A 144,179-nucleotide genomic window follows, 5' to 3' on the forward strand; every position below is an offset into this window, starting at 1 on the left:
GGAGATTTTGCAGGATCCTTCCCCTGCCACACCCACCAAGCCACACCCACAGAACCGGTAGTAAAAAAATTTGGATTTCACCACTGGTAACTACCCATGTTACTGCAATCTGTTCTGAAAAGTTGCTCTATGTAATGCACACTGCACTAATGTGAGAATCTACTAAGCCATGAATGACCATAAGCAGACTTCATATCATCAGATGACTTCTGCTAATGGCTCCATGTAGACATTAAATAAGAGGGAAAAGAGTGCCGAACCCTACAAAATCCCCCCAAAATAAGGGTTTAGGGCTAGATCTCTCCTCACTGTTAACACTGACTGAAAAAACTGACCTGAAAGAAAAAAAACAACCACCACAACTCTATGCCACTTACTTTTACTTCCTGAGTTGGCCCAGAAGAATACTATAAACATGGTACTAAAATCTGCTAAAAGATCAAGAAAGGCTAGACTGCCATAAATTAATGAGTTCAACCAATATTTTATATTATATCTGGTCCTGAAATATAGCTGTAAGAGGTAGGGATAATCTGTGACATCCAGGACTCTTTGAATTGACAGCCTCATCATCTTTATCACAATGTTTCATGACAGGGGAGTTGGAGATCAGATTAAAGTTGTCCAGAATTGTTGGCTCCTGTTTCTTGAGGAGGAGACAGTCCACTGCTTCATTCAAAGCAGCTAGAACCTCATCCTTTCACTCAAGAATGACATACCACTCAGACCCTACTACATGCTGTCTCTGGAAAGCCTTCAGCAATCAGGGAAGACATAGCTATAATAAATAAATGACCAATCTTAGAGCTCCAAGGATCATGTCCACTTTTTCAGGAATCCAAGGTTCAAACTCCTCTCCAGCAACCAAGCCGGTATATGCCTTAGTTACTTTTTTTTTTTTTTTTTGCTTTAATTTATATGCCGCCCTTCTCCAGAGACTCAGGGCGGCTTACAGTGCGTTAAGCAATAGCCTTCATACTTTTGTATATTTATACAAAGTCAGCTTATTGCCCCCACAATCTGGGTCCTCATTTTACCTACCTTTGAAAGGATGGAAGGCTGAGTCAACCTTGAGCCTGGTGGGATTTGAACTTGCAGTAATTGCAAGCAGCAGATGTTAATAACAGTGCATTAGTCCACTGTGCTACCAAGGCTCAATAGGATCTCCATATCCAGAGTCCAGCTCAGAGCAAATCTGACTGATTTTATCTATCAGATGCATAGAATAATTCTCATTTTGGCCCCTTTTTCTAACCTTTCTCTTGTGAGGTCAATATTCAAAAATTTATTTTTATTTCTAGACAGGAAAACTGAGATAGATACCAACAAAAGCAAATATCTGGTGCCTTCTAGGAGTGTTGACTAAAACTCTTATAATTCACTATTGGCCATGCACTCTAGGGCAAGAAGTGTTTATGCGTGAATGGGAAAGCTGATACATACTTAGATCTAAAATAGTCAGAATGCAGAGGTTAGAAGGAATAGAATAATTCAACTTCTCAGATCTGGTGGGCTTTTTTTTTTTTTAGAAAAGTTATCCATTATTGTTTATTAGTTGGTATGAAATGCTGTTTCGTGCAAATGAAAGTGAAGCTCTATCTGATCCTCCAGAAACATTAATGGACTATGTCCACAATGGAGAGCACAACCACTTGGGGAATATGTTTCAGCAGGAATGCTAATTTAGTTATAGTTTTTAAGGCTGACTGCAAACAGATGGCTAGCATTAAATAGATCAGTGAAACAAGAAAGGTGGAGTAAAAAATCAGGGACTGAGGCAGAATGCTGCCAAAAGTATGGAACAAATTTGGGACTCCAAGAATTGAGTTATGGTTGGACCCACAATTTAGAATCATGGTGGTGTACTGTGGATTTTCTATAGGACATTCAAGTACATGCTTGTACAACTGGATTTGTTGTGAACAATTTCTGTGGCTTGTGGCAAGCCTTGTGCCAGATCATCTTCCTGTGAAACAACAACACATATCCTTCTAAGCAATATGTGCTGTAGGCTGGAATGAATAATATTTTGAATACCTCTTGACAAGAAACAACAGCTATTTTTGACAAGAGGCAACAGATTTTCTTCCCTTGATATCATAACCTTTATTGAAGATTCATCCTCAGCGAACGAGAAAAGCTAGGGAGGCCTTGAAAGCAAATGAAGCTTCTTGAATGAGAAGCAAAACGTTTTCAAAGGAAACCCGCCCCCCCAAAGAAAGTCCAGTTGGCTTTTGGAAAAAGCACCTTTGCATACAATAAATGAAACAACCAATATAAATTCAAAAATCCAACAGTAACAGAATAAAAATAAAAATACTAAACCTGGGTGAAGGAAGGATAAAAATGGCTCCTTCACTAATGGAGCCATGGGGAAAGATCTCCTGCCTCTTGAGAGCATAACCAGATCTTGAAGTCCTTACAAAAAGTCAAAAGAGATGGGGCCAATCTAGTTTCAGATGAAATAATGTTTTATATGAGTATCGCAGTAGAAGATATGTCTTTGGGATCCATCAGACATAGATAGATTATTAATGGAAATAGGTATGGAAGAGAATTAAAGCCTTTTAACCACTACTGTGGTCATGGTAAAAATGCCTTCCCTGAAGCTAAAAAGGCAACCCTCCTTTGCTCCAAATGGTGTCCCTCCCAACCTCAGCCCATAAATGCCAGTTTCAGAAAAAGAATTCTCTGCCCATGTTTCATTTCTTGTCGGATAAATTATTTACATCAAATGTAAAGATGCGTTTTATGGCCCTTAGAGCACTGTGATATGTGCCTCTTGACATTTCCTATACTTTACCTAGTGACCTTCAAGGCTTATTCTCAAATTTGTGTGAGAGTGAAGGAGAAACAAACTGTGCCTTTGTTGATTTTAATCCACTTCTTATAGCGAGCCAATTCACTGTCCCCTTGAAAGAGTTTTGGCATGTCACCACAGACCCATTCTCTCTTTTAGCATTTAAAATATCATGTAATGGTATCATGCCAAATGCTGATAAATGTGTAGAGTGGGGAACAAACATGACCATTTTACCACAGGATGATGTTGTCTAAAACTTAACAGGATCAGGGATTTTCTCTTGCCCTCACCCCTTGAGTGGCTCTAAGAATAAACAAGTTTGTATTCATATTGGAATGAACATAAAACCAGACTAAATAGGCCCCATCTGGCACAATTTCAACTGGTATCAAAACATGAGTCCGTGTGGGAGGAATATGGAGGACGTCTCATGAATCGAAGGAGTTTGCTTTCTCCTCCAGTGGCAAAACAAGCTGTCTGTTTTCTTTAATTTGCTTCTGGTGTTTGGGGGTGTCTTTTGTGACTGTCCTGGTGTCTGCCACAATGCTTTTCCTAAGTTCTGGATTTTAGGTTCTGTGGAAAATTGGTGGGCAATTGATGAAATCACTTTCTCCAGCCATTGGCAGCAATAAAACAAAATTAATGGAAAAGAAAGGAGGGGGAAAAAAAAGGATCAACGAATGTATTATCAGTACAAAATCCAGTAAGTGATACAAAAATATATTGTTTCCGAAAAAAGGACTTTTGACACTTAAGAATCACAAACATATTCTAACATGAAATTCTGTGAACCAAACTCAAGAAAGATTAGGCTAAAGTACATTTGTTGATTTTAAAGTGTCATAAGATTGCAAAAACAAAAAAACAATGCTAGGATAACCATTCTACAAGCTTTCACAAGCAGAATGAGAAAAACAAACTATGTCAAGAAATAGCATAGTAAAATATGCCTTGAATACATGTTCCTAGGTTATCACATTATAATAGTAGTTTTTTTTTTATAATGGTCTAGCTGTATGAAGTCATATATGTAATGTCGGCATCCTTTAATAGGGACAAGCTTATTAAAAGATTCAATTCTTGATAATGTCCTACCCTATTGCTTCTGTAAGCTAACATCCTGAAAAGTTCCAGGTATCTTTTTTTTCGAGAACAAGGGAGACTTTTAGCTCTGAGTTAAGAGAAATTTCCTACCTGAAAGAAAACAGGAACTTTTTGCCATGCAAAAGAAAAAGCTAACTAAGTAAACTAAAAAATTTCCCACCTCATAACCCTTACTCATTCATATTAAAACTCTATTTCAAAGAGAAGTGAGAATGACAATCCAGTTTAAGAGTGTCACCAGAGCTGCCAAGTCCAAAATCCCATATAAATAGAATATTTTCTGAATAAAATTGAGCCATTTATCATGGCTCATGCCAACTCTATATACCGATCTCAGTCGGATCATTTTAGTCAGAAATTGTGCTGGATTAAATGTTGTTTTCAGATTCTGGCCACACATGAGGTATGTTGTTTTAATATGGGCTTCCCACTGGGCCATATGTTTAATATGTGGATCAAGGTACTTATCTCTCACCCCCTTATATAAACAGCAATCGAATAATATATGAGTCAGATCTTCTACCTCTTCAGCTCCACAGATACATGTACGTTCATTGTATGGGATAGAATGGAATCTCCTGAATCTAACCATTGTATCAGGCTGTTCAAATCTTGCTCAGGTAAATGTCTCCCTGAGATGTTTTGGCAATTATAATTTTAAATAGTTGTCCATTTGGAAGGTTTATATTTGCTCAGCCATTTCTGGCTAACAGCCTTACTAAGTGTGGCAACCTTGGGTTGGTCAGATGCTGCCTGCCCAAAGTTGTTACCCATCTATCTAGTAAGGCTGGCCTGGAATATGGCTCTGGTAAATGTATAAAGTTTAGAGTGAAAAGTAAAAGGAAAGAAGAGAGGAGATTTTGCAGAACTGTAACATGCTTTGAAAAATATTACAAGTTAAGAGAAGCCTTTTATTACTGCCAGTATGATTGCAAACATTTATAGCCTCTTGAGAAATCATTAAAATTGCAGCTGCTCAAGCTTTTAAATTGTACTCTGAACAGGTTTTTATGATCACAGGTGGAAGCTAGGTTTTGAAAATGGACTTTTCAGTTCAAGTGACCCAGAACTGTGTCATCAAGAAATTCTGAAAGGGAAGACTGATTTTTTGCTGACTAGAGGAAAGAGCCACTGTTGTATTAAAGGACTTGCCAACAGGACAATAAATCATTTGTGCTGACATTTCCATGATACATTGGGCTGTTTGGAAGTAGAGACAAACAGATTTAGATTTGGAGGCAAAAGGTCAACGGTTAAGGTTGGGCCTCATTATTACAGACGTCTTCCACAACAGCATTCTTACATGCCAAGAGGCATTAGACTCACATGGGGTGTTTGTTAACATAAAACATTAAGCTGCAGGTGTTCTGCCCTATACAGAATCCTCAAAGATCACTCACAATTGTTTTTGTTACCAGAAAGAGGATTAAAAGGATTTTAAAACATAGTGGCTCGGCCTGACTGATCACACATTTGTTACAAGCAGAAAAGAAGGGATTTGTATCGGAAGAAAGATACGAGTCATTCAAGGTTATGCAGTCATACAGTTCCTCCTGGAAAGGATAGTCCTTTCAGTGGAATTTCATTCAGAATTTGTGAGGCAGAAAATGCTCAAGGCAATGAATGGAAAACTTCACCTTCAAGAGCTAAACTTGAACTGCTGCACACATTATTCCTTAAAAATTACAGAAACAATCTAGTGGATGATACAGAAGAGTTGGCATCATAAATTCAGAGGACCCTGGCTTCCCTCCTTGCTCGCTCCAACTCTGCACAATTTGGCTTTAATGAAGTTGTGTGCTGTAAGAATATGTGGGTTGACTGCAAGGTCACACACAATACCATCCACTGCTGTTTCGTAGGGATTTCCCTTTGTGTGCTGAATGTCATATGGTGTTCCTTGAAAGAAGGATGTTGTAGGGTCATGCTTCATAACTTCTCAGTTTGAGACCCTTTCACATATGGAACTCATCCATAGGAGAGAAAATCCTGATTAGCTCTCAACACTTGTAGTATCGTTCTCTTTCTATAGTCTACAATTTTCTATCACATTTATGTATTACACATATGAAGGGTGGAGTGGAATACTTCAGTATAACTAAATTTAATACAATGATAATCTAATGAATTTCCATACTACATTTTAAGAGAGTAAAACCATTGATCTCTCAAGACAATTTTTGGAGCCCATTGATCTCTCAAGAGGATTTTTCTTATTATTCCTTCCCACTCCCAATAAGCTATGTTCTTCTCTTGTTCTGGATCAGGAATGTTATTCAGTGTAAGGAAAACAGAGATTGTTTTAATATATATATTCACCAAAGGATGAAATCACAAAAGAATGTTGGATTCCAGAGATCAATTCCCCCCCCTCTTATATTTGTGAAATACAGGTGTTACAGCTGACTTATAAGTCAAACTTTGCTATCTGCTTCTGAAAATAAACAACTTTTTTTTTTGGCAGTTTGAGATTACATTCATCCAATATCTTCACTACCTTCTTGAATATGGTGCTCTCTGGAGGTGTTAGAATTGCAACTCCCCAAACAAATGTACTGGCCAAGAATTCATAGAATTGCTGTCCTAACTATCTGGAGAGTATCAGATTGGGAAGTCTACTCTAGATCTTTTCAGAATGTGCATTATCTTGGCCACATCTAGTATCTCAGGTCACGTCCAAACAACTCTGCCTCTTAATTCACATTTTTATCTCCATTCCAGTCTGACCAACAGTAAAATATTCTGCAGCTTTTATGAATTTAAGGAATGTGGTGGTGAACCACAGGTTTCCCCCACCTACAGTTCCTCGTTTTACCTGCCAACTCCTTGTCAGACTGTAATTAATGAGAAAGTCACTAGTGGTTATTCATTTTGGGTTCTTTCTGTTTCCCTCTAGAGAATTTTTAAACAGAATTCAGAATGTTAAACATACACTTTTTAAAAATGTTCTTCCCTCTCAGCAGTTGCTTAGAAATGCTATTAGTTCTGTTTTCTTGCATTCAAACTTCAGTCACTGGGAGGTAATGCTAACCAATTAAAATAGTTAAGTGAGGCAACTTCCCCCGATATCCGACAGTGCAACAACTGAGAATATTTCTGTTTATGAACTACAGAAATTATGACTTCACCACTTATGGGGCTTACTGAGCCAGGGTCAGCAGTCATCATATTTATATAACAATTTAGAAGACAAAAAAAGATGGCTTCCTTGTTACGTTGAAAATAATCTAAACAGGAAAATGACATACTTTTAGGAAAACACCCCCCTCCAGATTGCAGACAGAGGGCTGGTATTTGAGCATCTCAAGAAGACGGTAACTATGTTCCATCAGAATGCTTGGATAAAACCTTGGCTACAGAGTGAAAGAGCAGAAATAAAAAGGAGATACGTGATTTGGTCTCACCATCCTGTTTCCAGTCCCAGTATCTCAAGATTAATCAATCAGTAAAACATTCCCATGGTTCAAAGTATTGTATGTGGATGGACCACATGCAGATCCATAACAGCCAAAGCACCTTCCTTGTCTTTGCTGAGGGGTAGATGATAGTGGGAAGGCAAGAAGAGGAGATCATCTTCCCAAAAGCCAGAGCTCCATTGTACATAAAAGGGGGAAAACCTAAAAGCTCTTTGAAGACTATCGCTATATTTCAGTTGCATAAAATAATACCATGAGAACTACTTACAGTATTAATGGTGTTTCTTACAGTAGTCCAAGTGAATTAAGGTCTTCAATTACAGCAAAAAAAAAAAAAAAAAAAATTTGCTGGGAAAAAGCAATGCCCATTCTCATTTTAAAATCAGTAGTATTTTTTTCAAGTCTGAACCTATTCAGAACCCATGAATTCCTTATAAGGCAACAATCTGAAGAGACGAAAAATGTGGCAGTCGGTGAAAATTGTGTCCCTCTTCACTCTTGGACAACATAATATAATAATAGGACATGCTGACTTCTAGGGATTCCCTCCCTGAGTAGCTGAATTGATAATCTATGAAGCACAGATCAAAAGCTAAAGCAGTAAAGTTTAACTGGTAGTCTTGTATATACCCAACATTGAAGAGTTTGGGAGCCTGCATTCAAAGTTTTTGAGAGGTATATGTGATGTTCAGTCTTCAGGTTATGCAGCCCTACGTTTAAGCCTGGAAAATTTCAGTCATGCTAAATTAGTTTTGGAACTTATGAATCTCTTGCCAAGTTCTGAGATAGCATGCTTGGTACTTTATGTGTGTTTTCTTGAAAACAAACTCCATGATGTTAATTAGGATTTACTTTCTTGAAAGTGTATGCTACATGGAAAAGTAACTTGAAAGGAAAATGGCCACTGCTTTCTTCTCCCAGTATGATCAGTGCAACTATTTTTAAAAAATATTTTGGCTACAATTTAAATGCAATGAGTCTATTGAATTACCCCCTCAAGTTTGTCACACATTCTAAAGCAGATTTCTACCTCACTTGAAATCATTACGTTAATGATTGCGGCCCTTTCTTGATCGGGATTCCCTGTGCACAGTCACTCATGCCCTCGTCACCTCTCGCCTTGACTACTGCACCTCTCTACATGGGGCTCCCCTTGACGAGCACCCGGAGGCTCCAGCTGGTCCAGAACGCAGCAGCGCGGGTAGTGACGGGAGCAGCATGGCGGTCTCATGTAACACCGCTCCTGCGCGAGCTGCACTGGCTCCCAGTGGTCTTCCGGGTGCGCTTCAAGGTGCTGGTTATCACCTTCAAAGCGCTCCATGGCATCGGGCCTAGCTATCTTTGAGACTGCCTGCTGCTACTGACGACCTCCCATCGACCCGTGCACTCCCACAGAGAGGGCCTCCTCGGGGTGTCATCAGCCCAACAGTGTAGGCTGGTGACTCCCAGGGGGAGGGCCTTCTCTGTGGGGGCACCTACCCTCTGGAATCAGCTGCCCCCAGAGATAAGGAGAATCCAAGACCTCAGTGCCTTCCGTCGTGCCCTTAAAACCCATTTTTTCAACCAAGCCGGACTGGCTTAAGAAGAAATTTTTAAATGTTTTTTAAATGTTTGAAATGTTTTAATTGGTAATGAGTTTTAATTGGGCCAAATTTATATATCTTTTAATTGTTTTTTAATATTTGTACTGCATGTTTTTTAATTCTGGCTGTATACCGCCCTGAGTCCTCAGGGAGAAGGGCAGTATAGAAATTCAACAATAAATAAATAAATAAATAAATAAATAAATAAATAAATAAATAAATAAATAAATAAATAAATAAATGTCTTTCTAGAAGATCTGGAAGTGTTCCAATGTCCACTTCTTAACATTAGATCTGTAAGTGATCTTGTGCCTGTGTAGAGTTACCATTTTGGACCCACCACTAGATGTTTAATAATACTTGAAAGCAACCTTTATCTTTTTAGAAAAAGCATAACTGAGAAAAGGAAGACGGAAGAGCTGTTCTCCCTATTTGAACCCCAGTCTGCCCTTAGCTGATTTCTTTCCCACAAGCCTTTGTAGGTAAAGAGAAAACTGGCACTTTTTTTTTTTTGAAAAAAATATTTATATTGGGTAGCAGTAAGAACGAGGCCTGTTCTAATAGAGTAAGATAGGCAAGTTTATTTACATGCATGAGGGTTTTTTTTAAAAAAAAATTGGCCATCTCTCAATCACTTACTGAAGATAGCACCTTTTATGCTAACTAAATGGGAGAGTTGTATCCCTCAGCATAGGTGAACAGTTCTTGAAAGTTATTAAAATGCAGCAATACACAGCGGCTCTATTCTAAGTGATCCAGCAAGGTTCAGAAAGCATCTGTGTACTAGGGTTTAGGAGGCAGTACAAATGACATTTGGTGCCAGGCATTAATAATCTGGAAGATCTACAGAGGCCTTTCATCTGGGCTGTGATAGAGATGTCTTTTGCTAACCTACTGGAAAGGTTGGAGAAATTTCTATGGAAGCCCATTTTTGGTTTATTCCCCTCTAATTCCTGTAATGTAATAAAAGAGAGGTTATTTGTGTTTTGTTTTTAATTTCTGATGAGTGCTTCCCTAGCACAGACTTCCCTTGCACAGACTTGGAGTAACCATCCCCCTGAGAACTGGCAAACCCCAACCTTTCTGGCCTCCTAAAAAGCCTTGAAGATCAGGTTTTCTCCACAAATGTTGGGGTTGTGTGTGGCTGGAGCCCAGGAAAGTTGTTTATGGATATGAGAGGTGTGTTGCCTTCGGGAGTGGCCAAGAGTTTTAAAGTTTTTACTGCTTTTATTAGTGTTTGTAAACCACCCAGGATTATGCTAAATAAAATAAGACGGCTATATAAATCTTTTAAATAAATGAATTAAATAAAAGAAGGCTTGAAATGATATTGAACTGGAAGAGAGAATAAGAAAGAACATACAGATCTTTCTGGAGAGGAATTATGTACTTTTTAAAAAACACAGAATCAATTAGCTGAAATCGACAAAACATGTATCTTTAGTCTCATTAGAATGAGAGGTTTGGATGCATCCCACCAGTTCCTTTCTTTGTGCCCTCCTAGAGCATTTCACTCTTATGAACTTTGGTAGTAAAATTAAGGAGACAAGTGGGCTAGTTTCCTCCCTATTTGAAATCATAATCTTATGTAAATAAAGGGTCAAATGGCTAGATTCATTATTAGCAAACTTAATGCAGTTGTTTGACCTACCAAAAAGGAGAATTTTTGCAGTAGCTCTAAATGCATCCTATGTAGATCTGACCTTCCATTTGCATTTGAGTGATTGTGCTTTACCTTAGAGCTGTGTTTCGCAACTTCAGCAACTTTAAGATGTGTGGACTTCAATTCCCAGAATTCCCCAGCCAGCAAACAACTTAAAGTTGCCAAGGTTGAGAAACATTGCCTTAATGTACTGTAATTAGAAATTGAAGCACTTGAAAAAAGAAAATTTCACCTTGGTTTAAATAACAATAAGCCAAAATCACTGCATTTGGGATGATTCAGAGAGCTCAATCTGTTCGCCTCATTGAAGAATGAAGGCTTTCAATTCACAAGAGAAAGGGGGGGGTGTCTTTCATTAGAGGATTCCTATAAATCTTTTTACATACCATTGGCTTGAAATAATAACAATAACACAATGCACCAGATTAAAATAACACACATACTTAACAGCACAATCCTATTTTAGCTGGGCCGGTAAAGGTCTTTCCTTTCAAAGACTCCCCAAGGAGGCTACAACTTTAGCTTAAAAAAAGGTCAGCAGAAGTTCTCTGAGCTCCTGAGGAAGCAGTGACTCATCATTTTATCAACCTTTTGGTTTTTATGTTTTCCAGGGATGATTCAGAAATAATATTTCAGAGATCCAATGTTGGAAGTTAATACAAAGGGCCTGCTGTTGATTCTTGCATTGCCAGAGGAGATGACCAGCTTGTATTTCTTCTCTGAAAAAAGGAAATCTCTGTGTGGTTTTTCTTCTTTTATGATCCTTGCACCCCACTATTCCTGAAATCCAGTTATTCTTTATTACAGACCAAGGGCTAATAATTAATTCTTTTATCCAGAATGATTCTAAAACAAATGATGCTACTGAGGTTATAGATATTGGCAGCAAAGGAATATATTTTTCCTCGCTATTCTTTTTGCTGTTGTTATTATTGCAGAATAATGTATAGTACAAATAAGATTACTTCATTATCACGTCCTTTTGCAAATCATGAGCAATATAGTGTACTATGTGAGTTTGCAACTAATTTTGAAATATCTGCCCCGTTTTATGAACAGAGAGGCAGATTTAAAATCCTTGATCTCAGTAAGTTTTGATTATCTACTTCTCTACAGAAGGCTAAATGGTTTATATCTTAATGTAATCCTACTTAACTGAGCCTATTAGAAAATTGGTACAGCAAACATCAATATTTTTTCTTAAATTTTGTAATGCAGTTTACAGTTCACAAGATAGTACAAATGTTTGTATATTGATATATATACAGTATATAAAATTTATATTTTGCTGATAAAGAAATAAAGGGAGACTAATATAGATCTATTTCAAGCTATTTAGCACTCATCAGCTAGCCATACCCTTACTTGGATTTGAACTTGGGCTGCCTGCATATTAGGCAGTTGTATTAAACTCTGAGCCACAAGTTCTCCTCCCTTCATCAACTTGAGCCAGAGGAGAGATTAAGTGTTTTTCTATCAAGACACCTGGTCTACCCCAGCATGTGGGAGGGGGGAGCATACTGCATCCCTTTCACCTGTGGAAATATTAATGTGAAAACATGAAAACAATGGGATTTGATTAAAAAAGAAAATATAAGAAACTGAGCAAAACTGAATTTGATCCATTGAGATGTAGAGGAGACACATTTTGATATGATTCAGAGTTGGTGGAAGACCTGAAATAAGTCTCAAAGTTCTGCTTTTTATTGACAGCATGTTCAACACTTTTACCTCTACAATGTTTATTTATTTATTTTATTTATTTAGTTCAATTTATATGCCGCCTTCCTCCGGAGACTCAGGGCGGCTTACAGTGCATTTAAAAAACCACTATAAAAACATTTAAAAATTAAAATATTAAAACCCATTCACACCATTCATGGCTGGATCTCACAAGATCGCAACAGCGAGATCAACGGTCCCAGGCCTGCCGGAAAAGCCAGGTCTTCACCGCTTTTCGGAAGGCCAATAGGGTGGGGGTGGTCTGGACCTCAGGAGGTAACTGGTTCCAGAGAGCTGGGGCAGCCACAGAGAAGGCCCTCCCCCGTGGCCCTGCCAGCCGGCATTGTTTAACTGACAGGACCCGGACGAGACCAACTCTGTGGGATCTTACCGGTCTCTGGGAGCTATGTGGTAGAAGGCGGTCTCGAAGATAACCTGGCCCTGAGCCATGTAGGGTTTTAAAGGTAATAACCAACACCTTGAATTGTGCCTGGAGACCAATAGGGAGCCAGTGCAGCTCGCGGAGAATTGGTGTAATGTGGGTGTATCTAGGTGTACCCATGATAGCTCGCGCGGCTGCATTCTGGACCAACTGTAGTTTCCGAACACTTTTCAAGGGTAGCCCCATGTAGAGCGCGTTACAATAATCTAACCACGAGGTGACAAGGGCACCTTGTTTTCAAAATCATACTCTTCTTCCCATGAATTTTATCCAGAAGCAAAAAAAAAAAAAATTTTGTCTACAGGGAAGGCATACTCTACCTACTTTTTACAGGGTTCTGAATGAAAATGAATCTCCAAGCATGATCCTGAAAGCCAACCCACTTTTTCTGAGCATGGTTTCTAATTTAAAAAAAAGTTCTCTTAGATATGAGATACATTGCATATTTCTATGAAAATCTATAACCCTCCTATGAGGCTGCTATTTTAAATCAGAGCTGAGGCTGATGTAGATTAACTTTATTTTGTAGGCTATGGTTTTAACTGAGTCCATTTGCTGATAATAGGATAAGGATAATACTTGTGGATTCAAAGTTTGTTTATCTGGACTGATGAAAGAATCATTAGAAATCTGTGGTCCTTGCTGTCTAGTGTTACTGATTCTTTCTTCAGAGCACATAAAATATTAGATGGATTTAAGTTTGTAGTAGTTCAAAAGCCAAAATTTAACTTGTATGCACGTTGCCTATTTACAATCTGCAATCCCAAGTGATGCATCTGTTGTTGAATTACACCACTGTAGAATTATTATTATACTTTTATTCTTTAAACAGGAAACTCAGTCAATTGAACATTTAAAATGTATCACAAATATTATTGACTGGCACTGATGGTTGATATGGGTTGCTGCCAGCATCCAAGGTATCAACCAAGTATCTTCTTAAAATGTATGATGTTCCGATTAGAGCAGTTTTTTGCAGTTCTGCTGGTGTTATTGCAGGAAGCTGTAATTTCTTGATGTATTTTGTAAAATTCTTGGACATGGTGCCAAGTGCCCTGATGACAATGAGTATTACTGTCACATATTTCATTCATGATCACATAGTTTCGATGGCCAGGTCGCAATATTTCATTATATTTTTCTAATTCTTTTTCTACAACTCTGGCGTCTCCTGGTACAGTGATATCAATAAATTGTACGCTTCGGTTTTCTACAACTGCGATATCTGCTGTGTTGTGTTCTAAATGACAATCTGTCTGTATTCAAAAGTCCTACAATATCTTCACCTTCTCATTTTCGACAAGTTTTTCCACTTTGTGTTCCCATGACTTTTCGGATACAGGTAAGTTGTATTTTTTACATAATGACCAGTGGATTACTGTATTTTTCGGACTATAAGATGCACCAGTGTATAAGACACACAAAGATTTTGAAGAGGTAAGCAAGAAAAAAAAGTTTTTGCCTTCCCTGGCCCCCAAGAGCACTCTGCAGGCCTCCTGAAGCCTCTGCATGCCCTGTTTTTGTGAAAAACGGGCCAATTTTTTTTGCAAAAATGGGATGCACGGGGCGGGGCTTCGGGAGGCCAAAAATGGCTGTATTCGGTGTATAAGACACACCACATTTCCACCCTCTTTTAGGGGGCGGAAAGTGCGTTTATACTTCGAAAATAATGGTAGTTTAGCAATTTGGTCATGTCTAGCTTTATAATCACTTTGTGCGATTTTGCTGCACTCACATATTCAATGTGAAACAGTTTCAACTTTGGCATTGCAAAGTCGGCCGTTTGGATTGTCGGTAGTTTTTTGTATCTTCGCTTTCATGGCATTAATTTGTAGTGCTTGTTCTTGAGCAGCGAGTATTAAAGCTTCCGTTTCTTTCTTGATGGTTCCCATCTTAAGCCATACCATGTCAAGTTGTTATCACATTTTCTTTCAATGTTTTTCAAGTAAAAAAGCTGTAATATTATTATTGTTGTTGTTGTTTTTGTTGTTATTTTATATATTCATTTGACCAAGTGTGGTTAAACACACAAGCAATTTGCCTTAGCTACAGAAGCACTTAGCGTACCTGCAAAATAACAAAATATAACAATAATAGTACTAAAGTGTACAGCCAATAAAAGGGGGAGGTAAAGATAATAAAAAGTATAAATAACAATACTGCAGCCACACACTATGGGTTAATATGTATACACATTAAACAAACAACAAAAAAAGATTAGTATGACTGTATTTTGTCAGCTGTAAGAATTAGGTGTTCAGCAGAGTGATGGCTTGAGGGAAGAAGTTGTCCCTGTGTCTTGCCATACAATGCCCTATAGTGCCATCCTGAGGGGAGGAGTGAAACAGTTTATGTCTGCGATGCGGGGGGTCTGCAGTTATCTTCTCAACCCTTCTGACATGCGCAATGTACAGGTCTTCTATGGAAGGCAGGCTGGTTGCAATTATTTTTATGAAGTTTTAACTATCCATTGGAGTCTATATTTATTTGGTTGCTGTAGCAAACTAGATGGTTATGGATGTACAAATAATAGACTCAATAATTTCTATATAAAACTTTATCAGAGGCTCCCCAATTTAAAAGTAACAAACCATAAATAAGGAAAAATTTGGCTTTAGAGATGCCTTTATAGCACTAACACAACAAACTCTATTGTTAGTTAAGAGTCTTCCCCCAAATGATGAAATGGCTTACGGTGATTATTTCTAAGCTTTTCTGAAGTGCCTTCAGCATGAATCTAAGAAGGATTGACATGAGCAGCAAATATTGAATTTAATTGCTGTCTTCTGTTCAGTCTTCATTCATTCAAATAAAATAAATTCAGTTGAAGAAGGCACAATTTCCTTATTCTGTTTTCTTCTGTCCTATTCTTTCCTTTCCCAGATACTCAAACAGCAACAAATCCAAGTAGTTTTGTTGTACTGATAGCTATGAATGTGATGGTGACATGCTATAGGATCATTTAAAATGCTATCTGAAATAGCATGTTTATAAACATGGATATGAAGTTTCCTCATGAGGAAGTTCCAATTCAGAAATAAAACAGCCAAATTCAGAAGTAAAATATATGGAATGAAGTTGTGTGGAATCCACTTACTATAATCTTTATACTTCTGAAGAGCTTGTCTCATAACTGTGGAGAAAGGATCCAAGCATTCCAGTTAGAACCACAATTGTGCCAGCACCGAAGACTAGGCTTTCTTTCTTTCAGGTGTTTACCAGTTCTGTTTCTACAATTCTATATGAATCCATTCAAACCTCTATCAGAAAAAGCAGAATAAGAAAAATGTATCATTTCACCCAATCAGCAATGCCACCCACCAGGAAAGGGAAAAAATATTTTTGGTCCTTGCAGCAATCTGTTTACACCAGTCAAATTAAAAGAGCTTCTTAGTTCAAGTTCAGCCCAGAAAGAATGCATGAAAATATGAAAACAAGATTAAGAGGGAAAACAAGGGGAAGGGAGAAAAGGAAGATGCCAAGATTTTTTAAAAGAATTTTTGTTTGTTAACTGATGAATTTAAGTGATTTTCAAATAGTTACTTGATAAATTGCAACAATTTTTGTTTGTTAACTGATGAATTTAAGTGATTTTCAAATAGTGTGTACAAAATGAAAAGTATAATTTAGATGATTCACAGAAGGTATTTAAATATGTGAGAATTCTCTTAAAACTCTCATTAATTAATCAATTTGTGAAGAATCGGAGAACTTGGAATTGATGCATTCATCCATCTGTTCTCTGCAACACCCTTCATGAAAAATAGGAATTGCATTTGGAAAGTCTGGAAGTACTCCCATTTTATGCTTCTTTTGTTGATTCTTTATATTGGTGTGTACTGAATGGAATATATTCTATTGGAGCTTTTCTGCCAAAATATAATAATTGAGGGAGAGCCACACAAGCATTTAACCCATCACTCTCCTCACTCACTCACTCACTCATTCAGTCATTTACTATTTCTGCTTGTGATTCTGGCTTTTTTTCCTCAACATTTTTCCTCTTAATTTTTTTTTTTTGACCGGGAGGGGTGGGGGGAGATTATGCTTTCCATTCATGCAAGCAATTTTCAAGATTGAAAGGAGAGGAGGGAGAAATGGATAAGAAACCTCTATTCTGAAGTTGATCTAGGTACAGCAGAATTGGTGCTTACTTCCTCAATACACTCCATAGTCCTTATGCCTCTGGTTTTTTTTTTTAATTTGATTTATATGCCGCCCTTCTCCGGAGACTCAGGGCAGCTTACAATGCGTTAAGCAATAGCCTTCATACTTTTGTATATTTATACAAAGTCAGCTTATTGCCCCCACAAACTGGGTCCTCATTTAACCTACCTTAGAAAGGATGGAAGGTTGAGTCAAGCTTGAGCCTGGTAAGATTCGAACCTGCAGTAATTGCAGGCAGCTGTGTTAATAACAGAGTGCTTTAAACCACTGTACTACCAAGGCTCTGTTTGCCACATCCTAGATCTTGTCTGTTCTTGGATTTCTATTTCTCACCCCCAAACATGATGGGCTGATTCTGGGGGAGAAGGCAGGGCTTAGTGAGATTAATGGTTTTCTTTTTCTTTTCCCAATGTAATGTAGTGGTTGCGTTTCTTAAATCCAGGAGATCCACATTCAAATCATCTATCAACAATGGAAGCAACTTTGGGCCAGGCAACTAGGTAACTTTGCCAAAGGTCAAAAAAATTGACCTTTGGAAGCTAAAATGAGGGAAAACTCACAGTGCTCAGTACTTTGCACAGTCAAGAGAAAAAGCAGAAGGAAGGAAGGAAGGAAGGAAGGAAGGGACAGACATAATTTTCTTACAATGATTAACTCAGCCTTCCATAATGTGGTGACCTTCAGATGTCTGTGCACTACAGCTCCCAGAGTTCCCTGACAGACAGACAGACAGACAGACAGACAGACAGACAGACAGAGAGAGAGAGAGAGAGAGGGCAAATAGGATCATCAGCATCTTTTTGCTTTTGGAAAAATCATTCACATGAGGAGAATTCTCCGATCTTTTGTGATGCTTCTGATGGACTGTGTGCAGTCCTTTTTCAATTGCTTTAGTGAAGACAAGTTTTTACTATGGCTGCTACATTCCTCTTACCCAGTGACCCAGTTATTTTGCTTGTTAATATCTAGTCATAGTTTGTCTTGGGACAAAGTAGGCAATGAGGGATTCTGTCTTCTTTGTGTATTTGGTGAATAGCTTTTTAGTCTAAATGAGCAGTGAACCCTCAATTCCTTTTGTCTTTCTCCCTGATACAGCTCTTTATTATTCATAAATATCTCCTTCCCATTCCTAGCTGGCTGTAACCATTCCCTTTGGCCCTGCTTGAATTTTTCCCATTCACAAATTTGTTTGAAAAACCAGCACTTGAGAAGTTTGAGTTGCGCAGGTATTTGTTTTAACTCAGGGGTTTAACATTTTCTAAACAAATTGGGAGTTGCATTTTGTATTTGAGCTTTGCTTGTAAAATGTACTATCATTGATTTTGAAGAACAGCATATCCATTTAAGAAAGAATATTAACACTCTTCAGGGACAGTGATGGGAGGCATATAAATTTGCAAACAAAATAAATATAGCCATACACTTTTAAATTGTACTTGGCTATCCGTAACAATGGACCTCATCCAGTACTTCCCACTCATCCACTGAACCTGTAGACTTCTCTCCATACTTTCCTTTCTGCATTAGAGACTGATTTGTGTGCATTCTATTTGTAGGCTTTGCAATCCTCCCAGTAGAACACAACAAGATACTTATTTCAAGTAGTTTTAATCGTAGAAGGACCCACAACAAACCATCATTACAGGTATATACTGTATCTACATAAGACAGGAACTGGAAATACCTCACAGGAGCAACTGAAAGCAGCTCCTCGAGAGTCAGGGAATACATCTCAAGCTAATTCTGCCAAGACTGCAGACATAACCACTGTGACAATACTTAAGTGACTTTCTCCACCCAAATCAATGATTGGGTTAATTTAATCTAGATCTTTGCCTAAAAAACCCATTCCTCACCTGATGTTTGCCAGAATTATTGACATTACAATTTTCCTTCACAGAGATGGAGGCATAAATGCTGTTTGTCAAACGGGTTTGATAAATTGATAAAATTAATAAAAATCACTAACATTGTTTTGTTTGACAAAATCAGGGTTATAATGTCCATGTAGGAAGAAAGCTTCTGCTATAGACAAGCATTGGAATATATTTTGCTTCCCAGAATATTTTCTTTAGAGATGGCAGCCAGATCCAACCCATTTTTAAATTTATTTTTTCTTTTCCTGGCTTCCTCCTCTTTCCACCCAAATCCTATTTTGCTGGTTTTTTTTGTTTTGGCTTCATAGCATCATTGTGTTACTAGAGAAACAAACAGACAGAATGACAGGCAGACAATATGTCAGGGCTTTTACATTCCCCCCCTCCCTTTTTGGTTGGAAAAACATAACAAGGGAGGTTAGGACAGGAAGTTCCTGCTTTAGCCTTGTTTTTCTCTTGAATAATGAATTTACTGAGCATAATGCTAATTAATTTCTAGCATCACAGAACTGAATTTTCAATGAGTTATGAATATGCAGCATTATTTCCTAAGAAACAATGACAATTTGTGGAATAGGTTGTGTGATTAAATTAGGTACAGTAATCTTTCGGTTCTGAAAAATACATCTTTCAGAGAAGTCAACTTAGACTGTGGGAACTCAGATCAAATTAAGATAAGAACCGTACAAATGAGATATACAAGAATTGATATGAAAATGCTTAATAATAATTAAATGTGCTGTCAGCATGGAAGCTTTTGCATTCTTGATGACTTAGAAAGGGGATGTGGCATATATATAACATAGAGTAGCAAAGCAAACATAAAGAGTTTGTTCTAGAAAGCATGGAGTGAAAGAGATTGGTACAAACTGAGGTAGCAGCTTTAGATGAACCCACAATAGGAAAAAAGTATCTTTTATTATTAAAACTCCATACTTGAGCAGTTAACAATCAAAACCTTTTTTTTTTTGCTAGGATTCAGATATTTTTTTCCAAGATTGGTGGAGCTATAGTCCATCACAGCTGGAGAACACAAGCGTGGAGAAAGTTGGCATAGATCATTTGATGATGATGATGATGATGATGATGATGATGATGATGATGATGATGATAATAATAATAATAATAATAATAATAATAATAATAATAATAATAATTCCCTTCTCGCCCATATGGTGGTATGTGTCTTCCTTGGTCTTGGGTCCTCTGCCAGAGGCCTGAGAATCTGAGGGTTCTACACAGAATCTTAGCTGTTCTTAGCACTGTACTCTTCTGGGTAAAGAGTTCTGAAGTTGTTGCTGGAATCTGTTGGAGTCATTCTCACAGCTTGGGAGTCCCAACCCCATGTGCTCCTATTAACCGTTGGGACTACCACTTTGGCTTTTACTTTCCACATCCTCTTTAGTTCATCCTTCAGGTCCTGGTATTTCATCAGCTTATCACTCTCCTTTTTTCTGATGCTGCTTCACTTGGCATCACTTCATCTATCACTACTACTGTTTTCTGCTCCTCATATTTTTTATGACTTCCTCTGGAATCTCCCATTTTGATTTGGGAGGATCTAGCCCATAGACTGGGCAGATATGCAGATACACAATCCAGCTATTTGGACTCTGGCTGGTACTTGCACAGATAGCCCTTGTTAAATGACTTGTTCGGCAAACATTCAAAATTATGATGACTTTAAATGAGGGGTACTTACAATGGTCCTTGTAGTTGCAGCCATTTCAGGGTCCCCTCAGTCACAAGATATGATTTGAGTGCACAGCAATTGGCTAGTGACTGCAATGTCACAGTGTGCCAAATGGTCATGCAATCACCGTTTATGACTTCGCTGCTGGCTTCCGACAAGCAGAGTCAACGAGGAAGCTGGCCAGAGGTTGCAAATATTAATCCTGTGACCAATCTGATGCTTCAGCATCAGATTCACCTAACAATAGTAAATGGGACTGCCAGCACTGCATAGCAACAGTGTTTCTGATCCCAATTACCCTCTGTAAGCTCAGACCACCATGGGAAACAAAAATGGGACACTATGTAAATGACCTTCTATGGCTGCTCTTTCTTGCTTACTCTTTTCTTGCCCTTGTTGCATAAAGCAAATGTCTGTGGAGAGTTTCAGTCCACCAGGTCATGGTTGTCCCAAAAGTGTTTTTTCAAAAGATAAGTGGACTTTGTTTTTTATTTTTTTTTCCTTTGAGGATGTTTTGCTTCTCATCCAAAAAGCTTCTTCAGCTCTGGTGGAGGATGGAAGGATTTATATTCCTTGCAGTCATCTGCTCTTTAGCATTCTTTCTGAGAATCTAAAGCAGAAATTAATATCTCTCTGGACAAAAAAATCCAGGAAATAGTTCCCTGGCCTCGAAAGACTTTATCTCAGGTAATTGTGCAGAGAACTGTGTCAAAATTGTGCAGAGAGCAGTGTGTCAAAAACAAAGTTTGGTGACTACAGGTTTTCTCCCTTGCTACACTGGGACATTGCACTGCATTGCATTCTGAGAATTACATTACATGAAGGTGCTTGACAATTGCATGTTTAACTCGATGCTGTTTGCTCCTATTCACCAGTATCTGTGAAAAGTAACCGCTTGTCTGCTCCATTCAAGCCAGCAAAAGGACAATATTGTGCTTGACATATGCCTACCAAATTCTTGTTGAGGCCAGCACTGAGTAAGTAGCTGGAAAGCCTGGGATTTTCCAAATCAGGTATTAAGCAAAATGTCCTGATTCTTCCGAACAGAAGGTTATCTCTTCTGGCACGATTGGCATGCACTGCTTAAACAGAAGCAGCCAGTTCCAGCATTCTTTCACAGTGATGCAAAGTTTGTGAACTACAACAGTGAATAACCTCTGGGTTCTTTTGAAAGTGCTTCCACGAAGATTGCTTACAAAATCCCTATAAATTAGTGTTAATTCCACATCATGTCCTTCTGCACAAAGGGGAATACTTTCTTTATTCCAGAGGGGTTTTCCCACCTACTGTTGTAAAGATTTTCTAAAAGGAGAAAATAATATTTCTAATCATTGAACATGTGATGAATGTGACAAAGCTAAATTAGCAGTAATGAATTACCAGTGAATCCCACTTTAAAAAAAAATTAAAAACAAACATCTCTCCCCACAAATCAGCACATGCAATATTTTCCGTCAGAAAACAGTGTATTTCATAGTTTCTCATCACAGAAGAAAGAAGGCTAAACAGAATATATTTCCAAAATAGTTTTATCAAGAAAAGAGCAATCTTGTAACACCTTAAAAACTAAGATATTGGCTAACTTGGCAGCTTTCATAGATTGCTGTCACTTTATTAGACACTTAAGAGCTGTTTCTAGATTTATTTCTGAGTTTTTTCCCCCACCATTTTTGATCAGTCAAATTGTAGAGGAATTTGGCAATCATAATGCAAAGTTTACTAATATGATCTCTCTCAATATTGTAAGCATCTATATAATTTGGGGGAGGAGGTGTTTATTATAACCTGGCATTATGTGCTTAAACACTGTGTAAAAGGAATTGGAACAAAATTATTTGTACTATAGTTTTCCTGTTGCTTGGTGTTGTTCTATTCCAGGGGTGTCAATCTCGCTGCCCGCAGGCCAGATGTATCATGCCCTTGCCACGCCCACCCCATTTTAGTGAAAGGAAAAAAAGTTGCGATACATCACATGATGACAACGTATCATTGCGAGTTTGACAACCCTGTTCTATTTAGTAGTTCAGAGATCAATTTTCAAATACAGATGAACTGATTATGGACATCTTTGTATGCCCTGAAGGGAAAGCCAGGCATGATTCCTTGCTAAGAGACCATACTATACATCTTTGTATAAGAGATGTGAACATCCTTTTCAGACACACGTATAACATAATAATGTTTGACCTCATTGGATAGCAGAGCGCCTGAAAAATAAAATAAACATTTAAATATATAGGGCCAGAGCTTTGTGACATTGCCAAATCTTGTGGAGTCTCAATGATCTCATCGTTTAAAACCTTGCACCTAAAACTGTGTAAGATTTTGTGTGACAATACCAAAATTGGTCAAGATGTGGATGAGAGTCAAACATATGCAGAAAAAACAATTGCAGCCTGCCTTCCACTGAGGACCTGTATACTGCATGAATCAGAAAGAGAGCTGAGAAAATATCTACAGATCCCTCATATTCTGGACATAAACTATTTCAACTTCTCCCCTCAGGACTCTGCTATAGAGTATTGCATGCCAAAACAACTAGACCCAAAGATAGTTTCTTTTCCCATACCATCACTCTGTTAAACACCTAACTCTCACAGCACTGTCTTATGCCTAAAGAAGTCTACCCATATATGTAGTATTGCTGTATTGCTATTGTCCTTGTCATCTTCTCAACTTTCTCACATTCTTGTCATGATCTCACCTTCTCACTTTCCTACTGTTTTCTCCTATTGGTATTTTATGATTTATAACTTGTTGTTTAGATCATATGATTATGGTTGTATTTTATGATTTATGATCTATGACTTATCACTTTGTTGTTTGTATGTACACTGAGAGCTTACTTACTCAGTGTACATACAAACTTATGTACTTGTGTGTCCAATCACACTTGGCCAATAAAGAATTCTATTCGAAAGAAGAAAGAATTCTATATTTTGGGATTATATAGACATCATGTGGGGGTTGGAAGGAATCTTGACTGATGTAACATACCAACTCTCGATATAGATATATTTTGCATTCTTATTCTTAGTATTTATATTTAAAATACAATTCATATTAAAGCTTCACCATAACAAAAATACAAATTGTTAATCAAATCTCATAGTCCAGTTTGTTATTTATTTATTTATTTACCGCCCTTCTCTCTAAGGACTCAGGGCGGTGTACAGCCACGTAAAAACATAGACTACAAATATTAAAATACCATTAAAAGATATATATAAATTTGGCCCCATAATTAAAAACAGAATAAACCAATTAAAACATTTAAAAAGTGTTAGGCCAGCCCAGCTTGCTGGAAAAAGAAAGTTTTAAGGGCACGGCGGAAGGCACCGAGGTCTTGGATTCTCCTTATCTCTGGGGGCAGCCGATTCCAGAGGGTAGGTGCCCCCACAGAAAAGGCCCTCCCCCTGGGGGTCACCAGCCTACATTGTTTGGCTGATGGCACCCGAGGAGGCCCTCTCTATGGGAGCGCACAGGTCTATGGGAGGCTGTCGGTAGCAGCAGGCAGTCTCGAAGATAACTAGGTCCTATGCCATGGAGCGCTTTAAAGGTGATAACCAACACCTTGAACCGCACCCGGAAGACCACTGGGAGCCAGTGCAGCTCACGCAGGAGAGATACCATTAAAATTCTACACAAGGTTACCTGGGACTAAGATCCATTGAACTGAGTTGCAAATTTAGTTGTAGTACAAGTACAAGTAGTAGTACTGTAAGCTCAACTTTTAAAGCCTATGTTGAACTTTTAACCAAGTGTTAAACTTATAACCAGACCTTTTCAGTGATGTGAAATATATTTTACTGTAAAACTAATGAACACTATCTTGGGAAAAGGATTTCAAACTGCTAGTATGGTTCTGGAACACCATAGAAATAAGAGTAAAAAGGAACGAGGTATTGCTTGCTTATTTTGCTTATTCTCACAAGTTTAACCAGCTGTGATATCAAGCTCAATTATCTAGGAGAATAGTGAAGATTTGTCACTTACTTCTGAAACCCTGGCAGATGAGCCCTCACTCCTGAAAAATGACCATAAGGCAAGCAGTCTCCCTGAATTCTTCTTTTGTTATATTATTTAGAGTGCAAATGATTTGAAGAGATAAATGCTGTGGCAAACATTGCTTATAGCAGCATGTACAAAGTTGAGAAACAGTTAATTCCTACCTTGGAAACAAAATTAGAATTAGGAATTTCAAAAGCTTGGAAAAGAATCACAATAAAAGTTTATTTAAATCAAGGCAATTTTTAATTTCTCCAGTTTGCTATCATGGCTTATTCAGATAGTACATTGATTTTGTGGTTGTGCTTGGTTTTCTCCTCTGGATATTAATGGTTTGTTTCTTCCTTTTTTTAAACTATACTTTTAAAAGTATAGTTTGCTTGGAGTCAGACAACTTCTAAATTATATAAATAAATAGTATTTTGTTGTTGTTTTTAAAAGCCAAAACAGCCACATCTCTACCTAAGTGATAGCTAAGACACATTCCGGCCGATCAGGACAACCTTTATATGACTTGCAGAAATACAAAGAGGTGATTAGAAGGAAAGGTATTTAGATGAGGAAGATACATATATAATGGCCCAATGAGTATTGAACATAGTCATCATGAAGAAAACAGTGAAGACTTATACTGCCATCCTTTGGGCTCTTTCATAGCATTGCCATTGAAAACTAGACTTATTTAACAAATTTGCCACATTTTCTTTACACAGTTGGTATGTATATATGGAAAAAATGTAGACAGATTGAAGGTCTTTTGCTTAGGGATTCCAAATAGAACTCCATGTAATGGTGGATGATGTCAGGGGCAAAAATTGGCAGGCTCCATTACAAAACAATTACTTTATTACCTTTTTAACTCTGGAATTTCCTCTGGTAAAGTAATTAAGATAGTATTTTCAAATGAAAAGGAAAAAGTGATGTAGATGTCTTAAAATGAAGAAATCAAATCTTTGACTCCTATCCAAACATTTCAATACCAAACTTATATACTTATATAGCAACAATACATCATTTTGTAAAGACAGAGCATAATAATTTCAGTCTAGCAGATTTTTAAAAATCTTTTATTTTGAAGACTAGGTAGAGCTCACACTATCTGTAGCACTATCTGTAGCACACACTACAACATAGGAAGAGCTGCTTGAACAAAATAAATGTTTTCAAGTTGGCGATAACAACTTAGTTATTGCTAACACTGTCCCATCCTCTTAACAATGGACAAAACAAATTGGTCTTTATAAACTTGTGTGCACATGGGCATTTTCTGGAAAGAAAAGAGGGGGCAACTAATGTCATGTGGTGATAATTTAATCACATGTGATATAAATTTCATACTGCAAGTCATTCATGTAATGACATCACTAATGTAAATTACATAATTCACATCCTTTGCACAATGATATAATGACGTGTCATTAGCTTCTACGAATACCTATGATCTTTCATTTGTGAATGAAAATCACTTTTGTTCTAATAAATGAGCCAAATAATCCTTCTTAACATAAAAGTTATAGAAGTGGGAAATAACTGCTACACATTTATCTGTTTTTTCACAAAATGTTACAATGCTTTGTGAATGTGTTTAAATACATATTTATATGTATCCTTCCCACCATTTTTAAAATAGGTGTGGGAAAGCTGTGACATATTATTGGTTCCTGTAACCATGGCCAATTGGGGTTAACTGTAGCATAATCATATCTATAGAGGTTCCACATTCTGGTTTTAGGTGCAAATAGAGCATCGGAGTATAACTGGATGTTGGCCCAAGACCATTACTTTTTAAAATGGATTTCTGGACCCTATAGTGTTTAACAATACTATGTGTATAGAACCCTCAAACAAAATTGTTTGTTTATCCTCAAACAATTTTCTTAACTGATTGTATAGCCCGATAACTAAGTTATCTAATCCAAACATAATTAGCACATATAGATTTCCTCATCTTAATTTAAATGAAATGAAATTAGAACAGAATGAATGGCCCAAGAAGTAGCATTCAAATATGATTTGCTTAGTCTCTGATTATTTAAAGAAATAATCAGTAAATTTTATCATACATATAGATGAAACATTGATTTTTGAGTACTGGAGTATTGTCCAGTTTTGTTGGAGAGTATAAGGAATATACTGTAATGAAATTCATAAACACTACCTAATATGAGGGCTTTGAAAAGGAGAAACTGGTCATTGTTTCATTATCTTTATACTCTTAAAATTCTCATATGTGCAACTTTTAACCTTAACCTGTAATTTGACCCAAACAGTACATCATAAGGCAACAATTTATTAACGAACATACCTTAAGTAAGCTAATTTAGATAATGTGTCCAAAATCTGGGAACAATGACTCCTGTAGGATTGAAATTGTGGTGGCTTCAGTGTCTCTGCACCTTCATTTGGAGGGTCAGTAGATGGGTCTTTCACTAGCTCTCTAGAAGCCAATCCACTGGTCCTGCCATCAGTTGCCAGAGGGCAGTCAGCCATAGTCAAATTGACAGGAAATCAAAAGTTGCTCTTACTCCCACTGCTTTTCTGTTTAGGTAAAGAAATCTGTCTGAAGTGATAATCCAATGGATCATGGGTTGTTTAGTTTTTAAAACTAAAAATGCAATAGTCTCTTATTACTATTACTATATATGCACTTCATAATGTATTAAAGTGGAAAACCTGATAGATAAGAATACTGAAGAGAAAAACAAAGTCAATTTATCTTGGTTTCTCTTTACCCCTTGGGTTTTCTGTTGTTCTGCATTGGATTCAACAATTTGCTTGTTGCATGAAAAGTATAAGAAAGCCAACTCTGGATCTAGTTCTATTCCACTGCTTGCCTCATTCATTCACTTTATTTCTGACCAACAAAGGATTGTCTGTGCTCTTCTCTGTGCATATCAATCTGAGCCTTGATCCCCACAAGCTACTTCCAGAAAATAAGTGAATAGGTTACTTCTTTTGTGTCATCAAAATGATCAAGCCAGTTCCATAATGGCTGCCTTCTCAGAAGGTTGTGTAGACAGTACAGCGACTTCAGAATGTTTTGGTGTGCACTGCTTTCTTACAAACTCCTTGAATATATTTTTTTTCTTGAGAACTAGCAAACTTTCAAGCTGAATTAAATCTGACGAGTCTCTACCAGATTTCACTTTTACATTCTTTCTGTACCAATAAAAGATGATATTTGTAGTGCAGGATTGAAATGTGGACTCTTTGGTGCTCTCTGAGTTTGTTTATTTTCTTGCAGACATTTCATTACACAAACTAGTTGCCTAATTTGGCTAATGAAACATCTGCAAGAAAACAATCAAGCTAAGAGAGCACCAGAGAGTCCACATTCTTTTTGTAGCGTGCTACCATTTAAAGTATATCAGTGAAGTCTGCTAAATATTGGTTTGTTAAACATTTGCATTTTCCATTCTTCTATGAATGTTAACTGAAGTATATATTGCTCCATATACAGTTATTATTATCCCCTGAGTGAAAGATAAGGATTACAAGGATGGACCCTAGATCAGACTTACCTTTTAGGCTTCTCCCATACCTAAGTTTCCCATCTGCAGGATGGATGCAGATGGCATTGGGTCAAATGGGTAACTGTTAGATGTATTCTTGTAGGAACAGAGGTTGGATAGCTGGTGCTTAAGCTACGAGAGGCTGGATGCAAAACAGAAGAATTTTCGACACTGGTGCCAGCCTTTTGATCGTGTAATTGGTAAGTAGGATAGTATGTTGAGACCTTTGGGTTTGGGATGAATCAACTTCAGGGAATATGGGATGGCTGCTGGAGAAAGAAGTAGGTGATGCTTTTAGGGTGATGGTGGGAAGAGGCAATATGGTGAGAAACGGGGGCAAACTGTTCTCAGGAAGGTGCCCTCAATGTTTAGTATTAATGACATCTTCCAATTTCCTGTGCTCTGTGTAATCCAGGGTCTAGTTACCCTGGGCTATAGGGACCATATTGAATTTCTATAAAACATCTACCTGAAGATTGGCAAGTTGCAACTGGTCCAGAAAGCCGTGGCAGAGGCAATTTTTGGCATTTCTCATTACACCCAAATAATACTGCTGCTAAATGAGTTTCACTGGCTCACAGTAGGGTTTTGAACTTGGTTTAATGTGTAAAGCCCCACATGACAGAAAGCCAGGTTGTTTGTTAGACTGCTTTCTCCCATTTTCTTCATCACCTGACCAGTTCTAGAGGAGAACTTGGGTCCTTCTATCAAACAATGTCATTTGTTGGACCCCAGAATTGTACTTTATCAGTGCAGCATCCCAGAAGTCCAGGTGGTTCTGATCCTATTTTGCTTTTTGAAAGGCACTGAAGACCTCTTTCCCCAGGCATTTGGGTCAGAGGTTATGTGAGCTCAGCTGCTGTTGATGTGTTTCTCTATGAATGGGGCTGTTGTTTTATCCTCAGATGCTGGGAGGTTGTATCCATGGTTTTTGTGTTTTAGTCAATGAATGCCACCCAAAGCCATTACTGTGAGATGGGCAGCCATATAAATTATGTACACAAGCAAACAAACAAATATAGTCTAAAGGCAAGGAACTAAAAGTTTGTTCAGGTTTCTAGGTTGCTCTCATGAATCGTGGGAATAAACTGGCTTCCCTTTCCAGTGATTAAGAACATGTCACAATAATTTCCAAGGGCTCATCTGCATATATTGCTTACTCTACCATTAGAAGGCTCACTGTTCTGAATCCTCAACACATTCCTATCTTCTACAAAGGCAATTCATTCATCTTTCTCCTTCTTATCAGAAGTGAGTTTTTTTGCCTTCTGCTGGCACAACAAACCTATGTGGTCTGTTTTCTGTGCATTATTTCCTGAGTGATGTGGAAACCTGCACTATAATTGGCTAGTGCACATTGTACTAGGAATGCCCACTTAGCCTTGAGGGCTCTGGTAACCACCGCTCATGTAAATCACCTAGCCAGCACCACTGCCAAAACAGAGAAATGGATTGTAATCTGGATAGCAATTACTTATGCCATCTTAATTTGCATCCACTTTCAACACAGGAGGCAAGCAGCCTTTAGGCAATAGTACAAAGTATCTTTAATAATGGATTATTATGATTTTCAATAACCCCTAAGGATTTAATTAACTTTAAAAAGAAATAGGTTAAAAAGCTGCAAATATAATCTTTTACCCCTGAAGAATTGAGTAATCTATGATTGTTCATCAAGTAAGCAGTCTTTTTTTTTTCAAACACCAACCTAGAATCTGTCTATAATTTCTAGGACTGTCAAATCTTGAAAGATAAAATTTTTATAACCATGGAGCCAGAGAAAGCTCAAAATCCATAGGAATCTTCTTATCAAGCTATAGGCCCTAAAAACTCATCTCTTTCAGTTAGCCGGTCTCTCTTGATTTTATGATTTTATGGTTGGTTTTAAATTTTGATATGGATTTTAAATTGATAAATTTTAAACTATGGGCCAAATTTAATTATTTTAAATCTATTTTTAATCGTATTTATGTATAAATGTTTTTATTTTGGCTGTTCACCGCCCTGAGTCCGAAAGGAGAAGGGCGGTATAGAAATTCGAATAATAAATAAATAAATAAATAATAGTAACCTTAAACTTTTGGATTCAATGTACCACTTATATATTCCTTGCAAGTACAAACTACGCCTTGATATTACAAAGGCTACATCTAGCTTTCTTTTATGAATAGTGAAAGTCTTGATAGAAATTGATGTAGACTAAATAATGGCTTGATCTACTTGCAGTGGCTTTAACAAATGTTGCAAGGTCCATGCCAGCATATAAAAGAAGGGACAGGCTCCCTCTGCTACCTAATGATCCATCTACTAGTGCTATGATAGCAGGAAGGCTATCAGATGCCACATGACATGTACTATCCCAAGCTTGCAAAACCATAGCAATCAAAGAAAACAAAGACTTTTGAAGAAAATTAACCACTTGCCATTTTGTTCCTGTGGTGTTCTCTACATATGTGATCCCCAGATTGCAGAGGGAAATTATTTCTTCACACTATTCTTAGAATTCTCTTTTGCTGGCCAATTACAGTTTTGCTGCTGATGGATAATTCTTTAATTCAATTAAGTCTTCCATTAGTGCAATAGAGATTCAGGCAGTTTGGGGTGATTTCTTCTCCTTGTACAGTAGCTCTTACCTCCACTGTTTAAAAAGATTCCCCAGTATATGATTACCTTATCCTTCTCCCCCTCTCCCTCCCTCTCCCTTCCTCTCTCTCCCTCTCTCTCCCTACCCCCCCTCTCTTCCCTGCTGTCTGAAATCTCTATTAGATTAAATATGCTTTCCTTTACAGAGTGACTGCAACTAAATGAAAACTAATGTAGAGTTGATACATGAGATATAACTGGGGACAGCTACTCAAACTAGGCACCTATTTTTCATCCTTAAGAGAATTTACATAAGAACAACGATGGGCGCAATATGAGGGTTATAGAAGAAAACAATGTTTAAACATAAGCACACACAAACTTCCCCTCTGGAGAATTCTATGAAGGAAGCAGAACAAAACAAAAGATGTGGGAACAGAGTGAAAACCCTGTTTTTGCTTTTCTGCAACCCCTAATCATAATGGTCATAATGGTCTAATGGTCATAAGGGTAAGGGAATATGCTTTCTTGTCACCCTAACGTCTTTTTTCTACATATGCGATGGGTTTTTATTTTTTATTTTTGGTAATTTTGCTATTTTTGTCTTTATCTCTTGCTTCCTGCTTATCCAGAAATTAAGACCGAAGTCTTTTTTACAAACAAGCATTTTATGGTAAAAGAAACATTCCAAAACACGAAGAGCTTAATTGGGGTGTGGATCAGAGGGTGGTGGTAACTGTGGAGGCGTTAGAAAACCCTGATGCCTTCCAGCCCTCTCTTGGTGAGGCATGAAATAAAGTTCTTGTTTTTGTTGAGTACAGTATCATGGAAAACAAGAAAAGATCAAACTTAATTCTTATTGTTTAGAATGCAATTTCAAAAGAAAAGTTAAGTTATATTTTAACACTCAACACCTACACACCAAAGTACATAACCCAGATGAGCTAATCTTGAAGGCCAGAGTAGAAATGAGCTAATGTAGTTAGGGGATTGTATGCACAATATGGCAAGAGATCAGTAACAAAAGAGGGAGGGGGGAGACCCACCCCAAGTGGTTCAGCTGCTAGCAATAAAGAAGCAGCAAGTTGCAAAATGCATTAACTGTTTCTCCTCATTGTTCACTCTGAGCACTTTCAAACGGCCGATGGGCAACAATCAGCAAAAATTCAAAAGAACAATTGGCACTATAGACAATGCCTGTTTTGGGACTTCTTATGAAAAAAAATCTCACTGGGATGATAAAAGGAGTATGTGTCTGACTAATCATATATTGAAGGCTTTTTTTAAAAAAAATCCAATAAATGAAACATTGAAAAAAGAATGCTTAATAAACTAATTTTAGTTTTAAAGGTTTGAAATTGGCCTCTGAAGCCTAAGAAACTGAAATTTCTGAGCTGTTAAATGTCAGGAATGACCTCTGGGGGTTTGAGGAGAGATGATGTGCTGAAGGGCAGGCTTCAGGTCATGTTTTATTATACAAGAAGTTTAATTGTTCTGGCCAAGAAGCAAAAGTGACTCATTTACTTGAAGTGGATCCCTGTCTCCCAAAGCAGACTTTGGACTGGGGGATGATACATCAAGCGAGAATATCTTTCAAATATTGCTTTGCTCACTGTTTTAACTACTTCCATCTAGATTAATTTTCTTTGGAAAACCCTAATGGAGAAATGTCCAAGGATAGCAAAAAATAGTGCTTTTGTCACCCTTTCTGAACCCTTTCCACTCTGTTTCAATTCCAACTTTTAGCCAAAGAAAATTGCATGTCATTGGAACTTTTCCAAGCTCATTCTTTAATGAATGTTAAATTGTTTATAGCAATAAGAACTGAAATTTCAATGAGGTTTCCAACTGCATTTCACTTGTTATGTCAAGAGTCTCCCAAACTATTTAATAATATAGCAATGATCATGGATCTTGTCATGGGGTTAGGGGCTTGTGATCCACTGATGAGGTTGAGAGCTATGCTGGCAGTGGTGTATTCTATCAGAAAGGTCACCCACACCAGACTATTCTTAATGGGATTGGCAGACAATGTTTCAACCAGAACAGAGCTAGAAAAGACCTTGGAGGTCTTCTAGTCCAACCTCCTTGCTCAAGCAGGAGATCCTGCTGAGAACTCTAACATCTGACACATGGAGAAACTTCCTAACAGAGAGGACAATTAACCAGTATAGATGCTTCCTCACTGGAGGTTATTGGAAGAACAACAACCATAGACAAAACAAAAATATACCGCTTGTGAAAATCACACCATAATGGCCTGCTATTATAAATTGGAACCAACAAAGCAGGGCTACTTAAACTGAACATTGGAACATTGGAAAATAATTTATCCAGACTCTAATTTTACTGAACAACAATAACAATAACTAAATCAAAAGAGTTTCATTACCAGAAATAAACTATTCAGGGAAGCAGAACTGGAAGAGGTTCAGAAAAATTATAAAATTGAAAGACCTCAAAACAATAGTAGAAAAATAGAAGGAACTCAAATAATAACAGCTGGGAATATAAAGGAAACAACTGATGTGGACCACAGCAATAATCACATAGAAGAAGTAATAACAACAGAACCAATGCCAGCACTGAAAAAACTTATGAATTGACTCTCTCAAGAAGAAGAAGAATTAAAAGACAAAATTATGACATATGCAAATGTCTATGGAGATTCTCAATCATACAGATCATGGTTGTCCCAAAGGTGCTTTTTCAAGAGGTAACTTGGAAAAGCTTTTCCAAGAGGCCTCTTGAAAAAGCACCTTTGGGATATGGCATATGCAAAATTACCAGTAGAAAGACAAAGACTGTCATAATTGAAAGTAAGATTTCCTAAAGACCTGATAGATATAATGAAGGATGTGAATAAGGCAATTGCAAGGATTAAAATAACATCTGTAAACAGACCAATCAGCTATTGTACAGCAGTAGTGGTTATAGAAGAAATGGGCATGAAACTAGAAAGCCAAAAGCAAAATCATGTTCAGTCTCAAAGTGGAAGATCAGGTTAGAGGCCAAGATAAAGAAATTAAAATCAAATGGAATTAATATAAAAACATGAAAGAACAAAAATGGAAAAATGTAATTATCAGGACAACCATAATAAAAAATATTGGCTCTTAGCACTAGAAAAACTGAAATCATTTGGAAATCATAAAGCAACAAATAACAGCAATAGTTAGGAAAATTGAACACTATGAGGCAAATATTGCAATTTTCAGCAGAATCATCTATTTCAACTAGACCAGAGGCAATTCTACCAAAGTATAAATGGTAATAGAAATTCTGAAAAAGAAAAATGAAACAATCCTGTTTTGGAAATTTCTATAGTATAGAAATTTATTTATTATAAGACTATAATAAAAATTATAAAGCCTCTATAACGCCTTAGCAAGACCACACCTGGATCCAGTTTTGGTCACCACACTATAAAAAAGATGTTGAGACTCTAGAAAAAGTGCAGAAAAGAGCAACCAGAATGATTAGGGAATTGGAGACTAAAACATATGAAGAACGATTACAGGAACTTGGCATGGCTAGTCTAGTGAAGAGAAGGACCAGGGGAGACATGATAGCAGTCTTCCAATTTTTGAGGGGCTGCCACAGGGAGGAAGGGGTCAAGCCAGGGGTGAAATGCTCCCAGTTCGGACCGGATCGCTCGATCTGGTACGATGGAGGCGGGTGGTTTGGAGAATCGGTAGCAAAAATCCCTGCCCCCCACATGCCCAGCTCAGCCTCGCAATCATCAGAGGTTTTTTTTAATTTTTAAAAGCATTTTTTCTACAACCTCTTTGGCCGAAAAAATGCTTTTAAAAGTAAAAAAAAAAAAAAAAAAGCCTCTGATGATCGTGTGGCTCAGCTGGGATCATCAGAGGCTTTTAAAAGCATTTTTTCTACAACCTCTTTGGCCGAAGAGGTTATAGAAAAAATGTTTTTAAAAGGAAAAAAAGCCTCTGCCGATCAGGCAAGTCAGCTGGGATCATCAGAGGCTTTTTTTTAAAAAAAGAAAGCCTCTGCTGATCAGGCAAGTCAACTGGGATCGTCAGAGGCTTTTAAAAGCATTTTTTTTACAACCTCTTCTGCCGAAGAGGTTGTAGAAAAAATGGTTTTAAAAGTAAAAAAAAAAAAGTTGGCCATGCCCACTCAGTGATATTACCCTCCACCCCCACCAAGCCACGCCCACAGAACCGGTAGTAACAAATTTTACATTTCACCACAGGGTCAAGCTATTTTCCAAGGCACCTGAAGTCATTATTCCAGACAAGGAATAATGGATGGAAACTGAACAAGGAGTGATTTAACCTGGAAATACAGTAAGGAGAAATTTTCGGACAGTGAGAACAATCAACCAGTGGAACAGCTTGCTTTCGGAAGTTGTGGGAGCTTCATCACTTGAGACTTTCAAGAAGAAATTGGACTGCCATTTGTCAGAAATGGTGTAGGATCTCCTGCTTGGGCGGGGGGTTGGACTAGATGACCTACAAGTCCCTTCCAACTCTTAATCTGTAAATGCTGCTTGGATTAAAGCTTTTGAAGATGGTTTTAGTAAAAAGTAGTTGTTGAAAATGAGCAGGTTAAAATATTGTGGGATTTTGAAATACAAACTGACAAAGTCTGGACTCATAACACACACCAAATATAACTGTTGTTGAAAAGAAAAGAATGCAGATGATTGATGTGGAGTTAATAGAATAGAAGACAAAGAATTGGATAAGATCACAACGTATCAAGATCTGAAAATCAAATTTGAAAGATTATGGCTTAAATTGGCCATAATGATCCCAGTAGTTTAGTTAACAGCACCCTGGGTGCTACATCAAAAAAATTTTTTGGATGTATTTGGAAAATCTTCACATTGACAGAATTTCCATTTGTCAATTACAAAAGGTCGTACTGCTTGGATTCACACATGTATTATGCCAATATATCTTGGGAAGAACTCAGTGCATATGAAGGTCAACAGCAACTAATGAACTAGCAGCTGTGATTTCACATTGCTGTGTATAAAACAACTATAGTTATTCTTTATTTATATAGACACATCACTTGAAGCTATTACTCCCCTTTATGCAAGATTTTTTTGTCTGATGAGTTTGCTACTGGAGAACCTCTTAATAATCAAAGTGGTTTCTTTGGCTTAAATATTTTTCCTCATTCATTTTCATGAACAAAAGAGGTTACAGAATATACCAAACATATTCTCTCTTATGGAAAGTATATACTTTTCCTGGTTCCATTTTTAAGCTGAGCCAAACATCTTTCAAAAGGAAAGGGTAACAAAAAAAGATGATGATCTTGAAGATGTGAAGAATAGCCTGGGTCTGCCTGTATTGCAAAGAATATTTCGACTTTTCAGCTTTCTTTGGCTCCGGCCTCCCAGAAGCCCCAAAATAATGAAGCCAAACAAGACTGCTGGTAAGCTGGTCAAGTACTCTTACTAAGAATGTCTTGGCTGCACCTCAGACCTACTTGCTGAATCTTTTGTCCTTTCTATTTGTTCTACCCAGCCTCCTCCTGCCTCTTTTGGGTGCCTGTTCTGTGGTTTTTCTCTCCAACATGGTAATACCACTTACATCTTGGCTATTCCCTGGACCCTTTGAGGATGAGGCCTTGTGATTAAAATAGCTAACAAGAAAGGATGGCTTTTCAATCAGACTGCTAAATCCTTTCCGTTGATTATAAGCCAAATGGAAGAAAAAGACCTGATCCCTCTGTGCTGGTTGCCTGATCTGGGCTTTGTCAGAAGTATACCTGATTACAGACTTTAATAATTTCAGGATCTGGAGAAGACTTCATTCTTGAATCTATTTACTTTTACTGCAGATAGAATCCTTTTCTATTCCAGTGGCTATTTGCATAGTTCTTTTTATTTATTTATTTATTTGTTTGATTCATTTTTAAAATTTATTGGCTGTCCATCTTACCACATGGTAACTCTGGGCAGCCCACAATATTAAAAGCTAAAACGATACAAAATTTGTAGACGATATAAATGAGATATTATAAAGATCCAAATACTCAGCCCTAACTAAAAGATGGGGAGGAAGGGAGTAGGATGAGAAGGGGGGAAGTGGGATAGATTAATCTATCAACATCCCCAATGTGAAGCGTCTCCATTGTAGCCCCCAGCCAACTGGCAGTCAGGTCTATAAGTTCTTGTGGAAGCTCAGGAGGGTTGGAGCCAGGGGTGAAATCCAGCAGGTTCGACCAGGTTCTGGAGAACCGGTAGCAGAAATTTTGAGTAGTTCAGAGAATCAGCAAATACCACCTCTGGCTGGCCCCAGAGTCGGGTGGGAATGGGGATTTTGCAGTATCCTTCCCCTGGAGTGGGGTGGGAATGGAGATTTTGCAGTATCCTTCCCCTGCCACGCCCACCAAGCCACACCCATATAACCGGTAGTAAAAAAAATTGAATTTCACCACTGGTTGGAGCTGTCCTCAGCCCAGGGGGCAAGATGTTGCAAAGGGCAGGTGCAATGGAAGAGAAAGCTCTTTTTCTGGAATATCCTGCAATACCCTGGAGATCTGGAGCAGGCCTCCTCAAATAGCATAGGTGAGGCAGGCCAATCCAAAAGAGATTAGATTTTTTTCCCATATGAAGTGCCTATAGAAGATCATGTCTAGTGAACAGAACTGAGTACAGTAAAGTAGCAGAATTCTTTTTATGAAACATTTCTCAAATGATAAAAGCCCTCTTAATTAAGAGCTTTTTTGAAGGGAGGAAGAAGATGGAGGACAGAAACAATCATGCTCACTCATTTAAAATAAGGGCATGCATCTTTTGAATTGATCATGTCAAACCTCTTTAATTTAGTTATCAATCAGCAAAGATATTTCATTATATTACCAATGTAGCATTCATAGCCAGTCAGAGAGGAAGAATGCTTCATACAGGATGGTATCACAAAGTGAATCAGATATATCTGCATGAAGTTATATTCTTCTATCAATTTATATGATTATGTATCAACTTAAAATATCCAGCTTGAAGAAGGCACTACAGGAGTTATCGAGGGGGCAGCTAATAAACTATAATCTAAATAATTAAATTCTAAAACATTTATGTGGGAGAAGTTTCAGGGAATATTTTATTCCCTTGGTACATTTTTGACCAGAAAATATCTGGCTGCAAATATTCAACATAGATTTAAACTTTTATGACCTAAACCGATATGTATAAATTCATACATGAATATTTTTGTAAAGCATGGAAAATGAAAGCTGTGAAATTGTATAACATTGGAGCAGACACCAAAACAAAAAATATTTGGAACATTTGTTTCATTCTCCATTCAAACATTTTTGTCTTGGCCCCATCTTAAATATATGCCATTTTCATCATTAATGGAAGCAGAAAGCTAATGTTTTAGGAAGATATTTTTACAATACAGTACAATAAGATATTGTAATTTCAGTTGCACATGGGGAAACATGTGCTTTCAGGCCCAAGGAAAAATTTTAACTTGGCAATGTAAATGATGAAGACCATGAACTCCAAGACAAAACTGCAGAAACCCAAAGGCATTTCTCAAAATAATAGCACGGTTGCAACTCTGAACCTATTCCTTAGTCTCATAGCACAGAGTATGTTGATCCTGGGCCCAGCAAAGCCCTTCTGGCTGTTCTCTGGTTGCATGATTTGTTTGATAGTGTTGGTGTATGGTCATGCTGAATGCATTATATCCACAACTGTTTGGGACATTTGAATCAAATGAAGGGTATTCTTTTCGTTTCCAACATATGTTCATGATTCTACTCCTAAACCAGTGAAATTAAAAGACACCAGAATAAAGTTGTATAAATGTGTCAAGCCTTTTTTTTTTTTAAAGCTATTGGGATCTTTTGTTTCCTAGATTCTCTGAAGGCCATAAAGATCTAACTTCAATAAAGATCTAACTTCAGATTTCATATGTTGCCTTTTCTTAATGTATAGCTATATTTTAAACAGCTTTCTGTCAATTTACTGTACTAGTTCTATTTACCACTGCTGGATTGTTTTCCACTATATATAAACTTCCAGACTGTTAGCATACGCATTTCTCTCCAAAATTATAATGCATGTTTAAATGAATTCAGAATATTTCCAATATTGTTTTAATTTTTAGTTCTGTGCTGATATTCATAATGCTATAATCTCTATGTGTTTGTTTGGTTAGATTTACATTCCAACCTAAAACTTCATAGAATTAGGATGGTTTCCAATAATGAAATCCAAATAAAATAATTTCTAAATTGTAAATATTAAAGTAATAATAAATCATCCTCTTCTTCTTCTTCTTCTTCTTCTTCTTCTTCTTCTTCTTCTTCTTCTTCTTCTTCTTCTTCTTCTTCTTCTTCTTCTCCTCTTCCTCCTCCTCCTCCTCCTCCTCCTCCTCCTCCTCCTCCTCCTCCTCCTCCTCCTCCTGGTCCACTTAAGTTTCAGGGAATGTCAGAATAAGCATGAGTCTTGAGCCATTTTCTAAAAATCCAATGATCCCTTGGAAAGCCTTTCCAATGTCTGATGTTGTTGTGGAGAAGGAATGCCAATGGCCATATGCTTTCTCTAGCTGCAAATTTTCTCATGGGTAGCACCATCAAAAAGCCTTCCCCAGCAGAATTTAGGCTGCAGTGTGGGTGGTACAGGGTGGGGCAATCTTCCCTGAATCTGTTCCAGTTTTTCTACTTTCTTTCTTGCAGGGTGCTGTGCCAGGATTCTGTGTGTGGTTGTGTTTTAATTAATATTCTGCTGAACATTTATTCTCTATTTTTTGTCATCTACTCTTTTCTGGTTTTATGAACAAGAAATTCACTTCATTTCTTAATGCAGAAGACAATTCTAGTGATATTCTCATTGATGGAATGCAAATTGATTACAGTTTTTAGCCACAAATTAGTGGGGATAGATAGATGATGATAGATAGATAGATAGATAGATAGATAGATAGATAGATAGATAGATAGATATCCATTGTAAAAAACTTCCAAATTATCTGTCATCATCTTGGATCTTCATATTTTGAATAAAATCCTAAGAGAAAACATCAAGAAAAATATAAACTGCTACCCTCTTCTACTTCACAATAAAATGCACTCAAAAATTTCAAAGTAAAATAAAAATTAAAGCCATTTTAAAATATCTTGATAATGAGGTAGAAAAATAGAATCTTCTTTTACAGAGGAATAATAATTGCAAGATAGATTTTGGTTACTCTTATACCAGTACATTTAGTGTTGCAAGACATCTTGGATTATTGTCAATAACAAATGACCTGAGTTGTTTGCTGAACAATTTCCTCTCTCTTCAGATATATAATTCTGGAAATTGTAATTTAATTTAATTGAATTTTAACTTTATTTTAGTCTCTGCTTTAATGCTAGCAATTGGTATCCTGCTTACATTTCTGTGTATGTTTGTGCTCATGCTTTAAGAAAAAAATGCAAAGGAGGGGTAGGCTCTGAGGAAAATTAAGTCTACAATGTATTACTTTTTGTTTTTTTTATTTATTTGTACCCAGCCTTTATTATTTTTATAAATAATTCAACGCGGCAAACATGTACAACACACTTTCTTCCTTCCGTTTTCCCCACAACTTCAGCAAAAGAGTGCTCAATGCCTGGAATGCACTAGCTGACTCTGGTTTCTTCCCCAAACCCCCAGAACTTCAACCTTCGACTGTCTACTGTTGACCTCACCCCATTCCTAAGAGGTCAGTAAGGGGCATGCATAAGCGCACCAACGTGCCTACCGTCCCTGTCCTAATATCCCCTTTTATTCTTATCCATTTCATGTATTCATAATCATGTTTATACTTATATCTGTTATCTAATACATGCTTGACATTTTTTTTAAAAAAAGAATGACTGGTCCAAAGCCATTTAGCTGGCTCGCATGCCTAAGGTGGGATTGAACTCAAAGTCCCTTGCTTTCTCACTGGTGCCTTAACCATTAAGCCAAAGTTCTCCAACCTTTTTGGCTTTGCAGACTGGCGGGATGGGGCGATGATTCTGGATGTGCGGTGGGCAAACAAGGCTCCATTTGTGTGAGCGGCAGGCACATGTGCTCACCTGCTGCTTGTGCGAGTTGGGATGCATGCACGCATGTGCTTGCTTGCCCACCACTTCTGTGGCCCAGTTCCAAAAGGCTCAAGGCCCAGGAGTGGGCTGAGGCCTGGGGATTGGGGATCCCTACATTAGGCTAAAGATATCTGGTAATCTGGGTTTTTGTTTGACAAGATTTTGCATTATATTAGTTAAAGCACAAAGTTTAATAGGCAAATTTCCTTGTGGGTTTTTAAAAACAGAATCAGTAAGATTTGGGGTGGGTGAGAGGCTATGAGGTGATCATGAAAGCAGTTAGCAGAGGACTCTACATGTAATAACTTAATTGTGTATGTACATACATGCTTAGTATTGCTAAGACAAACATACGCACATATCCACACATAGTATTGCTTTTCAGAAATAGAACATTCACTGGTAGATATATAAGACAAGATCAACTCAGATAAATCTATGGAGGGTCATATATGACAGACAAAACTTTGGTCATTGTGCTAAAACTCATCTCTTTCTAAATTTAGCAGCAGGAACAGTAAAGGAAGTATTTCATCTCAAATGACAGCAGACACCATGATACTATTAAATTGTTGAAAAGAATTTTACTGTATAGCTAGGAGTCCTATGACAGTCTGATGCAAATGCATGTTCTGTTTTCTATGTCCAAAGCAGTCATATAGAAATGGCTTAATCCCCTCCTCTGAGAAAGCTATCGCTGGGGAGCTGTAACTGATTTTATTGAAAAGAAATTGGTAGACTGGATTTTGTCACCAATTGAATGTAATTTTGGCTGTTCCATTTTGCTTTTTGGATCAACTTGTCCTTCATTAAATAAAAACTACCATGAAGCTGAGTAAAATTGGATTCAAATTCATTTGTGCTGGCACTCAGAACCAATATGAAATAAAGTTGCTTCTTTAGAAAAGAAGTTTAAAATTGGCTTATGATACCAACAAGCTAACGTTTTTTGATGTCCTGGAGAACTTCAAATTTGAAAGAAAGCAAAACAGAACATGCATTTAATACATGTAAATGTTTCAAGAAAGCTCTTGAATGTATTAGCTGTGTACTGGACAATATGCAAATCCCACAAATTTTGTAGTCCATTAGCATTATCACAGTTTCTGTGAAATGTATACACTATAAAATGTAGACACACAGAGACACTAACATACATAAATGCATACATACCCATGCAAACTTAAGAACTTGGCACTTTGTCTATTATGATTTTCTAATGTTTAAATGCAAAAAAAGAAGGCTGGGATTTATGATTTCAAATAATATCAATAAATACAAACTTTCTTTTCAAGGAATCACACAGTAGATAGAACAATATAAAATGTGCTTTCAAGAGGTTCTATTCACAAGGGACAATAGCGATCAGCTCCATGGCAAGGAATAGATATATGATTTTAATTTAATGAGATATTTAACTTCTTTTGACTAAGGATTCTGGGAATGTGCCTTGAATTAGGAGGGGATAATCATTGCTTATCCCACTCAAGCATCTTTATCCTTCTTTTATAGTCCTATCTGAAATAATTAACAGTTTCTCCATCACAAGTTCTATATATATATATATAATTCCAATAATGTAGTTCGATGTTTTTATTCTTGAAACTCCATAGAACTACAATTCTATGACATGAATTGTGTGTGTTATGTATTCATCTTATTCTAATTAATTACAGACATATAGATAAGAACCAGAATCATTCCTGGTTTCATATCCCATTTTTTCATATTAAAATATTCTTTCATGAAGACTCTTAATCAGGTTGGTGTTACATTATGCCATGTTCTACTTAGTGATGGCACAAGAGTCTATTTCACAATCCTGAATAAGCAAAGGAGGCAACTGCTTTAACAAGGAACTACTGTAACAAAACCATGGGGTAGGGATGTCATTTTCATTTTAGAGTATATTTGACATCTTGCTCATTCATTTCCTTTTTTTTTTTGGCTAATATAATTAGGGGTAGAATGGGGGGTTATGTTCATTTCCCTGCTGGGTAACATCTGCTATGGAGAGTCAATACAAAGTACCATCTGTCTTACAAGGAAAAAATAGAATTAGTTTTTTTGGCACATAAGTGGTTCTGTAAATGTGCTTTAGACTCGCATTGGAGGCAGACTCCAGTTAAATGGTAGCAATTAAGATTCCACGGGAAACGTAGGTATCACTTTCATTTATTACCCTGTGAGGGTTCACTTGGATTTCTATTCAATTTTAGATGGGGCAATGTGAATTTACACACACACACACACACACACACACACACACACACACACACACACACACACACACGCATGCACACACACACACACACACACAACAATCAAGGGAGGTAAATGTTCAAATTGAGTCAGTTATTCAACATTTCATAGGTTTAGCTTAGAGAAGTTGCTTAATCAACATGTAAGTGAGGGTTTTCCATCTTTTCTTCTTCTTTTTTTTCAGTAAGCAGGAGTAAATATCTGCGCCCAGCAACTGACTCTAAAAATGATACTGGGAACATTATTTTTCAGTAATATAGCACAGTTTCTAGCCACATCTGTTCCTTCTGCTCCATTCCCCAGTCATAATTTAGTACCTGGACTGAGGTTATGCCACAAGTACTATTGACTGAGCTATTATTTCAGGATCCAGATGGGGGTGGGGGTGGGGAGCTGATAGACTTGTCATATACCCTGGTTCTTAGATGACCTGTCATGTATATGTCATCTTATAGTTCTTTTTTTATTTTATGAATAGACTTCATAATTAGAAATGTACTTTCTAAGACCCTCTTTCATAGTCTAAGACATTATTATTATTATCATTGTTGTTGTTGCTGTTGTTGTTGCTGTTATTTGCACAGTCAGCCAATTCTTTAGATTCGAGTTGTCATTTTCATCTACCTATTTAATCATTCCCGAGGACCTGGAAAAGGCAGTTGTTTGATGGTGTTAAAGGTATTGTTGCTGGATATAAGCTATAGTCACTGATCAAATGGTCAATTGTTTCATCCCTTTTACTCCAAAGGTGACATTTGCTGTTTTTTGTAACATGCTGAATTTTCATCTTCATGCAATTTGTTGGCAAAACTTGTTCTTGAGCTGCTAAAATAAAGCCTTCAGTTTCTTTAACACTCCTGATCTTAACCAGCACCATGTCAGCTTTTTATCAGCTTTTCCATTTATGTCCTTCAAGTATTGACCATGGATTGACTTATTTTTCCAGTTATCATAATTATTCCTGGAAATGATTCTATATTGCAATGTTCATTTTTAGTCACTTGGAGAGGTTCTTACCACTGAGACAATGGGGCGGGGAGAGGAATGGAAGGCATAAATTAGATTACTTTACAGTTATCAGTATAAATCTACTAATCCTTGCCAATTATCTCCCTCATTCAGTTTAATTGATAAAGATCCAATGCATATGGAGACAGAGCAGTATTGCTGAACAGATAGCAAGGAAGAGGAAAAAGCAGATCAAAAAAGTTCAGAATGGTGCAAAATGGAAAAAAGAGCAAGAGAAAAAACAAGTTTGGTGGACAATGAAAAAAGTCAGGAAAGAGATAAATACCCCTTCCCCCATTGAAACAAATTGCAAAAACATAATCATAGGCTAATTGCATATTTTACATTGGAACCATATGGATAATAATAAAAATGCCAAATATACAGTAAATTCAATAAATTCAGATCTAACTGCATTGCTAAACAGTCATGAACCCAAAAACTGAGAAGTACTAACCGATCAGGAAAACAAAGATCTATTGACTCCAGCCCAGTATTGGTTGATGCCATAGTTAAGAACATGGAAAGGGACAACTTGCCAGAGCCAACTTGCCATGGCCAACTCACTATGGCCAACTCAGTGCCAGACAATTTGCTATGGGACAATTCAACAATTTAATTATTTAAAATAATTTTAAAATATTTGTCATTCACATTTCATTTTGCCCCTCCTTTTGCATCTTTTATTTAATTATTCAATTCTGCCACTTCTTCATTATTAGTCTAACTTGTTCTGCAGTGAGTTGTTGCATGGTGAGTTGGCCTGCAGTGACTTGGCCATGCTGAGTTGGCCATGCCAAGTTGTCCTAGACCCAGTAGACTGGGCCTTCCATTCATTAACTGACATATTTTTCTCCATGGATTGCAGATAGGATATGGTTAGGTAGGTTGTCCAATATTTAGATTTGTTCACAATCCCAAACTATATAAGCAAACTATTTGAACACAAACCATTTGTGTCAATACATAAGCTGAGGTGGCACAATGGTTAGAGTGCAGTACTGCAGCTACTTCAGCTGACTGCTAGATCAGCAGATCAGTGGATCAAATCTCACCGGCTCAAGGTTGACTTAGCCTTCCATCCTTCCGAGGTGGAATGAGGACCCAGATTGTTGGGGGCAATATGCTATTTAGTATACTGTCTTTGGTGTAAGCCGCCCAGAGTCCTTGGAGAGTGGGTGGCATAGAAATATGAATAATAAAATAAATAAAATAAATATTTTTTTTCTTGTACTCCATCATGTTTCTGGCCTCAGACATGAATCCAACATGTCCATTTTCATAACATGCATAACTACACTAAGAGGGGTATTCAGGAGCCATGTAAACCATATTGATAAGATCCTATTGTTGGTAGTCCAACATCTTAGAATGAATTATTTCTGCTGAATAATTCTTAGCTTGGACTATTTTTCTTTCTTTTTATTTAATTTAATATCCATTGTTTTTCTTGAAAAAAACCTATTTAAAATATTTTTTTACATGGATCCCCCTTCACTATGGGATTATCGCAGATGTTCATTATGTGGTATGACCAACATCTGACATATGCCTGTTTTATTCTGTCTTTGCTTTTAGGGGAAATACATTTGCAAAAGATGTGAGAGAGACTGAGAGAGGGAGAGACTCCGCTGATGGCATGTGGTTTGCAGTTGGAGTAAAAGGTGAAACAATTTATGATGGCTCTTAAATCAAGCTGAGGCTGGATTCCAACCTTTTGGATTAATGCCCAGACCAACTACATCTTCTTTACAAGCTGCGTTTAAGAACCAAAAATATACTTTCCAGGGCAAAAAACCAGGATAGCAATTAGAGATGTCCTCATACTTCTTCTTCTCTGAGCATGATAGATAAGCCTATGAGATAGCAAGAAGATGGTACAGGCAAACTTTATTAATGATGTTATTGAGTTAAACAATTTTTCTTGGTGTGCATAATACACTGTAGGTCTTGATTTCATTGAAATAGTTCTTAGGGCAGGTAGAAGATAAAGCCCTTCTTGAATGGGTTTATCTTCAGACACTTTATGCAGCGGTTCCCTCCCTTTTTTGGGGTGGGGTTATGGTTCTTGCTTTTTAACTGTAAGACACCCAGAATCAGCAGCTTCCAAAATGCTAAAATAAATAAAACAAATGGGTTATATATACATCACTGTTTAAAACTAAACTCCGCCGACTGTGTAAATGAAGATATTGTAGCTTTTACTGATTTGATTACATGGTTAAAAGCATTTTGTATCCTGGCATAATCCAAGTATTATCACACTGAAACAAATTTGAATATAAAAGTTGCACACCCTCATTTCTGAATGAAAACCTCATGAGAAAAATCAAAGCATAAAGATGTCTGTTCCTGAGCTCATAAAATATTATAGTGTTTGTATTATTTAAATGAATTCTTTATTTGGGTGCCTCGCTTTCAATATGAGAGGATAGCTACTGCTAAGTTTTCTTAATGTCAGGACAGATACTGCTTGGTAAATAAACATCACTTAGACATTAAATTCTAAGCCAAAGAGGCATTAGTCTGGTTATTTCTAAATACAGTACATTGGGATAGTAAGGATTAGAATTCCTAGCCAACATGGCCAAAATATTTGGAGGGAATCCAGATTGAGATATATATACATATACATCATATACATATACATATACATATACATATACATATACAGTGGTGGGATTCAATTTTTTTAACAACCGGTTCTGTGGGCGTGGCTTAGTTGGGGGTGTGGCTTGGTGGTCATGTGACCGGGTGGGCGTGGCTAGCTGGTCATGTGACCGGTGGGCGTGGCTATCTGCATAGGGACTACAGAGGGCTGAAAAAAAATATTTCTGACTGGTCCTTGCACTTTTGACCGGTCCTCGCACTTATGACCATCCTCACATTTATGCCCGTTGCGGCATTCTTAACAACCGTGTCACTCATTTCACAACTGCTTCTCTTCATTATGGTGACAAGATAGGGTAAAAACGTAAAATGTGAGGACAGTCGTAAGTTCGAGGACTGGTCAAAAGTGCGAGGACCAGTCAGAAATAATTTTTTCAGCCCTCTGAGTAGTCCATATGCATAAAAGGATACAGCAATAGAGAGGGATGAAGGAAGGGAAGGGAAATTAGAGTAGGAGTGAGGGTAAGAGAGGGAGGAAGAGAGGAGGAGAAGGAGAAAGAAAGAGGAAGTAGGGAGGAGAAGAAGAAGGGGAGGAAGAGAAAGTAAGAAGGAAAGAAAAGAGAGAGGTGGTAGGTTTGAGGAGAAAGATTGCTGTACAATAAAAAAGATGAAAGGGAAGAAAGCCAACCCCAAACAAATATAAAGATATTAAGATAAAGAATGAATTGTTAAACTTTAAAGAATAAAAGAGAACAAATATGAATAAATAACAATAATTAGAAACACACATACAAACATACAATGTATTTTCTTGGAACAGAGTATTTGGCCGGTTCACAAATTTAAACAGTGTTTAGTCATTTCAATTAAATTTACAATTTCTATATTTCCTTTTTGCCATATTTATTCCTCATCTATTTTTGTAAAAAACCAATATTACCCTTCATCTTCATCTCTAATCTTAATCAAATTCAATTTTTCCCTTCTATTCTATATTATACCCCTTCCCATTGTCATCTATTTTTATATCCATCCTCACATTGGTTAATTATGTAATATTACAGTTGTTTAATATAAATTCAACATTTTAATATAAATCAATTAGTTATATAACTACCTTTTTTGTATATTAATCAATGTGAACATGAATATTCCAATTATTTCCATGCAATCCAATTTCTTACAAATCAATTAATTATATTTACCAATAATAATAAACCAAATAATTTCCCCCATATATTCCTCCAAACCACAACTTAACCATTTCTGCTTTCAACACAATATACAATTAATAGTATCTCAATTATTACAATTCCCTAGTTAAATAGAGCTTTTTTTCTTTTGTGTTTTAAAATCTTGAACTCTCCTCTTTTCCCCTAAATTTCCCATTGTTTGCACCTACCTTTTTTGGTGAGGAAAAAGAAAAGAAACCTGCCTGCCTAATTTTCCAACGTGCAAAGCCAACAGCCTGCTTTACTTTCTGTTTCATTTTTCAATATAGCTAGGGGGGAAAAAATCAGCACTCTTTGCAAGCAAGCAGCAGAGCCATGAGCAAAACAGCTGAGAGCAAATCAGCTGAGAGTTGGGAGCCAATCTAAGCAAGGGCTAATTAGCCTATGCTGAAGCTCCGCGGGCCAATAAAATTACAAAAAAACACCGAACCCTTTGTTAAATTGCTGGCTCGCCCGCCCCTCGCCCACCACTATTTATTGGCAATAAATAATGGTGCGGAGGGGCGGGGCAAGGGGCGGGGCGAGCCAGCAATTTAACAAAGGGTTCGGCCGAACCCCCTATAACCGGCAGAATCCCACCACTGTACATATACATATACATATACATATACATATACATATACATATACATATACATATACATATACATATACATATACATATACATATACATATACATCAGTGGTGGGTTTCAATATTTTTTACTACCGGTTCTGTGGGTGTGGCTTGGTGGGTGCGGCATAGCTTGATGGGCATGGCTTGGTGGGTGTGGCAGGGGAAGAATACTGTAAAATCTCCATTCCCACCCCACTCCAGGGGAAGGTTACTGCAAAATCCCCATTTCCTCCTGATCAGCTGGGACTTGGGAGGCAGAGAATAGATGAGGGCAGGGTCAGTCAGAATTTTTACTACCGGATCTCCGAACTATTCAAAATTTCCACTACCGGTTCTCCAGAACTGGTCAGAACCTGCTGAAACCCACCTCTCATATACATATACATATACATATACATATACATATACATATACATATACATATACATATACATATACATATACATATACATATACACATACACATACACATACACATACAAATACATACACACACATACACATAAACATACACACTCAATATTTTCATTAAGCATTCACTTTTTATATTTAAGTATTATGCATCTCCATGTTATAGGCACGGTATCACTTTCTGATACATGTTTCTCAGTGGTGGGGACCACAAATTCCTCAAATGACAAACTACTTTAGTACATCTGGAAAGTTTCGTCATAAATAAAAAATATCATTTATGATATAATAAAATTACATAATGATAGCCATCCATTATGGAAGATGTGGTCTGCTAAGGAACAAAAACAAGAACTGCTGACAGCCTCAAGGTTGATAGGAAATGAATTTATTTCATTTGGCCTAGGTTACATTAACCTTTCAAAAACATAACCTTCCCTATGGGGACTGAGAAAAGAAACAAAAACATATATATCTTGCTCAATTTGAAGATGCTCTGTTACCAAAACTTTGTAGATATGCATTGGTTCCCCCTACCCCCCCTCAAAACAGTCACAAGTGAATGACAATAAACACGGACTCTTCGATGCTATATTTTTAAAGAGAACAACTGCACTACAATAAGAAATTGTGGGCTTAGTTCTTAAGTATAATCATAAAAAACACCTGGTACCTTAAACAGTGCCATAGCATTTCCATGAGAAACAGATGCGCTTTTGAAAGAGAAACAGAGATTTGTAGAGATTTATTGTGTTTAAGTCAATGGTTGAAATAAAATAACTTGCACCATCTTGCATGCTGTGTGTTAGAAACAATAAACCTTCCATTTAGAGGATCTGCAGTCCCTGTTTAGCACTTAGTCCAGTGACTAACATGTACCATCATATTTTCCTTAGTTAATTAGTTAAATAAGGGAAGGAAATTACTAATGGAAGGAAGACGATATGCATAAGTATCTTTTATTTCTCACTTTTTAGTTTCTTTTATTTTATTATCAGAAGAATAATTCCCTGCCACTGTATAGCTAAGCAGTATAGGAAAAAAGTTCCCATTATTGTCATATTCTTCCTAATGAGACAAAAGTAGAAGTAAGTATATACTATTCTAACTTTTTCCAATCTTTCAGCAATCCTCCAGGTGTGTTCACTTCTACTCCCAGAATTTTCAGCAGTAGCTAGGCTAGTTGGGGAATTCTAGGAGTGAAAGTTTACAGATCTGGGAGTGCCCAAATTGTGGAACTAATCTTAAGGCATTTAAGGTTTGGTAACACCTGGTTTGGCAATCTAAAAATATGCATAGTTTTTCATATAGTTTTAGAGATTATGCAAGAATAACATTTCACATAAAAATACATTTAACAAGAGAAAAACAACTGAAGTTTCAACCCCTCCCAACTCTCCCCATCCTATTTCTGTAGACTGCAGGTGTATCAACCTGGTGGCCCACGGCCCAGGTGCGTCACACACAAGCCACGCCCACTGCAGTTCTGCGAGGGGAAAAAAAGTTGTGAAACGTCTTGTGATGGCAATGTTTGATACCTGTACTGTAGAGGTTTCATAGATTCACAGAAAAAACTAGTTATAAAGGATTTTTATTTGTTTGTATTTATTTAAATCATTTATTTGGCCACCCCTCTCACAGCAGTGATTCTGGGAGGTGTACAAAGATTAAAAACCAACAATTACAAATAATAGCAAAAAGATGCTCAAGATAAATAAGATATTCCAAAACCAAATCAACAAAAGAGCTTGTTTAACCTCCTGGTCCAAATGCTGGAGAAACAGCCAGATCTTCAGAGCCTCTGAATGTTTTGAGGATGAAGCATGGTAATCATCCTTATCTTTTTTTCAACATAGCTTTCACTCAAGTGTGCCCCATTTTATTATCCATTATATATATTAATGTGTTTCAATTTATCTGTCCGCCCATCTCACATTTAATAGAACAGAAGACTTTGACCAAATAACTGAGTTGGAAGGGACCTTAAAGGTCTTCTAGTCCAACCCCCTGCTCAAGCAGGAGACCCTACACCATTTCAGACAAATGGTTGTCCAATCTCTTCTTAAAAACCTCCACTGATGTAATAGCCACAACTTCTGGAGACAAATTGCTTCACTGATTAATATAGATAGTCCTCGACTTAGGATCCTGATTGAGCCCAAAATTTATGTTTCTAAGTGAGATATTTATTGAGTTTTGCACTGTTTTTTTTTAATTTATTGTGATTGTTCCTTTTCCAAAACTCTAATACATAATCAAAAAGACAGTGTCATTTTTATAGACATTGGATTAACAGTTCATATGGGATCTACATTATATACATATATATACATCATCAACTTCCTTATAAACACTACCTATTTTTATTTCTGTTGTCTATCCACCCATACCATTTTCCCACACTGCATAATATTCTGAATCATCTTTTTCTTTTAATTCTAATGTTAATTTATTCATTTTGGCACAGAGTTTTGCCCTGTTTTCTGACCTTTTTTGCCACAATTATTAAGTGAATCAATGCAGTTTTTATTAAGTTAGTAGCATGGCTGTTAAGTGAATCTGGTTTCCCCATTGACTGCTTAACAGACGGTAGCAAAAGGTGCTCACATGACTCTGGGACACTGCAACGAATCTGGTGCCAAGCATCTGAATTTTGATCACATGACCATGGAAATGCTTCAATGGCTATAAGTGTGAAAAATGGCCATAAGACACTATTTTCAGTGATGTTGTAACTTTGAATGATCACTAAATGAACTGTTGCGAATTGTGGACTACCTGTAATTTTAACCGTCAGGTAATTTCTCCTTAATTCTAGGTTGGATCTCTCTTTGATTAGTTTCCATTCTTTGCTTCTCATCCTGCCAGGGCCGCTGAGAGGATTATTAAGTGGAACAAGACTGGAACAAGACTAATATGGGCCCCCGCCCCCCCATGCATGCACACGCAGTCCCCCCGCACATACTTCGCCCCCCGCATGCACGGCAGAGACTCGAAGACCATTTCCACACAAATTAACCATTCATAAACTGAAATGAAATATAAAATATAATGCAATACTGTTTTTCTTTTAAAAAATTTGGTTTTGTGACTTCCGGGTTGCTGTTTGCCGCTGCCAGACGTTCCTTTGGGATCGTCAGCTTCCATCGCCTGTTAGAGCCGCCTTCACAACGGAATGGCGGCTCGAAAAAACTCCGTTTCCATGAGGAAATGGAGATAGAGCCGGCAGGGGTGGGTAGAACTCTCTGCGGAGTCCCAAAAGTTTTTTTTTTACTTTTGGGACGGAGCGGATGAGATGCCCCGTATCCCCAGCCGCCGCTCCGGGCTTTGGGAGACCTCTGCTGATGCAGAGCCAGGCGTCAAAAGCAAGCCTGCAAATTTAACAGACTACTCAAAGAAAATGTGAGCTGGACCTGTAATATTGAACTGCAAGTATTTTACTGATTTTTTTTTTTTTTAAAAAATTACTTAAGAGAGAGGAGGAAAAGAAAGAGGAAAAAAAAAAGAAGCCTTTTAAAATGGCGTTGGCTGGAGGAGAGGCTGAAAGGGAAGTCTTTCCGTTTTCTATTACTACAATGTAGCGGAATAAATACCACTGGCTACATTTGTAGACAAAACTTTGCTCCTGTGTCTTTTTCTCTTTTTTTTTCCCTTGGAGACCTGATATTGTTGTTGATTGGAAAGAAGTCCCTTTTTTTTTCTTGCTTTTTTTTTTAACAAAGCCTGCCTGGGCGGAAACATGGCACTGAGACTCATAAAGTCAGATAAACAAGAAGGGGGGGGATCCCCCCACCAACAACTTAAAGGAACAAGTCTTAATTCTTCAGTCTCAGAAACCTGACTTTAATATACCGTATTTTCCGGCGTATAAGACGACTTTTTAACACATGAAAATCTTCTCAAAAGTCGGGGGTCGTCTTATACGCCAGGTGTCGTTCTCCTGTAACCAGGCAGACCAGCCCGAAAGGCTCTGACGAGCCTTAAATGGCTCTGGCGATCCCAGCTCTGACGATCCCAGCTCTGACGATCCCAGCTGAGTTCCCTGCAACTCAGCTGGGATCGCCAGAAACCACGTAAAAGGAAAAAAGTTTTTTCCCTTTTACTCTGAGGATCCCAGCTCTGACGATTCCAGCTGAGTTCCCTGCAACTCAGCTGAGATCGCCAGAAACCACGTAAAAGGAAAAAAGTTTTTTCCCTTTTACTCTGAGGATCCCAGCTCTGACGATCCCAGCTGAATTCCCTGCAACTCAGCTGGGATCGCCAGAACCATGGCTCTGACGGTCCCAGCTCTGACGGTGGATCCCATCCCAGCTGAGTTCCCTGCAACTCAGCTGGGATCGCCAGAAACCATGTAAAAGGAAAAAAGTTTTTTCCCTTTTACTCTGATAATCCCAGCTCTGACAATCCCAGCTGAGTTCCCTGCAACTCAGCTGGGATCGCCAGAAACCATGTAAAAGAAAAAAAGTTTTTTCTCTTTTACTCTGAGGATCCAAGCTCTGACGATCCCAGCTGAGTTCCCTGCAACTCAGCTGGGATCGCCAGAACCATGGCTCTGACGGTCCCATTTCTGACGGTCGATCCCATCCCAGCTGAGTTCCCTGCAACTCAGCTGGGATGGCCAGAGCCATGTAAAAGGGAAAAAGTTTTCCCCCTCCAGCTTGCTTACCTCAGCTGCTAGTCGCAACGCTTGCCTTGCTTTGCTTGCCTGAATCTATTCAGGCAAGCAAGCAACTCCCTGCCTGCAATCAAGCAAGGAGTTAGTTGTGGACTTCAACTCCCAGAATTCCTCAGCCAGCAAAGCAAAGCTGGCTGAGGAATTCTGGGAGTTGAAGTCTACAAGTCTTAAAGTTGCCAAGGTTGGAGACCGCTGTTCTATTGGGTAAGTTTTTTTTCCCTTTGGGAGGTTTAAAAAAAATAGTCAATTGGGTTTTTTTTAGTTGTTCTTTTTTAGACCTAGCCATTTAAAGTTTAGGAAGTTTTAAATTTAGCTTTCATATAAAAATAAAAATAAAATAAAATAAAACAATATTTGTGCAGCTTTCTGAGATTTAGTGTGTTTCTGTAGTGTTTCACTCCAACTACACAAACACACAAAATCTCACAAAGCTGTATGTGGAATTTTGTGTGTGTAAAGTGTGAAAGTTGGTTTTTTGGACTTTTTGTGGCTGTGTGAGGTTCCTGCTTGTTGCAGGGGCCATTTTGGGTCTAGCACAGCTGCTTTTACATTGTGGGTGAGCCAGTTGTGTTGTGTTGTGTGTGTTTAGAGTGTGAAAGTTTTTTGGGGGGGCTTTTTGTGGCTGTGTGAGGTTCCTGCTTGTTACAGGGGCCATTTTGGGTCAAGCACAGCTGCTTTTACATTGTAGGTGAGCCAGTTGATGTTTTTTAATTTTTATTTGGTGTGCATTGGAAGAGGGGCAGTCTTATATGGCGAGTATAGCCCAAACCCTATATTTTAACAGGAAAAGTTGGGGGTCGTCTTATATGCCCAGTCGTCTTATACGCCGGAAAATACGGTAATAGAATTTTTTATAGAGGAGATTGAAAGAAGGGAGGAGATTGTGAATCAGCAATTTGAAAAATTTAAGCAGGAAATTAAAGAATTGGTGAAATCTAAGTTTGATTTTTTGGAGAAAAAACTCTCAAAAGTGGTTAATGGTTTTACAGGATTTATGAAACAGTTGGACGCAAATACTAATGTACTAGAGTCTAAAATGGAAGAAATTCAAGATAAATTGGACAATAGAATTCAAAAAATTGAAAATGATTTGACAAACACTCAGGATAATAGCTTAGAAGAAAAACCTAAAATGGATGCTGATCAAAAGTATGGTAATGCAGAAAATCTGCAACAGAAGATTGAAAAAGAGATTTTAATGGTACAATATAATTTTACAGAATATGCAATAAGATTAAGAGGTTTGCAGGAAAATAATAGAGATGATTTAAGGAAAATATCTTCTGAATTTCTAGCTGGGATTCTAAAGGTTCAACCTGACGAAGTGTTTTGTAGGATCGACAGAGTTTATCGAATCAACTCCTGGATTGCTAAGCAAAGGCAATGGCCTAGAGATGTGGTGATTTATTTTACAGATAAGGAGATTAGGAATAATATCGTTCAAAACTCCTTCAATTCTAATTTGCAATTGTATGGAAGAAAGATTTGGATTTACAAGGAACTTCCACCTAAGATATTGATGGAAAGGAAGAAATTTGGTTTTCTGGTGAATGAGTTAAAAAAGAGAAATATCTCCTACAGGTGGGACGCCCCAGTGGGTATTATATTTAGATACCAAGGAGAAAGATATCAGCTAAATACTGTTGAAAGAGCGGAAGAATTTTATCAAAATAGGTTGAAAATGAACTTAACATCTCCAGGTATAATACAGGATAAGCAGAAGGAGCCGGAAATAAAGGTAAAATATCGAATTACAGAGACTGTACCAGATGAATTGCCTTTGGATTTATTGGATACCCTAGCTGGACTATCTACAAATTTGAGAGAAGAGGCATCTAATCCTAATGTGATGACTTATCAAGGCAAGGATAAACATGGAAACCAATTAGGGGATATACAAGGGATAAAAAAGAAATATGAGATACAAAAGCAAAACCAACAAGACCAATCTACAAAGCAGAATAAAAACCGACCAGATGATACACACTTTATAGAAAGGGAACCAGGATGGAAACCAAACCCACAAAAAGAAAAGAAAAAAAGAAATAGGTGGCATAAAAACAGAAATTTCTAATCAGGCAACAGTGAAGCCAGTGATTTTAAAATATGAACGATTATGTGTAAACACAGAAGAGGCGACGTATTGGTTAATATCATCCTGAGGTTTGTGGCAGATCTCTGCATGGCCGTAATCTGGGGACGTGAAACGACCCTTAAACTGATGGATTTGAATTATCCATTTTGGAATTTCTTTTTGTGTTGATAAACATATTATATTATCTTGAATCACAAGGCAAGAGAATTATGCTGGGGCATGCAGAAGATCGGGTTGTTACCCACTACGATGATGGGAATTAATAATCCTGATGAAACCCACAATTATTACTATATGGAATATAATTATAATGTCACTCGGGTGGTTGTTTTTACTTTTATACATATAAGAAGATATTTACTACTGATGGGGGCAGATATGATTGAAGATCCTGAATAAACTGTTGCATCAGTAAGCTATGTTACCCGATTATGGATGTTGGTTCTACCAATCCAGTGGAAAGACCTCAAAGAAGATACTATATGGATTATAAATTTAAAGTCATTGTCTTTTCTTTTTTTTTATTTAGATATAATGGAAAATATAGACATATATTTTTAAGAAGTGGGCAGTGAATCAAAGATGTTAAGAAATGTTGTGTATGGCAATTTTGCATGATAGTGGGTGAATAAGCTATTTAGTAGATTGATTAGTCTAAGAAAAGGGATTTTTAAGTGTTATATTTAGGGGAGTGGAGGAAATGGATAGAGTGGAATAAATGTTAAACTAGATTTTATGGGGAAGGCCGCTTTGGAATGTTATAGTAATATATATAGAAGATTAAATGTTAAAGTAGGACTTATCGTACAGTTTTAAAGTGGAGAAGTTATTCTACAATGTCATAGTATAATGTCTTTTTTTTTTCCTTTCTTTTCTCTTTTTTGATATGTATGGATAAAGGGGGATGTTATAATATTAATAATATTTTTAGTAAGTAAAGGTCAATATCTAGAGGAGGGAGTAAGTAATCTGTTATGAATTAGGTTTTTTTTTTGTTATGAAGAAGTCACAGGGGGGGATGGGTGGGGAGGGGGGGTTAGGGAGGGGGAGGGAGAGGGGGAAAAAAGGGGGGGAAATTTGTATTTGAAAACTTTTTCAATAAAAAAAAAATTGGTTTTGTAAAAAAAAATATTAAAATTCCCCTTCATGGGTCCCCTTTGAGCTCCATGGGCCCTGGAACAATGTACTGGCTGAACCCCCCTCTCTTCAGATCTGCATCCTGCCCTCAGGTTAAGAACAGTTAGAAACTAACAGGTGTTAAAAGCACAACACCACATAACAAGTAATAAATGTGTAATTGGCAGACAAGATAAAAAACAATCATTAACATAACTACTTTATGTGCTTTAACCAATATTCTGATCTCTATCCCTTGCGCTTCTTAAGCACAAAAGCATAGGGAGATCTTGGTTACGTGTTGTAAAACATAGGGATCAGTGGTGGGTTTCAAAAATTTATTACTACCGGTTCTGTGGGTGTGGCTTGGTGGGCATGGCTTGGAGGGCATGGCAGGGGAAGGATACTGTAAAATCTCCATTCCCACCCCACTCCAGGGGAAGGATACTGCAAAATCCCCATTTCCTCCCAATCAGCTGGGACTTGGGAGGCAGAGATGGGAGTGGGGCCAGTCAGAATTTTTACTACCGGTTCTCCGAACTACTCAAAATTTCCGCTATCGGTTCTTCAGAACTGGTCAGAACCTGCTGAAACCCACCTTTGATAGGGATGATTGTAATTAATCCAGTTAGTATGGCTTGAGTAAAGGATCATTAACACTGATCTGACAAACTTGCACGTATATCCTTTTTAAAAAAGCTCAGGATGTGACCAAATATAGTTTGAAATCCAGCGGGGAAGTAAACTGAGCTCCCTGCTGATTATCCAACATTGACAACCCTTCTCATCTTCCTCCCAACTCTAACAGTAAAATTTTGTGAAAGAAGAAGTCATAGTCTGCAAGCACCTAATGATAACATCAAATGCTTGATGCTTGAGAAGGGCTTGTATTAGAAGACCTCTGATAGGTCTTCTCAATTTTCCTACCAAATTGCCTCCCAACATCTAAATCCATGTTGGGTAATGTATTAAGTTCCTACCAAATCGATAAGGAGGGTTCCCATTCAGCAACTGAACTTCATCCTGATAAGACTATGAAGCTGTGATAATCCTATTTACATTGCTGGGCTGGAATTAAAATCCATCTGATCAATAAGAATATGCCAGAAAAATGTAGCACACACCATACAAATGTCTTTGGAATTCTTGTCAGAATCCCTACCCTTTTTTTAGTCGGGATAGTGGTGAAACTTAAAAGAAAGATAAATACCTTTGCTTGTTGCAATAGACAATATTATTTGTCTTATGTTCTTCCAGTTTCCTTCAGTGTTTTGTTTATTCACATTATTAACAAAATAAATTTTATTTTCATCACCTCTTTTCCAAGTGACTCTCCCTCACTCTTTCTCTCCTTTAGTATTTAGTACAGATAGATGGTTAACAGCACTAATCCAAGAGTAAAGCCATATGCATCTACAGTAAATGGATAACAACAGTAATTAGGAAAATGTAGCATAATTCACAAATTAAGTGCAGATTGAAAGGGTTGAGAAAAGTGTCCTAAAGAAGCCACATAAGAATTAAATGCCTGTTTAAGAAGTCATCTTCCATATCTTAGAAGTTTTATAATCTGCTGTGCCTTGATTACTTAATGGCAAACGAATCTCCTTTCATATCTAAATGTGCAACAAATGTTCCTATAAAGTTAAACATTCCGCTCATAGGCTTGAAGTTTTGTTATGGCTTTGATCCCAAACTTTACTTTGTTATGTAAGTGGGTTATAGTCTAGATCTATAGGATACATTTAATCTTGACTTTAGTTTGTAATTATTAGACACTTTCTTACATCTACTCAGATTAGGAGTAGAATTTCACTCAGAAATTTCCTACTGAATTCATTGGCGTTAATCCGAGATAAGTGGATATAAAACTGGACTGCCATCTAAAAAAATTAAATATAATCATTCTCTGGCTATCAACCTACAATCTTACCCATGTAGATCACTGATAATGCTGATAATGAAATAGGAATGATTGGGTGTGTTTGTACTTTATGCCATATTTCTTCCTTTAAAAAATAGTGAAAGTTTAGTAAATTCTTAGTTAAAACATTAAACAGGATGTTCACCAATCTAGAATTAAGAGAAATGTAAAGATATGAATATGGAACAATAATTAATGCAGCATTCACTGTAGTTCAGGACCACATTCCCCCCCCTTTTTTTGTCAGAAAGCTGGTAAACCTACTTTCTATGCAATTATTTGAGTATTCATTGTCTGGTGCAAGTAAAAAAAAACAAAACCCTGATTTTGTGAGAAAGGCCTGTTTATGTAACCACATAAAAGATAAGTAGCAGGACTCTGTGACTGGCTTAACCATAGCCATGTATTATCAACATTTTGTATGACTTTGTACTGAATATAGTTCAATTCTCTTAGATGTTCAGCCTGAATAGTACATTAAAACAATAACTCTGGATTTTACAGATTCAGAAACAGGAAGAACATTACCAATATATATTGTACTAGAGGGTTGTAATCTATGAAAGCTACAAAGGAGTATTTTTGAATAGCACGGTCTTGTGGGCATTTTAAACAATGGTGGCTCCATAGAGTATACAAAGAAACTCCTGACAAGGCTAAAAATTCCTGTGCTCTTGTAGGCATGTCTCTGCTAACAAAATAGCAATGTTTGCTTTGAAGCCCTGAATGACAGTGAAAGCCATTGAGCTGAGAACATGCACTATTAGAATGATCTGACCCAGTAATGCATATGCCATTGTGCTCCTTACATGGTATGGGTCACTGAATGATTGTCCAAATTCCAGAATTGGATCGCTTGCCTCCTTTTTAATTTCATGAGGGTAGTTTTCCTTTTCCTTTTGTATCTTCTTGTGTTTTTCATATCTGTATCTTTCCGTTCTTAGGGTGTGACATATATGCTAATTCTTGCAAAATGAATAACTAATGGTGGGATTGTTTAAACTGAGTGGCACAATACAGCTGATAGTTCTGACTGGCATTGGCTTTATAGGGGAGGCTGAAAGGCAAGCTGTGGAAATGGATGAAACGTGGAAGAGGAAAATAAGAACACAAGCAATGCCCTGCTGGATGGCATTCCTGGCCCATCTAATCCAGCAGTGTGTTCTCACAATGGCCAACCAACTACACAAGGAGGCTTCCTTGTCTCCCAGCAGATGGTTTTCGGAGACAGGCACACATCCATGAAAGCTAATAGCCATTGACCCCATTTGAAACCAGAAAAGTTGGTAGCCAGTACTGCATTTCAAATTCCAAAGATGGATTTTGTATTGTATAAAAAATATACTTCCCTTTGTCCCAGTTCTTGCAGAAATCAGTGCAAGAACTAAAGTGAAATTCCCAAATATTGCAACTTTTTCTCATACGGAAGCTACTTTAGCTCCTTTATCATCTTACTTGCCCTCCTCTAAACCTTCTGCAGCTCCAATACACCTTTTTTGAGCATAGCAATCAAGGTTGCTTACAAAGAGTAAGACAAAACTTAGCATGATAGCATGATTGTCACCTACACTAGAGGTGTATTCATTATTTTGTACTTAGAGCTATTGTCAGATTGAAAACATCAGGTCCACACATGAAGGTCTAATTAAACTAATTTATTGTTAGTCATGCCTATGCACAAGAATCTTCTTAACTAATGGTTAGTACCTCCTTGGGTTAGATAAAGGTCAATAGAATTCAAAGAGGGTTGGAATTAGTTCACTTGTGCCTATGTAGGGATTCTAGGCTGATCCCTCTTTTAACTTCACCTCCAGTTCTGCCATTCCTTCTCTTACATCTATTTCAGCATTTCAGTTGCATGCTTCAAAAAGTAGTGTTTGGAGCTGGAATTAAAAAAAATCTTTTGATTTGCATTTGAAATACAGTATATTTGAATACCGCTCATATGTTTACTGTCCAGTCAAGCATCAAATAGTTTTTCCTAACACAGAAATAAAATGACACCATGGAAATAATTTGGAGAATTGTATTTAAGGATTTCACAAATGATGTGCAGCCCTGAAAACCCCATGGTCTGCATTTGGATAATGGGTTATTTTTCTGTAGCGCTTCTAAATATGGTCCTTTGATCATCTCCAGCATTTAATAAATCTCACACAAGCTCCATCATGTCTATCTAGTCTTTCCAAGACACTCCTTCCCTTTTCCTGTCTTTCACACCCCACCTCCTCCTGAACAGGTGGATAGGAGTAAGGGAAGCAAAAAACAACATAGGATTAGTAGGAAAGCTCTGAAGATATTCATAAACATAAGTCACTGTTTATGGATTAAATGGCAGTGTAGGAAGGAATGAAAAGAGAAGAAGGAAAGTTTTGATCAAGAGTGACTTATCAGGAAAAGGAAGGGATACCAAACAAACTCAGAGCAATGCAAATGTTCAGGAAGAGACTATAGCATGGGGGGGAGGGGGTTCTTAGCTGAAATAAATAGATAACTGTGAAGAAAAACTCAAAAATAGCATATACAAGAATAAAATAAAGATTCTGGTTATTTCCATCCCTTATTGTATTTATCCAGTTGGATAAATACAATAAAGTTATTCATAACTTTATTCATGGAGGACATCTTTCAAATCATGCATTTGTCTGGGATAGAATAAGATTCCTGTCTTGAGCAGAGGGTTGGTCTAGAACACAGTTGCATCACATAACGTATCGTGACGTATCACAGCATTTTTTTGCCTTTGCAGAGGTGGAGTGGGCGTGGCCTGCATGTGATGCATCCGGCCCGCAGGCTGCCAGTTTGACACCCCTGGTACTAGAAAATCTCTAAGGTTTCTTCCAGCTTTATGATTCTATGATTCAATGCCCTCTGGTATAATGTGAAGTTCAGTTATTTCATGGGTCATACATTTCCCTGAAAGTTGATGTGGTAATTTAAAAAAAATTAATCAAATGCATATTTTAAAAGTATTTAATGGGGAAATATCTACAACAGAAATCCTTCCATCTCTAGGTCTACAACAATGTCTTTTGGGGCTCATCTCTTCTATTTTTGCCATATTATATAAAAAAATGTGTCTGTGTAGAAGGGGTGGAAACCTTTCTGGATCCTTGCCTCCTCCTCCTCCTCTTCCTCCTCCTCCTCCTCCCATCTGTTGCTGCATCCCCTTCCTCCCAGACACATGACATATTCCAGCAAAAGATGGAAATGAACCTGATGAATTTGTTCCTGAAGTTATTTGCAAGAATGGAACTGACATCCTTTAGACATAAATTACTTCAATATCATGCCACATTTTGGAGTGTGTCCTCAGCTGAGTTCGGATTCCACACTGTCAAATCCCTGTTTTTTGCAGCCTGGGAGGAAGGTTATAGGGCGGAAAGAAACCTCATCTTTCTTCGCACTTCCTGTGTTGCTTCTAATGACTGGGAAAACTCATAAAACTATCACCACCCTGAAAACTGTGTGGTCGTTGCTCAACAACTTTTGAAAGCACATTCCTTTCTTTAATCTAAGGAAGAGAGGTAAAATATGGTCAGACTTTGAACATTCTCCCCTGTCACTCCTCCTTCCTATAGTGAACTACCCTGAATTTGCAGACTAGTTTCTGCATTGGATTGTGTTTTAATGTGGTGGAGGTGGAATAGGCTATGTCAGATGCAAGGCCATTACACTTTTTCTTTTCGTATGCAAAAGCTCCTTGTGTCTTTCTTCCCCCTTCCCTTCACAACTGCATTTTCTGAATCCTCTAAAAAGGCCTTTTGTCTTCCCTTCATTTGAGTTAGAAAAGAAATTTGGAAAGTGTGCTGAGAAAAAAAAAAGGTTTATATTTGACCTGGTGCCCTTCCTCTGTTTAATTTTTTTTTTAAAAAAAATCCTACATCTGTGCTTGCATCAGAAAAGTGTTGGCAGATTCCACTAGGCTCTACCCCAACAGCTGCAGGCATTCTCTTTCTGCACAAATAATTGAAAAGACTACAATTTTTTTTTCCATGGTGAACTCATTTACCTTAGCAGAATTGTAAAGGTAGCTCAGGCAGGTTTGTACTACAGCTCTGTAGATAAAAAGGAATCAAATTTGTCTCAATTTGCAGCTTTTCCTGGTTCTGTCTGACCACTTCTTCAACTCTATCATCTCCACTGGAGACCTGTGGATTTCACCAGCCTCAAACAAATGTTTACGTCCCTCTACTTGATTTTTTAAATAAAAACCATTGCGATGGGTCAGACAACTCTTCGCAACTAACAACAACAACTTGATTTTTTGCCCAGCAGAATTGTGTCTCTTTCAATTCTCAATTATTCTTTTCTTGCTGTAGAGATAGTTTCAGAAAATGGTGTCACATTCTCCCCATTCTTTTCTTCCTATCTATGATCAGATACAGAATTGTGAGATTGCCTTAATTGTATCGTTTGGGAAAAGCAAGTCACTATTGAAAAACGGCAGCTGGTTCTAGCATGATTTTGATTAGTTCATCAGATGTATTTGCTCAATCATCAGTTGCAAAACAGATGTGCTGATTCATATTCACATTATCTGATGGATTTTAAAAAAATATTGTAAGGCACCCTTAGTCACTATGTCTCAGCAGGGTGCTGTATAAATTTGTTTGATAAATAAAATACAAAATAAAACCATAACAATTAATAAATGTGATATTACAAAGCACAGGTTTTTTTAATTATTGCCTGATTTAACTAGTGTAGTTAAAAGTAGAAGCAACAGTAGAAATGAAAAAAATCTTTGGAAAGTTACTGTATGCCAATTACCATTTTCAGACTTACATAATTCGGTGTGCAGCCCAGATCCAATAACAATTTTATTACGACCCATTGAAACCGGTGGAACGAATGATTAACATCTAACTTCTTTCTAGTTTCTATGAAATGTCAGTCTTGACCAACAAAAACTAGACCAGGAATTTGTCTCTATGCCAAGTCCATGAAATAACTGCATAATGTCTAAGATTTTAAAAAGAGAAATGCTTTAAAAATGGTTTGTGTATCCATGTGTCTCTCTATGTGTAATATATATGATCCTTAGCATATTATGTTGCAGTTATTTTCCTGATCTTTTATTCTCCCTTTTTCAGAACTAAAAAATACATGACCTTTCATTCATGTGGGATGGGAAATAAAATCTCAGTATTAAATACTTTTATTGGTTTTGGAAAACCCGTCCTATTGTTCTGTTCTTTCATTGCTAAAGATAACAGATATCATTTCTAAATTATAAAAGAAAAGTTTTAAAGTGAAAGACTGATAAGTCTTTTCTTGTAAAATAGTTTATGACTGCCTTAAAACATTTTGAGAAATATAAAAACTCTGTCCTATAGCAAATGGAATTCAAAAGTATGTAAATGCATTATAAAACAGACCTTAAACTATGAAAATAAAGAATACATGTATTTATGTAAAGATGAATTCATGGATTATTTAAGTGCCAAAATTTGTTTCAAGCATTTTTGCTATTAGTAGAAAAACAACTGTTGTATTCAGGCACAAATGAACTTCAACTGGGACAATCTAGAAGTGTTTCAAAGGAAGAAAGAAACTGATTTCAATCCACCAGTTTCCTGTTCAATGTTGGGTGAGGACCAAGCATTCAGCGACTGGATATGGTGCTTGCAAAAGCATTCTACAGAACCTTTGCCTTGGCATACCTTATTGTTTCTTCCAGCTCCCACTCAAAATTGTTCTAGTTTAATGCAACTCATATAATCTCAATGTATTTGCTATGAAAAGGAACTCTTATCTGTGGGGTTGTAATTCACCTTTAATATTAGGCCATTTGCAATTGCTGAGTCTTTTATCAGCAAATGACCTGGATGATTGAAAATCTCCATAGACATTTATCAGCAAATGTTCAGCTGTTTTCAAAAATACTATCTATTTTTATTTATTATTATACTTACACAATAACTTTTACAACAGTATTTTCACAATGCTGGAAGCAAATTAGAACATAATCAAAATCTACCCTATTCTGAATCTACACCAACAATAAAATAATAATATAAAATAATTATGAAATTATTATTAAAAATTATCTAAAATTTTATTATCTAAAATTAAAAAAAGTTTTCAAGTTTCCCCCCTTAACTCAATTTTTTTGATCCACAGCCTCCCATTGCAGTAAAGTCAACCCTTTAGTGCAAATCCATATCCAAAGCTAAATTATGTTTGTTAATGTAACCAGTTACGTACATTTTTTTGACAAATATTAAATATTCTGATAAAATTAAGGGTTTCATTTTTTCCCAGATAAATCCTGTTACTTTTTCTCCTTTCTATGTAATCTATAATGATTTTGTACATTATGTAATTATGAAATTCTTTGCCTTCAGTTATTTAGTTCTTGGTTTAGCTAAATTCCAGATTGTGGCCTCATGCAGAATAAGTCAAAAGCTATTTCCCTCCTGAGTCTGTTCTAGACTTTTTTTTTTAACTTTCCAAAAGCTTCATTCTTGATCTGTTTCTCTGAACACACAAAAAGAAAAAATGGTTTAGGTAAAATATGTTGTACATTGAGAGGGAGTATTGAATTCAAAAGTTAACAGGTCTGCCCTCAAATTGGAATTACCTTTACAATCTGGTCAACATTAATCTTCCTCATTGGGATGGAGATCTTGAAAAAAAATTACTTTTACCATTAATTCTACCTCATTATTGCTTTGTATCTTTTTTTTTTTAAAGCAGTAAGCTAAATTAGTTAACTTGTTTCATTTTATGATTTATTTTACCATGACAATCTTTCAATAAACCCAGGCTTTGTCATCTTTATTCCTTTTCATAAAATATTTTAAAAATTGTATAAATTACTCCTTGAGGTTAAATACAAGGCTTTATTTACTGTTCCACTTAATGGTTTTTTACTATTTCAGAGGCATATTTGGATATAATTAATTGCAATGCAATCCTATATTGGTGAAATGGGTTGGATTCAGCATGACCATCCATCTCTTCTAAAGTTCATTAGCTTCTATTGAGGAAAAATTAGTGCATGTCTACACAGAGTCTTCTAGTAGTTTGAGGGGCTGTCACAGAGAACAAGGGATTGACCTATTTTCCAAAGCACTTGAGGGCAGGACAAGGAGTAATGGATGGAAGATCATTAAAGAGAGATCCAACCTAGAACTAAGAAGAAATTTCTTCTTCTTCTGACAGTAAGAACAATTAATCAGTGGAACAACTTACCACCGGAAGTTGTGGTGCTCCATCACTGGAGGTATTCAAGGACAACCATTTGTCCAGAATGGTATAGGGTCTCCTGCTTCAGCATGAGGTTGGACTAAAAGATCTCCAAGGTCCTTTCCAAGTCTGTTATTCTATGTTCTATGTTCTTGGCTTTCATGGGACAAGAACAAGAAGACTAATTCCAAAGCAAAATCTGTGGTGCAGAATCCATAGGACCGAAGACATCAGTATCTTGATGGCATCTGCCAAACCTTAATCTCAAGTTAAAATTAATATAAAAATTAAAATGGCCCAAATATCACACAACAAACTCTTATAAGATCTCAGTGTTCTGAGTATACTGGTACAGTAACCAACAAGAGTTTGTCGATCTTTGGAATATTTCCATATTTTTCCATTTGGTACCAGCTCTCTTAAAATTAGTTCTAGAACTCTCCTTTTGTAGAATACATTTCTATTGTTCCATAACTGATCCACAGAATACTTCAAGATGAAGGAAACTAAACTGGGAGGGAGACCAGTGCAGTCTCATTATATTTAAAATCTATTATTTGCCTAAATTAACCAGATGCTGATTCTTGATTTTCAAAAATTATATCTCAACCATCTTGCCTCAGTTGTCATTTCATGTTTCAAAAACATGAAAGGACTTTGGTTAAAGAATATGTGGTTGTGTATGCCCCATTAGCAGTGAATTTATATCCAGAATAGCAGATCTTTCTCAAAATCTCTTAGATTGCATGTCCAGCAGTATTGTTAGTGGAGATCCTTTTCCTTTCTGAGTTATTATCTTTATGGTTCTTTTGAACTTTATTATGGGTGTAAATTAGGTGCATATTGTAGGATTTTAGAGTAGCACTGGGAGCTTGGTAATTGAAGGAACAGGCAGTTAAAATGTTTTAAATGAAATAAACAAATATGATGGTACAGCTTCATTTTCAACATTTATTTGTTAGCCCTTGCAAATACTAGTTTTTAAGTTATATCAAAATAATAAATCCCGTACTGGTGAAATTTAAAACACCTTAATTAATCTTACAATGTCCTGGGCAGATCAGCTTGGCATTTAGCCAGGACATTCCAAGACTCTTGAGTAGTATAATCTAATTAATTGAAAAAAAAAGAAGAAAAGAGGGGAAAAAGTGCAGGCATTAAACCTAAAGTAATATGAAACACGGTGGGCCCTGCCAGCTGGCATTTGTCTCTTCTCTCCTTTGCATTATAAATTCACTGACATTTAGATAGGACCTAAAATCTCCTTCCTCGGCTAGTAGCCTGTATTATGTTACATAGTGTTCAGTTCAGATATTTTTAATGAACTAATTACATGTTGGTTAATAATAGATTGTTGCTTTAGTAGACAACTGCTGAACATATTTCCGAAGGAACTACTGTAATAGGCTAGAACATTTCAAGAATGTTTGGGAACAGGTTTCAACTATGAAAGCAATATGCTTAGCTTTTAACAAGATATAAATAAACTAAAAGGGACTCTCCATCACTCTCACCTATATAAATATCCACCACAGAGGGCCTATCCTCTGTTTTTTAAAAAATCGCTTCAACATTCACGTGTTTGATCAGTTTGTGCATAGGTTTAACAGATACAGCCATCAACAAGGGCACAGTTTATGAGTTAAGCCCTTAGTTTTATCAACTAGCTTGGGAATTCCATGATAAAGCCTGCTAGATGGATCTATGGCAGTTAATGGATGCACTCTCCAAATGATTTGCTGCCATTTTGCTTTTTATTTGTTGTACTTTTAATTCAGTTGGGTTGTTTTAATGACATTCATGTACTTTTGATTACTATTATATATGCCACCCAGAGTCACTATATGAGTTGGATGGCTATACAAATGTCATTTAATAAATGAATAAATAAATAAATAATATTCCTGATTTGACTAGTATGAACTAAGTAGAATGTGGACTGTGAGGTTCATAGGTTTAAAAATAGCATAGGTTTAAAAATAGCATAATTTTGTATTTTTCTGTTTGTCATGACTGTGAGGCCCAGAACAGCAGTAGCTGTGGACATGAGTGGCTTTTGGGTCCTCTCTTGGTCAGGTTCTCATCATACGCTAAATAAATAATAATTGATTATATTTATTGAATTAATCTTTTCCTAGTCACTACTTCCATGTTTCCCCAAAAATAAGACCCTGTCTTATATTTTTTTGAACCTGTAATAAGCGCTTGGCCTTATTGCCATGCGCCCAAAGCCCGATTGGGCTTATTATCAGGGGATGTCTTATTTTGGATAAACAGGGTAGATGGATTTTTAGAAGCTATAATAAATCTGAAGGGCACAAGGGAAGCGAAGGCTGATCTGCATCCCTGTTAATCAGTTTTGCTCCATTTTCTGGATATTTTCAGAATATCCTTTTGAAGTTTCATACAAAAAATATTAGTGATATTTTTCTGATAAGGAAAACAAAAGTTTAGCTACCTTTGTTGTTATAGTCATTGTTTTCCTTGGTTTGGTACCAAACTTCCTAAACATCTGCAGGCAAGGGCATTGCAACTTTCCTACCAAATGGTTATTTATTTACCTAGCATATGGCATCTACAGAGGTCGTGCAATTAGTGATATACAAATTTAGTTTAAATAAAGCATCAGCAAATATATACAGTATATATTAGATATGTGAACAATACAATATAAGAGACAAAATATTAAATTCAGATAAAACTATAATAAAATCACCATAACCTGGAGCCATAGAATTGTAATGGAACATGTTATAATTCAATATCTGATTGCAATTCTATGGCTGCAAATGGTTAAAAAAAGTAGCTGAAGGAGTCAGTCTGAGGTGGTCAACTCCTCTAAAAGAAGGGAAAAGACAAAGTAAATGGTGACTATGAATAAGTAATTCATTCATTCAAATCATTACAAATTCCAAACAGGCTCTCTGAATATTGGTGTCAGGAGATACCAGAAAGAAAAACCAAGTTTGAAACAACAAAATTTTCTAGATTAGATTAAAATCAATGGGATGCTATCAAATCTACACATGGTTCTGTGTAACTGTGTAATATAACAGGATAATATTTTAAAAGTAGGTGCTACCAGTTAAACTGGATTATTTAGCCAGTTCATTCAACCAGGAATCCAAGAAAGCTCTTTCCTTGTGTTAACCAGCTGAAGATAAAACCAATGATTGCAGATGAGAATGAGATAAAATGAGAGAGAGAGAGAGATAAGAAGAAAGAGAGAGAGAGGGAGGGAGGGAGAAAGAGAGGGGGGGAGAGAGAAGGTGGGAGAGGGAGAGATTGTAGATTACTTTCAATGACCCAGCCCAATGGCATTACTAGGATATATTGGAATTTTTAAAAACAAAAAAACAGGAATATTGATTTGGTCAATCTCTCTCTCAGAATCCAAGACAACTTGAGAGCCATTTTGATATAGTGATTAAGATATCAGACTAGAAACTGGGAGACTGGAAATTCTAGTCCTGTTTTAGGCATAAAACTAGTTGGGTGACCTTGAGCATTCTTTCTCTCTCAATCCTAGGAAGTACACAGACAAGTCATTTATGAAAAATCACGCCAAGAAAATTGCAGGGATAAATACAGATAGCCACTAACTCGAAAGTACACACACACACACACACACACACACTAACACACACAGCCTAAACACTCAGCCAACTTGGTGGGACTGCAGACATAGAATCTATTTTTTTCCACTTGCAGAGGAGCCTGAATCCCTGTTGCCTAAGGAAAAAAGGCATTACAGAAACTGTTTCATGACACTGGTCATCACCTTGTAAGCATTTCATCTATGATGGTTGTTGCCACAGACTTTGCTCCAAGCAAAATTCATGAGAAGAGTCCATATAATTTGTCATAAGAAAACTCTCATCCTCTGAGGACAGCCTTGCACATTTTCAAGCTATCACTTAACAGAATAATGCAAATCCTTCAAGTCAGGTCATCCTAACTGTAAATTGTTTTCTTATTATTTTTCATAATTTCTCCTTCTAAAGAGAATTACCTACCGAACTCCGGATGGCTCCTGATCTCTGTTCCTTCCGTCGGGACCTGAAGACTTGGCTGTTCAAACAAATAGGCTGACTCTGATTCTGGGTTTTATTATTTACTATTAATTAGTTATTTGGTTTAAAATGGGATTTTACTGTACTTGTTTCTTAACTTGTGTTCGCCGCCCTGCGTCCTTCGGGAGAATGGAGGCATATAAATACATGTAATAAATAAATAAATAAATAAATAAATAAATAAATAAATAAATAAATAAATAAATAAATAAATAAATAAATAAATAAATAAATAAATAAATAAATAAATAAATAAATAAATAAATAAATAAATAAATACAATGTAGAATTGCTCCAAAATCATATGACAGGCAGTTCTTGCTAGTGTCTTGATACTGTCAGGGATTGGAATGTTGTGATTGTTTGTTGCTTAATTTCCAAAACCTCTGTAATAAATGAACCATTGTTTTTTTTCATTGCTGCTGCAGATAAGATATTTGCAGAGTATTCCAGTAGAGAATTCTTATTTTGCTGTGCAACATTATATTACTAAGCTGAATACATGGAATTATTGGCTCAAACTTTCCATCCCCCATTTCTACCCTCCCTTCCAGTTTTCCAGATTCCTTTGTCTTTTTTTCTGATTTCCAAAAGTTGGCATTTCTGTAATTTTAGTTCACTTCCAAATGTTTTATATAATACAAAGTACACTTGGCTAATACAACATACACAAGCTGGTGCCAACAAGCTATCTGCCTTCTTCCCACCCTCCTTTTATATCTTATCAAGACTGTTTAATTCACACTGTATTTTACCCCTTGAGTGCCATTCGAAGTAATTGAAATAACTTTTATCCAAATGGCTGGTTTCACACATTCTCATAAACCATAGATTGGTTTAGATGTGGGCCATTAAACAAGTCACAACTCTAGACTATTAAACATCTGTGCTAATGCAGAGGTTGATTTTTATTGGTTATTTGGGGTATCCAAAATATGTAAGGATTATGAGTTTCAGTTGCTAATGGTCTCTTCCAAGTTAGTACTTGGCTAAAATATCCTGGGGTACTAGAAAAAGATCTTACAAGCCAGAAGTCCACCCTTCTCTAAATTAATACATATGGGAAATGAATGAGAGTTTGCAAAAAATGCTAAAACCAAACCAAACCAATCTAGCCTCCATGTAAATCTTCGTGATTCAGTGGGAAATAAATAGGTCATCAAGCAACTCTACCTAAATATATTTTTGAAAAGATTTCATCTTCAAATAGCTCCAGTGTGTGTGTGTGTGTTTATATATAAGCAAAACTGAAACAGAATGGTATTATGTTTAGCTCCTGATACAGTTCTTGATCCTCTTGGTTTGAAATAAATAAAAATGCATATGGAATTTGCATCAGAAATATAACATACCAAGTATGGTTGTTATAACTGGTTCAATTGTTAAAGCAGACCTTCCACCTGTTGCTGTTTATAATACGCTTAAGTGGCATCAAGCACAAAAGTTCTGATTCTATTTATATGGAGCTTTCCAAGAGATGCATGAAGTGCAAGATAAATTTACAAGTCTCTTCTTTCATCTCTCCATCAGGCACTACAAGGATCTATTCTTCTTCAAAAGTATTTACCCTGATGTTACTAGAAAAGGAGCAGCCCAGCTGAGTTATAGGAAATAAAGAAGGTTATGTTCAAATTGGAGAAAAAAAGAATGGGCATTTCGCTCCTATTGCAGATATCAGAATTCAAATGGGAACAAAGGTAGACCCTAGCAATTGTACATCCCATAAGAAGGTCATATTTAGAATATTGTCATTGAAGATATCTTTCCTGATCCCCTGAAATCAATTGCAAATTTTGTTTAGTCTAGTTATTTTCCAAGGAATGAGGAAGAACCTTTGAAAAGATAAGCATGTTTTACTTTACACTATACTTCTACTCATTGGCAAGAAAATATCTGTTTTGATGTTGCACTATTGATAAACTTGGAGTTTCAGCTTGGGCCTTCTACATTCTCAGCATGTTTTGTATCACTGTGTTACAGTTCTTCTCTTCTTTAATCATTTATTACTTTCACTATAACCTACAATCAGTATTGCTATCCTTCCCATCCAAACTTTGTGTTTGATTTTCTTCAGCATTCATTGAACCCATTCTTTCTCTTTGGGCTACTTACACACCAATCACATCTAAATCCTTCCTTACCTTTTCTTGCAATTTTAGTCTACCACTTAACTTTTGTACAATTGGACTTTCTTTTTATTCTCCATGACTTTGATCCAGAGCTGTAGAATTGTGCACTATACTTGCCCCTGATCCCAGGTCTTAATTTGGATAAATATCAAACTCCAAAACAGATATAGATAATTCTGACAAAAAATACCCCCCAAGCCAGATATGCCCATAATAAAAATCTTACCTGCTGAGACTATAGAGAAAGATGAATTTCAGTATACCTTCACTCCACCACCTCCGCTCGTTCTTTCTTTTTTCTTTCATTTTATTTGTGAGCATGTTTGTAACTGCCAAAATAGGCTGAAACATCAACCTTGGCTACAATCAACTTGGCCATAAGCTGCATGTGGAACCTCTAGAATAGAAAATGGTGCCAAGTAGACCTCAACAGACTGTCAAGTAAATATCCCAGCAAAGTTACATTGTATGTGTATTCCAGATTTTGTGCTGGTGGTAGAATTGTAGCAATTCACTGCATGGCAGCTGAATCACATTTGGGCATGCATCCAATAGCAACAATGTGCTGGAAAGACCTCACAGCTGTGCAGAAAAGGGCATGGTCATCTGCACAGTACAGTGCTTTATTAGGTGAAAAGTGACCATTTTCTACTGTATTTACTGTAGAGTCAGCACCAGTACACAATTCCTATACTTCAAAGCAGGCATATTCACCAATATACATATATTTATTACATCATGTTCTATTTCATATTTAAGGCATTTTGGACCTGCCTTTTTCATACATTTGGCCAGGAGATAGTAACAGATATAAAACTCTTTTCTAGTTGCAAGTGCTTTGTCTTACTAGTAGAATGAATTTACATTCCAAGCTGCAGCCAGACATTTGCCATGATTTGTCACTTGTAGATGCATCATATTGCATGTTAAACCAAGTCTACTCACCCCTCTATGGCAAACCTGGCCTGCGGGCCACATCGGGCACTTTTACTGTCCCTGTTCAGCCCACGGTGGTGACAGAGCAGCAGCAGTGGGAGGATGGCAGCAGTGGGAGGTGGTGGCAACAGTCCACAACAGTCCTCATTTTCATGTGTGGCTCCTTTGGAAATGAATTGCCCACCCCTGGTCTAGGCAATGGATCCTGCATATCTTCATCCATGCCTTGTTGCTGGTTGCAAATGGTGAATATAGGAATTCCTTTAATCTAGTATATTCAGGATAAGAATGTCTGAGTTGGTATAACTTAAAACTTTGGCAATATTTTTGGAACTGGAAGAATTTACAGATTTCTTGTCCATCAAGAAAAGTCTGGTCTGTAATAATTAAATCTTCCAGAGCAGAAAATCAATATATTATATTCTTGGCTATTAAATGAATGTTGATCTTTATACTTTTCTCATCATATCATACAATTACACAGAATAAACAAAAACTGGTGGACAATTTGTAACCCTTCTAAAACCTTTCTACAACTTGCTCTTTCAAAGAGAAAAGTGAAGAATGAAAGCATAAGAGAATGACTTCACCACCTATTTTACCTCTGCTTGATCCACTACTTACTTTAACTCAATTACCCAGCTGACCTCCAAAAAGGTTGACCTTAAGAGGATGCTGTTTTGTTCAGACAGAAATAAGATGTTTACCTCGAGCATAATCCAAATTGTTTGGTATTGTTTTAACATTGTCCCTTTTAAAGGAGAATATTTGTAGTTTAGGGTTAAAATGAAGGGTCCTTGATGGTCTCTGAGCTTGCTTGTTTTCTTGTAGATTTTCATTACCCTAACTAGGCAACATCAACAGTGCTAGTAAGGATGATGTTACCTAGTTAGGGTAATGAAAGATCTGCAAGAAAATAAGCAAGCTCAGAGAGCACCAAGTACCCCTCATTGTCCCCTTTCTATACCACATAAGTGCTCTAGCTATAAACCCACATTATGATTGTTAATTCACTCACTCACTTGATAGTACAGTGGTCTAAGCACCCTGTTATTAACACAGCTGCCTGCAATTTACTGCTGGTTCGAATCTCTCCAAGGCTCAAGGTTGACTCAGCCTTCCATCCTTTCTAAGGTAGGTAAAATGAGGACCCAGATTGTGGGGGCAATAAGCTGACTTTGTATAAATATACAAAAGTATGAAGGCTATTGCTTAACGCATTGTAAGCCGCCCTGAGTCTCTGGAGAAGGGCGGCATATAAATCAAATTTAAAAAAAAACTAATTTATTCATAGAACAAGAGTAAGCTTCTGTGCTCATGGAAGCTTCAGAGCTCTCAGTTTGTTGTCAAATTCACATTGATGTTATTTTTTGCTCAAAATATTAATCACCTAAATTCTCAAGAAGGAAAAGGCATCCTGGATTTCCCTACAAGAATAAGGATTGCTGAAAACTGAACTGACTGAACTGATGTTTTTTCACAAGTTAATTGGTCTTGGCTAAGTCAGAAGAATATCATACTTGGAAATTAGAAGATGTTTAGAGAGTTAAGTAGTAATTGCAATACATCAACATTCTTGGAACTGCCTGATAAGAGATGAGCATTCCGATGGTATGGTGGCAGTATGGAATCCACTAGCAGAACAAGCTGCGTTTTTTTTAAAAAAAAAATATGAATGAATCATAGGCCAGTTCATGGCTCATACAGTGACTTCAAGGCTTAAGAACTCGGGGCCTATAAGGAGATTTTGGTAAGTGAGCTATTAAAAGTAAATTAAGCATGTATGAGGAAATGGCACACACCATTCCTTTGTTATCTATGGCATTGGCTCAACTATGAAGGGGGTGTGTCATGTTCCCATGGTGTTTGATCACTGAGATTTATTATTTGCTCATAAATTTTCTAAGTGCATTTCTCCCAGCAATTACTGTACTTATGAAGAAATGGATCTCTTTCCCGGCACTGTGTGTAGGATGAAAAGTTATGTTTCTATGGATTTTGATAAGATTTTAACTTCCAGATTCCAGATAGTTGGATTAGGATAAGATAATGAGGAGGCTACCAATTGACTGACCCGATCCATCTTTGCCTACCACAAGTTGCTCCTTTCGTGTTTCTGTTTTTTTCTCTTTAATTTATTTAATTTAATTACATTTTATAGAAACATATTTAAAATCAACCATTTTGTAGTTTGTTGTTCTGTCAATGTTTCATACTGCTTTTTTTTTTGCATACATGTGTGTGTCTGTGTGAATATGCATCAGAAATATGATCAAACTTCCATATCTAGGCTGCAAAAATGTGAACATTTTGTTTGTTTGTTTTTTGCACAAAGAGCTCTCTGACAAACTGAGGGACAAAAGAGACAAGTCTAAAAAATGGAAAGAGGGGTGTATAACAAGGGCAGAATACCAGCAAACAGCTTGAATCTTCAAAGACAGAGTCAGGAAGGCTAAGGCTCAGAATGAACTAAGACAACAAATGCCAAAAATAAGAAAAAGGGTTTCTTTCAATATGTAAAGAACAAGAAGAAAGTCAAGGAAATGGTCAGTTCACTAATGGAAGAAGATGGCAAGAAGGAGATGGGCAGCAAGGAGACAGCAGAACTGCTTAATCCCTTCTTTGCACAAAAGGAAAAAAAATAATCCAACCTATCAAAAGCAGCACTGTGAAAGACAGAACAGGAATGAAGGTCAAAATAGGCAAGGAATTGATAAGAAAACACCTACCTATTCAAATCTCTGGGACCTGATGGTTGCACAAGATCAAGCTTAAAGAATGAATACAAAGTCAGAACTGAGAAGACAGAAAGTGCCACCTCTGCAAAGAAGCTGAAGAAACAGTGGACTATCTAGTTAGCTGCTAATTAGCTAGTTAGCAAGCAGATCATACAAACTGATTATAAATAACAACACGACAAAGTAGCAACAATGGTGCATTAGAATATTGGCAAGAAATACCAATAAATGCAAGCAAGAACTGATGGGACCACAAAATAGACAAAGTAATAGAAAATTAAGAAGATAAAGTGCTCTGGACAAGCACCTGTCACATAACAATCCAGATTTAACAATTGTCAATAAGAAAGACAAAATAGTCTTATACTGGGCATTGTAGTATCTGAAGACAGCATAACTGAAGAGAAAAAAAAACTGAAGAGAAAAATCACAAAAATAAAGACTTGCGAATAGTAGTAGAATGACTGTGGCAGAAGAAAGCAAAGACATAGGTACCTTGGGTGAAATTCCAATCTTGGGAGAACCACTTGAACAACATCACCACGAGTCAATTACAAAAGGCAGCTTTACTTGGAACAGCTTACAACCTGCATCAACACCTTTAATATTAGGTCTCAATAGATGGACAAAAATGCCAAATCCATTCTAAACATCTGACTATGCACCAACCATAATAACATGACCACAAAACATTTTACCATCCATTCCCTGGAACCTTTATGCCATTCTTTTATGCTATTCTTGCTCCATGTTGTCCAGATGCTCATCAGCCTAGCAAGAGCCACATCCTTTCCAACATTGAAAGTATATGTCTTTGTCCACTTTTTTTTTACAGAACTATGAAAGAAATTTGAATGGATAAATCATGGTCTTTCCATCTGTTCCAGAAGTATCAACTTCATCCTTAAATCAGGTGTCTCCCCCCACAACCCAATATGCTTGATTACTTCTGCAGTATTTTCTACTTGCACTTGCTAGTTGAATCACAGGCCCTGAAATGGTTTTGCAGATGAATGGCTCTGTGCAGCTGAAATGTTTTCCCTCATCTCGCTGCATGTGCTCTTTTCAAATGACTGTAAATATAATCATAAGAACAAAAAGGCAAAGAGCAACACACTTTCTAATTATTTCCTTCCTATTTTCTCCAGGTCTGATTTTCATAACACGGCACATTAGGACTATTGCTTCACTGCAGACTGACTTATTTTACAGTAATGGGTCTGTTCCATTTCCTTGAGTTGCAGTTATGAGTGATTTGAATGCTATGATCCATTTGCTGTCTTGCAAATATCAAAATAGTACAGACAACTATGCTAACTTCTACTACCTTATTTCTCACATATAGCAGTAACATTTAGCATTTAGATTTATATACAGCTTCATACCGCTTTACAGCCCTCCCTATGCAGTTTACAGAGTCAGCATGTTGCCTCCAACAATCTGGGTCCTCATTTTACCAAATTTGGAAGAATGGAAGTCTGAGTTAACCTTGAGCCAGTGAGAATCGAACTGCTGGCAGTCAGCAGAATTAGTCTGCAATACTGCATTCTAACCATTGTGCCACCACAGCTTAGTTGTGGAGGTCTTTACATCACCCCCTTCAGGTGAACTTTAAAGATCGTATTTAAGATAGCACAGGCTAAAATATTTGCAGTGTTTTATGGATTTTGTTTATATTCTATGTGTTTCCTATTTAAAATAATGTTTGAAATGGTTGTTACAGTTATAAACATAAATACTCTGTGTGTGTATGTCTGCAAGAAATCTGTGCTATATCAAAGACCAATTATGAAGTACTGACCAAATATTTTGCCTTTGTGTTTATAGCTGGCCTTTCTTACAAATAGCTGGAAGTGGTATATATATATGGCTTCCCTTCCCACTTCATTTTATCCTTAAAGAAACTTTGTGAGCTTCATTGAATAATTCACATCTTAAATGTTTTCAGCCTTTACAGTACATTCAACACACTGCCTGTCTCCTTTCCAAAGTGGAAAACAGTAAAACACAAACCAAATATAACTTGCATTGCAATGGGAGGCAAGAGGCAATAGGGAGGAATCTTGTTGGTATCAGATTCCTAAACATTTTTAAAATTATTATTCCAATATAAATTATACAATTTCAGGGGCAGTGCCTCTCTTTGGACTATGCGCAGTGACAACCTTCTTACTTCAGCTCATCATCCAGTATGCAATCATCATCTGTCAGATGTTCTCTCTGAGATGCAGAAGGATCAAAATTGCCCTTTCTAGCCAATGAATGTGTGAAACATGCTGGAAGTAAATTATGGAAATTTAAATCCAATTCATCTGGAGTTGCCAGATTGGGAAAGGTTGCTACAATGATCAAGAACAACATTCTCCAATACCAATTGTTTAAAACAAAAAACCTGGACATGCAGGAATGCAGATCACATAGTTTGATCACTCTTCATGGCAAACACTGTAAGGAGGAAAGTGGAGGAAAGAATTAAAAATCTTTCTGGGTAGGGGTGGTTTGGTGGGGAACATAGATTGTTGTGACTTTTACTTTGCCGTTTTGTGTCCAACTTTTTCTGGCACTATTGGAAAAAAAAATATTTCCTACATATTTGTGAGTTTATGGGAAGTTAAACAGCACCGAGTAAGTTTTTAATTTTTTATCACATAAAAGTCAACTATGTAAGAGAAAAATACCCTGGGAAAATTTCTCTCGTCTCATACATATGAGAGAATATTGTACATTCCCTCGTCCAGCCTGTAATTAAGATGAAAGGCATATTTCTATTTGATTTGCAATTCGGTGGCGTAGTTTGCATTCCATGCAGGCCGCATCATTGTGATTCTTCTAATGCATTGCAAACAAAACAAAATAATCCTTAACAGTTTAATCAGATGACATTTTACACACAGACTATTTTAAACTGGCAGAGGAAAAATAAAGTTTAGGAATGAACTACATCAAGGCAATACTGCGGTTGGATTTTATGTGTGAGTTTGTGTATGTGAAATATGTTGATATAAACATGGCTTTATTCTGTCCCTGTTGAGGAAAGTACCTCTATTAGGTTTTTCACTTTCAAATATTTATCAAATCCCACAGCCAAAGGCAATTTCACACATTTTATCACTGTATTAAAAAATAAAGTCTGTTAGGCTATTTGAATTTGTGAATGCTTCTATAATATATTTGCAAGCACTGTATTTAAAGATAGGGCTGCCTTTTCTTTTAGGTACTTGCCAAGCTTAATTACATCATCATCTCATGGTACTTCTTTAAATTTTTATAAACATCTGGCACAGACATCCACAAATCCAGTTATTAACTCTGCAGGGTGAATACACTCAATTTTCTAGCAAATAGATAACTGAGATCTATGCTTTTGGGTATATATACCCACTGCAAAGTTCAATATTCCTTCCAAATAAGAAGTTGCTTTCTCCATAATCCACACATTTGAGAAACTATCCCATGGTACTCCACCCTTTGGCATCATTGCACATACATGACAGATTCTCAAAAATCCAAATATGTTCACTGGCACCTAAACATTGCCTACTCTTGTTACAGGGTGTGCTCCACAACCCTTAGCAATTTTATCGAGCAAGTGTGGGTCTGCATTGGACCAGCAGTAAAAAATGAGGCATCTTCCTGTGCACATAGTCAAAAGGAAAGCCTGCTGGACTTTCAAAATTCTTCAGATAATTTGAGGGCAGAGAAATTGGGCGACTCATGTTTCATCCGGGGTTTTATAATTGAGATAATTTCTCAAGGGCAGGTCTTTCCCTTAGCAGTGATAATAACACTGAATGCAAACATGCAAAGTTGCAATTGGATACAGCCCAGTGAATTTATTTAAAAATACTTATTGCCCGTCCATCCATCCGCCCATCCATCCATCCATCCATCCATCCATCCATCCATCTATCCATCCCTCTTATAAAACACTGTATAAAGCATATACAGTGATGAAAGCTAATAAAAAAAAATGAATGATTACACATAATCTAATAAAATAGACCAGAACATGTAAATTTAGAAATCTCAATTTGCAGTTGCAAATGGCTGAAGACCATAATATAAATCATCTTCCATTATAATTTCCTTCAGTTGTCTGGAGTTATACTGCATCCGGTAAACCAGGGATACTGAGAAATTTCAGGGAAGGAAGGGAGGGAGGGAGGGAGGGAGGGAGGAAGAAAGGAAGGCTCTTAAACAATGCTTAAAAACAGATGCCAGTCCAGACATCGATTTTGAACTTATAAAAGACCAATGTAGATTGAGAAACAAGACTGTATGTGACAGCTCACCTCAATTCTCTTACATGCTGTATACAGCTTCTGCTCCTGATAATCATACTTTCAGTTTAAAAGTCCAAAAAGAGATTCAAGACACATTAAGTTGGAGATGCTTAAAATCCCTTTGTCTACAAGATGCAAGTAAATTGGAGAGATGACCAATCTATATGTCTTTTTGTATACATTAAACCTCCTGAGGCCACACTAAACAAATCCCTTCTCCCTGAAACCCAGGAATCAATGTAGTTGGGTTGTTGTTTTTTAAGGAATAATCAATCTTAGTGTTTATAAAGATTCTCAATCATCCAAGTCATGGTTGTCCCAGAGATGCTTTTCAAAGATCTGAAGAAGTTTCTTGGATGAGAAGTGAAACATTTTCAAGGAGAAAACCAAGGAAGTCTAGCTGTCTTTTGAAAAGTACCTTTGGGACAATCAATCTTATTATAATATAATAGTATTACATAATATGAATTATCTTTATTTTATTTTTAATTGGTTTAATTGGTTTAATAGACAAATAGTTAATAGATATGGCTCTTAGAGAAACTTTTAAAATCAATTTAGAAACATCTGAACTGATATCAAGGTGGGGATCTTCTAAATTTCTTCTAAAACATCTTCAAACTGGATCTTTGCCAGTGGTGAAATCCAGTTTTTTTACTACCGGTTTTTACTACTGGGTGTGCCTTTGTGGGTTTGGCTTTGTGGGCGTGGCAGGGGAAGGATACTACAAAATCCTCATTCCCTCCCCACTCCTGGGGGAAGGATATTGCAAAATCTCAATTCCCACCCCACTCTGGGGCCAGCCAGAGGTGGTATTTGCCGGTTCTCTGAACTACTCAAAATTTCCGCTACCAGTTCTCCAGAACCTGCTAGATTTCACCCCTGATCTTTGCATAATTTTAACAGCAAACCCACTTTAGTGAAGGCAACTAAAGAGGCAGAGAATACACATTTTGATTAGGGGCAGGGGGGGGAGAGAAACAGAATTGAGAGCTTATCCCAAGCACGAAAATGACTAGTTAATAGTGCTGATAGAAAACACAGCCTGAAGTCTTAAAATTACATGTATGAGTGAAAGAAGCATAGCCACAATGGGTCTTTTCAATAAGACATCTTACAGTAGTATAACTTTGCAAATATAAGCAGCAGTAACTGAAATGCCCAGTGGATTGAATGTTGTTAAGTAATACTTAATCGTAAGTACATCTAAATGCAAGCTCAGCTCTATGTAACTACTTTAAACAGTTGCTTGCCTCCCTGCTTTTGTTTTGTTTTTTTTCTTTTTGATTATATGTAATCAACACTTGGGGCATTAAGCAATCTCAAATCCCTCGATGGAGTCTTGGCATCAAATAAATGTTGCCAATATATAAAGCATTAATCATAAAGTATAAATACCAAATTGTTTTCAGGGTGTTTTACAGAACTAATTGCAGCATACATATTCAGCTTACAGAAGGAAATTTTTGGATCTGGTTCCAGTAATATGTAAGGAGAAATAGTCCTTCTTTTTAATGAAATGTTTACAGCAGCAGCTCATGTGTTTCACTCATACTGATAATGCTGAAACCTTACCTTGATATAATCTACCAAACTCAATTTTAAAGTAGTCTTTCCATCCTTCTTTCCTTCCAGTTCCTTCTGTAACCCTTTCATTGTTAAACAGTTACAACTGTGCTCACATTCAACCTGCTTTTTCAGTAGGTTTATCCGTCCCAAACATGTGAATTCTGAAGGGCTCCTAAATATTAAAAGGGTATGCAAGTGGAAAGCCATAGCCAAAAAGACTTCCCACCTGCAATTCTTCATTGCTTATGAATGTCTGGCTATCCTTCACTTTGTACTTATTTGCTGGATATAATAAAACTGTATATTAGGAAATGTGATAGCTGGGTGTATACTGCCAAGTGGATGGTAACAGCAACAGAGCTTTTAAGGACCATCCTGCTTTTCCAGTAGGACTGTGAGAAATTCAGAAAAAAAAATACAGTGGTACCTTGATACTCATCATTGATTAGTTCTGGGAGGTACGAATAGTACCAAAAATGATGAATATCAAATAATTTTTTCCTTTAAGGAATAACATAGTGAGTCACAAGACAGCCAACAGTACTAGCTTGTGCATCAAGTATCAAACAAATGATGAGTACGGGGACAAATTTTCATGTCAAAATGTATTGAGTACCAAATTCGATGAGTTTCAAAGCAGTTGAATATCAAGGATACCAGTTTATTTGATTCAAAGAAGACTTGATCAAATCATAACATTGAATCTAATCTTAAAATTGCTTCAGTTATTATTCAGTTTCTCTGTAGGCTGGACAACTTAGAAATTACTATACTGTTTTTTCTCCTCTCTGCTATTTACAGGAGGTGAAGTATATACATTACATATATGCAGTAAAATCATCAAAACTTTCAGCATTTGCTTGAAATTTAGCAAGATTAGTGCCCTTTAAAAGATCAAGAATCATTGCTATTTTTGCCCCATTCTATAAAAAAAGTTCTGGACATTTAAGTGTTTTTTTGTTATAGTCTATGTTTGAATGTTTCATTAGCATAATTGAGTTCAGATCAAATCTTAATACCTTTCAATCATTCTCCTTAGGTTCAACTTGAATCTTACCTTCTTTAATCTCATAACCTGATTTCAAAACAGATCTCTCCTTGCACCTAACAGAAGAACAGAGTTGGAAGGGACCTTGAAGGTCTTCTAGTCCAATCCCTTGCTCAATCTATAAATACTATCATACTATATAGAGTCTAATCAGATCTGAAGGCCAAGGGGAAAAAAAATTCAAACAACAGATCTAAGATATTGCTGCCCATGATGATATTGCATCAGTCCTTGAAGTGGGCAGCTCAAAACAAATTATCATCTGAGAAAGAAAGGATTTTAACAACTAATATGCTCCAACATCTTAAAAGAGCTTTCTCCTCAGAACATTTCAACAACTGGATTCCATAATATAATATCAGGAGATTCCATGGAGTTTCATTCCAAAAAAGACTGTGTTTATAATATTTTGATGCAATCAGATAACTTTTAATGAAATTTATTGTATTCTGTCAGATACTAATTTATAATCTAATTTAGTTTTATTTATAATCTAATTAGTCTAATTTATAATCTAATTAGTCTAATTTATCCTACCTCCTAGTAACAGACTTTTTTGTTCAACAGTAGAGAGGGATACCATTATCTACTTCTGGCTTCTTAGAAGATAGCAGAGAATTATTCTGAAGGGAATATAATTCAAAGAAGAGCAAGAAGTATATGGTAGCTGAAAAATATATTTAAAGTTATATTTTGCTTTTTTCGTCACATAATCTAGGGGGTTTTCATCCATAAAAGTAGCAGTGGTCACTTGTGAAATGGAGAACAAAGAATTGAGTTACTATACAGTATGTGTTGTTTTTAATGTATCCTACAGTTTCAATTTTTTCATTTCTAAACTACCAAAAACTGCAATTAGTACCTTTCTTTTTATGCAATGATGTCAGTCTGATGCTGTAAATGGTTAAATCATCCCTGGCAAGAGACTGAACTTGGCAGTAATTCTCTAATGAGAAATCCAGATTATGAGTGTCATTTGTAATATGAGTGTCCAGCACTTAAGCCAGTTTCATTTGAATGCTGCTTCTTTTTCCCCTTTCCTTTGTGGCAATGTCTTAGCAATGTTCATTCAGCAGAAGAAATTGTAACTACTATGGTATTAGGTACTTTGTTTTCCTAAAACAATTTGAAATTAAATTTGAATTTATATAATTTATTTCATTTTAGGTGAGGTATCCCAAGCTTCTTGAAGCAACAGAGATCTCTCAGTTCTGAGAGTGAAGGAAGAACCTATGTTGCTTTGTGTCTCTTCTGAGGCTTTAACTGGCACTGACAAGAAACCAAAAGGCTGCCAGCTACTGGAAGTTACAGTCCAACTACATGGTGATACAAATGCCACTGTCAAGGCAAATCACATTTCTTTACTTCAGTGAGAAAAGCTTCATTTCTGCAGCTTGAAACATTCATTGGAGTGAATCTAAGGCTCCTTATAGAGGCCTAGTGAAAAGGAAGGGCCATCTTCATTCTTCCTGGTTATTGATGGATTGATTATATGCCATGAAGTTAGCCCCTCTAAATTTGGCTCTCTGAATTACCTAGTATGTATCAGCAAAGTCTTCTTTATTTTTGTCTTTTTTCTAAAACCACCTCAAATATCTGGTATTTCTCTTTCCATGTAAGGCTCTGAACTGTCCTAAGTATTGTTTTGATAGCATTGTGAAATTAAGGATATTTTGTGATAGTTTGCACTCTCTGTTAAGTCTCCTTTCTTTGACTCCTTTCTTTGACATTTATATTTAGACTGACCTCCAATCAATTGGCTGCTGGAATATTTTAATCAGAACCTTTACTGATTATTCTGTTGCTTATCGTATTTTTGTTGACATTTCATCAGTTCCTGTAGTCTTCCAACTTCTTAATGACTGGAGTGTTGATTTAACCTTATTTTCTAGTACTACTGTAGAGGTTCTTCTAACTTGGAAATGTCTTCTAAGGTATTTTGAATGTTGACACCGCTACTATACAGCATTTTAGTGTATTTCTTTTATCTTTGTTTGATTTTTAAATCAGTAATTATTGGTCCATTAATATCCTTTAGCATACTATAGTAATTGGAGATTGGAACCTTCTTCTGAATTTGGGGATCTTTGAAATATTTTCCTTGATCTTTTGTGTCTGTAAACATTTTTGAAGTCTACACACATCATTTAGTTGTTTCTTGCCTCTTCTAACAGCTCTCTGAAATACTTTGTTACATTCTGTCCTGTGATCTTTCTTAGTTTGGCTTCTTTTTTGTTCTTTCCAATTTCCCTTATCCATTGTGACAGCCACTTTGGTTTGTACTATTTCCTGATCTTTGGTAGTTTTTTTTTTTCATATTCATCTTTAACCACTCATTTCATTTCATTCCACAGTTCCTCTGGTTCCCTATCCAGGATGTTCATGACTTCAAAATGATCAGGGATGTTCTCCTAAAATGATGGGTATATGCTCAAGATCTTATAATGGAAACTGTTTGGCTTTGTTCTTTAGCGTAACTTAAAATTTGCACATGAGCAGTTTCTATTCCACTGTCAGGACCTGGTAATGCCTTTGCTGTTATAACTGAGCTCTTACAGCTCCTCGTACCAATAATATAATTGGCTTGATTCAGGGGTGAAATCTAGCAGGTTCTGACAGGTTCTGGAGAACTGGTAGCGGAAATTTTGAGCAGTTAAGAGAACTGGTAGCAGAAATTTTGAGTAGTTCGAAGAACTGGCTAATATTACCTCTGGCTGGCCCCAGAGTAGGGTGGGAATGGAGATTTTGCAATATCCTTTCCCCTGGAGTGGGGTGGGAATGGAGATTTTGCAGTATCCTTCCCCTGCCACACACACCAAGCCACACCATGCCCACCAAGCCACGCTCATAGAACTGGTAGTAAAAAAAATTGGATTTCACCACTGGTTTGATTTCTGTGTAGTTCATCTCATGATGTCCATGTATATAGACATCATTTTAGCTGTGAAGAAATAATTGGATTGGTAGAAACTGCTTTATTTCTATTCCCCTGTTTCCTTTCTGTTTCCCAGATCATACTGTCAAACTATATTTTTTTCCATACTGCTTCCCAATTTAGCGTTCTAATCTCCAATCACAAGAACAGTTCTTGTTTGAATGTTCTGTTGATTTCAGATTGAACTTGACCATAAATTTTTTAAACATGGAAAACTACTATATTGAGCTGATATTCATTTTGAGGTCCCACAACTTAAAGCATCATACTGTTTGCCTAGTAAAAGGTAAAGGTTTCCCTGTCCACTTCTGCCAACTCTAGGGCTTGGTGCTCATCTCCATTTCTTGGCCCAGGGAGCCAGTGTTGTCTGAAAACATTTTCCATGGTTATGTGGCCAGCATGGCTATATGCCAAAGTTCACAAAAAGCTATTACCTTCCCACCAAAGTGGTACTATTTATCTATTAACATTTGCATGCTTTCAAACAGCAGAACCTGGGGCAAGAAGAGGAGCTCACCCCATTGCATGGCACTCGAGTCTTGAACCTGGGCTGTCAGTTTTCCAATTGACAAGTTCAGTGTCTTTAACCACTGAGCCATTGATATAACAAGCAGGGAAATGGTTAATAATGAAGATAATGCATAGGAGTCATGATTAATAGCTATGCATTCTCTCTCTACTTTCCCCACATCCTAAAATGTGAGTCTTGGTGTGTTAACTTGCATAGCTGCTTGTTATCTTGACACAATGCCACTGGAATTGAGGTGCTTTATTTGTTTATTTGATTGCTTGATACTCCACCTTTCTGGCAAGTACTCAGGGCTAGGATTTGCCCTGTACTCATTCATCTCCCTGCCTGCCTGTGTTAACTCTGTGTTTATAAAATGTAAAATATGTCTCAGCAGGTTGCAGCAGCTGGATTACTTCATCTTGGCTTGGAAGCTGAAGCAGGATTGGGTTTGGTTTCTGCTCAGGTCAGAGATCATCAGAAAATCCCAGGACTCCATACTGGGAAGAAAAATCATTGGCAACCCTCTTCCATTTTGTGCATATAACCACCAGGGGTCAAGTTCAACGAGAGGGCATCTTTTCTTTTCTATAAAATTCGGACATCTTTAAAAGGGGAGCTGGCACATTTTATGAAGGACAAGCCCATTAATAATAATGATTCCAAGCTCATGGTGTGGAAAAAGTTTAGAGGAAGAAATGGCTTTAATCTGAATGGATAAATATTTTCTTAAATACCAAAGTTAGAGAGCCATTTTCTTTGGAATATAACCATAAACCTGCTCTTACCCACTGTGGCTTTCTTTTAAGTAAAGGGCTGGTCACTTTAAAAACTGGAATAATATTAAGTTTGCTTGGAGAAATGTAAGGAAAAGTAGCCAAGCATGATTCTTAATAATTAGAATTCTGGCACTACAGAAACACTAAAAATCAGACTTAACCTTTGAAAAAAAAATACATCTGATTTAGATTGAGCTTGAAATATGGGTGAGGTTTTTAACTGGAAATTCATTCATTGGCCCCTTCTGTATTTCAAAGTTGTGATGCTAAAAAAAAGGTATTATACAGGAGTTCTTTCCAAATATTCAGCCAAATTCCTATCTGTTTGAAAAAAAATTCTGCACAAAGGATGTCCAATCATTATCCTTTTTACTAAATGGGATGCCCAATTGATATTTGTTTTAATGCTGCTAACTAAATATTGAACCTGTAGTACTTGCCTACTAAATATTGAATTTTGAAATACTGAGTGTATGTGGAATGTTCTAGATGGAACAGCTGGACTTCAGAAAAGCTTTGTAGTGCCAAGGGCATTTTTTTTCCATTTGTAATTGATAGTCCAAAGGTACATCCAATTGTAAGAAATGGTGCTTGTGAATTATTGACTTTTCTGAGTAAGTAGTTTGTAAGATAACAAAGCCACAAAAGCCAATATTCTCTGCATATGCATCTGTAGAAAAAAACCTAAATGACAAGAGAGATTATGATATTTTATTTTTAATTTTCATGCTAGAGAGGTATGATGACTCAGCAGTTAAAGACACTGAGTTTGTCCACTGGAAATCTGACAGCCCGGGTTCAAGACCCGAGTGCTGAGCAATGGGGTGAGCTTCCATTATTTGCCCCAGCTCCTGCCCACCTAGCAGTTCAAAAGCATGCAAATGCAAGTAGATAAATAGGTACCAATTCAGTGGGAAGATAACTTTTTTAAATAATCACAACTAAAATGTGTAACTGTTTGGTATCTTTGAAAATTATCATTTCTAGTCAATATACATTTTATAATAAGTGGCACTCAATATACCCATTTTTTGAACTAATCAGCAAAATAATTATTCAAGCAACTGTTTATAAACATTCCTCTTTGCTTTTTTTCTTTTTGCTGCTGCTGTGCTTCACAAATTTATGAAAATGTGGGAGAGTGGAAACAATGTTGTACGTTTTTCAAAATAAAAATATTACATTTGGATAGCGATCCGAGATCTGCTTCTGAATCCATGCTGTCTACCAAATATTTTATCTTAATATAGTACCACAAAATTTGTGACAGTGTTGATCCATCCTTTTGCTTATTTATAAGTAGGACATTCCTTCTCTTTAAAAATATGTTACCTATTAAAATTGACTCTCCAAGTTCCTTTTCAGTGTATTTGGCAGAGGAATAAAATCCTGCATGTCACACATAGTATACCATATAGGAACAAGAATTGGGAAACCTTTTTGACCTCTTCCTTGAAATCCTCAAAATGCTTTTAAGATTTCATCAGCCCTATTTTTACAAATATGAAGTCATCATTTTTATAGAGTTGCATAAACTTTACAAAAGTGGTTTTGTGGTTCAACAGGACAAGAAAGGTTTGATTAGAGTGCACTGGGATGAAAAGCATGGAATGGGTAAGAAGCAGTCAAATGTTCATGGACTTGCTGACTCTGCTAGGTCACAGCCATAGATTGAAAATTTATTAGTCAAAATCGTAAGAAGGGGCAGTTCTATGGATATGTCTTTTCATCTATGCCAGAATATGTGGTTGGGTATATATGGGTTTGGGAGTGTGAAAGCTGAGAAAACTTAGTGTGGAGAATGATATTTACTCCATTCATGTTTCATGTTATAAAAACAACATGGTTCAAACTTTGGCATTTTCAGAATGGGATAAGGAAGATTTTTTTTGTTATTCTTATTTTTTATTATGCAGTTTTCTTTGATATATATAAAATTTCCATATTCACAATAGCAGTGTACTGTCTGGGTACAATCTCTTTTAAATACACATAATAATGCACACAATAATTATAACAATTATTCTTAAAATCTATTCGCCATGGTCTTCACTTATCCTTATTAAACATTTTCCATTGTTTAATTAAACACTCTGTTCAGTTTTGTCTATAATCAATTAATAATATCAAACATTATAAACATCATGTAAACATCACATTTATAACCATTATCCTTCAAGTCTATTAATAATAATGTTTACTTATTCTAATTAGTCAATATTCACTATTTAATTACAATAACTTCATCTTTGTTTACATATCCTCTTTAATTCTAAATTTTTAACTTCTGCTTCTATTTTCTAATCATTAATAGAATAGTTCCCAAGTTAAAAAAGTAATTTTTCCCCATTTCTAGTTTCTACCTCTATACTTATTCTTAATAGAACAATTCCTATATTAAACAGTGTTAAGGATATTGTTGTGTTACCAACCAGCAGAATAAGTGCACAGAGAAACGGTACTGAGAGCAATGAATACAATACATACAAACTGGTTTAACAAAGCTTTTACTTTGTAGTGAAAAACAATTGCATAGTCTTTTAGTCAATCCAAGTCTTTAGCCATTCAAATCAGTCCAAAGTTACAGATATCTTCTTACCATACAAACAGCAGTAGGTAATAAACAGCAATTCAACACTGGTAACAAATCACGATGATAGCAGATCCATTCACTTCTTCACACGACGATAACAGTTCCAACCAACAAGTCAAGCAAGAATGACTATAGCTCGGCTCTCTCCTTATATATAGTTTACACTAGTAATTATCCACTTAAGATAAGTGAAGTCAGCAGTGCAATGACTCAACAGTACAATTAGGATAATTGCAGTCAGCAGTCAGTTAGCAGTCAGTTACAATGACTCATCATATATTGCCTGGACAACTTGTTAGGCTTACACCATATCCTAACAAACAATGTTCTGCATCTATCCCTCATCTTTTCCCCGTTTTTGTATCTCATCTCTTATTGACTTCTTGGCACATCTCCCATACTCCTCCGTTGGGGTCTTATATCTTCTTATATCACTCATGTTTAATCTAAGTATTTCATCTGTCTCTATCACTTCTTCACTCTATTGAGCCTTCAGTAGACCTTTCAATGATCCTTTCATCACATTAGGGGTGTCTTTCCATGTATCTTCTTCGGTTTTTTGATCTGTTAAAGTGTAATTTACCTTTTCTATTTCATCAGCTTTTACTATCTCTTCTTTTTTTATCTTTTTGTATCATTTGTTGTTTTTTCTCCCCTGTCCTTTCCTCTGTTCTTTCTATTTTCTCCTCTACTTCCTGGATTTCATATTCATTATTCACTTGCTCATAATTTTCTGGTCTCACAACTACGTCATGTTTCAATTCCTTTATCTCCCTATGATTCCTTGTCATAATTTCCTGTGTACCTTGGAGCATCAATAATATTTCTTTTAATAACACACTTATTTCCCCCTGTTGTACCATTTTGCCTTATTTTAACGAATTAAAAAAATACTCAGTAATCTTTCAAGATCCCAATGTCCCAATTATTCATCACACCAAGAAATCCAATATTAGAGCAGTTCACAAAATCACTCCATTAAATAGTCCATTAGCAACCTTCACTTAGTTTCAAAACAAATCCAAGCTGTTTCCCACTCTCACACTGTCCAGCATATTTGTAATTCTCAAGGTTCTAAGAGTTGAATGTTTTCACAGTCTGTCTCCAAACACCAAGTATAATCAATTTGTAAGTGTTGTTTAGTGTATTCCAGGTAATCTGGCCTAACCTCTCTTTTAAACTTTTTAAAAATTTTTAAAATTTCTAAATTTTAAATTTGTCTTATGAATTTGGGGTGTTTTAAATTTCGTTTTCCGGGTCAATTATTTAATTGTATTTTAATGGTTTTTTAACATTTGTATTATATGTATTTTATTTGGCTGTTCACCACCCTGAGTCCTTCGGGAGTAGGGCGGTATACAAATTTAATAAATAAATAAATAAATTATTATTATTTATTATTTATTCAATTTGTATACCGCCCTTCTCCTAGTGGACTCAAGGCGGTACACAGCCAGAACTAAAATACATAACAATACAAAATTTAAAATTAATTAAAAGAATTATATACTTTGGCCCGAATTAAAACAATGCGAATTAAAACCCATTAACAGATTAAAACTAAACAATTAAAAACTAAAAAAGGGAGCGGCGTTCACGCCAGCCCTGCTTTCTGGAAAAGAAAAGTTTTCAGGGCACGGCGAAAGACCCGGAGATCCGATATCCTTCTTATCTCCGGGGGCAAATCGTTCCAGAGGGCGGGAGCTGCCACAGAGAAGGCCCTCCCCCTCGGGGTCACCAATAAATAAATAAATAAATAATAAATAAATAAATAAATAAATCTGTAGACTAAACAACTTTCACTCCACTTCACTTCCACTTTTTTCAGGTCTATGAGGTCTTCGCCAGCCAGTAGGTATCACTGTTTCTCTTTTTCTCTGCTTTTGCTGCAAATAAAATATCTCCAAAAATATTTTCCAATAATTTTCCAAAGTCCTTCAAATCAAGGTGACAATAAAAGTACAATCCAGTATTTTGAAATGATTTAAATTGCTAAAAATTATCTAATCCAGTCTATTCTTTTCTTTAAGGTTACTTCTGTCTACAATTTATTTTCTTTCTTTTCCAAATCTTTTCCAAAATAGTCACCACTATTTACCTCAGTTGAGTCCCACTTTCCCAAGGGGATATTTTTAGGAAAATTCCACAGAAAAAGTTGGAAAATTCTTACCCAGACCGAGCACACTGTTACAGGGTCTTTTCTTTCTTCTCTTCCATTTCAGCTGTCATGGCCTCGATTCAGCCATAATGGCCTTCTCTTCTGCCAGTTAAAGGGGCTTTCTTCAGGTCAAATGAGGAGACTTCACTCTCCTCGTGACCACCGAAGCATCCCCTCTGTCTTTGTCACCCCTACAGGGTGATTTTCAGCCCCGCAGAGGATCCTGGCTAGAAGAATTCAGCAGGACTTCATGGAGCTACCACTCATCCGCACCACTTCAAGGTGACGTCGGCTGCCTTCTCCAAGGAAGAATTTTGAGAGACTCTCTACCCCAGTGTTTCTTAACCTTGGCTACTTGAAGATGTATTGGACTTCAACTAGGGAATTATATTTGAGGGGGGTGTCTTAGGTGGCAGCTTTTTCTGCTGTGACCTCTGCTTTATGGAGCATCCCCCCCTGTGATGTAAGTTTTCAGTTTTGAATTTCTGCAAGTCCCTCAAAACATAGTTGTGCCATGAGGCCTGGGGACCCCAGGGGTTAGGTGAATCATTGATGTGGCTCTCCTATTATTAATGTCTCTTCACTTATATATTTTTGGATAGCTTCTTAATGTTTGTATTATAATAATGGTAATTATTTTATTATTTATTAATTTAGCTGTTTTTTAGTCTTGTATGTTGTGCAGTATACAAACAGTCTTTGAGAGATGGGCAGCTATATTTATTTATTTAGTTATTTATTTATTTATTTATTTATTTATTTATTTATTTATTTATTTATTTATTTATTTATTGGTTCGATTTATATGCCGCCCTTCTCTGGAGACTCAGGGCGGCTTACAATGCATTAAGCAATAGCCTTCATACTTTTGTATATACCTTTTTAGTAGGGCTTTTGGGGGGGCCCTAAGCGGTGTTGTTTTTATACAAAGTCAGCTTATTGCCCCCACAATCCGGGTCCTCATTTTACCTACCTCGGAAGGATGGAAGGTTGAGTCAACCTTGAATAAATATAAATTTGACAAATAAATGAAATGAGATTTTAAAAAACCTTCCACAATTCCCTAGCCAGCATGGAGTGTCCACACATCTTCAACTTGTCAAGTTTGAGAAATGCTGTTAGAGAGTAGTCCTTAGTAACTATAAACACAGTACTGAGCTATTAAGGACTAGCAGTCTAATTCAGTGTAAAGCAATTATCCAATCATCCCACCATTTCATACTAATTTGACTCTTGGTGTTGTACAGTTCAAAGAAGCTTGTTGGCTCTTATTGTGTTAGTTAATTCATACTAACAGTCAATTACTGCAGGTTCAAATCTCGCCAAGGCTCAAGGTTGACTCAGCCTTCCATCCTTTCTAAGGTAGGTAAATTGAGGAACCAGTTGTGGGGGCAATAAGCTGACTTTGTATAAATATACAAAAGGATGAAGGCTATTGCTGAGCACATTGTAAGCCGCCCTGAGTCTCCGAAGAAGGGCGGCATATAAATCAAATTAAAAAAAAAAAATAGAAGAGGGTTTTTTAAAATTATTATTATTATTTTCCGTAGACATTCGTTATAAAAAGATAATGGCCATAGAACACAAATTGCTCTGCTACTATTTTTTTTCAAGGATTCCATGTTTACTGCTATTTGTTCCCATTCCCAGATTCCATTATATAGCCCTTCTTATTCATATAATCTCCATGTAAAAATATTGTAGTCTTTGTAACACAAAGAAACCTATCAGACTGCAGAATGGTCCCCCAGAGAAAATGGAGGAAGACCATTGCCTGAGTTATTCAAATGTAGACTGGACTGAATATTTAAAAGTAATTTCTGTTTGGCAAAGAACAACACTAAATTGGCAAGGAGGTGGAAAAGATGACATAATAGATCCTTTCTATGTCTTATGAATCAGTCAAAATACATTACTACGTGTCATGTATCAAGACATGGCTAGGCTATAAACTCCGAATTTTATTTCAGAATGGAAATCTTTATGTACAACTTTGCCTGAGAGGGAGAGATTAATATTTCAGTAGTCACAAGGGTTTTTAAATTCTCAAAAACACTTTTGTGAGTGTTTAAAAAGACTTGTAGTATGTATTGTTTAGCATCCTGACAATGGATTGTTAAATGTGATTTATATAGCAAATCATTTGATTTTTTTTTAAAAGGAGGAATTTATCCTTAATTTGATTCTTCAAGACTTGCTCTCCTTCTCCATTCCTCTGCATTTGCTCATTTATGGGATCACAATATTAAATGTATCCTAGCACTGCATATTTTTTTACTTGTGCTTCAGAATCTCAGCCATCTATGGATGGATGCCAATTCAGATCATTTCTATGTTTTTATTTATAATTCTTTCTGTTAGAACCCTTCATGATTGGCATTGCAGTGATATTTTTCTGGATAGCCAACCTAATTTGGGGATACTGCGTTATAGTAGTTCATTATAATCTAAATGATTGGTTCTGTCATGGCCCCATTGGAACCTGGTTTGGAGGAGGAGGTGGAAGAGGTGGAACCAGTACCATCCAATGGGGATGGCACATCTCCTTTGGCATGTTTGGAGAGGCCAGGGGCTGAAGATGATGCTGTCCCAGGCCCTTCAGGCATTGTGACAGGTGGTCAACCAGCTAGAGACCTGTCTGCCCTCATAGACATAGGAGAGGATTCAATTCAATTCACTTCAAATCTTTATTGTCAGTGCACAATATATGTACAATGAGATTGGTTGAGCTCCCTCAGTGCACTCTCCCAAGACAATACGACTCACAGTGAAGACAGAAAATCCCTAACCCAATAAATCATATTAACAAAACACCCAGTCCTATTGCAGCAGTGTGAACATGTTACACATTGCGCCGGCCCTGCAATCCATCATACTACGTAGTTATGATGTTATTTCTCATTCAGGAGTCTGACAGCCCACGGATAAAAACTGTTCTTCAGCCTGTTTGTGCAGCTGTCTATACTTCTATATCTCCTTCCCGATAGGAGGGTAAAGAAGTGGTGACCAGGGTGAGAGTCGTCCCTGAGAACGTCTCTTCCTCACTCTTCTAAGGCAGCGAGCCCTAGCGAATTCATCTAGTGGTATCAGGGGACAGCCCACAATGTTTTGTGCTGTGCTCACCACCCTCTGTAATGTTTTTCTATCCGCGGCTGTCAGACCAGCATGCCATACCGTGATGCAATAAGTGAGGACGCTTTCTATTGTGGACGGGTAAAAGGAGGTCATCAGTTGTTGTTCCACCCTGTTTTTACGCAAGACCCTAAGGAAATGGAGTCTCTGTTGGCCTTCCTGGCCACCTGGGTTGTGTTGTTTTTCCAGGTGAGGTCTTCGCTGAGATGGACTTCCAGGAATTTAAAGGAGGAAACTCTCTCTACACAGCCGCCCTCAATGTAAAGTGGGATAGGCTGCTAACAGGCAGTGATGCTAATAGGCAGCAATCCCCTCTGACGAGGAACAGCTGCCTCCCCCACTTGATCCAAGGGTATGGAGAGTGGAGAATAGGCAAGCTCAGAAAAGGGCTGCAAGGCTAGTCGGGAGAAGGTCACCCCACCTCTCCTCATGAGGAATACCTGGAGTGGAATGACTGAAGGAGAAGCTATGGGGAGTTAGTCTTTGCCAAGAACAGGTATTGGCTTACACTCCCCTGGCTTTGATTCATGCCTTTTCCTTTTGCTTTGCCTAGCCCCGAGGACTGCCTTTTGCCTTTTGCCTTGTACCTTGTCTTTGCCCTGAGGACTGCCTTTTATCTAGTGCCTTGACTTTGCCTTGTGGACTTGCTTAGCTGGGTGGACTGGACTGGGGACCCTGCATCTTGCCCTCGGAGCGTGCTCCTACTCTGTGGACTTTCGTTGTTATAAACAGGCTGTTGTTTGTGGGGGGGGGGTGTTGAGGGTGGCTGCTTTCAGAGCAGTGTGGGGTGGAGCATTACCGGTCATTGGAAGGCAGTTTGTTGGAACATTTACTTAGAGCAATAAAGGACTCTCTAGAGGCCTGCTTTGCCTTGACCACCTGAGTGATAACGGGTTCTAGATGGACTTGCTAGTTCATCCTTTGCAATAATATTATGAAATTTAATTGCCTCCTGTATGTTGTTTTTACTATTTTGTTATTTAGTTCAAAATGATGTAGGAGAAATCATTTAAAGATGTAGGGTGAAAAGTGGCAAGTGTGAAAGTACACAACTTTATTTTTATCTGGACATAATAAACTGGATATGAGTAAAATGAGATTTAGTTTAGATGCTGTCATTCAGTGGGTTATGAACTTGTCCAACAGAGGGGCATTCAGTCTTTTCTAGAAGGATTTGTATGGAGAATAAGGTTTCGGTTTTCCATCTTTCACTGAATAAGCTTCAGAGGCCTTTTTACACATTTAAATTGATACAGTATCTACAAACTTAACCGGATGGTAAGTGACCTCTAAATTTATACAATTTACCTCTTGATTACTTTCAGCTTCAATTATTTCAAAGCATAATAAGTGACAGTAAAAAAAAAAAACCTTGAGTTTATGTCAAAGAAGTTATTTAATGAAATTAATTTTAATCTGAATTAATTTTAATCTGAATTTATGCAGTCATTTTTATCTGTTTTATGCCCATTTTTAATATTTATTTTATTTGAGAATCTTTGATGTTGGGCATGGCAACTCGAGAATCAGCTTGCTGTAGTTTCTAGCATGAGGCTAGAAACTGGAGACTGAGAGTTTTAGTCTTACCTGTACCTTAGACACAAAGTCATCTGGGTGACTTTGGGCCAGTCACTTCCTCTTAGCCCTAGGAAGGAGGCAATGGCAAATCACTTTTGAAAAATCTAGCCAAGAAAACTGCAGGGATTTGTCCAGGCAATCTCCAAGAACTGGACATAATTGAGCAGAAGCAAAAAATAGAGAATTTACTTACAATACTTATTTTTACTTATTTATAGATTTATATGTTTCCCATCTCATTGTCAAGTGAATACTTACTTATTTACAAAAACAATTCTAAACTGTCTTTTAACTTATTTAATGCATGCTGTCTGAATCAGTAGTTGAATCCAAATATAGTGATTTAGAATTTGTACTTGTCTGAATTATGTAAGGTAATGCATACAATTGTGGATATTAAAAGAAAGCCAAAAATACCCTGTTTCCCCCAAAATAAGACATCCCCTGATAATAAGCCCAATTGGGCTTTTGAGTGCATGGCAATAAGGCCAAGCGCTTATTTCAGGGTTCAAAAAAATATAAGACAGGGTCTTATTTTCGGGGAAACACGGTAATTTCATATATTTGAGAAAATAATGTGATTAAGGTGTGGTATGTGGGAAAATGTATAATTGGTTTTCAAAAATGTAAATTATTAATACAAAGAGTCGGCAGGGTATAATTGTTAAGACAAGGAGAAGCAAGTTCTGGGTTCAAATTCCCAATCTGTTACTGGGTGACTTTGAGCCAATCACTATCTTCCTCAGCCCAACTGTGTCACAGGGTTATTCTGAAGAGAAAAATGGGAGAAGAAAATGTTATATGTTTCACTGTTGGTGTCAAGTTTACCAATACCCTTTTTAAAAAATGCTAACAAATGCTGAAATAGAATCAAAAAAGTTTTAGGACCAGAGAAACAAAAAATTCAAATCATCCTTTAAAAAAAAATCCTAATACAGAAGGCAGAAGAAAAATACAAGGAAGAGCTCCAGCCATAAGGAATAGCATTTACCCCTGTTCTAAAATAATCTTTATGGGACTGGGACTGAAATTTCCTTCAATTTTCAATGAAGGAACACTATAGGATCTCTCCCATCTGTGCCTCAAAATTCTATTTCCAAGGGCCATTCGCATTTATCAATGGCCTTGAAAATTTAGCGAGCTAGGTGGTCCATTTTTCTTTTCAGTAATAAATTGGGATTTTTCTAGCGATGTAAGTTGGCCTCGCTCCAGAAGAATTGCATCTTCCAAGTAATTGTCCACCTCCTCCCTACTCCCCAAAAAGAATTAGTTCCTCAATTAAATTTAGTCTACAGTCCAACTGGGTGTTCAAGATGGAATGTAGATAAAACTGGCAAGCCCTCTGGATTTCATAATAATGAAGCTCTGACAAATCTTTCTATAAAGGCAAAAAGCCAAATGTCCGCTCCAAAGAAGGAGCCCATCAGGGTGATATTTTCTAGAGGGTTCCATATCTTGAAACCAAGGCATCGGATCTCTTTGAAGGAAAAGTATGTACAGTTCAGGTAAGCATGCCATGACCTTAGGCTGATCTTTAGTTTAGAAGATTATAGAATTGACATGAAAGATGAATAGTCATTGGCTATGAACGCAAAGGAATCTTAAGTTCATTATGATACTGAATATCAGTCTCTGAGTCACAGCAGTAAGACCATTTGTCTCTTTAGACCCTCCTAGTAGATTTTCCTGATTCTGTAATATGGCCAATATTTGATTTGAATTAGCAGGCTATGTTTACATTCTTAGAAACCTCCTTCCACTTATGCAAGGAGGCCTGTTGTTGTTGGTTAACAGTTTGGAAAATCCTAATATGAAATTGGAGCAGGAAATGAAGAGAAATGCTTTTGGAAGAAGCTGCTATTTGTGTTCATCTTAGATTAAGAACCAATTAGCAAAATGGCTTAGGTCCAAGTAAACTCAGACAGAATTAGGTATAAGCATTTCATATCAGCTATTTTTCAGATTAAATGCCTGGGTAATTTATTTGTTAACAGCAGCCTTTCACCTGTCACTCATATTGATTCATCATTACATTGTATTCAGAAGATGGTTATACTTAAAATCCCACACCTCATTCAATGTGGAATGAGTATCCTCGTATAAACTTTCCACAAGTTTATATCCCACACTCCAAATATGCAATTAAGAATGGCTGTTTTGCAGCTACTAATTCTGTTCTTAAGTTTCATTGCTTATTCAGAACTTTTACTTTCTTTGCTTGTTTTCTTGGGCCTGAAAGCAAGCAAATAAACTAACAAACCTCATATGGATTAATTTTGTTTTATTTGTTCGGATTGATGGGCAGCCCAGTTACTACACACCTAGCAGGTTCCTTCATCTGTAGAGAGCTGTTTTCTATGTTAATCACTTTTCCATACCAACCCTGGCTTTCAGAGAATTGCTGCCATTATCAGATAATTGATGATGATGATGATGATGATGATGATGATGATGATGATGATGATGGAAATTCATGGCACAGAATTGTATAATGATTAAGAACTGAACGGCATTCTTCAACAAACTTTCACAACAATATTTTCTGGTTTAGCAAAGAACATGAAAATACTTCATAAACTTGCCCATTTTGATGAGTTTACAGGATCCATTTCATAAGACATTTTTTGAAATGTCAGAATTGTGTCTAATATCTTAACAATCTGTTGGCATCTTTACACAGCAGTAAAGAAGTAAAACAAAAAGTCAAAGCCAGAAATATCCCTGGAGTCTTAAAATAAAGCACAAACTTTACATTTCAGTTCCTGCTGTAGGTCTTCAAAGTTTACAGAAGATTGGAAAAATATTTCAATAGGTGTTTTATGATTCCATTTGAGTTGTATCCAAGTGTCTCTGATATTTCTACTGAAAGACATTTCCATGTTTTATCTCATAATAGTAAAATATTACCCAAAGATGATTTTTCAAGTAAACCATCCATTAGGATTGGGTGAAACAGGGCTGCTCTGTTTCAAGAAGACTGATCTAGGCTGCTACTGCAATCCAATTTCAGGCAGTTACAGCTAGGAAGGTTGGGTTGATTTGCCTCCACAGTTCAAGGCAAAGCACTGAAATGGGACAATTCATTGTGGCAAGGCTACATTCTTTGGCTAGAAATGGGCCTGCACAGAAGCTTCCTTTGGGTGCCTAATTAAAGCAGCATGCATAGCTTCACTCTGATGGTCACTTGGAAGAAGTAGTTGGTTCAAAGCTTAGTCAGGCTGAAGGGCACCTTCAAAGATCTGTCCAGTGTCTGTCTATTGAGCAATGCCAATGTTTCTCCATCTTGGCAACCTGAAGATGTGTGGACTTCAACTCCCAGAATTCTCCAGCCAGCATGGAAAAACACCATTCTACGTTATAAGCCATCCAAAGCCACTTACAAAAATTCAACAAAGAAATATTTTAAAACAACAACAACCATCTTCAAAGGCCTGTTTTTAAATGACCTCACTCCTCCTAATCTGTATAATAAAGAAGGATCTTATCTAAACTTCAGTGCCAGCTTGTTCCATAAAATAGATCCTGCCAAAGAGAAAGAAGTATTAATTGTTGATGCTAAACATATGTCTGGTAGGCCTGCAAAGATACCCTCTTCGTGTCCAGGTTTGCAGTAATCTTTAGTCTTGCAGTCAATTTGAAATTAATCCATAATAGATTTTTGTACACCATACTGAGCACCCTAAATTGGTTTCTGGTAACTTTTGCAGGCATTTGTTTCAGCACAAGTATAATGTAGCCATTTTAAGAAATACCACTCTGCCTTTTACATAATACAATGCATTCTGGTCATTCTGAATTTCCTGACCATCTTTGAGAACTGCCCTATATTACGAAAAAATTGCAATAACAGAGCTTTCATAGAATCATAGCATTTGAAGGCATCTTGGAGGTCTTCTAGCCCAACTCTCCAACATTCATTGGTAGGTTTTGATGTTGCTTACCGAGGAATGCTTCATAGATACCAGTCTCTAATCCAAGAAGGGGGACAACTAGATTATCAGATGCTCTTATGACAGATGTCCACCATGAATGCCAGATCCAGGAAGAGCCCTGTGCTGCAACCTGATTCTTTAAATGTGATATGCAACCTCATGCAGACTACACATATCTGCTAAATCCTAAATTCCAATTCCCAGAATCAATATCAACTCAGTTTAGCCCAGACTAATGTTCATTTCTTCTTGCAATCTGAACAAGAAATGATTAATCCAAGAAAAGGTAATCCTAGAGCTGTGATGGCGAACCTATGGCACACGTGCCCAAAGTGGCATGCATGGCGTCGCCCATTCCTCTTCCGGGTTTCATGTGCACATGCGCATGAGCTGGCCTTTGTGCGTGCGGCAGTGCCAAAAACCAGAAAAACTGGTCTTCCATTTTCCGGCATGAGCATATGCGCCAGCCAGCTGATCAGCGTGCGTGCATGCATGGCAATAACCGGAAAACTTGCTTGCCAAACTGGAAGTACCTTATCTGGCGTGCGCATGCCCCCTGAGCAGCTCCTCTTCCTGGTCACGGCCCTGACGAGTGCGCAAAGTGCTCCCTTTTCAGCACTTAGTGCCATGTGTGCATCTACTCCCTTTCCGGCATTCCGTGCTGAACAGGTTTGCCATCACTGTCCTAAAACATTGATTAATAATCTTTATTAGAAGAAAGCCTATGTTCCAACTCAAGAATTCCAATAAATATTGTTTCTTTAAATAAGATCCCTATATATGGTTGTTGTGGGGAATGCTCCTCCGTTTCCTTTTTTTGTGACAGAGATGCAGTATCCATCCATCCATAACCTATCAGTGTGAGAAGAAACTTTCACCTTCAATTTGTACTCCCACAACTAGTCTTTTATAGCATTGAGATAGCCAATTCCTTTTTGAGTTAAGAAGGCAAATCCCTGTAAATGCCTCTTTAACTTGGCTCATGTTTTCATGGGACTATGCAATGGCTTCTTTAAGATGGTACTAAATGAGCACACTTTCTCCATGAAAGTATCACTAATCTATTAATATTTGTATATTGTATTAATATACTTCTTTAATTGGATCCCCAGCTGTCATCTCCAATGATAAGTCTAGAGGTACCATTAATATCTCAGGGAATGTCTAAACATTTTCCCTTGTTTAAGACACACATGAAAAGGTTCAGTTTTAAAATAAATTGGCCTTACAATTAAAAATATCTCCAGGTTTTCATTCAGATCACTCAGTTCATTCAAATTATGTAAATCATTCAGTGTATTAACCGAAATAGCAAGATAATTGTAAACCATGTATTATAGTAGGTTCTAGTGTAAATATACTTGGAAACTGCTACACATTAAATTGAAACATTTGGTTTCTTAAACTACTAAATGCTTGCTGATTTTAAAAGAATCCATATAATTTAAATCCAATTTAAATTAATTTTGAATTCTTCAAAAATATTTGATTATATACTGCTCTCAGTTGCTATATAATGTTTTTCATAAGAACCAAAAAAAAACCCCCAAACCAACACTTCTTGCTAGGTCTGCAAAACATCAAATAACCAACAGATGGCATCAAATATACTATTTTTGCAACCTAAATATACTGTAGTAGGTTATTTAATATTAGAGCATTTGATTCGTCCACATAGCCCAACATAGTTGACACTGACTGGTAGTGGTTCTCCCAGATCTTAGGTAGATGTTTTGTTAGGCTTATCTGATAAAGCAAGGATTAGACTGAGACTTTCTGTCTGCAAAGCATATGTCCTTTAGTGAACTCTGGCCTTGTTCAAATAATTTATTTTCTATTCCTTTCACTTAAGACCAAGTCTGAAGTTAAGCAGGTTTAAAGAACCATAGAAGAACCAGAATTATAATTACAATCATTAGAATCAACTTCACATCAGGACTACTTTGTGTCTCAGTCTCACTAACTTTTGGAGTGCATCCCTCAATGAATGAGGCCTTGATAAGCCCCTCAAACAAATGCAAGATGTCCTCATTACCATCACTACAATACACTGGTGTGCTATAGACCATGTTGTCTCAGGAATTTTGGGAGTTGAAGTCTACACAGCTTGAAGTTACCAAGATTGAGAAACACTGCTTCAGTTTCTTTCTTTTTTCTTTTTTTAAATAAGAATAACTACTACATCAAGAAGGAACAATAAACAGAAGACATTTACAAGATAAGATGTAGATGTTTCATAAAACTAAATTCCAGCTGGTTTAAAACAAATCTAAAGAACAGTGCATAAGAATTCAGCAGCCTCAGATTTCTCTGTTCTTATTTCCCCATATTGCTCCCCTCCACTTATTTATTTATTTAGTTTTATTTATTTATTTGATTTTATTTGTATGCTGCCCTATCTCCATAGGACTCAGGGCGGCTCACAACAATTAAAATCAACCAGATAAAAACATATTAAAATACAATTAAATGTCTATTAAAATTCATTAAAATAATCAAACCCCATCAGTTTAGGCTAGGCAATTTAAACAGCCATGTCTTTAGTTCGCGGCGGTAAGTGCGAAGGTCAGGGACCAACCGAGCCCCAGGGGGAGTTGGTTCCAAAGGGTGGGCGTGGCCACAGAGAAAGCTCTACCTCTGGGGGCTGCCAGCCGACATTGTCTAGCCGACAGCACCCTGAGTAGGCCCTCCCTGTGAGAACGCACCGGGCGATGGGAAGCCGTTGCTGGTTGCAGATGGTCCGACAAATATCCTGGGCCTAAGCCATGTAGGGCTTTATAGGTCATCACCAGCACCTTGAATCTCAGCCGGAGGACAACCAGCAACCAATGCAAGTCGCTCTTAGCTCTTCCCGAAACATTAGCTATAGTTCACCACCAGTGATAACTACAGGAAATAGACAGAATAAGGTTTTCATTCATCAATGCTGTCGCAGAGTTATCTTTCAGTTGTATTGCAAAATCAAAAGTAGCAATTTGCTCTGCCAAAACTACATTTAAACTCTCCTGAACTGAGATTTGGATTTTCTCCACATCTTTTCTCAACAGCTCTGACTTATCATGTACCCTAGTGAAAGGACCACAAATCTATCATCCCTTCAAAAGAAATGGAACGTCCAGATTTGTTGACATAAACAGCCAACTCAAATTGTTTGAAGATATATCTGTTTGCTTTAGTTTGGTAGCAGCATGGCCAGTTATGAGCACCATCTGGATTAATGATGATGTTTGCTGGGCTGCTATTTGAAGAAAAAAACAAGGGTAAGTGAATGACAATGCAAAAAAGTCATAACTGATTTAGTCTGACCCATTACTAATGTCAGATTGGAATGAGAAATTGTTTCCAGGTGTAAAATGGAATTATTTGTTCAATGTCATATGATCATAGACCAATTGCAGTACAAATTAAGTGTGCTTTAAAAAATGCTGAATCCAAAATTGGAGATCCATGTGGAAAATTCAATGAAGTATTAAAATCACTGTAAACTTAGATTTTTTTAAAAAATGAACATATTGCTGGAAGAGGAGTTACATAAATTTATTTATTTATTTATTTAATTTGATTTGTATGCTGCCCTATCTCCATAGGACTCAGGGTGGCTCACAATAATTAAGAAATACAATCCCAATCCAAATAAAAACATGTTAAAAATACATATTAAACACATAAAACACATTAAAAATAATCAAAACCCCACCAGTCCAGGCTGGGCAATTTGAACAGCCATGCTTTTAGTTCGCGGTGGAAAATGCGAAGGTCAGGGGCCAACCGGAGCCCCAGGGGGAGTTGATTCCAAAGGGTGGGTGCACCCACAGAGAAAGCTCTACCTCTGGGGGTCGCCAGCCAACATTGTCTAGCCAACGGCACCCTGAGTAGGCCCTCCCTGTGAGAACGCACCGGGCGATGGGAAGCCGTTGCTGGTTGCAGATGGTCCGACAGATATCCTGGGCCTAAGCCATGTAGGGCTTTATAGGTCATCACCAGCATCAAATGACATATTTTAATGTAGTATGATACATTATATAAGGCAATATAAGACAGAATGTTTATTAATACTGTATTTGTTGTAGAACAGCACAGCAAAAAACAACCTGCTTGGCCTCAAAATTCTATTACTTAGTCAAGGAGGAGGAACAGGCTCAGACTCAACCCCTCCAAGACCGAGTGGCTGTGGCTTCCGGCGCCCCGATATAGTCAGCAGGTGCCATCGCTGACTATTGGGGGTGAATCTTTGCCCCCCACAGAGAGGGCTCGCAATCTGGGTGTCCTCCTGGACGCACGGCTGTCTTTAGAAGAGCACATGACGGCCGTGGCCAGGGGGGCCTTTTATCAGGTTCGCCTGATTCGCCAGTTGCAGCCCTTTCTGGATCAGGACGCCTTGCGCACAGTCACTCATGCCCTTGTCACCTCCCGGTTGGACTACTGTAATGCTCTCTACATGGGGCTCCCCTTGAAGAGCATTCGGAGGCTCCAACTGGTCCAGAATGCGGCCGCGCGGGTGGTTATGGGTGCAACTTGTTGCGCCCACGTGACACCCCTCCTGCGCGAGCTGCACTGGCTCCCAGTGGCCTTCCGGGTGCGATTCAAGGTGTTGGTTACCACCTTTAAAGTGCTCCATGGCATAGGACCCGGGTACCTTCGAGACCGACTTCTGCCACCAATAGCCTCCCACCGACCAGTCCGCTCCCACAGAGAGGGTCTCCTCAGGGTGCCATCGGCCAAGTTATGTTGACACCCAGGGGGAGGGCCTTCTCTGTGGGAGCCCCAGCCCTGTGGAATGAACTGCCCCCGGAAATACGTAAGATCTCTGACCTCCGGGTGTTTCGCTGCGCTCTGAAGACCCTGTTGTTCCACCAGGCCGGGCTATTAACATAACGTTTTAAATTGGGGTATTTTAAATTACTGGGATTTTAATTGGAGCCTAATTATTTAATGATTTTAAATTTTAATTGTTGTTTGTTTCTGTGTTTTTAAATAGGCTGTACACCGCCCTGAGTCCTTCGGGAGAAGGGCGGTATAGAAATAGAAATAATAAATAAATAAATAAATAAAAAAAAGAGACAAAAATTGAATGTATTAATTTAACCTCCTGCCTTTTGGTCACTAAAAACAAATAAACTCCAAAGCAGTTAATTCATGTTACTGCAAAATGTGCAAATAAGATTATACTAAGAAACTAAGAACCCATAATCAGAGCCATGAAACATATGAGAGGTTGTTGGTGCTATCTGAGCTTGCTTGTTTTCTTGCAGATGTTTCATTACCCAGACTAGGTGACATCATCAGTGCTAGTAAGGAGTGCTGTTTGCTGTCAGTTTATATTCTAGTGGCTGGCCTGTCAATGTTGGTGGGGGTGGTCTTAGAGATTGTTGGATTGGGTTGTTTGCTGTTAGTTTCTTTGACAGTTTCTTGTTTAGGATATTGTTTACTTGATTTGTCTATGGAGATTCTCAGTCATTCAGGTCATGGTTGTCCCAAAGGTGCTTTTTCAAGAGGCAACTGGACTTTCTGGTTTTCCTTTGAAGATGTTTTGCTTCTCACCCAAGAAGTGTCTTTGGCTCTGAATGGATGGTGGAGAATGGAAGGATTTACGTTCCTTGCAGACAGCTGCTCATTTGCATTCTTTTAGAGAGCCATTAAGGTCGCTTGGAGTTTTATCTGTGTCCTCAAGGTCACCTGAGTGGTGAAAATGGATGTGGAGCCTTCCTGGAACTGCTGAAAGGACTGTGTGGTAGACTGGAGATAGATGATGTCATATCCCTCACCCTCTGTTAAGAGAGGTCTGTTCAATTTTGACATCGATGACCGTTTTGACCCCTCTTTCAAACCAGCGGTCCTTTCTGTCCAAAATGTAGACTTTGCTGTCTTCAAAAGAGTGGCCTTTGTCTTTTAAATGCAGATGGACTGCTCAATCTTGCCCTGATAGGTTTGTTCTTCTGTGTTGTGCCATGCATTTATGAAGTGGTTGTTTTGTTTCCCCAATATACAGATATGCACATGTCTTACTGCATTGTACTGCATATACCACATTGCTCAGTTTGTGTCTGGGTGTTTTATCCTTAGGGTGTTTACTTAATTGTTGATATGATATTAACTTTGGCATTAATCTATGCTGATCTGGGTGCTGATTGTTGGTGAAGGGATGCTTGGGTCTTTTTGTTCCTTTCTGAGCTGAGTTAGTCTCTTGCATAATCTATAGATGTTGTTAACATCTATATATCTATTGATGGCTGATTTGTCAGAGTGCCAGGCTTCTAGAAATTCCCTGGCATTTTTGGACTGGGCCTGGTTTAGGCAGGTTACATTTTCCCAATTGAAACCGTGAGTGTTCTCTAATTGGTCATTTTTTATTATGGTGAAGGTCATCTATGTCTCAGATCCATATTTTTGTTTGTATTTGTGAAAGTGCTATGATGATGAAGAAGAAAACAACAACTCGCTACCATTCTGGACATCCTGATCAGCAGAGACCACAAGCTCAGAGAGCATCAAGGACCCCTCATGTCAACCCTGAGCTACAAATATTCTCCTTTCTTAGAAACATACAATCCTTAGCAGGAGATAGCTAGGGTTGAACAGGACATAGTTCAACCAGTGGTGGGATTCTACCGGTTCTGTCCGGTTCTGGTGAATTGGTAGCGGCGACTCTGATAGGCACCACCCACCCGCCCACCCGTAATGCCATCCTATTTCGACCCGTTTTGGAGGCTGTGCGCATGCGCAGAAGGCGCATGTGTGAGCAAAGAGCATGCATGAAGGGCTGAGCATGTGTGGAAGGTGGCGCGCATGCTCACATTTGCGAACCAGTAGGGAAGGGAAGGGAATCCCACCTCTGAGTTCAACTCTTACCAAATACCAGGCTCAATTCATGGCCTTAACTTGGAATGTAAAAGAAATTCATGACAGATTTCTTTTAGAATAAGATGATATGATTGATCCCTCCTTACAGATTCAGTGGAGCCACAGCGAGCAATACTATATGGTAACTAATAGTAGTTATTTTCTATACAAAATAGCATGTTTTGGGAAAGAGATATACAAAAATAATTGTGGATCTTCCCTTCCCTTTACTCAAGATCTCACCAGAAATTAGACACACACACACCCCATACATCTTAAGGTGTACCTTATATTGCTCAATGCAATTTTTTTTTTTGGCACTGTTATTCTTTTTCCTCCTTGCATTGGGCAGAAAAAGGAATAAGGCACTAAGAGAACTTACTGTAGCTAGCAAAGTGCTGCTACCTGGTTAGGGCTGTGATGGCACAGTGGTTAGAATGCATTATTGCAGGCTAATTCTACCAGCAGTTTGATTCTCACCGGCTCAAGGTTGATTCAGCGTTCCATCTTTCCAAGGTCAGTAAAATGAAGACCCAGCTTGTTGGCGGCAATATGCGGTCTCTGTAAACTGCTTAGAGAGTGCTATAAAGCACTGATATTCACAGTGTATATAAGTCTATATGCTATTGCTATTTCTATTGCTATATCTCCAAATGTTAGTGTTTTAATCTTCAGTCTTCATTCCAGCTGTTATCTTGTGCAATTCTTGTAATATATTCAGTGAATACATTAATAGGAATGGGGATAAAAGGCATCTTTATGTCACTCTCTTTCCATTATGAACTACTCGGTTTCTTTCAACTTCGTTTTTATCCAAGCATCTTGCATTGTTTACCATTATTTGATTTGATTTTGGAATACAAATATTCTCTCATTTTTGTTGTGAATTACTTTTCACTTTTTATCTCCAAGATAAACCCTACCCAGATTATCTGCTTCTATTGGCATTGCTGACTGGATCCTAAGAACTATCAAGGGAATAGTCCCTTGGAACTCTTCTTCAGAAAACCTCATTCTGAAAAAGGAAACGTATTAAGATGAATACCTAGATATTACTGTCATGCTATCAAAGACAATTCAAATACTCCCTAACTCTTGAAAGATGGGGAGAAGAAAAAGGTTGAATAACTGTTGTGAAGATTGTATGCTGTTTAAAATCTTTTCTTTGTTGAGAGATTCCAGGACAATTTCCAGTGTTATGGAAAGTTGTTGAAATGCTGTGCCTTGTTAAGAGCAACATTTCTGGAAATGAACAAAAGGCAAACTTTAAAAAAAGAAATTTCTGTGGGGAAAAGACAGGTATTTTCCTCATATAAAATCATCCAATTCAGTGTTGAATTTTCTGGCTCTGTAGGTTACCAGAAGACAAACATAGATCCAAGTAGCATTTCCTCCCACAGTGTGTATATATATATATATATATATGCATCTGTATGTATACACACACACATACACAGCTACTATCCTCTGTAAGCAACTGCTTTCTTAGTTTAATATTACTATAACAAGTTAAAGGTATAATTTATCCATCTGTAACTTCCTGGAAAAGAGAAGGGCAGAAGAAATTAGACACTAAAAAGAGATTTCTCCTCTGATCAATCCAAGCTGAAATGTGAACTGGAACCACTTCTCATTGTCTAATGTAATTCCCAACTCAAAAAACAAAGCAGACAAAAAACAAACAAACAAAAAACCCCCCAGGGAACAAAAAAAGATCACAAACTGTATTAAAGTAAGACAACATGATCTTAATGGTGTAAAATAAAAAAAGAATATTTTGAAAAAAATCAAAATTGATACATTAATAAATGCCTTCTGAAAATAAACTGATTTGCCCACCCACAATTCATGTAGAAAAATACATAAATAATGCAATCTTCTGTTATAGCTATACAACAGTCAAAAAGAAGCAAGCTATTGAAACACTGGTTTGATCTTATTTGGAAGAAGAGAAAAGCATCTTGTTATGGACACAACTGGCCTCCATACTGTGCACAGAGTACAGAAAGCAGAGACCCTCCATAACTTGGCTCAGATTCACTACTTAAAATTAGATAAGGCTGACTGGCATGTGTGCTTTCTATGCTAAAACAATGCAAAAACAGCCTATGGCATGTTTCAGTATCAGTGTATCAAACAGAGGGGGGTGAGATTACTGTCATATAATTATCATTCATTACTGAAAGCAACCTGCTTTAAGTAATGCAATAAATAATTTGCAGAGAAGACAGGTAAAATTAGACAAATGCATTTGGCACCAGTTGGCTAATTTCATTCTCAAGTGTACAGTATTAGTTTAACACTTAAGAGACCTAAAGCTTAGTTTCATTAATATTTATTCTTTGTCTGAAGTGGGTTACTTATTCTGTTGACAGAACGGATGGATATGTAAAACCATGCCGAGCAAGCAGCCGAAATGTTCCCCTGTATTATTGTAAGAATGCCTTAATCTGCTTTCAACCCCTCTTTCTTTAAACATCTGTCACATAAAGTTGCCTCAAGCCAAAATTCCACATAATGTTGGAAATTCTTTGACTGGAACACACACAGAAATATGCCAGTTCCCACTGGGGAAAAAAAAAATCATTCTGGACTTACTTAGGAGGATTCAAAAGAATTCAAGCTGTGATGTGAAGATTAACTGCCTTTCTTAGAAAACATTTCTAAAGTTTTCTAATGGATCTTTTCTGTATTTACAATGTTATGATGTCCGAGGTCTTAACTGAATCAATGGTCTTAAAAGATCTATGATTTATTTACACAGGGATTCATAATGATGAATGTAATGGGAGTAATGGTATGCCTTTGCACTGTTTTCCTTAAGATGGCAGGGGAAACCCAGTGAGACAACTGATTAGAGCTATTATGCAATACTCTTTGCTTTCTTTTCCTCCATGGGAAGTTGAATGGATCACCCAAAACTTAAGGAAAGCTTTCTATATTAGGTAAGACCATGCAGGTCCTGGTAAGAAATTTTGAGAGGAATGGAAGGAAAATTAGGAGTTTGGGTTCTTTGCTGAATTTACTAGCTAGGCCAAATTGAATTGATTGCGTTTCCCATTAAAACAAAAGCAAAAACAGATAGTTGATCATCAGATTGTTGCTGCCAATCAGATGAGATTAATCTTCCCAAATTTGATGCTTTCTTGGGCTCCCATCACGCAACCAATTGACTGATTATCCAGAACTTGCAGTGTTCTGTATTTCCTTTTAGCCTGACTTCTATATTTCAGCAGCAATCAATTCTGTGTAGTGGAGTTCTGAGCATGCAAATGGTTACCAAGAAGTGGAAGAATTAAACATGCCAGCAATATCTGTGCCACTGAGAAAAGAAGTATTATTGAATATACAGTAGCTTGGGTTTTTCTTATTTTTTTAAAAAAGTTTTAACCAGAATTACTGTTTTGGTTTCATTAATATATAATGCTAAATGATTGTCTGTCCATTAATCCCAACCCATAAAAAAGTTTGATTCCAGTTATATATTATTTTAAAAATTCTCTGTATCACTGTAAATATTAGAACCCAATATTTTCGAGGGGGGGAGGGGTCTTGCAAGTCCAAGAGGCATGAAAAAACGATCCTTCAGGTTGCCCACCTTTGCACATTCTAGAGCTTTTCTGGTGGCATATACCAAGAGAGTTGTAAAAATTCTCTTTTATGTTATAATGTCAATTTTAGTTTTTCTAGCTACATCTTTTCCCACTGTTCCATCAATATCTTATGTCCAAAGTTCTTAGCCCATTTTATTATATATTCAACCAACCACTTGTTCAGTGACTGTTCAAAATTACAAGGACACTGAACAAATGGATTTACAATCCGTGCTCAAAGTTAGGGCTGTTCCAGAATCCTTGGGCTCATGGATTGCACTTATGATAAGTTGCCAAGCACACCACAATCATTGAGATTGCCATCTGCAATCTTCTATCCCATAAAGTCCACAGGGAAGCTGTCTGGGAAGGTTGCAAGCCATTGCTGCCTGCCTAATTTCTGTGTGCAGCCTGAAAAACAACCATCCCCAAAATGAAGCTGTGATTTATGCTTGGATTTCAAGACAAACCCTTTTCAGCCAGCCTCTCTGAGAGTCAAAGAGCTGCTTGGCAGAAGGACTCTGTCCAGCACAGGGCCAAATCAATCTGGATAGCAGCTCTTTTGCTCTCAAAAACACTATCTAAAAAAGCCCATCTTGATGCATGAAGTAGCAGAGAACACCCATTCAGCCCACCCAGCAAAGGAGTTCTCTTCTGCAGAAGGAATGAAAGAACTTCCTGTTTTTAAGAGAACTCCTTCCCTGGATCTTTCCTAGCCCCATTCAGCCCAGCCAATGAAGAAGTTTCCTTCTGCACAGGGAGCAAAAAAACTGCCCACCTTCGTCAGCAGGCAGCTCTTTTGCGCCATCTGATTAACAACTGCAATTGGGAGAGCCGGGATTGTGATCATTGAGTGAAGAGGTCACATGGGCATCTTGCTTAATTTATGACCAAAGGGACTGCATTATAGCAATAGCGTTTAGACTTATATACCGACCCATAGTTCTTTACAGCAGTGGTCCCCAACCTTTTTATCGCCGCGGACCAATCAGCCTTTGATAATTTTACCGTGGCCCGCTGAGCGCGCGCAGGGGTGGGGGCTTTGGGCCACACGTGCGTACCTGCACGGGGCTCTCTTCCCTGGAGCCTTTGCGCACGGCCCAGGAGCTTTTGCGCACGGCCCAGGAGCTTTTGCGCACGGCCCAGGAGCCTTTGCGCTGCAGCGTTCATGTCCCCCGGCCGCTGCGCGGCCCGGTGCCAGGTACTCCACGGCCCGGCACCGGTCCGCGGACCGGGGGTTGGGGACCACTGCTTTACAGCACCCACTGGGCAATTTACAGTGCCAGCATTATTTACGTATTACTCCCAACAATCTGGGTCCTCATTTTATTGACCTTGGAATTATGGTCATTAAATAAGGTCTTTTGTTCTTTGTTTTTTCTTCTGTATGTACAGGAAAAAAAATTCCTGCTGATCTTCCATAACCTTTCAGATTCTAGACACACCTCTATGTAAATTGCAGCATTTTTAAAATCAATACTAAGTTAAGTTACTTCTGGATTATTAGGAACTACAAAACAATGGATTGATAAAAGCAACTGAAGGTATGACTGTGCCTTCTGAAAGAAAAATCCTGAATATTTTATTTTTTTTAAAAAAAGCATTGCTAATCTTTTGGAACTGACACAACCACATTAATATTTTTTATTATGCATGCAAAACTTAAAAAAAAAATAATGCTAAATTGCTTTTCATCCATATCAATACAATGTCAATGCCACACTGATACTATAATGGAATACAATAATCTGATTTATTTTTTATTTTTGATAGAGCATTGAATTTCATTACAGTATCAGTGTTGTACTAAAGGCAAACATACATTAATACAATTACAAAAATAATACATTAATTTTATCATTTTCTCCATTATTGAAAATAAAAACTTAATATGGTTATTAAGTAGTTTGTAAATATTTGGTGCCTATAAAAATTCCCATGTGTGTGCGTGCATGTGTGGGCCCCTAATGCATACACGTTCTTGTGAAAATGTTAGTCCTTGGTTCTGCACACAGATTCTTGGTTGCCAGCCCACTGATCATAATGGCACTTGCTACTGAATAAACAAGCATGTTTTAAACCCTTAGATCAGGGGTGGGGAATGATGGTCCTTTTATGACTTATGGACTTCAACTCCCAGAATTCCAGTGCCAGACTTGTGGAGTTGAAATCCACAATTTATAAAGGGGCCACCGTTCCCCATCTCTGAATTAGATGAATGGGTTTATTCTTGTGGATATTAATCATAGTAACTAAATGAAGCATCCATTTTCAAACACACAACATCTTAAAAACAGATCAGAGATATACTGATCAGAAGGCCACCATTTTTATTCTTAGCTTTTGAAGAATTGGTATTAAAGACAGAATGCTGGGAAGATACACAGTCTTTCCCAACCACTATATAAACCAATTTTGTTTTATTTTGTTTCTAACTAAATATAAACCTGACTGCACTGTAAACGATTTGAGTAAGGGACTATTGTAGATATTTTGTGTGCAATATAAGTTGCAGAACATGACTGTATTTTGGACTACCTTTCAGTTGTCTTTTTAGTATAGTATCAGATGATTTAACTGGAAAATGTTTCCTGCTGATTAAATACAATCTGTCTTCCTTTGTCCTGAGCTGGCAAGCAAGAACACTGATTGCATTATTGCTTTCAGACAACTGACGTCCATTTTCCTTAATGCCCTTCTGCTAGCATCCAGGAAGATAGATCCATCAACAACCAGTCCAAAGAATGCCTAGAGTTTAGCTCTAGTGTCAGAGCCATTTGCTGAAATGGTTTTTCAGGATTTTTCACTTAACACTGAACCAAACATCCACTACTCTTCCTTGGAGCAATGATAGGGTGCCAGAGCTTAGAGCCACATAGGAAAGGAACACATAAGTTCTGCACATTACAGAATATGGATTTTGGGGCAGAGATGTTTGCAATGTTGCTTGGTGAGAAATTGCTTCCTGAGCCCAGCTGTAATATAATATTAAAGTGTCCCTTTAGATTCAAATGTACATTCAAGAAAAGGGATTTTAACAGGCCGATTTTCTGTACCTTCAGGCCATTTAACACTTGAATCCTATGGCAAGATAAGTTCACATACCATTAAAAGGTAGGATATTTGATTATATGCTAACTTAGGTGTGTTTGCTTAATTTAGGACCTAGTGAAAAAGCAATGTGCACTTCTCTTTTAAAAAAATCAAGGCTATTTCAGGAGTTTCTTCCATCTTTGACATCTCTGAGGAATTTTGAGTCAAACACAAATAGATAGAATCTATTTGAAAAGCAGTTTTCTTAAAACTTTTGAGGCAAACAAAAAGGTTTTAAGAAAACTGCTTTGTTTTCTTGGTTGGTTGTATCCTGATTCCACTTCAAATGAAAAACGTGGCAAATTTGAAAACTCCAGAAAAAGCAGAACAGTTGAAGAAAACTAGAGTGTAGTAGAGAGCTTTTGTATATCTGTACAACCTATTTATAACTTCTAATTAAATAAAGCAAGCAATGGTTAATTTCTTGCCCCGTTGGCGCACCAAAGACAATTTGAGAAAGACACAAAAACACACAAAAAAACTCTTGTAAGACCTTGTACAAAGAGACATCTTCTTTTCTCCAGCCCCCTCCCTTATCCAAAAGACAAGCAAATCTTGATAAGCACAACTGGGAAGTATCTATCCACCACCTAAAGTTGAAACATTTGCTTCTTTCTGGCTGAGCTGAGTAAAGAGATAATGGACATCAGTTTTCTTCCTGTCTTCACAGTTATTGTAACCTCATGAGTCTTCAAATTATCTTGCTTTGCAGTCATTTTTAGACTGAGTTGGTGCCATATGGTCTGTAAAACTTTGTTACAATAAATGGGAAGGTCAACATATACAATAACTTGCATTTGTGGCACTTATTTTTTTTCTACCATCATTGCAGGCATCTACTTGCTATTATCATTCCTTTCTTGTTTTCTCATAACTCATAACAGTGTCATCTGAGACTGTAAAATTACCTTGTTTTGTTATTTAAGCTACTTGCATTACACATTTTCATTGCATTTCTGTACTGGGGAAAGATAACATAACATTAATAGAGCAAAAAAGTTTATCTTTAAAAGCATGTTAACTACAACAACAAAAAGTCTTACTATCCTATAGATTTGCTATTTGGGAATATTTACCAGGAGATTTAACTATATTACTTCTAACTTTTGTGGGAAGGAAAAAAGAAGAAACAAATTTAATTGACATAAATAAAACCATTTGCCCAGAGATTTCAAACTTTCAAAGGGGACTTATTTTCTTAATTCAACTGGTTGCATTTTCATTAAATTGAGAATTATTTATATCCAATGTTGTAACCATGATCTTAATCTTAATCTTAATCATGATCATTTTATTTTTATGTCAGATGCAAGAACAATCCAAAGTGTTTAAACCCAAAACAGATCGTGTTTTATCTTGTCATTATAAGATTCACTAGTCTGAATCATCAGGGGTGGGAGATTTTGTGTTATGTTGCTTTACTGCTGCCTTGAAATGGGCTCTGCTTGTAAAAAGAAAAAAAAAGTGAATGTATTTCACAAGGCCTTTAAGGGCCAAACTAGATTTAAAGGAATAAAAGAGTGTGAACTGAAAAAAATTCATTCATGTTACTATTTGCTATCCTCACCTGATCTGTATTTTGTCCTGGCTTTACCCAAATATACACAAAAGCACAAATCATAATCCATATGAATCTACACGTAGCAACATTTCTTTAGCAATTATGTTTGAAGGCCTAAGGTGGGAAATAAAAAAACGCTTTCTCACCTATTTGGCTTTGTGACAACTGTTAATGAATCACTGTCTGGAAATTCATCAGTTCAGAAATAGGTTGCGTTGTCTGTTCTTCATCTGAAACTGTATACAAATTAATTCCAGTCAGAATAACAGTGGCGCACTCCATTAATATTCCTGGGCAAAATACTCCAGGTGTTTTTGAAAGCCTTTTCTCATCCTCTTGCCCTTTTCCACATGCAAATACTCTAGAATTAGAGATTAAAAATTAGCATGCCCAGGAGACTTCCGGCGGCGATCTCAGCGCGTTAGGGATGAAAGGGGTGAAGCTCCGCTCCTGAGTCCCTAACAATCCCGCATCTGGAGCCGAAACAGGCGCTATTGATCTCGTAGTGATCAATAGTTTAAAGGGGAACATCTTAGGACCTCGGAGGAGATCGCAACTTCTCCGAAGGTACAAGATAAAGCCCTTAATCCAGAGTGAGGAAAAACCAGCCTTACGGGGCTGGCCGGAGGCGCTGATAACTGTATAAGAGGGAAGCGAAGATTGAAAGCTATAAGAGGTCATCAACAGAAGATCCTTAACTAGAAAACCCCAAAAAATTACCTGATAGTAAGAAGCAGCGCTGGTGGAAGAGAAACCCGAAAAAAGAAAGAGGATAAGCGGCGACGGAAGATAGATCGGAACGGAGCCATTTTGAAAGCAAAGTGACAGCGCAAAAATTCGAACAGCTGAGTGTACAGTGAGAGTGGAAGAGCGGAAGGAGGTAATTCCTATGAATACTGCGACGAGAATAGAGAATAATTTAAAAAGACTTGGATATTAGTATTGGATTTTATAAATGTGGACTGGATTGAGTGGAGAGAATTGGATAAAAAATAAAACAAGAACGGACCGTGCAGCATCGGAGTGAGCGGAGAGAGTGTGTGCAGCGAGGAGAGCTGGAGATCGGAGGAGAGGAGAGGAACTTGGGCGGACCTTTACAAACTGATCGTATTGGACTTTACTGATGTGGAGTTGCCAGTGTGGATTGAACTAGATAATTCGAAAGAGGAAAAGCTTGTGGGAGACTGGATTGAGTGGAGAGAGTTGGACAAATAAGAACAGAACGTGCAGCATCGGAGCGAGCGGGGACAGCGTGTGCAGTGTGGAGTGCCGGAGATCGGAGGAGAGGAGAGGAGCCTGGACGGATCTCTACAAATTGATCGTATTGGATTTTACTGATTTATACAAACTATCTTTTAGTGATACTTCTTGTGAAGATTAGGATACAAAACTGATACAAAGTGTGAGGGACTTTGACTTTGATTATTTGACTACTAGAGACTGAACTGTTTGGATTGAACAATTTAAATATTGATTAATACTTGATGAACCAGATGATAAGGACTTAAATAGAGGATACAACATTACACTCTTGGGATTGGATCTGGATTCTAACAACAGGAATACAGAGGACTATAGATTAAATTGGATCGTGGAACAATTAAAGTGAATAGGGTGACTCAGACCTTTGGAACCGTATTTGGTTGGAAGAAAGATAAGTTTACATAACACTAAGAAAGATAAGAGACTATAATTAATGGACAATATATATATGCTTAGCTCGATTTAAGTCTATTCTACTATATATTATAAGATACTAGACCCGGAAAATAACCTTTAATAACTTATTAGTTTTTCTCTGAAATAGTCTGTCTAATTTGTCTATTTGAAATTAATTAAACAATTATAGAATATTATCTTTAATTATCTTTAATTAATTTATTCATATACAGTAAATGATTTTAAATAATTAGATAGAATTATAATAATTAAATTGATATTGATACTAATTTAGAACTATTATAATAAAATACATTTTATTTTGTAAGTAATTGAAGAATAAGGTAATTAATGAATTGTTAGAAGCTTACTTTTTCCCCGTTGTTCCCCCCTTCTCTTGCTTCCCCCCCCGCCTTCCTTTTTGCTGTTTTCCCAATATCGTATTACTAATTAGAAATACTCTGAAAAAACCTTGTAAAAATAATCCTGCATCCAGGTTATAAACATTAGACGTGAGAATTTTATGAAATTGTGGGCAAAAATAATAAGCATAATAGATATGGCAACCTCAAACATACCAACTACTATTAAATCAACCAAGAAAATGCCCCCAACCCAAACACTATTGGTGGCTTCCCCGATCCAGCAGAAGACAGGGGAAACAACAGATAAAGAAAAGACCAACATAGGTATTCAAAATATCCAAGCTGCCCTTGCAATGATTCAGGAGGGAATGAAAAGGATGGAAGATAAGATGACCCTGAATCATGATGAAACGAAAAAGAACCATGAACAAATGAGATTGGATGTAGGGGAAATTAAAGATGAGATTAGAAATATAGATGAAAAAATAGAGAAAATTCAACAAAATATAACCGAAAATGAACAGAGAATCCATAAAGTTGAGGAAAAGGCGGAAGCCACAGCTACCAGGTTGGAACAGATGGAGAACCAACAAGCAACAAGAAGCCGAGACACAGAAGATGCACTTACATTTCTTGAAATGGAAAAGGCATCTTTCTACTTAAGATTTCAAAATATAGAAGAACAGAGAGAGGAAGACTTGGGTGAAATTATGGTTGGAATCTTGGCAGAGGTGACACATAAGGATAAAGATGAAATAAGAGGTGGCATCGACGAAATTTACAGGGCCTTCACAAACTATGCCAGAAGAAACAAACTCCCTAAAGAAGTACACATCAGATTCACAAAAAAAACAATGAAAGAAGAAATATACCGAAAGATGAGAGAGGAGACAGTCATGTACAAAGGGAGGGAAGTTCTAACGCTAAAACAAGTACCGAGAAGGGCCAGGGATAGGAGAAGAGAATATAACTTCTTAACACGACAGTTGAATAAACTCAAGATTAAATTTAGATGGCTTATACCAGAAGGAGTACTCATTTCTTGGGAAGGAAGAAAATTTCGAATCGACACCATAGAAAAAGCCCAGGACTTCGCAGACCAACATTTAGGATATGAAGGAGAACAGGAGAGCAGAGGAGGCAGAGAAGATTCAAACCCCAGTGACCAAGAAGAGCAGCCAATAAATAAGGAGGACAAGGAACGGAAGAAGGGAAAGCTGGGGAAGGAGGAAATGACGGGGATCACACAAAGAGTTACAAGAAACACATCAAAACTCAAAATAACAGACAAATAAACAACACCAGGAATGGAAGAAGAACTAAAACTCATCTCTATAAATATAAATGGTCTAAATTCACCAAGCAAAAGACATCAGATTTTCACTAAACTGCAAAAATTAGGAGCAGATATAATCACCTTACAAGAGGTACACATAAAAAAACAACAGAAAAAATTACTCGAAAATAAAAAATTAGGAGTAATGTACACATCCTTAGGCGACTGTAAAAAAAGGGGAGTGGTAATATATGTTAGAGACCATATAAGAACAAAGCCGATATATGTGGACAAAGAGGGTCGAGTCTTAATAATAGAAGTAAAACTGGAAACAAAAATAATACTGTTAGTAGCCATCTACGCCCCAAATGGAAACCAAATAGACTTTTATAAAAAACTACATGACAAATTAAAAGAGCTGGACTATGAAAATATCTGCATTGTCGGAGATTTTAATGCAATTGCCAACACACGAGAAGACTACTATAGTAACAGGAAGAACAAAATCAAAAGGAAGACACTGCCACAAACATTTAAGAACTTGGTACAAGAAATGAGTCTACATGACACCTGGCGAGAATTAAATACTACAACCAAACAGTACACATACTTTTCTGGCCCACATCAATCGTGGTCAAGATTGGATATGGCCTGGATGACACCCCAACTAAGTAAAGAAACACACAACGTAGAAATTATGCCTAACATATGGGCTGACCACAACCCTATCAAAATAATTTGGAAAGGCTCCCGAAAACAAAAAAGATGGAAAATGGATACAAGTATTATAAAGGAAAAAGAGTATCTACAGATGATGGAAAAAGAGATTAAGATATTTTTCCAAATTAACACAAAGGACCAAACGTCGTTACAAAATCTATGGGACACGACGAAAGCATATATCAGGGGCCTAACCATTGCATACCTGGCAAAGAGAAAAAAAGAGAAACAAAGAATCAGGAATGACTTATTGGAAGAAATCAAGATAGAAGAAACTAAATTACAACAGCACCCTAATAATAAGATAGCACAGCAAAAACTTAATTTGGCTAAACATAAATTGAATTTGACTACAAAAGCTGATTTGGCACAAAAAATAAAAATGGCAAAACAGACCAACTTCGAACACGCAAACAAAACTGGACGCTGGTTAGCCCATAAATTAAAAAAGCAAACAGACAAAAGAATTATACACCAACTCCAGGACGAATCAGGAACTTTATTCCACACACACGTAGATAAGAAAAACATAGCCAAAACATTCTTTCAGAATCTCTATCGGCAGGAAGATGTCCCCGAAGACCAAATTCGAAAATACCTTAGTAAAGTGAACATTACACAATTCGAAGAAGAACATAGAGAGATCTTGAATCGCCCCATAACAATGACTGAATTGATTGAAGCTCGTAAAAAACAAAAGAACAACAAAACTCCAGGACCAGATGGAATTCCTACTGAATTTTATAAACACTCCCAACAAGAAATAGACGAAATACTGCTACAAGTCTTCAACGCAGCATTATTGACAGCTGAAATCCCAAAATCATGGACAGAAACCATTATTACGTTAATACACAAAGAAGATTTAGACCGGACCCAAGTTAGGAATTACAGACCCATCTCATTACTCAATGTAGACTACAAACTATTCATGTCAATATTAGCGCAGAGACTTAAAACAATAATCCATAAATATATACATACAGACCAAAACGGCTTCATACCCAGGAGGCAGATTAAAAATAACTTGAGAACGATCATAGATATACTGGAATACTACGATAAGAAAATAGATAAGGAAATAGCTCTAATATCTCTCGACGCCCAGAAGGCCTTTGATAATTTAAATTGGTCCTTTCTTACATCACAACTTGAATTAATGAATTGCGGAGAGAAATTCCTTAAATTGATAAGAAAGATTTATTCCTGTCAAACAGCCAAAATTGCAATAAATGGTGACATGACACAAACTTTCGACATTCAGAAAGGAGTACGACAAGGTTGCCCCATGTCACCTCTATTATTTATAATCGCACTGGAGGTTTTACTAACGGAAATCAGGAAGGAAGAAGACGTGGAAGGCCTTAAGATTCGGGGGGAGGAATACAAACTACTTGCCTTTGCAGACGATGTGATCTTCATATTGGAAAACCCAATACGATCTGGAACCAGGTTGATGACAATGATAGAGGAATACGGGGAAGTTGCGGGCCTCAAAATAAATAAGCAGAAGACGAAAGTATTGACGAAGAATATGACCCAAACACAACAGTTGAAATTAGAGCAAGAATTAGGACTTCAAATAGTAAAGAAAATAAAATACCTAGGTATTTGGCTGACAGCAAAAGCAACTACAATTAAAGAAGATAATTATACCAAATTGTTAAAACAAATCAAAAAAGACTTAGAAATTTGGAGTAGATTACAACTCTCATTGATGGGCAGAATTGCCTCAATAAAAACGAATATATTACCAAGAGTACTATATTTATATCAAGTGATACCAATACACCCCGGAAGAGATTTCTTTAAGAACCTCAACAAAATAACAATGAACTACATATGGCAGGGAAAGAAGGCCAGAATTAAAATCAAAGCTCTACAGGATTCACGGGACAAAGGAGGCCTAGCAACACCAGATTGGGAACTCTACTATAAGGCATCGGGATTGACCTGGATTAAAGAATGGATGGAACTCGGCAACAAAAGAACCTTATATTTAGAAGGCTTTGACTTAATAAGAGGATGGCACGCTTTCTTATGGGACGGACCGGATAAAAGACACACGTACTTCCAATGTCATATAATTCGAGCTTCATTATTCAAGATCTGGCAGGATATTAAGAGAATTCACTATACCAAAATACCAAAATGGTGGTCCCCGATGGAAGCGTTGATATACCCAAACACGCTCGAAATAGGAAAAATGATGAGGTACCAAGACTTACTGAATCATGAAGGCGAACTCGTCTCAAGACAGCAACTCCAAAACTCCGGCATAAATATCGATTGGTGGCCCTATACTCAAATACACTCAAGATACATAGCAGACAAAAAGCAATATGGAATCTCGAATAATTTGAACGAATTGGATAAGATTTTACAAGGCCCACAACAAAAAATGATAACCAAATTATATAACTACTTACTTAGATATAAATTACTGGAAGAAACAGTAAAAGAAAATATGATAAGATGGGCCAAGGACATAGGGCACAACATCCAACTGGCAAACTGGGAGAAATTGTGGAAACAGAATATTAAAATGACAAGAGCCATACCCTACAAAGAAAACCTCATAAAAATGTTTTACAGATGGCACCTAACACCAGCCAGACTAGCCAAAATATATCCAAACACCTCCCCACGCTGTTGGAAGTGCAAAACAAAAAAAGGGACATACTACCATGCCTGGTGGAAATGTACAAAGGCCCAACAATACTGGAAGGACACAAAGGAAATCATTGAAGAAATAATAAACCAACAAGTAGAAAACACCCCAGAATTTTTTTTATTCGGAATGATAACAACACAATACAACAAAGAGACAAAGTACCTCATCATACACATTTTGACAGCAGCACGGTTACTGTTTGCGCAAAATTGGAAATCAGATCAACTCCCAACCAAAGACAAACTAATCTCAAAGATAACAGAATGTGCCGAAATGGATAAACTGACACTAGAACTCCAAGATAAAGAAGAAAGTGAATTCTATCTTGTGTGGCACAAGTGGTATCAATGGCTGGAAAAGAAAATCAGTACAAATATAGATGAAAGATTATAGGGTAGGAAAAATAAAACCGGAAACAGCTAAATAAAGAGGAGATGCAAGATTATTTCTAATCTAAAACATCTGAATTGACAATGTATTAAGTATATATTAATTTATAAAGCAATATATAGTCTGATGATGACCAAAACATATATGTAAAATATAGTGTGGGTAGGTTGGTGGTGGGAATTCGTTTGTCTTTGTAATGTCTTTGTATTTTTTTTTGTATTGTCTTTATATCTCTGTTTAAAACTCAATAAAAAAAATTAAAAAAAAAAAAAAAAAAATTAGCATGCCCAGAAGAACAGCTCTGTAACATCTATAATGAAGCAGTGAGCATTTGGGATGAAAAGAATCCACTATTTCTACCTATTTTGTTTAGATACAGCTTCAACTGATGGATCCCAAAATTGTTTGAAAAGAGAGAGAACTTCTCCAAACATAAACATTAATCCTTAAGTATAATAGCTGCCCTGAAGGATTTTAATATCTCAGAGATGATGATGATATAGAGGGAAATATGGCAAGGGTGAAATGTAAAATCTGTTACTACCGGTTCTGTGGGCGTGGCTTGGTGGGGGTGGTAATGTGACTGGGTGGGTGTGGCCAACTTTTTAAAAAAAACTTTTCAAAGCATTTTTTCTAATGCTTTGAAAAGCCTCTCTGCCGATCAGGAACTCAGCTGGGATCGTCATAGAGGCTTTTTAAAAAATCCCTCTCTGCCAATCAGGGAACTCAGCTGGGATCATTAGAGAGGTTCTTTAAAAAATCCCTCTCTGCCAATCAGGGAACTCAGCTGGGAACGTCCGAGACTTTTCAAAGCATTTTCTTTACCACCTCTTCGGCCAAAAGGTTGCAGAAAAAAATGCTTTGAAAAGCCTCTGATGATCCCAGCTGAGCCCCGCGATTATCAGAGGCTTTTTTTTTTACTTTTAAAAGCATTTTTTCATCGGAAGAGGTTGTAGAAAAAATACTTTTAAAAATAAAAATAAAAAAAAAGCCTCTGATGATCATGCAGCTCAGCTGGGCATGGTGGGGTGGGGGCGCAGGGATTTTTGCTATTGGTTCTCTGAACTACCTGCCGCTATCACTACCAGATCAGGTGATCCGGTCCGAACCTGGAGCATTTCACCCCTGAAATATGGCCATGATTTTTATTTTCTGTTAATCTTGCCAATATGTTCTAACTGGCCTGCAGTGTACTGTTTTATGTCTCTCTGACAAAGTGATTCCCAAATTACGTATACAATAAAGCATTATTAATGAGGTGTTTCAATTGTCAAGTAAATAGAGGCAATAAGATGTGCCTTCAAGATGGCCTAGGCAGTGAGTTTCACTTGTTTGACATTAGACAGAGGAGGGTCTTGATTTCAAAGGCAACTATAGCAATTCAGGACATCCAGTCCTTTAAAATCTCACACAAATATCCCCATTTTTGAAAGAAGACTAAGAGTAACTAGAACTCAAACAGCTAAGTTCATTACAGCTTCGAAACATAACTTTTGCTCACCAGTTCCAAACTCAGATTCTCTTTCCAAAGGACTGGAGAGAATTTCAAGAGATACGTGGGTGGCGACAGTCCTGTCAGTTTGAGAGTCCATATTGATAGGAGAAAGGGGTCTTTTTATAAAAAATATTGCAAACCTCCAGATCTTCATTATCTTAGCTATTAGCCACCTCTCTATTACCCTCCAAATTATCTTTCAGGCATGCTGTTACCTTCTTGGACAACTCAGCTCTGATGTTGAGTGATTTTATGTTATTATTCATTTATTTATATTTGTTACAGCTGTCTACTCCTACAGACTCTGGGAAGTATATAAAATCAGATAAAAATAATAAGAATTAAAAATCTAAAATAACATGGACAGCCTGGACTAAAACAGTCATAAGAGCAACAACCAATGACAACAGCCCCTCCCTATACATTAACCCCAGGCCTGGGACCAAAGCCAGGTTTTTCAGAACTTCAGGAAGAGATGCTGTCTGTATTTCTGGTGGGTTATGTTCCAGAGGGTGGGGGTCATGACAGAAAAAGCATGGTTCCTTAATCCCATAAAATGACAACAGAGGAGTTCTGGAGCACACCCACTTTGCCTGAATATACCAGCAAGTAAAAGCTATTGAAGATCAGGGGTGAAATTCAGCAGGTTCTGACAGGTTCTGGAGAACTGGTAGCGGAAATTTTGAGTAGTTCGGAGAACTGGCAAATACTTCCTCTGGCTGGCCCCAGAGTGGGCTTCTCAGAGTGAGAAGCTCTTCAGAAAATCAAAGATTTCCCAGGATGCAGGACACAGAAGCCATATAGAAGTGGTCCAGGGCAGGGCCTCAGTCATGCACCTATTCCAGGTTGCAAACAAAGCCTTGATTGAATTATTCAGTAAATCCTAGAAGAAAACCTCAGTTCCATCTGGAATGTAAAAAAGATCCACTAGTTTCCAGGGGTATGATCCACAGGGATGGGTGGTCCCAGCTAGTTAGAGAGCCACCAAGGAGTGATCGTTGCAGTCCTAAAGCCTCAAATGCAGATAACACTGCAAAGATGACACTGATGGAAAGGAAGGTGAGTTGTGGGTTGCCTTTGGTTCGGACCGGTTCGCAAGAACCGGTAGTAAAACCGGTGGGAGGCTCTGCCCACTGACCCGGACGTCATCAGAAATGATCTGCGCATGTGCAGAAGCATACGAGCGTGCACACAAGCAAAGCAAGAGAGCACACATGGGTGTTCTGCCTCAACTACGTACCCCAAAGAATGCAGCATACACAAAGTCCGTACAAACCTTAATTTACTAATTAAAGACTACTAATGAGCTTTCTTAGTAGTTGTTTGAACACAAATACAATAAATCAGTCTTTTCTGAACAAGGGCTGTTAATTTAACTTCATTAACAACCGAGAAGAATTCAAAGAATAATAACTCAGTTCTGAGCCACAGTATTTCAGAAAACCATAATCTTACTCTGGTTGGCAGAATGCCCAGAAGCAATTTTCAGGAAAACTGATAAGAGAGAAACAGGAGCCAAATCAAACGTTTTCTGGAATCCAGATGCGAAGGAATTTGAACGAAGTTGTTTCCTGCAAATTGCATCAGTCGTCGTCCTTCCTTAAATAGGCTACGGGAGTGGCCAATTAGCCCCAAGCCTTATCTAGAGGAGACCTCCTCCTGAGGAGCCATTCCTGCCTTTTGGCAGCTCTGCGTGCCCGTGCATCGAGAAGAGGCTCCTCCTCTTCTTCCTCTTCACTTATGGGAGCTTCTGGAGGTTCTGAAGGCCCTGGCTGAATCCCCGCCTCTGGCACCACATCTTCTCCAGCCTCCTCATTGTCTGACTCAAGTGCCAACTGCACAGGCTACTGACGGGCCACAACAGCGGGTACAATGTGAACTGGTAGTAAAGATAAGTAGAACCCACCCCTGGGTGATAGCTTTGTTTTTTAAAAAAATGTTATTTGCTAATACAAATAGTAGACGATGATATAATTAGATAATTATAACTATGAGGGAGAATTTGGTGTAGTGATTAAGACACCAGTCTAGAAACCAAGAGACTGTGAATTCTAGTCCTGCCTTAGGCACAAAGTGACCTTGGGCCACTCACTCTCAGCCCTAGGAAGACGGCAAAAAAAACCCCACTTCTGAAATCTTGCCAAGAAAACTGCAGGGACTTGTCCAGGCAGTCACCAGGAGATTGCAGACTCAAAGGCACCTAATGGATATTTTTTTAAATATATATATATAATTATAAATATAATTAGATAAATTCTATAGCTGTCATGTTCATTCCGTGACATCTCCAATGAGATGATTTTTTTAAAAAGTCAAATGACTTTGTGCTACTCACCTTGACTAATACATCTATACTTGGAAAAGCAGTTTCAGAAAGGAAGCCATCTATTCCTTGGATTCATAGCCAGATCATCTCCAAGAGAATGACAACCATCTTCTGTATTTATCCTTTATGCTTCAGTTTAGTAGTTTGAGTTTCTAGAGCTTTCTATATTCACTGAATATATTATCCAAAGTCTTTAATTCATCAGTTCTATTTTACAGTACCTGGCTTCCATGAGTTGGGTTCTTTACTTCTCTCTCTCTCTCTCATTCGATCCTTTAAGTGAAAGAGGAGGGAATTGTATTTCAGAAATCCTTATGTGCTGTAATCAATATCATACAGCTGTAGGAATCTAATGGAAGTAGAATGATAGAAAATTGTCTGGAATCATTACAGTAGACTCTCAAAGAGAGAGGTTTTGCGTGCACATGTTCAGTGGATCAACACATCTCCATCCATGTAAAAACTCTTATCCAGGTCCCTCTTAACTGACTGGACATGGGAACAGAGGCATTTTCTTACTGAGGGTTGGCATTTGTTTTGCAGTGACACAATACACTGGCAATTGGGACTGGATGAGGACTATTGGATTCCAAGATTATGGGCTGTTTGATTTCTTTCTTTTTTATTTCTTCATATTATATATTCATCTACATATGCCTGGTTTACATTACTTGTTGCTCTAGGAGATACTGGAATAGGTTCAAAGCAACTTGGTAAACAAAATATTCCTTTTGGTCTCTATCCATATAAAAGATTTGAATGTTTTCATCAGCAGCTGGCATGCTGCTATTATATCCATTTCCATATTACAAGCCATTGTATTGACAATTCTCTATTGCCACCGTAGAATTTTATTGGTTTACAAATAATTGTATGCTGCCTACTGTCAAGTTTTTATATTACTTTACAGATTTCTAGAGTACAAGAGAATAGATCCCTGTTATAAAGACTTTTCACTAATGTAAAATATGGACTAAGGAAAGCAGAGAAAGGGAAACAAATAAGAAATATGCACTTCAGTAGCTTAAGTTTAGATCTTGCATTCATTTAGCATATGTTAGAGGTGAAATTTACATGTGGGGGTTTTACAATGAAATGGTGGCAAAGATTTATTAGAAGTTGTAAGTTTCTGAAGGGATCTGCGAAAAATTGAAGAAGTAACACAGATATATTGGGTAACTAATCTGGAACAAAGGGTAGAGTCTTTTAGGATAGCAGGAGACCTTTAAACTGTAGAATCCATGAAAATCCATGAAATATGACAGTGGGAAAAAATTCCATGAGGAGATTTGAAGATAAGGTACTGGCTTTGGGAGTTGTCATAATGCCAATGAAGAGGTTTGGAAAAGAGTATCATATTTTTTAAAAAAATCCAGACTTCAGGGAAGCATCCCTAAATATCGTTTTCCTCCAGTCAGGAGCTTCAATGGTACATCTGGTGCAGTGGTGGGTTCCTCCCAGTTCCGCCCAGTTCCGCCGAGCTGGTAGCGGTGATGATATGACATCACCGAACCGGTTCTGCCCCCCCGTTATTCTTACCTTTTATTTGGCCCCACCCCCAATCTATTGCTGCCTCCTGAGTCCCAGCTGATGGGCTATAAAAAAAAACTGTTTAAACTCTTGCCGCAGGGCTTCAAAGGGCTGCCCTACTGCTGATCAGTGGTAAAAGGCAGTTTGGTGGTAGACTGGTGCCTCCAAAAACAAATGAGTAGACTGGTGCCTGCAAAAATAAATGGGCAGACCGGTACAGCTCTGCAAGCAGTTAAAAGCCTGGTAGACCAGTACCTCTGCTAAATCCTAAAGAATTGTCACATGACCATCAAACCACGCCCACAAAATAAGACACGCCCACAGAACTGGTAGTAAAAAAATTTAGAACCCACCCCTGATCTGGTGGCTCCTTGTGTGTCACAGATGGGTTGTTGAGCTGGTAAAAGTTATGACTGAGAGCTGATTAAATGAGAGGGAATCAAGGTAAGATAAGAAATGATCAGAGAAAGAAGCATTACAATGAGAATGGATCAGTATGCCTGATGTGATGACCACATTTTTGCATTGTTGTATGGTGACAACTGGAATGACAGATTGACTATGGCTTCAAAGAAGAGAGAAATCAAAGATGAAATCAAGACAACAGAGCTGGAGAAGATGGTACCATAATGGTCTTATTTCTCTTCCTTCTGGAGTTCTGCTTAATAGCCCTAGGTGTTTACTTCTAATCTAGAGCTTATATAAATAAAATAATTCACTTTCCGAAGAAATTAAAGGAAACTGATTCATCTGTGTTAGTTAAAGAAGGAATGTGTCAATGCTTGCTTTTGCTGACCTTTTAACACTTTTTATGATTTTTGAACAAAGATATTCCATCAGATGGAGTTTCTTAATCACATCTTTTTTATTGTACTTTTTTATTCACAAAAAAGCCATATCCCATATCAAGCCATATCAAGCAATATCAAGAGAGTGGTCTTTGTTTGAAATGATACACACAGCAATGAGAATCACAGATGGGTTTTTTTTCCAGATTTTGAGATATTTTCTGGAGAGCATTTTCCCACAGATATTACAAGGGAGAGAGGGAAGGAGGGAGGGAAGGAGAGAGAAAGAGAGAGAGAAAGAGAGAGAGAGAGAGAGAGATGTGACCATGGGTCAGGTAAGATAAACAACAGCGGAGGAAATTTTGCTAGAAATAGAGAAAAGCATTGACAAACAAAATAATTCAGAGATGTAACTGTCATATAATTAAAACTAAGCAAGTAAAGTAATTCCTTAACACCAGCAATTAAACATGCTGTATTTTTTTTTAAAAAAGAAGATAATATTGACATCCACATGCTGGAACATGCTACATCCTGATTAACAAAAATATTCTCTCTGCTCTCAGATCTTCCTTCCTTATTTTGATTGCAAGACACATTAGAGAAAAATTCTTTCCCACTACTGTCCTCTGATCACATTACTAAAATATTTTCAACACTAAACTCCTTTCCTATAAGGGAAGCAAAGGAAAGCACACCCACAAGTATTTATAGTGCTTTCATTGCTTCTTACTGGAAGCTTATGTCTGTCCATTTGTGGAATGAAAGAGGCATATTTATTTATTTATTATATTTTTAATCCACCCAATAACAAGAATTCTTTGGAAAGATTGCAAAACTATTAAAAGACTAAAAAATGCAGCACAGTGAAATACATCAATAAATCAATAGAATGCATGGCAAAGAAAAATAAATGAATTAAAATATAGGTTGTAGAAGCCAAGATGCTATGCTATGCAGACAATTACAATAAAAGCTAAAATCTCAACCTCTAAAACAGAGTTATCATAATTTGTTTCTTCAGGTTATTTATCCCTTCAAGGTAGAGTCTATGCCAATAGCAAGTATTTTCAGAAACTTTGGACATTGGGTGTATCTTCTGTGACTTTTTTTACAAAGATCCTTCTCCTTAACTTCAAAGTTGTCCCAAATGTAGGCAAATGTATCTTAATGATACTGTGAATACAAGCCTTAACATTACACATTCTTTCTTCTTTGTACTTCAAGATTGCAAGAAGAATTGTCCAAAAGAGTTTAGGATACAAGAAGGAAGGAGGAGGAGGAGGAGGAGGAGGAGAAGCCATGTTGCTTGTTTTGTTCTGTTTTGCAGTCTCATCTCCTCACTGTCCTCCATCACCTTTAAAAGCTAAAAAGAGGTTTCTGCACGTACACAGTCTTTACACAAACAACTCTTCTAGCTTGACTATTGGAAGGAACTGAAAGGCAGCACTGAAGTTAGGAATATATTACCACTGGGAAAAATTGAGGCGAGATCCTCACATTCTGATACCATGAGAGCTGTTGAGAATGACATAAACTGCTTCATTGAAGCAAATTTAAGTCCTCTTGTTTAGGACATATACTTTGGGCAAGCTACCAGTCTCAGTTGGTTCCAGCCTTTTCCCCCACAGCTTCAGAAGAGGCCACTGAATTATAGAGACTAATCTCCTGTTACATTCCAATTGCAAACAGCTACAATAATTTACAGTAGTAAGCAAGATTTTGGCTACAATGTATAGCCATAGATCGGGGCGTCAAACTCAAGGCCCACGGGCCTGATCCGGCCCATTGGGTGCTTAGAACTGGCCCTGGAGAAAGCAAAGGACCGGCCTGCAGTGAGCTCCATTTTCACTGGCAGAGGATTGCAGAAGAGCGTCCCGGCTGAAAATGGGGCCACTCCAGCCAGACCATGCCCAACCAACTCCACGAGGTCAAACACAACCCCGATGCAGCCCTCAATGAAATCAAGTTTGACATCCCTGCCATAAATTATGGACGAACCCTGATTCTCTATCCCTGCCATTGATAATATCAAATTAGTTGGACCAAAGGTCGGACTTGGGAATCTGCCCTTTCCTATGTTCCTATGACTTGTAGCATTCCTTGTTCCATGCCACCCAAATGTGCAAACTGCTAACAACTAGGCAATTGGAGCTGGAGGTGGAGAAAATACAGCATAAACCCATATTAGAGGTAAAATATTCCTGCTGTTTCCGAAAGATTGTTTTTCAGGAACAATTTAGGAGCCACTATAGAATGACCCTTAAGGCATTCATAAGCATCCGGAGAAAGTCCCATGTTTTGACTTGTGTGTCAAATGTCTCTTTTATTTTAATCTAGCTGGTGAGTCTTCATTAACTGTGAAGCTGTGTGCTTTTGGGGCAATTTCATTTTGATATCTATTGCTATGTCCACCCCCATCTCCTGCCCAGTAGCTGCTTCTTCTTTTCTTCAATAAAAGAAATCCATGTCAATTAAATCCACAATATATATGCAGAAACATATGGAGCCAACATGAAATTGAATCAAATCAGAATAGAGCTGGAAGGGGCCTTAGAGGTCTTCTAATCCAACTCCCTGCTCAAGCAGGAGATCAAATGGCTGTCCAGTCTCTTAAAAAAACTCCAGTGATAAAGCACCCACAACTTCTAAAGGCAGGTTGTTCCACCAGTTAATTATTCTCATTATTAGGAAGTTTCTTCTTAATTCCAGGTTGCTTCTCTCCTTGATTAGTTTCCATCCATTATTTCTTGGCTTGCCTTCTGGTGCTTTGAAAAATAATTTGATCCCCTCTTCTTTGTGGCAGCCCCTCAACCACTGGAACACTGCTATCATGTCACCCCTAGTTCTTCTTTTCTCTAGACTAGCCATACCCAGTTTCTGCAACCATTCTTCATATGTTTAGTCTCCAAGCCTTTAACCATCCTAGTTTGTTTAATCATCCACATTTGTTATAAATTGCACATGTTATTTGCAAACAATGAGAAAGAAAACAATAGGTGAGTTGGGAAATCTCAGTAAGGCTTTTGACTAACAGTGAGTGGACGTATTGACCACTGTGTTTTGAGTAGCTTGGGGCAAATGCACATTTTTAAAAGTTCAGAAAACTGTGAGTTGTTCTTCTATATACATATGTTGTTTTAAGAATCCAAATTGACTAAACCAAACTTTAGGAAAAGAAATACAAGCATGTAATACTCATGTCTCTTTCCTGAAAACTGCCTGACAATGCCTCTCTTTCTTCTATTGTATGACTATTTGGCAACTTCACATTTGCAAGTTTTTCTAATGCTTTAGCCTTTTCTACATATAATTATCCATGTGCGTGCTGATTCTTGCAGCTGTAATGCATAATTATTTACTATTTGTGCTTGACTTTACTTCACTGCTATTTAAATGCTGAGTATTGGAAACTGTTATCGTTCTATTTTGAAAGGAAAAAAATGCTTAAAGGAACTAAATCTAGTCTTGGAACTCAAGGCCTGGATACATCCTCTTTAATCCTATACTGTTGTTTTGGGCAGGTTCAATACTTGAAGCTGTGATTTATTCATTAATCCATTGTCTGGGTTTCCCCCCCTTATTTTGAATCTGTGCTGTCTCTTGATGACTGTCTGGACAAGTCCCTGCAGTTTTCATGGCAAGATTTTTGGAAGCGGTTTGCCCTTGCCTCCTTCCTGGGACTGAGAGAAAATGTGCGGCCCAAGTTCACCTGGCTGGTTTTGACCTGAAGGTGGGACTGGAACTCTTGGTCTCCCAATTTCTAACTTTTGGTGCCTTAACCACCACACCAAACTGTCTCTCATTATCTGAATTTCTTCAATTATTCTTCTGGTCCCTTTGGTCCTTTCCCTTTTTGTAAGAATGGTATGACTGATAGAGTAGTATGTATTTCAAACTAATTGTGTTGAAGATCTGTACCTGATAATTTTGACAAGTTAGTAGATAATATTTCTCTAAATAGGTAAACAGAACATATTATATATTGTAAGTCATTATTCCAAAAGACTTTGATTCACTTTCATGATATATGTGTTCTGCATACAATTCGGTAGTTCTTATTTTGTTACCCCATCATGACTAATCAGAAATGGAGTATTTCGTAGTATTCCTGAAGTAGGTTTCCCAATTTATTTAGGGAAAATTTGCCAGAAAATCTACTTCAGATGTTTTGCTGCTCAGTACAGACAAGCAGGAAACACTGGGAAACATGTAAATAGAGTTCTCACTTCTATTATTCAACTTCAGGATAAGAATCTAAGCAATTGCTTGTTTTGTCCACAAAGAGAAGGATGTGGATAAAGAAGCACAATCCTCTGTTAATCCAGAAAAAAAGGATATCTATCAAGGAAAAATTCAGAGAGGCCTAGGGAAACAGCTATATTTTAGTGGGACTGGAAAATATTTTATTTGAGATCTAATGCTGAATCTTTATACTTACTGTTTCAATTTATGGAAAAGTTGTCTAGATTCCAATGTGTCCAGGAAATGAATTATTTTTTCCAGGATTCCAAGAAATCTAAACAAGCTATACGATTTGGAGGTTTAAAAAACATACAAACAAATTATGTGACAATAAAATTGTGATTCCCAAAAAATAATTGGATCCGGCACAGTGCCTAATTGTTCAATGACGTTTTATTTTAAACTGTTTATGTTTTCCTAAGGGACAATTAATCATCCTAAAGTTTATGATATAGCTATAGTTGCTACAATTACATCAAATGACTCCCATTTTAAATGTATTTGTATGCATTAATAATTTGGTTGCACGCATCTCCCTGTGAAAAAGCTAGACTATAATCTGGTTTATTCTCATGGGTAAAAAATAGCCCATGATGCAACATAGCATGGTATAATGCAGGGCTATATTTATATATAATATGGGCTGGGAAAAATGCTACTTTTTCATATAAAAATAACAAGACACACTTTATGTCCTGCAAAGGTCAGTGAACCCTTCCTATCAAAAAAGGACTATCTGCTTCAGCTCTTACGTCATTAAACTTGGTCAATTTAATTGAGGTTCATCTAATTTCTCCCTTTTCTTAATCATCTGAGCATTGCAGTGTTAGCCCCAGAGAGACCTAAGATTAGCAACGGTTAGTGTAGAAGTTACTTAAGGTCCTCCTTCCTGAAAACACTTCTTGGGTTATTGCTTTTGGCAGGATGCTCTATAGCAATTTTGACATTACCCTGCTACTTCATTCAACTGGATGGAGAAGCTTCTTTGGGGCATCTGGAAATAGGCTTGGGATAAGACTAGGGGTTGAACAGCTGAAAATAAAGCCCCTTCATTTATGGGTAGTGGATTTTTTTTTCACAGAATGCGTTTTTTTGGCAGGTTTCTGCCATCTGTAAGAAATAGCTACTGCTTATTTTTAGACAGTCTGGTTATATCATCAGTATAAAAAAAAAAAACATCTAGGAGCCAAAAAGAAATTGAAAATGCTTTAAAAACTCCAAAGGTTCTGGGATTTCTCAGACTAAAGACAAAATGCCATTTCTCAAGGCTCTGTTTCACCCACCCACTCACCCACTATCTTCTTTTGAAAAGTGTTTTGGGAAATTACAAAAAATGTGATTTGCTAAAATGGTGCATGTTGACCACATACACAGTTTCCTTGGCTGATATTATGTGATGGATTCAACTCAACAATGCTCTTTGGCATTGTATTCTGTCTTTCCAGGCCTACATTGTTCAATTGTCTTCTGCTTCTTGGATCCTGCTTCTCACCCACACAAACACAGTAAGGGTGCAGTTAAGAGACCACATTCTGCACATTTCCTGGCAGTTCAAGGTGTCCAGCCAAGAAACAAGATTGAAATTGATCCCTTAGTTTAAAGGGCAGTACTTTCTCGAGAACAAGAGGAAAAATCCACTGGCCTTCTAGATATTTCTGAATTACAGTTCCCCTAGTAAGGTTAACTAGCAAGCCAATGGAGAGTGAACTGAAATTTAGAAGCCTATGCAAGGGTAGAAGTTGCCCATATGGAGATAGTTTAATGAAACTCTTAAAATTTTGCATTGGAAGTAGCCCAGGCTCACCTTAGCAAGATGAAGTAGGGCAGGGATGAAATCCAACAGGTTCTGACAGGTTCTGGAGAACCGGTAGCGGAAATTTTGAGCAGTTTGGAGAACCGGCAAATACCAACTCTGGCTGGCCCAGAGGGGGGTGGGAATGGAGATTTTGCAATATCCTTCCCTCAGGAGTGAGGAGGGAATGGGGATCTTGCCCTGCCATGCCCACCAAGCCACGCCTACCAAGCCATAACACACCCACCAAGCCACGCCCACAGAACCGGTAGTAAAAAAAATTGGATTTCACTACTGAAGTAGGGTCATCTAGATGGTGGATTTTGAGATGATTCAAAAAAACCAAATGCTGGATAGAGGAAAGGCCTTTTAGACCAAATGTTAAGAATAGATAATATTCAGTAAAAAGTATTTGGTCTGCATGTCGAAAAAACAAACAAAACGAAGCTCAGGTTCTTTATCTGATGTTTCTGGTTAAAGGATTAAGTAGCAGATGATATGATGGGTCCCTGAGGCTTGATATAGCTTTCATTAATCAAAATAGATGACATAGGACTAAAGGGACTTTATATAAGGCAGCATCATATGATTCATTTTAGAGGTGTTCCAATTTTTGTATAGATCATTGCCTCAGCCTGAAGCTCTGTGTACTGCAGAGATCCCTACAAGGAATAGCTAGATTCTTTTTAGGTTCGCACAATTCTGTCCTACTATGAGCATTCAAAAACAGCTTCTTAGGACATCAAACTGCTTATATTCCCATCAAAACAGTCTGAGTTACAAAATAGTATGGGGTTGAAATATATCTGCTTTATCCTTAGCCATAAAATTCTAGGCAAGGTTGTTGAGAAAGTAGGTGGGCCTTGGAGGAGACAGATTTGCTGAATTGCTTACAGTCTGAGTTCAGGCCTAGGCATGGGTTGATTGTTCTTCTGGATCTGGATGGTCCTGTTAGATCTCAAGGATCATTTAATATAATCAATCCTGGCATACTTTTGGGCTACTTGCAAGGAACAGAGATTGGAAGCAGTTTCGGAGCAATTCCACTCTTCTTAAGTAGGCAGTTATAATTGGGGTTGCTATGGGGAAATAGTCAATGTGATTTCCCAGAGCTTGACTATCTCTATCATATTATTTCACATCATATTATTATCTTAGTGTTGAGAACTGGTTAGTCTGATTGTGACCCCAAAGACAACTTTGTGAGAGCCAACCTAGAACAAAGGAGAAACGTCTGACACAACAATTAACCAGTGGAACAACTTGCCTCCAGAAGTTGCAGGTGCTCCAACATTGGAGGTTTTTAAGAAAAGATTGGACAATCATTTGTCTAAAATGTTATATGGTTTCCTGCTTAAATAGGAGATTGGGCTGGAAGAACTCAAGGGTCTTTTCCAATTCTTTTTGTCTATTATCTCCTTAAAGCAGTGAATAAATTGGAAACACTTGTAAGACAACTGAATATCTTATTATAATAAACTGTTTAAGGAAAAGCATTTTGCAAGCACTCTGACAGCCCCTGTACCAATGTAATAATTGTATCCAGATAATATGCATTTTTTGCTTTGAACATCAGTGGTCCTAGGCAGATAGTGATCAATGGTGAAATCAATTTTTTTTTTACTACCGGTTCTGTGGGCTTGGCTTGGTGGGCATAGCTTGGTGGGCATGGCCGGGGAAGGATACTGCAAAATCTCCATTCCCAGCCCACTCCAGGGGAAGGATACTGCAAAATCTCCATTCCCACCCCACTCTGGTGCCAGTATTTGCCGGTTCTCCAAACTGCTCAAAATTTCCGCTACTGGTTCTCCAGAACCTGCTGGATTTCATGCCTGATAGTGATGCTAATTACATATTGTTTCATGGCAAAGGCAGTCCAGCAAATGCACTTTTTGCACATAAGCAGATACCTGTTGGAGGCACTTGCTCACATAATTGAATTTAAATCAACGTAAGTTCAATAGCAGCCCCAGGAAGTCCATTGTAAAGAAGTACTTAAGCTGATGCTCAACAATGAAAAATGCTAACACTGTGCCACAACTTCTGTTGCACACTGGCATGGCAAATTGTGCCATCACATATTACAGCAGCATGCTTTTCGAATCAATGCTATTGTTTGTGTAAGAAATCAGATAATGAAAAATAATACAAGAGACTGGATGGTACCACGTAAAGTATCTAAAGTTCAGCCTTGTTCAGATAGCTTAATTAGTACTGTTCATTCTTCATAATGATGGATGGATCCCTGAGCCAATCTCTTCCCTTGTGCCCACTTCTAAATTTATAGTAACTAAGTCTCTAAGTCAGAATTATTGTTAACTCTTAGCAACCAAATACAGTAAGGAGATTTTCTCCATGTCGTTCTATCCTTAACCATTATTACTAGCAGTTGAGTCCTTCAGTATTGGTCAAGGCATGAGACTGAAATCCAATAATTATTTTCTTTCAGGCTTTTTGAGGAAGGCAGCATCCAACATAAAGAATATGGAAAAGCATTTAGATATCATTTTGCTAAAAGAATTACAAAGAGCCTTTTGCCACACACACACATATACACAGGCTCTGTTGACATGAAAGAATAGCTGACCATTAGTCTGAATAAACTATTACATAACAGCTAAGTTATAATAAAAACCCTGATTCCAAATCAAATAAGACTCCCAGACTGCTCTCAGTGAGTCACCAACAGCTTTATAAACATACAAAATACTTGACAAGGAAGTCTCTGATAATTTTTTAGCAATTATGTCTGTGAATTGTTTCTTGCTGACATCACTGTTTGAAATTTCCCATAAGCTTGTGTTCCTTCTTCATGCCTGTTCATTAATCACTAGAACCTGGGGTATTTATTTCCCTACCAAAATGTTTTTTAAAAAATCAGAGAGTTTTCATATTTCAAAGGAGTTGATGTGTGAAATTCATAATTATCTAAGGCCTAGGAAAATATTCTCCCAGCTTCATTAGAGGGAGTGGCATTTTGTTCTGGTAAATAAGTTTCAGTTAGTTAGGGTAGCTCCATTGCTACGATGTGCGAACATTCTTTTTTGTTCATTTGGCTGCTCTGTCCTGCAAAAGGTTCTAGGCAGACTTGATACAAAAGAGGACAACTATGGTTTACAGGTTGGCCTTTGTGAAACATGATCAGAAGTATTTGTATTCTTCTCAATATTGATTTAAATCAGCACTCCATCTGCAGCATCTTCAAGTCCACCATATTGATTTGTACTCTTTCTTGAGACTCAGACTTTACTGTACTCTACTACGGGGTGAAATTCACTTACCTTCCCTACGGGTTTGCAAGTGTGTGAGCGCCGCCATCCACGCATGTGCAAAACCTTCTGCACATGCGCAGAGGCCTAAAATAGTCACAAAAAGGCAACATCATGACGTCCGTGTGGGTGGGCGGAGCCTCTCACAGCCACTACTACGGTTTGCCCAAACCGGATAGAACCAGCTGAATTTCACCCCTGCTCTACTAGTATGTTACGGGAAGAGGAGAAAGTAGAAAAAGACCTCTAGAATATATCATAGCTACCAAGTGAGTAGCAGGCAAAGAGACAGCTGATACACTTGCAGGCCCATAAATTCTTGGTTGGGCCTCATTCTAATTATATATTCTAGGGTGCTAGCTGTACTTCCTTGGTTTCAGCAGCTCGTTGTATTCATCTAAGAGCGCAAGCAAAAGTTTTCTGTAGAAAGAGGTGGGGGTAAAAGAACAAGTCTTTTCATTGCCAATAATAATTGTCCTTTAAATGCTGTTGTGGCTTCCCTTACACTACATAAAGCAGGTTCAAAGAGAATTCTTTGTCTGGAAAATGAGGAAGAATTAAAATGCCCCTCTCTCCAGTCTGTGTAATTCTGAAGCTCTTCAGGTCCCTTCCCCTTCCTATTAAATTGCACTTGCATAATTAACAATGTATGTACCCTGGCCTTAATTTGACTTTGTCCCTCCAGTTCCAGCCATCCCAGGTTATATAATGCACAGACTTAAATAGGGACAGTAATTCAGCTTATATCCAGAAGTATCCTCCTTGATTAATTGTCACTTGGCCAATTCTAGTTCTGAGAACAGGTTCTTGGGCTAAGTCCTTATGCAGGCCTTGCTCCAATTAGTCTCTGGGAAAGCTAACTGGAGCAAACAACCCCCACCCAATCCCTGCATAATTTATCTCCCTTATCTTGGACAAGTGGCTCGACATTTTGCAGTAACATATGATTAGGAAGCCAAAGGAGAGCTAGTGTCAAATGGTAAGCTTCTTAATGTGCTCTGGCACAGCCAATGTGAGTGAAGGGGAGATAAACACAAATACAGAAATACACATACATTGATCCAAGAAAGAAGTGGAGCAGAGGCAGAGGAAATGGCTTCATCTTCAGGAATGCGGATTTGAAAGGCACGTGTGGTCCAGCCATTTCTTTAAAAACGTGCTGTGCCTGGAAATTAGAAAGTTGCTGAATTCAAATGGGGATTGAATCACCAGTCAACACACAACCTTAGGCAAGTCATTCAATGTTTGCTGAGCCCTGGTTAACCCTGGCTTCAAGTGGAAACCAGATGTTCCCTGAGCACTGAACCATCCTAAGTAAATAAGTTGTAAGAACATATGTTCTTTCAAAACATGACATTACAGGGCCTGTTATGAATAGCAGGCCAAATTGTGCGCATTTCATATATAATTGCTGGCATCTAAATGCTCAGTGATGGATTAAGGTCAGCATAAGATGGCTGGCCAAGTGTGATTGAACAACTACCCTAAACACACATTATAAACTCTGCAAAGTTTGGAGTGAACACACAAATGTTCACAGGTGGCCTTTCCCTTTAATGTGTAGAGTAAAGTGTCATGTAAATGAATGGATTACAGCCATTGGCAATGCACTGGGCAATTATGGAATTCCAAATAGACTGATTTGGAAATAGGGTTCCACTGAAGGCAGTAAGATTTAATAGCCAAATAAATACATGCAGTCCTGAATGTTATGATGATGCAAGCATGAACGTGACTATCAGCTCTGGGGTAGCATTCCTTCTTACATGAGAAAGGCCCACTTAATTCTCTGCAAAATAAAAAGCCAGAATGTAGAATGGGAGGGAGGGAGTTTTGTCAACAGGGCCCACCCTTATATTAGGCACAGTAATAAGATTGCCACTTGCAGTAGATTTGTTTGTTAAAATTACGCTGCTTTTCCACTGAGGGATGCTACTCAAAATTGGCTAACAAACACTCTCATACAATGTAATTAAAACAAAAATGGAAGTAATATAAGCAAATGCTCCATAAACACAACAAAAGCCTTAGAAACAAGTCACAGTAGGCTATCCAAGTATCCACATTTACAATCTAGTTCATCTTTATAAATGACTATACTGTATGATGTCATAGGGATTCAAATGGACCCCCACCCATTATTCAGTATGATTTGCTCTTCTCCTCCAGAAGTTGTTCTGATCATTGTGTGGTTTACTTAGCTGCTGCCAACTCTTTGGAACCCCAGGAAACATATTTAATTTTGCTCTGCAGGAGAGGGAACTCAAGAGCAATCATGTTAGGGAATCATTTCCCTTTTTCAAAGGACAGTGACAGTTTTACAGAATTTTCTGAAGGCTGTCATGAACATTTTGAAAAGGCATCAGAAAACCATTCAGATCAGTCAGCTTCCCCCCAAAAAGCCATGTTCATTATCCAAGTCCTGCAATGACAGGATGTTTACCAGATTTCAATCAATCCATAAAAATGGTAAAGTAAAAGGGTCGTCCTCATCACTCAGTTCACCATTATTTCACAAAATATAGAACCATGGGCTTCCTCTGTGACCTATTGAATGAATGTTTCTTTCTGGGATTCTGAGAAATCACCGAGTTGAACCTTCAGAAGATGGGCAGTTAAGAAATATGAAAAATTAAATAAATAAGAAAGAAAGAAAGAAAAGGAAGAAAGAAAGAAGGAAGGAAGGAAGGAAGGAAAGAAAGAAAGAAAGAAAGAAAGAAAGAAAGAAAGAAAGAAAGAAAGAAAGAAAGAAAGAAAGGAAGGAAGAAAGGAAGGCTTGGAAAAGAGCATTTATTGTTCCTATTTCCAAAGAGGATCTGGGAAATTACAGACTAGTCAAATTGATGCTGGGCAACATTCTAGAACAAATTATTAAACTGTCAGTTTGTTAACATTTAGAAAAAAAGTTGACAGAAATCTGTGTGCAGGTGAAATATCCTGTTCTACCATCAGATATACACCGAGCTAGTGGAAATCTCACATGCAATTACTGTAAGGCAATGACTTAGCATCAGGGCTGTATTAAGTACAGTACAGCAGAACTCTATTTGGCAAATTTTTGCTGTTCAACATATTTTTGAATGACTTGGTTAGAAAATATAACAAAAAGAAATAGCAGAAAACAAAAAGGTGGAAGGATAGCAAACACAGGACAGGAATAAGAATCAGGAAGAGTTTGATAAGCTGAAACATTGGACAAAACCCAACAAGATGAATGTCTGCAGAGACAAATGCAAAACTACATTAAGTGGGAGCATAGGATGATGAGGGCAAGAATACTTGGCTTGGCCGTACACGTGAAAAGAATCTAGGCATATTAATGGATCAGAAGCAAAACATGTCAACAATGTAATGTAAAAGGAAATGCAGCCCTAGCCTGTTTTAATAGAAGTATACTCAAGAAAAACTATCATTTTTCTCTATGCTGCATTGATTAGACTGCATCTAGATTATTGCATTAAATCATGCCTTTTAGAAAGAACACTGATAAACTGAAGCATGTTCAGAGAAAAGCAAAGACGATAAAGGGCCTGGTTTTAAGGAATGGTTAGAAGCAATGTGTATGTTCAACCTGGAGAAAATACGATTGCAGAGAAACATGATAGCTGTTTTATTTATTTCTATGTATAGTAATATATGTATTTATGTAATTTATTGGTTGCCTGACTCACTATGACTCTGGGCAATTTACAATTAAAAACTAAAAAATGGAACGAGACAAAAAAAATCATATAGAGAACCGGTAAATACCACCTCTGGCTGGCCCCAGAGTGGGGTGGGAATGGAGATTTTGCAATATCCTTCCCCCAGGAGTGGGGAGGGCATGGAGATTTTGCAGTATCCTTCCCCTGGAGTGGGGTGGGAATGGAGATTTTGCAGTATCTTTCTCCTGCTACGCCCACCAAGCCACACAATGCCCACCAAGCCATGCCCACAGAACCAGTAGTAAAAAAAATTAGATTTCACCACTGATACACACACACACACACACACACACACACACACACACACACACACACATACTCTAGAAGAATCCTACAGAAGATGGGGCAGAATTGTGCAGAATTATTTCAGAAAATAGGATAAAAATAGTGGATTTAAATATGAGTAAGTAAATTTTGGCTGTTTCAATGTTTCAGATTATAGGCTATATCTTGAAGAGCTATAGATATGTTGCTGTCTGACAGAATAACGGAAGGGATCTTGGAGATATCCTAATCCAACCTCCTGCTCAAGCAGGAAACCCTATACCAGGGGTGTCAAGCTCGATTTCGTTGAGGGCCGCAAATCAGGGTTCTGTTTGACCTCGGGGCCCAGGGTGGGTGTGGTCAGGGTGGGCATGGCCACCTTGACAACACTCATGTCGTGGGCGTCTGTGGTGGCCCAAGTGCTCTGCCTGCGAAAACGGGCTCCAGAGCTCCATTTTCAGCTGTAACAGCCTCCTGCCGCCCTCTGCCAGTGAAAACGGAGCTCCAGTTTCACTGGCAGAGGCACCGCAGTCCAGTCCTTTGCTGTTTCTAGGGTGGCCCCACAGGCCAGATCTAAGCACCCCATGGGCCAGATCCAAACCCTGGGCCTTGAGTTTGACACTCCTGCCTTATACCAGTTCAAACAAATAGTTGTCCAATCTCTTCTTAAAAGTCTCCAATGATGGAGCACCTACAAGTTCTGAAGGCAAGTTGTTCCACTGATTAATTGTTCTAACTGTCAGGAAATTAGTTCTAAGTTGGTTCTCTCCTTGATTAGTTTCCATCCATTGCTTCTTGTTCTGCCTTCAGGTGCTCTGGAGAATAGGTTGACCCCCTCTTCTTGTGGCAATCCCTTAGATATTGGAACACTGCAATCATGTCACCACTAGTCTTTCTTTTCATCCATTTGTCTATAACTGCTATATTGCCAATGTCTGTAATAAAGAATTACAAAGAAGTGGGAAAGGTTTCATTCAGAATAAAACCATGACAAAGGCAGACTGTGTTTTTAAACCAAACATAGGAACATTTTATTGTTCTAAATAAGAAACACTCTTCTTCAACCCCCATTTAGACATTCAGAACTTTAAATAAACTGAAATTTATTTCTAAAAAAACCCCCTAATTCTCAATTCAGAACAACAACAAAAAAGATTCTGCATACATTTGCTGGATTCCATGTAATATAATCTGTTTTCAGTCCCAAGTCCTGAACACTAATCTCAGTTTAGAAGAGCTAAGTAAACATGAAGAAAGAGCTAAATAAAGGCACTTGGATCATCGAGTGAGCTTTAAGTAAAAAGGAATTCTGTATTCTCCACTCTGCCTCTGCAGAAGCCCTTAGACGTTTTCTAAATTAATCAGCGGCACAAACATAGACTTCACTAATGATCTCCTTAACTTTATTATTCTCTTAGATTATAGTCATCAAAGAAAGAAGTCTTCCAAATACCTTGATCTTGAAGGCAAACCATAAAAATGAACATAATTGTTTTGGGAACAATTGGATTGTTGTAAGGCTATATTTTCAAGTGCCTACTATGCAAAACATCACAACCAAAGCTTAGCTTGAGAGTGAAGCAATAGCTGTTCAGTTTTTCAGACTGAAAACTCACTAGACATGTTTCTGACTAAATAACTTAGCACACACGTGCATAGATACCTGGAATGGCAGGACTCAAAACAGCTGAAAGCTGTTTCACAGATTTCTGCTTGTTTTCAGAAAGTACCTACACAATTTTTTTTAACAGGGGATGTAACCCCAAAAAAGAACACAGTTGATGGAGCAAATTTTAGGACAGGGGACTAGCTCAGGGGTCTCCAATCTTGGCAACTTTACGACTTGTGGACTTCAACTCCCAGAATTCCTCAGCCAGCATGTCCTGGATCCTAGTGTTATATATCAAAAAGTATAATGCAGGCGTTCTATTATTCCTTCAATGGATTTTCTCCAGGAAAATAATTAAAAATAAATCAATGGAAATAATATGGACATTGCACATATATAATGGCATCGATAGTATAAACGAAACAATTGTGTGGCCCGTCCCTTATTTGGGAACCCTCATATTCAATGGGGATAGGATTTAATGTTTAATTCACAATGCAATCATATGCAAATTTACTCTAAAATAAGTATTTTCATTCATTAATTTTCTTTGTGTTAATTTTTATTTTTAAAAAATCAATCCATCTGCTTTTACTCACGAAGAGTATCTCAACTTAAAATGCACAGGGTCTTTCACAAAACTCTGATACCTAAGACAGAGTCTCAAAGATGATTCAGTAGGCCTCATTGGCCTCAAATAGCTTTTCCTAAACTGAAATATACATTTTCAGCACCTGTAATCCCATGGCAGCATGTTAAGGAAGAATGATCTAATTAGTCCTTAGTATACACTCAGATGAACTTTGCCATTGGTTCCAGAAGCACAGCAA

The 144,179-nt window shown here is 37.4% G+C and overlaps 1 long non-coding RNA gene across 3 annotated transcripts; it reads right to left on the reverse strand.

Annotated features, from left to right (window-relative positions):
* Window positions 1–12,366: 12,366 nt before the first annotated feature.
* On the reverse strand, window positions 12,367–72,788 carry LOC117671720 (uncharacterized). Of its 3 annotated transcripts, none has more exons than XR_015731521.1 (3): window positions 72,194–72,788; window positions 15,831–15,993; window positions 12,367–14,800 (listed from the first exon to the last, which is right to left on the reverse strand). It is a non-coding gene; the product is annotated as an uncharacterized LOC117671720 (long non-coding RNA). The 3 variants fall into 3 exon arrangements; XR_015731522.1 differs by lacking the exon at window positions 72,194–72,788 and adding an exon at window positions 17,546–17,614; XR_004592986.3 differs by lacking the exons at window positions 12,367–14,800; window positions 15,831–15,993 and adding an exon at window positions 45,767–46,007.
* Window positions 72,789–144,179: the final 71,391 nt, after the last annotated feature.

The sequence above is a fragment of the Pantherophis guttatus genome, chromosome 1 (assembly GCF_059756535.1).
Source record: "Pantherophis guttatus breed Tessera chromosome 1, ASM5975653v1, whole genome shotgun sequence".
Taxonomy (NCBI): Eukaryota; Metazoa; Chordata; class Lepidosauria; order Squamata; family Colubridae; genus Pantherophis; species Pantherophis guttatus.